Below are 144,179 nucleotides of genomic sequence, written 5' to 3' on the forward strand. Positions count from 1 at the left end.
GCAGACTTCAGAGGGCTGACGAGGTGGCTCAGAGGGTAAAGGCCTGTCACCACGTCAGATGACCTGGAGTCTCTTCTTGGGACCCACACAGTTGAGGGAGAGAACTGACTCCACCAGGTTGTCCCCTGATGTTCACATGTGCTGGGCATGCATCCGAAACCCTACACATGAGCACACTGCATGATAATAATTGAAAAGGACTCTCAGGGGGTGGGGGTGGGGGAGCACTGAAGACTGAGAGGTGGAGGAGGAGAGAAGAGAATTAAGACAAATCTGTAGCAGGGCCCCAGACCTTCACACAACTGACTGCAGGATGAAAGCGTCATTGAGGCTGTAAAACTCGGTATACAGACAGCTCCACCTGCCAAAACTAAACCAAAGGCTTAATCCGTCAAAGCCCGGTAATTCAGGGAAAGTCTCTAACTATACTAACTTTGCCTTTTGGCCTCTGTAGTTCTGCTTCTAGCCAACTGTTCTTGTTAACTGTATTACGTCAATCCAGAACATGGTTTTTGTGCTTAAAAGCTCACCCTGAGAAAGGCTTGGGGCTACACTGTGATCGCGAACACCTAGTGTAGTCGTTGGCGGCTAATAAAGATCTTCTATTGGCTTAAACCCACACCTGAGCAGTCTTCTCTGGTGAATACCCCACAACAAAATCAATGCCACCTGGAGCTCTGGGGGGCAGCAAAGCCAGGCCTCTGTCAGATGTTCAGCAAGGCTGACTGGTTAGTTGCAGAGGGCTGGACTGTAACAGGCTGGGAGGCATTCTCCTGTGCCAGCGTTAGGCTCCAGCAGCCGTGTACTGTCCACCTCTGTGTCTGACCTAACATCCCTGTGACTCTTAGGTAAATCCTTTGGAATGCACAAACAGATCCCTCGCTTTCACCCACCCAAAGGCTAAGAATGTCACCAGATAGCATCTAAGGCTGAGAGCAGAGACCTAGTGCTTTGCTGTAACTTGTCTATCTGGTAGAGACAGGAATTTCAAAAATGCCTTGGTTTTTAACTTTCTCTGCTCTGTTACTATAAAAGTCCCCGCAACTGTTACCATGTTGGGACATGGTGTTTGGGCTACCATGAATCTGTGTGTGCCAGCCATGGCCTCTCATCTTCCACTACAAGTTCTCATTTTCTTTTAAGGGTTGACAAAAAATGACAACTCTTACCTCAAAGGGACCGTTATATTTGAGAGCCGATACAAGTCACCATGCCCAGGAGCACAGATTAAGACTAACTCAAATTCCATGTTCCAATGTGGAATCAGTTTCATGAAGTTTTTATAGCAATAGAACAAAAAAGTCATAAATCATAACGCTTTTCAAATACGCTGGTGGAAGGGTTGGTGATTTAGCTCAGTGGTAGAGTGCTTGCCCAGTGAGCACAAGGCCCTGGGTTCAGTCCCCAGCTCTGGGGGAAAAAAAAGTCAAATACACTTGTGGAAACACTAAGTGGTGACGAGGACAACGCTCAAGCTGCAGGCCTCGGCTGGGGTCTCATGACCCTTACTTAGCCTTGTGGTTAATGAAAACTATGGTTTTGTTAAAACACCTCAGAAGTTTTGGGTTTTTTCCCCCCTTTCCATTCTACCACTGGACCAAATCCTCCTCACATCTTTTTACTGAGACAGGGACTCAGTGAAGCCCTAGCCAGCCTGGAGCTCACAATGTAGACTAGGCTGACAGAGATCACTTGTCCCTGCCTCCACAGAGCTGGGATTAAAGGTGTGTTATCCATACAGGATGTTAGGCCCCAAAATGAAGTGGGCAGGAACGGCTATTTAAGTGTGGAGTGGGCCGGGCGTGGTGGCGCACACCTTTAATCCCAGCACTCGGGAGGCTGAGGCAGGTGGATCACTGTGAGTTCGAGGCCAGCCTGGTCTACAAAGTGAGTCCAGGATGGCCAAGGCTACACAGAGAAACCCTGTCTCGAAAAAACCAAAAAAAAAAAAAAAAAAAAAAAAAAAAAAAAAAAAAAGTGTGGAGTGGATGTAAACATGTTTTTGTTTTGATCCCAAGCGTGGGATGTGAGACAGACTTGTGTGAGGGTACGTGATGTTTTCCACTAGAAAGGGAGCGGCCTCAGCCAGGGGCAGGGTCTTTGCCAACTGATAAACGTCCTGGTATAGACTCTGAAAGGAGATAAATAGGAGCCCAAAAAACAGAGGCGTGGCTTATGCATAATTTGCATCGCTTCATATTGCTTGGTTGCTCATCCCTCCTGCATCGAGATGCTCCTAGAGACACACTCCAGAGAATGCTTTGAGGTTTCTGCTGCTGTGGTTGTGGTCGCTGTTGCTGAATTTCTGGCTTGCCATTAAGCGGGTTTTCTGGAATTCTGATGATGAAGAATGGAATCAGCCCAAGGAGCTGAATGGTCTACCTCCACTGTTCCTATTAACCTCCTCTCTCTCCTGTCTAGGGTAGGTGGGTTGGAAGAGAGGTAGAGGCATTATGGAACCCCAAATAAAGTAGGTTTTTTAAAAGATCAAAGCCTATGTGGGTGACTAAAAATATAGGCTGAGTTAAACTGTAGCTGGGCCCTGGGCGAGCAGCACTGCAAACCTCCCACCACCACAGAAGCCAGTCAGGCCTGCCGAAGGCCACTGGAAGGGAAGGCTCCTGGGGGAACTTTGGTTCATAGACGCGACAGCTGTTTTTGTGTCATCGTGGAATTTGCGTAAGACACACCAATGGCAAATGAATCATCTTGGTGTTGCACTAAGGAACACATGGACCAAGTGAAAACAAGTTGTCAAGGTGATTTTTGACAAAAGGGGATATGCCAGCACCCAACACACTCACTAAAATGGTCTCCGTCTTCTATCCCTGACGGTAGTGGTGACTGAGTCTCACCTCATCTCACTGATTGGAATCTGATGTCCCAATCTAATGCACCTGGTAATCAGCACCGGGGTGGGGAATGTGAGGGGAGGGTTTGGGGAGGTTCAGGAAACCTCTGGCTGACTGCCTTTAACAGAAAACTGCTCTTCTTGACACTGGGTTATTTGTGTCAAACCCAAACAGGCCCTAGAGGAAGGCCAGGTGGAGACACAGACTGGCGACCAGATGGAGAGGAGGCTTTGGAGCCATGGGAGCTGCCCACCAGGCTTCAGCATCACTGGCATAGTAAGAACAGGGCTTAGGTCCTTGCCTTAGAGGAGAGAGTTAACAAAGGAAGCCAAAGACAGGCAGGAGAACAAGGGCGGAGTAGTGTGAGGCCAGAGAGGAGCAGGGCAACGTCAGCGGACGCTCTGGCTTCGCCCCACCTTTCTGAATACAGGTACACTTTTGTGATTTGTTCTGCCTGAAACAGAGATGGGTGTCACTTTCAGGCAGAAACAGGACACGCCCAAGCATTGCTCCTCAGAAGGGAGGCAGAGAACAGGAAATGCTCCCATGAGGCTTGGCAACACTAGCCAGGGCTTCTGGCATCAGGACACAAGAAGAGTTGTGTCCTATGGTAGAGAGGTAGAAGCCATGACAGGAAGAGCTCAGCTTGCACATATGAAATCGGAAGCACACCCAAGGGTTTCAGGGCCAAAGTGAAACAGTACTGAGAGAGGGACAGGGAAGGCAGGACTGCAGGATGGGCCGTCAGCAGTGCACTTCTGTTTCAACAGGAAGGCCTAGCAGGAAGGACTGCTGCAAATGCTCCTGGCTGAGGTGTGAGGTCATGTAGTCCGAGTAAGGAAACCCTGAGGGGGCAGTCAGGAATGTGCAGATGAGCAGACTCAGGCAGTTCTCTGCAGGTGAGATCAGGCCTTCATGGTCCAATAATATGGAAATCACAGGAGAGATGAGTGGAGGGATGAAGGCAGGCTAGAGAGGAGCTCCCATCTCCTTTAACTTCTAGCATGAGGCATTCAGGGCCATGAGATGGCTCTGTAAGTAAAGGCATGAGCCATCATGCTCAACCTGAGTTTGAACTTTGGGACATACATGGTAGATGGAGAGAGCTGACATATGAGTGTCATAGCACATGCCTCCACCTCCTGTAAAGAAATGTAATTAATCAGGCGTGGTGGCACATGCCTTTAATCCCAGCACTTGGGAGGCAGAGGCAGGCAGATCGCTGTGAGTTCGAGGCTAGCCTGGTCTACAGAGTGAGTCCAGGATAGCCAAGGCTAACAGAAAGAGACCCTGTCTCAAACCCCCCAAAACCCCAATATTTACTGTGAAATATTTACTGTGTAGCGGTAGTGTGTGTGTTAGTTACTTTTCTGTTGCTGTGATAAAACATGACCAAGGCAACGTATAAAAGGAAGAGTTTGAAAGGAACAGTATCGGCCCAGAACCCCCAAGACCAAGTTCTCAGCACAAAGGACATTTATTTGCCCCAGGACAGAGGACAGGGAATGTGAGACAAAGACAGGAGATAGAGGACAAGGAAGAAGGGAGAAGGGGGATGGGATGGGGATGGGACTGCCTCTGGATAGAGAACAGACAGATGTGGCCCATAGGAAAATGGTGGCTTATAAAGGCAAAAGAGCAAACTCTGTGTTAGGATGAGGTGTTTAATTTTAATTGGGCATGGTAACTGGGTGAGCCAAAGAGGCTTTTGACTGCTGGACTTCAATATGTTGATAGCTGGACCTTGGGAGTCAGCCTCAGGAGGAAGGAAGTGGCCAAATAAGGGAATAGAGCTTGGTGGCTAGCTTTAGGAGTAATCTAATGTTTTTTAGCAGGAGGGAATGGGAGAAAGGCAAAGCCTGCCATCACCACGTTTGCCAAATCCAGGCCTGCTAGAGCTCTTCAGATTTTATTTGAGCTTATGGTTCCAGAAAGATAAGGGCATCCTGACAGCAGGTGGCAGTCATGGCAGCAGGAACAGCTGAGAGTTCATATCTTCAAACCAAAAGCCAGACACAGATGACAGCATCCCCAAGACCCACAGACACAGATGACGGCATCCATGAGATTCACAGACAGATGACAGCATCCATGAGATGCACAGACATACACAGCATCCACGAGACTCACAGACATAGACAGCATCCATGAGACCCAGAGACACAGATGACAAGACACAGATGACAGCATCTCTGAGATGCAGACAGACAGCATCCATGAGACACACAGACACAGACAGTATCCATGAGACACACAGACACAGATGACAAGACACAGATGACAGCATCCCTGAGATGCACACACACAGACAGCATCCATGAGACACATAGACACAGACAGCATCCATGAGATCCACAGGCACACACAGCATCTATGAGACCCACAGACACAGACAGCATCCATGAGACACACAGACACAGATGACAAGACACAGATGACAGCATCCCTGAGATGCACAGACACAGACAGCATCCATGAGACACATAGACACAGACAGCATCCATGAGATCCACAGGCACACACAGCATCTATGAGACCCACAGACACAGACAGCATCCATGAGACACACAGACACAGATGACAAGACACAGATGACAGCATCCCTGAGATGCACACACACACACACAGCATCCATGAAGTGCACTAGACTTTAAGCTCTCAAAGTCCATGCTCGGTTACATACCTCCTCCTGCTAGGCCACACCTCCTAAACCTCCAGGATATTTAAGCCAAATAAACTCCTCCACAAGCTGTTTTTGGTCATGATCTTGTATCACAGCAATAGAAACCCGAGCCTGGTTTGTTAAAATTGTTTCCCTTGGGAGCTACTTGAGCTGGGCCTCCAAAGTTCCTGTCACTGTCAGCACTGTCTTCCATACTCCGATTAGGGTGGCCCTTTAAGCACTCTTGCAAAGTTCTGCCACTTTCCAGTTGCAAGGTCCAAAGCCTCCCACATTTCTCTAAAAACCAAACCTAAACGAGACAAGACAGCCCAGCATAGTTAGGTCTGTCACAGCAACAGCCCACTCTCTGGTACCAACTTCTGCTGCTGTGATGAAAAGTACCACAAACCAAGGCAAGTTCTAGAAGACTTTGTTTGGGTCTACAGCTCCAGAGGGCAGAGAATGATGGCATGGACAGCCGAGGGCTGCGGGAAGCAGAGAGAGCAAACTCAAAAATGGCCAAGTCCTTAGACCCTCAAAACCCGTCCCTAGTGACATAGCTCCTCCAGCAAGGCTGCACCCCCTAAGTCTCCCTAAACAGTACTTAAGTGCTTGAGACCACAGGGACATCTCATTCAAGCCACTTCAGTGTGGTTTTATATGTATGCGCTTCGCTGTGTGTGGAGGCTAGAAGTCAACTTCTTCCATATTTGTTGAGGCAGGGTTTGTCACTGAACCCAGAGCTTGTCACTTCAGCTAGACTGGCTGGGCAGCAAGCCCAGGGGTCTTGTTTACACCTCCCCAGTGTTGGAGTTACAGGCATTCGCTCATCTAAGTGGATGCTGGTGACTCCAGCTCAGGTCCCCAGGCTTGGGCAGCAAGCACTTCCCCCACGAAGCCACCTCCCCACTTTGTGTGTAGCCCTTTCTGCCAGCACACACTCAATCTTTACACCAGTACAACGGCAGGGGTCTTTATAAACACTCCCATTTTATAAGGACCAGACAGAAGGGAATGGTGAAAAAGGTCCCAACAGGGTCTATTTGTGTTTACTGAGTTACAGTAATACTAAAAATAGGTGACTTCCAAGTGCCATGTGACTTCATATCCTTGGCCATGAAGTTTTCATACTCTGAAAACTGTGTGGAGACCAGTCTGACCTGACTGCCAACCATGCTGAACTGTCATGCTGGCTTCTGAGTAACCCTGTGGTCCCCCGCCTGCAGTCTCCCAGCATACTATAGAGCAGTGGTTCCCAGCCTTCCTAATGCTGGTCCCTTAAGCCTCTTACATTGTGGTGACCCCCAACCATAAAAAGTAACTTTGCTGCTGTTATGAATCTTTCTTTTAAAGATTTATTTATTTATCATATATACACAGTATTTTGCCTGCATGTACACCAGAAGAGGACACCAGATCTCATTATAGATGGTCGTGAGCCACCATGTGGTTGCTGGGAATTGAACTCAGGACCTTTGGAAGAGCAGGCCATGCTCTTAGCCATCTCTCCAGCCCAGCTGTTATGAATCTTAAGTATCTGATAAGGAAGGGTTCACAACCAACGGGTTGAGACCACTGCTATAGATAAACAAAATCCCTAAAGTGGTATGCGGAACTCTGTAACCAGACTCTAGTCCTGTCGGCATCGGTATGTGCCTGGCACCCTTGATGTCAGCTGGAGATAAACTAGGTACATTCCAGCTCCGTCCTCTAACCTGAATTTTAGGGATCCACTGGCCCAGTTGCCACTCTGGGCCAGGCTTCTGTGAACCCAAATAAAATTGCACCTCGTAACCCTGGATCCGCCTGCTTTTCTTCAACCTCTCAGCGCTTTCTGCCAATGAGGGCCAGGTTTTAAATTTATGCTGGATTTCCCTTAAGAGACTCTTCTGCCCACCAGACAGTTCTACCCAATGAACAAAGCTGCCAACCTGAGGTCCCCTAAGGGATGAGCAAGTGTGTAAAAATTATGTGCAAACCTCCCACGTGTCCAGATTTGCAGGTCTAGGTCTGTAACTGGAAATAAGACTTCCAGTCAGGAGCAGGCTGGGGGTGAAGTTTGCCTAGCACGCACACAAACCTGGGTTAGATCCCAGGTGCCACATAAACTGGGCAAAACAGTGCATGCCTATAATCCCAGCATTTGAGAGATGGAGACAGGACAATCGGGTTCAAGAACATCCCAGTGAGCCACAGCGAGTTCCTGGCTGGCCTTGAACATGCAGCCCTGTGTTCAAACCAAACAGAACAGCCAGCTTCGAATTCAAGTCAAGAGAGTTCTAAGGAGAGGGTGGGCCTTTCCAATAAGCTGGATCTCTGGGTCCCCATCCCCTTCTCTGATGCAGTGTCTCTATGTAGTCTTGGCTGTTCTGGAACTTTCTATGTAGACCAGGCATGCCTCCAACTCATAGATCTAACTTGCTTCTGCTTCCTGAGTGCCGGAATTAAAGCACCAGGCTACTGAGGCTTGGCTACTCAGAACTCTTGAAGAAACAGCACATTTGGAGATTTGGGAGCATATGCAAGATTGGGGGGGATGCTGCCTGAACTCTGGGGGACAGAGAAGAGGAATCCAAAAGGAAGGCAGAGGTGCATCCCCCAGATCTGGGTGTGGATGTTTTCTTAGCTCTGGAAAGGGGTTGCTTTGACAATGATAAGCCTCTCCTGTGGAGCAGCAACTGAGGTAGGGCTTTGCTGTAGCTCTGTTTCACAGCAATGAGCGGTCAATGGAAGCAGACAAGGACCAGACAGCAGGGACTCAATGCCCCAGGGTCTTAAGATCTGAGCTGTACGCCTGGGGCAAGTCCCTGTCCCTCTTTGCAGCTGTTTCCTAGCTATCATTGAGAGTTCAAAACAGGTCATCTTTCTAGTTTTGGTGTGTGTGTGTGTGTGTGTGTGTGTGTGTGTGTGTGTGTGTGTGTTTCTCATGTAGCCCAGGCTGGCCCTAAAGTCACTATATAGTCAAGGATGGCTTAAGCTCCTGCCCCTTCTGCCCCCTTCCTTCCATGTGCTGGGATTAAGTGTGCTCATCATCATGTCTGGATTTATGTGGCCCTGGGGATGGAACTCGAGATTTTGTGTAGGTAAACCCTTCAACTACCTCAGCTCCTCTCAGCTTGTCTCAGTCCCGAGGAGCCAGGACATGCATTCTCACAGCCTCTTTCTCCCTACCATCTTGCTAGCCAGCACGGGAGCATGAGCTGGACAGCTATCAACCTGGCTTGGAACGTTTGTGCTCGCTGCTGTTCCTGTCTCAGTTCAACCTCTCAGAATGGAGTTATGGGACCTCAGCATGGGAGATGGATGCTCACTGAACAGACCACTCTGGCTACCCCAGAGCCCCTGACTCTAACTCATGCCTCCAGCAGCAGCTGCAAGTCCCACCTCCCACAGCAGCAGCAGGCTCCTCTCTGTAAGCCGTAGAAGCCCATTTGGTACTCGGGTATTTTAGAGTGAAGCATCCATTCCCTTTTCTTTCAGGGAAGCACAGCCTGGGCAGGGCCCCACCCACAGTTGACTCATAGCAGGTGGGTGGAAACCTGCCACACCAACACCCACTTTGGTCCTGTCCATGACACCTTTCTATTGCTATCGGGGTGTCCTGTAAGGAAGAGTAGCTTTTGTTATTTACTGTCAGGCATCTTCTTTTAGAGTTTCCATCCAGCACAGGTACCCTCCAGGCATAACTTAAGGGCCTAATATCAGTCTGCCTTTCTTCAGGAAAAGGAGGGATGGGAAGGTGGTGTGACTTTCCCCCAAGCCCTGCTACCTTGTGCACTGTTGTGCCGTGGCCCAGCAGAAGTCAGCCAAATGACCTGGAAAGCCAAGCTGTTGACAGAAAACTGCATCAAAGAAGGGACTGGGGAACAAAGTGATGAGGTCCAACTACCATCAGCAAGAGGCTGTGAGTCAACGGCACGTGTCCTTTCAGATGACAGCACTGAGGTGATGGTCTGAGTTGATTTACTTCTCTGTGGGTAGTAAGCAGTGCAGATTCAAGTCCCAAGACATGTATCTATTATCCTGTGTCCCCTGGTATGACACTGTGGCCTTCCAGGATAGGCTACGTATGGTTAATGAGAGTTTTCCCCCCAGTGTTACTATGTACGCTAAGCTGACACTCCGGCGTCCAGCATTAGCCCCCAAGTGCTGGGATTATATGTATGCTAACTGACCAGTAATTTTGTTTTTGACTGTGTTGTGTTTATGTCCATGTGTGTAAGTGCAAGAACATGCGTGTGGAGGGCAGAGGGCAGCCTCACATGTAGACCCTGTGAGCTCAGGTGATCCTCCTGTCTTAGGCTCCTGCAGGAGCGCTGGCATTATAGCTGTGTCAGCACATTTGGTTTTCTGAACTCAGGTCCTCACACTTGTGTGGGAAGTGCTTTACCTACTGAACCGTACCCCAGTCACCAATGAGGGCTCTGGCCTTTGGACACCTGTCCACTCCCCACCTGCACATCCACACGGATACCAATCCTGAGCACAGTGTCAGGTTGCTGTTGATGATGACTGTACTTAACAGCTGCGGGCCATTCCTGCTTAAGAAAGAGTTCATAAACACCAATGACTTATGGATGTTTTATTTGAATGGGTCATGTCTAGAGTTCTTGTTCAGTGTATAAGCAGCTCACAGTTCAGTGTAGAGCTTCTAGTACAAGCCATATACAGTGGGAACGCACTGAATAGAATACATTGGATACACAAATAAATTACAGTTTCAAAGCCACTGCAGAGCTTAACATGTAGAAAAAGTAAACACAAAATAGTAGGTGAGTCCTCATAACAATCTACTGTGTCCAGGTGTGAAAACAAAAGGAGTAAAAGGTTCCACGAAAAGACACACACAGACACACACACACACACACCTCTGATAAAAAGAAATCCTGAGAATTAGTGGATATCACCCCTAACGATGCAATGAAAATGAAAGAGGAAGAAGAACTGCCCCGCCAGCAAGTCCGCGTAGCAGAACACAGCCCAGGAAAAGCTTTCACAGTGTGAACCAAGTTTCCCATCCTGCCAACACAGAAACGTGTTGGTCCATTCTGACCATTCACAAACCCAGGTTTCTATTGCACGGCTATATGCAAGCCTTCAGTCAGCTGGATGGCCAAGAGACGGATTAAATGATAGGCTCTCACCAAGACTCTGCAGCTGAGACCCGCAGTCTCAAATTGTAGCTTCATGGACGACACTGTCCTGAAGTGCTGATTGCCGAGTGGCTGCTGGTGCTGCACAACATGAACTCCAGGTAGCACTCCACTGCGTTCAGAGCTTCGTTGTAATTAAGCGATAGAGGACACAGCTATGTGAGTGCCACCCTCTGATGACGCTGTGCAGCACCAGCAGAAGTGGGCGCTCACATATTTGCTATTTCTGGCTCTCCCAGAACACAGCTGGTGGCAGAGTGAGACCAGGGCCTTGGCTGGCCTGCAACTCACAGAGCTACACCTGCCTCTGCCTGCTGAATGCTGGTATTAAAAGCATGTGCCATCATTTCCAGCCCAAGGTCCTGGTTCTGGTCTCTAGAAACTCAAAACCAAAAGCCAACCAAACAAAAAACTTGTCAGAACAAGTGTATGTTAAGCTTGGTGGTTCATGACTGAAAACCCAGCACCTGGAAAGCTGAGGCAGGAGGACTACTAGAAGTTCAAGACCATGCTGGGTTACACAGTGAGACCCTGTCTCAAAATAACAAAACAAAGTAAGACAACAGCTTGCTAAAGGAGAAGGCAAGACCATTACTTAGAAAATACCCAAGTTACAAGGTGTAGTGGTGCAGGCCTTTAATCTCAGTACTTGGGAGGCAGAGGCAGGCAGATATCTGAGTTCGAAACCAGCCTGGTGTATATAATGAGTTCCAGGACAGCCAAGGCTATACAGAGAAACCCTGCCTTGAAGAAAAGAAAAGAAGGAGAGAAAGAAAAAATACCCAATTTTTTTGCTAGTTGAGTGACTAGCAAAAAATCTAGCAGGGGACAGCAGGACGTTCTGGGGTTCAGTTAAGAGAAGAGAGGCCCAAGCTTTAGCCAGAACTGAGAGGAACAAGCAGTAGATCCTAGTAACAGCTCAGACCTCGTGCCCAGACGTGCCTGGGATACCTGGGTCTGTGCAAAGCAAGTGCCTTAGGGACTGTCAGCGGGACTGTCTAGCAAAGCAAGGTAAAATGCTGAGCACCTGTGTGCTTGCTGCTCTGTTCAGCTGCTGAGAAACAGCAGTGAAATGCCTAGAAGTCCCGCTCGCCCTTGTGGAAGCTGCCTGTATCCAGATCCCTCCCTTTCCAAGCGCTGAGGTGGAGCTAGGATTCCTAACTGAAACCTACACATCTTACTGGAGACTGCCATGACCAGCCCCTACCCAGGCAGGAATACAACGTGAAGCTTGTCCAGAGGAGGGCAGCTTCTTGCCACTACCTCCAATATGACTTAGGCCCACACTGCCAGCAGCTGCCTGTTTCCCTGACTCAGCCCCACGTCGCCAGTTGCCTTCTGTCCCAGCTGTCATCTCCAGCCTCACTCTGTCAGCATCCTCAGCTGCTTCATGTACTTCTCCTGCGTCTAGCGCTTTCACAGACGTCCTCAGGCCTGTCTCACTAGACCACCACCATTCTCAGAGGAGCAAGGTGCTATAACTGCACAGGGAACACCCGACAAGTGTTTAATCTGTTAGGGGAAATTCACCACTTAAGTATTAACTCCTAGGCTTACTATCTGATACCAAGACAGGATTTGTTTTTTCCTGCAGATTCAAGCGAATCCTAACTAAGTCCCTAGGCATATATTTTGACTGGCAAGAATTCAGGTCCTTGGAGACACGAATGTTATGGGGTGCTTTCAGCACTCAGTCTGGAAGGGGCAGTGCTCGCTCCTAAACAGGAGGGATGTTTAGGGCTGTAAGCCACCATGCCTTAGCTGTGTGTGAGCAGCACAGCCAACCTTGTAGGCCATCCAGGACTTCCAGACACTAGGGATCTGACATCCAATTTAGTGTGTCCAGGTGAGGCCCCTGGTTCCGGGCATCATGCTGTGAGAAAAGTCTTATCATTGAGGACTGGCAAAAACACTGCCAATGATCATACAGGCTGTGCTACTGGCTGAGGGGGCACAGCCAGCAAGAAGGGCAACTGTCTCCTTTAGCGAAGGTGGTTTCTAAACAGTCCAGCTCCCTGGGAACTGTAAAACTGAAGCCCCAAGCTTCCCAGTCAGACACTAGTGCTTGCCTGAGCACATGGTATGGCACAGGGAAGCCAGGGGAGTCCGAATCACAGCCTTGTAAAGACCTCAGAGCAGATGTGCTCTTAGCTGCAAAGTAAGGATGAATGCTCAACCACAGACACATTACACGATGGGCAGAACTGAACAAAGCAGGGAGATACAGCTTAACATCTGTGCGTGGGAACAAGGACACTAACGGCTGCATTTCACCCTCATCCCCCATGGCAATGGAGGCGCTGACCTTTCAGCCCAGGCCATCAAGGCTACTTCACACTCATGTCTGTGTGCTGGGCTTACAGGTGCGTATCCACTCACTGTTCTATGATGAACATGACCTACTTCATCGGAAGAGCTCCTTTTGGTACAGGCCAGAATGGGGAGTTCTGGAGCACTTTAAAAATGAATATAAAACCCCTGATGTAAGCTGACTTCACTCATTACATGGGGCATAGCTTCGGCGACACTCATTCAAGAACCCAATCCCTCTGCCATGACCCTCCGTCTGCCAGGTGTTTTTTTCTCTTTTTCAGATTGAAAGCCATAAACTCACTCAGTGCACACTGAAAGGAACTGGAGGGTAGGCCTGAGCAGATCCTGACTGGAGAAGCACTGCTGCTCTGACCTTCACGACTCGTAAGCCTATTGTGGCTGTATTCCCCACTGGCTCAGAAAGGAGAACACAGGCCTTGCTTGGGATGAGGGCTCGGGTCCTCTCCCTCCCAGGCTGCTGAGATACAGACAGCTGAGTGACGTAGATGCTTCCTACAGGAAAGGGGTCCAAGGAGTACAGTCTTAGGGACTGCTCTCTCTGAGAGTTCCTAAAATCTCTCTTTGATGCCAATTCACAGCAGTAACGTCATTACCACACAGAATTCAAAGAGTGGGTAACATCTTCAGCCTTTTATGTCTCAGTTTCTCTAAGGATCCTAGGAACTATGCAAGAGCTGGCCTGGGATCTACCTACATGTTTACATCTGTTTCCTAAATTCTGATTTCCAGGTAATGCACAGGAAAGTGCCACTCATTTCTCCACCCTGACATTCCAGGGAAACAGCAATGAAAAAAGCTCTTCACAGCAAGCCTTGCCCTAAGTTATAAACAGTTACAACCGCTAGGTGGAGCCAAGAGTTTGAAGGAATTGGCAATGTAAATAAAATTACAGGAAGAGGAGGAGGTGTCTTCAGCTAAGCAGTTATGTGGGGTAGTCTTCCAGTCGGACGGAAAATGTAGCTATCTCCTTTATGGAGTTAAAGTCAAATCCAGGTAGAAGGTTTTACCCAAGAAAAGGGCACAGTCAGCTGGATCCAGGGCTGACTGGGGAGAGCATGGCGCTTTCCAGTTACAGGCCAGGAGCAGTGGTCCTCAGAGCTCAGTAGTCAGCAAGCACTTCTGCTTCAAGGCTGTGTCTTCAGCCAAAGGAGGGACAGAGCTGCTCGGAAAAGAGAGGCTTAGTCAGCGATGGGCCCATGTCTCTACGTGGAGATGGTGACGAGAGAGATGCCTTCACAAGTTCACGAGCAATGAGCTATTCCACAGGACACGGTTTCTACATAGTTGATGTTCCTGGTTCCCTGACTACAGTCTAACATACATTTAGGAGGCAAGCTTACTATGAATAATAAGTACTGTACGGGGCACAAGAGCACCATGTTCTGCCATGCTCACCATCTTATCTAGTGAAAGCTACTCAGGGCCCTCACCTTGGGAACACCCCCACCCCCACTACTGCACCTTGTCATGTGTAGTAATGAGCATTGCCACTCATCACTATGGGACCAGGCACAATCATCGGAGTAAAGCAGGAAAGGAGGAATAACAACTTAATTTAAAACAAACAGATTTAAAGATAAGTCTACTAATGTTTTTATCTAGCAAAAACTTCACAAAGGAATCCTAATAATTGTATGGAAAATTACCAACAGCAAGAAAGCACACTATATTAAACAGTATTCACAGAAAAGACTTATATACTTTCAGTCAGGTTCAATTAAGACCTTATAAGAACACTATTACTTAATTAAAAAAATTTTTTTAGGCTTTTTCAAGATAGGGTTTCTATGTGTGTAGTCTTGGCTGTCCTAGACGCACTTTGTAGATCAGGCAGGCCTCGAACTCATAGAGATCCGACTGCCTTGGTCTCCGGAGTGCTGAGATTACAGGCATGGGCCATCATGCCCAGCTAAGAACATTATTATTTTAAATATAACCAACTTAATTTTTCTCCTATCAGATGCTCTGAAAGCTGTAACTGAGAAGTAATTTCCTCACCTGGTCACAGCATCTACCAAGAACGGTGCTGGGGCGGAAATCAGGGAGAATCCATCTTTATTACCACATCCATCTGTCCCTGCCAAAGGTGTTCCACATCCTGCGAGCCCGTTGGAGATGGCAGCAGTGTGCTGTGGAAAAGGCACAACATGTCTTCCTTCACACAGAGGTGATAACCCTGTCCCATCATCAGCTTCAGTGACTGGGGCAGCTCAGCTAGTTCTTTGTGGTGTTTCACCAGCACGGATGCTTGTGTGCCACATTTGTGCTTGGTGCCTGCCAGTAAATGGAGTCAGATGCCCTGGAACTGGAGTTACACATGGTTCTGAGCTGCCATATGAGCTGGCAATCAAATCTGGGCCCTCTGCAATAAAAGTAAGCGCTCTTAACCATGGAGTCACCCTTCCAGCCCCCTTCACCTCAGATTTTCCTTTTTATTCTGTCTGAGTCATTCAGCATTTAGCGAAAAGTTGAGCTACAAATCTGAAGCCACTAAGTTAATAGAGCTTTGATAATGGCCCCAATATTTGTAGGGAAAACAAGAACTGGAGAATCTGAAATTGAGATTTCTGATATTGTACAAAAGAATTATAAAAGTATGAACTTACTGGAATAATCCACCGGGGCGTGATCATGGATGATGAAGACACCTAAAACAAAGTTTATAGCCACTTACTTTTAGGGAAGACTAACTTAGGGTTCTGATTACATGCATAGTATTTCTCTATTGTGAAGGGCACTGCAGGGAATGCAATTCCCAATGAGCTGCTTGAGGGAACACTTTGAGAATCTCCCTGAGAGGAAAGACTGTAACTCAAGAATGCTGCCGCTGTTGCTAACTCATTTAGCAGTGCCACGCTTGCTGACTCCCAGGCACTGGAGTGCGGTTGTCACGGGAGCACCTGAACGTGGCTCCACTGTAAATGAGTAGAGCACTAAGATGGCTGGATACACAAGGTCCAGAGATTAGCAGCACCACTGTTAGAACCGTAACAGACTCAACTCTGGTTTACCCTGAGGTCCAGAGATCCAGGTGATAGCTGGTGTGGTCCTAGTCTGATTTTATAGGCTCTAGAAAGCAAAGAAGACACTGGCAGAAGGAGGGATACACACAGAGCAACAGGAAGAGGATGAGAGTTTGGTTACATCTGGGGTGGCTGTGATTTGTCCACCTAGCATGTCAGCCATTAATCTACTGACCTGTAAAGCACGGCTTGCTGTTTGTTTTATATTATCAATTATTTTAATTTTGGTTATACTTTCACACAGGGTGCTTGAGACCATGCAGGTGGTCAAAATTAACCACTTTAAAACAAACAAACAAACAAACAAACAAACAAACAACCTGTTAAGGCCAGCTGAGGGTCTGGTAAGAGACTGCTCCCATGGCTACTTGTTGTGCCATCTTTATAAGTTACAGGCCTTAGAGCTTAGAGCATGGAGGATACTTCTCCTCTGTGTCAGCCTTCCTCTTTGTAGAATGGCTAGTGGCTGGAGCCATGCAAAGTTGTTATCTAATCTTATATCTCTGGAAGTTAGTATGACAAAAGAGGACCAACAAAACCAGGCAAACACTACCACTGGTGCCTTACATAAGAGGAAACCTAAATTAGTATCAATTTTGGGGGTGATATCCAATTTAACTTATATAATTGAAACACTGAGACAAACTCATTAAACTGGACAAAATTAGAAAGTCAGACAAAAATGAAAAAAAAAAAAAAAAAAAAAAAGTCAGACAAGGATACGTGAGATGGCTCATGAGGTACAGAAAGGCCCTTTCAGGTAAGCCTGACCGCCTGAGGTGGATATCTGGGGCACACGTGATCCAAGGAAAAAACAGCTCCTGCAAGCTGTTCTGATCCCACATACACAGTGGCATGCACACACACTGTGCACATGCACATACACAAACACACATACTACACATAAAGAAAAGCCACCCAAGTGTTAAAAGCTGTGGTAGAGATGCACATCTGTCATCTCAGCACCTGGAAAGTGAAGGTAGTAATCCCAAAGTAGCTACTTCCAGGCCAGCTTCCGCTGCAGGGATGGAACCCAGGGCCAACACCGCACTGACTATACCCTCAAAGCGGAACTGCAGTCTAGACAAAACCTAACACTCTCAAGACAAGCACGCTACTGCTGACCCAAGCCTCAGCCCTCTATTTTGGTGTGTTTAATTAATTAATTTTTTTTCATGTGCAGTGACTTTCTGTATACCACATGCTGGTATGTACAGAAGCCCATGGAGTCTAAGTGAGAGTGACTCAGCCACCAGCTTCTGCTTCCCGAGTGCTGGACTAACGGGGCGGGTAGGTTTTGTAAGGCTTCCCTACCCACTAAGACAAGGAGCAAGCTCGGTGTAAGTGCTGAGTTACGCTCTCAGCGACGGTCTCTCTGGGTTTCAGGTTATTTTGACATTAATTTTAGAGATTATCTCTTGCCTATTTTAAGATTTATTCTGGCTCAAGATCAGATCTGGACTCACTTCCCCTTTTGGTAATGTCTAAGCTTGTAGGCTGTATCACTGAGTATCACCTGGGAACATATTTGGAAATGCAAACTTGGGGGTTTTTCCAAAATATACAGAGTTTGAAACTCTGAAGTGAGGCTCACCAGTCTGCTTAGTCCACCTTCTGGGGACTCTGACACACACTCACTTTTGCTCATTAATGATTTACACAAGCACCCTTCGCCACACAAAGTGCCATCCACACCTCCTGACTCCCAAGAGGAATCGGATTCCTTCAGCAGCTCCTGTCCTACAGCCACTGAGGCTGTTCTGTGTCTCTCTAACCTGACTGAAAGTCCACTGAAGAAATGAGCTGTGCCGTATTTGCACTATGGCGATGGTGCTGAGTACTGCTGCCTTCCGGGTTAAACAAGGCCTGAGATTTTCAATACCAATCGTTACTTATGCTCCCACTTTTCTGTAAAGAAACAACATGTCCTTACGTGGCTTTTGCTATAGCCCTGGCTGGCCTAGAACTTACTTTGTGGACCCGGTTGGCCTGGGCCTTGCAGCAGTCTTCCTGAATATTGGGATTACAGACATAAACCACTAAGACCAGATTACTGTCTTAACACTTTCTAAAGAATATTGTTATTTGTTTTCTGTGTATGAATGTTTTACCTGTGTGTATGTAAGTACATTACAAGAGTTCAGTCAATGCAGAGACCAGAAGAAGGCAATGGATCCGCTGGAACTGGAGATAACTGGTGTGCTGAGCCATGACACGGGTGCCCGGAACAGAATCTAGGTCCTCTGCAAGGGCAGCAAGGGCTCTTAATCACAGAGCTCCTTGTCTTAACTCTTCATACTGGTCCAGGCCCCAGGTTTTCTCTCTTGTTATTCAACAATGGTGACTTATGAATGGCTTTATAGTGACATGTGATTTCCATAGAGAGAAATGCAAATTCAAAGCAGCAGAATTTGAGTTCAGAAAGACAATGCCAAAGAAGCAAATATAGGCTCTTTGAGTTTGTGTGGGTGCATACACGCCACAGTGCACATATGGAGGTCTTAGGTTAGTCTATTTGTTGGAGGCAGGTTCTTGTGCTTCCAGTGTCTACACCTGGCTTGAGAGTTCCTGGAAATTCTATTTCTGCCTTGTTTTATGTGCTCTACTGTGTCCAGCTTTATGTGACTTTGGGGGACCCTGAATAGCAAATGCTTTACCCACTGAGCTATCTTCACTGTCCTGAAAATTCTTATTAATGAAAAGTTTTACTAAATCATTACATAAGGAAAAATTGGAACCTAGCAGGAACACTTTCAAAACAAATCTCTTTTGACACATTTACCTGGGGTGTGGCTGTGTGGTCCATCAGATTCTCAGTTAGAGAAAGAAGTAAGGCATCCAGTTCATCTGTAGCATCCTGCAGAAGACAAGGACCAAGAAGCCCTGAGCGAGTGCCAGCAGACTAAACTCTTTCACAGCCTCTGAATTCCTTCCTTTCATTTCTTTTTCTTCTTTTTAGTTTTTCGTGACAGGGTTTCTCTATGTAATAGCCCTGGCTGTCCTGGACTCTCTTTGTAGACCGGGCTGACGTCGAACTCAGAGAGATCTGCCTGCCTCTGCCTCCTGAGTGCTGACATTAAAAAGGCGTGCACCACTGTGCCTGGCCAGCCTACGAATTTCTAACAGTGACCTTCCTAGCTAGCATTGATCCTTTAAGCAAAGAGATGTTCAGAAATGGGCTTTCAAGGATTCTACTTCGAGGAGGAGAATCTAAACTATAATGAGAACTGGAAAAAGAAGTGCTCTGTAAATATCCATGTAAATTCCATTTACACACCAACCCTGGTAGAGTTAAGAAAGTGGCCTGTTTGTGGCCAGGCTGGCAGGTTTGGGGGGAAGGACACCAGCAGGTGGTGAGATGCAGGCTGTTTAGTATGGAAGAGCAGAAAGCTAATGTCCCCTCAGCAGCAGAATGCGATCATGCAAGAAAAGAAGTCAGTGTTTGCACTGCAGGACTGGCTGACAAGAACGCAAGGAAAACACACACTTTTGATACCGTTTTGAGGCACCTACTAGACAAGCTGATGTTTACCAAGGTGCTGTTTATTTAATTCTACATGAAACAACTAGAGGCTATAATTGCACCATCTTTGCATAAAAAAAGAACTATTTTTCAAGGTGATGAAGTTTAAATATGTGTTTGGTTTTGATTTAACACTTAAATTTTTTTTTCAAAAACAGATATGGCCAAATTGGAGGGTCCATCTCACTGTGGGTGGTGCCACCCCTGGGCTGGCTGGTGGTCCTGGGTTCTATAAGAAAGAAGACCTAGCAGGCCATAAGGAGCAAGCCATGGCCTCTGCTTCAGTTCCAGTGGACTATGATGTAGAAATGTAAGCTTTTGGTTATGTCTTATCACAGCAATATAAACTCAAAGTTAGATAAACCCTAACTGAAATATAATATACATAAGTATCAACTACATACTATTTGTGCATAGTAGGATTGAGGGTGATTTATAGTTTTCCCTTATGGGAGATATCTGGTAAATTTCTGCAACAAATGTATGATATACAATAAGATAACTGCATTGTTAAAATGGAAAGAGCTTGGGTTTCTGTGATCTCTGAACTGGGCAGGGTTCAGGAAGTAGGCACATAGGGCAGAAATGGAATGAGCTGGTTACACTATAGCATAATCAGTGAGAGGTGCCCGTTGCTGCACATTTACTTAGTGCCTATGACTTGCCACGTACCATTTGGGACAGTAGGGATATAGGACTGAACAAACAGATTATCCAAGAAAGTTGGCATACTATCGTAATCCTAGCCTAGGAAGAGTGAGGCAGAGGGACTAAGCCTCAAAGGCCAGCCTGGGCTACACAGCAAGGTTGTGACTCAACAAAATCAGTCCACTCACACAGCTTATGTTTGTCTAGGAAAATCAGACTATAAATTTCAGCAAAATCACAGACATGCTGGGCATACCCAGCCTTAACTCTTTCGAATAATAAACACTTTAACACATCTGTCAGCATAAACAATGTGTCTTAGAGGAAAGCAAGTGAAAGCACAGATAGCACCCAGACCATCCCAAATTGAAGTAGGCAGAAGCAGCGCAGAAGCTGGGGAGCAGACTCTAGCTCCTCTTGGGAAGGAGGGTCTTTCCTAGGACGGAGGCTCAGCTGTTCCTCCCACCTCAAATCCCAATGACAACCAGCAATCAGCCAATGTCCCCGGTCACATCACAGGTGAAACTCAATATTGTCTTCTTACCTTTAGTACAGATCCACTGTCTGCAGCTGTGGCATGCACCGGGGTGAGGGAATCTTTGCAGAGGGGCGTGTTATTTTCATTTAATACAGTACTAGAAGAGAAAAAAAGGAGACCATGCAGGGCTTATATAGAAGTGGCCTGCTGGAGAAACCTCCAGGAAGAAAGGGCAGCTGGAGAAGAACGCACGGCCCTGACATCCGAGCGGCCCCTCGGCTGCTGGCTCCGACAGCACACTGCCTTGCTTCCTTCCTACAGTCACACTAAGATGATAGAGAAGATTTCTCTTTAAGGAAAAAAACCCCACAGGACCTGAAAACGAAGAATTGGCAGTATAGTCTAACCCTTCAGCAACTTCAGAACGAATCTTTAGAAAAGAACAGTTTCAGCCTCAAACCCAGAGGAATATGTAGAAGACGGGAAGTGAGGAAGATCTTTCTTCCTTCTCTTTTTGAGACAGGGTCTCACTATTTGCTCTGGCTGTCTGGAGTTCACTATGCAGTCCATCTGGCCTTGAACTCACAGAGATCCACCTGCCTCTGTCTCCCACGTGCTAGGACTAAAGATGTGAGGCCACTATGTCCGGCTCCACTGGCTTTTCCCCCCTCCCAATCTGTACATGAGAAAGCTCCGTGGATCACAAATTTGATACAAAGCCAAGACAAAAGAGAAAAGTGAGGAAACAGGAGGAGCCATGGTGAGGGCACAGGCTGGAGAGCGGTTGTAGAAGGTACAAGTGACATCTAGGATGCCCCGGATACTGCAGTAGACAAGAGGATGCTGAAGCACCTGTGACCTGCAGGCCTGACAGATGATGGGGTCTTTATCTCCTGATGAGAACAAGAATTTTCTATATGAGGCTTCAGTGGCAGGAAAGAAAAGGGAGGCCCATGGCAGATTCTTTATCAAGTCGTGTGCACAGGGTGGAAATCTGATCTTCCACTGTTACTGGAAACATCAGCATCTGCCCCCATGTATCCCCTAAGATCAAGAAAAATATGAAGGATAGGCCTGGATTGCAAAACTCAGACAGGACAATGAGTGGAACTTTGGGTCTCCTGCTAAGAGCAGACTAGAGCTCAGGGTCCTGTGGACACAAGGCAGCATGTCACCACTAAGCTGCAGCCCCAGCAATCTTCTAGTGCTGCAAAACATATCCCAACCTAGAGCCAACTATAGACTTTGAGAACATTTCTCTATTAGAAAACCACATCATTAGCTGGGTGGTGGTGGTGCACGCCTTTAATCCCAGCATTTGGGAGGCAGAGGCAGGTGGATCAATGTGAGTTCAAGGACAGCCTGGTCTACATAGCAAGTCCAGGATAGTCAAGGCTACACAGAGAAACCCTGTCTCGAAAAACCAAACAACCCCGCCCCCACTTTATTGCAATGGTTTATACACATATTTTTACATGTGTGTACTTGTCTGTGTGGGTGCAGACATTATGCAAGGCACAAGAGCACGTGTGGAGCCTAGAGGACAAACTGTGGGAGTTGGTTCTCTCCTCCTACAATGTGGGTCCAGGGGTTAAAATTAGGTTGTTAGGCTTGGCAACAAGCCCCTCTACTCCCTCACTCATCTCTCTGGCCCCTAAAGACCTAGGTATTTTTATTTTATGTGTATTAGTATTTTGCCTGCATATATGTATGACATCATATGCGTGCCTGATGCCACACAGGTCAGAAGAGGGTGCTGGATCTCTTAAAACTACAGTTATAGATGCTTATGAGCTGCCTTGATGGTGCTGGGAATAAACCCAGACCCTCTGAAAAGAACAGTACTCTTAACTGATGAGCCAGCTCTCCAGCCCCATTTTCCTTTGTTTTTTCATTTTCTTTTTCTTTTATATCTTGGCTTCAGTCAGTCATATGAAGTCTCTGTCAAATCATTAGCTGAGTTCTAAACTAGGACAGCAGGCATCAGAGACCACAGATAACAAAGACATGTCAGAATATTACTTTGAACAGTTACCAACTATTATATAACCACACAGCGGGCAGACCCAAGAAAGCCCGAGAGAAAAGATTCTGCTTTGAGAATTACATCATTAAGATCAAAATGTCCACTTTTAAATTAAATGTGACGAACTGTAGCTCACTCACAAGAAGAAACACTGTAGCAGAAGCTCAGAAAGCACAGAGCAGGACAGCAGGCAAAGGGCTCAGGTGAGGCAAATCCTCTCAGAAAACAACAACTACAGGAGACCAGGACCATGTGCCAACAGATGGAAAATTAACCAAATGGAAACTTTAGAGCCAGAGAGAATGACTTTTTAATTAAAAGTTTGTATAGGATTTCAATAGCAGATTTAGTAAGGCAGAAGCATTAGTGAGCTTAAACAGATCAGCAGTTCATGCAAAACAGCAAGCACAGCAGAAGGGACTCCAGGACATCTGTCCCATGTGTGCTGCTCTAGGAGAGGACGTGCAAAAGGGACGCCTGCAGAGACAGTAGCTCAACACCATCAGATCAGAGAAATCTAATAGATAGAGAATAGGCTCCATGAACTCTGCAAGATAAGCTCAAAGAGACCTATGCCATCATATTAACTTACAGTGTTGAAGGACAGAGACAAGGAGAGGCTTGAGGAATGATGATTCCTCCATCCAACGGATCCCCATAAGGATAAAGCCAAGTTTTCTTTCTTTTTTCCCCCCTTTTATTTTTAATTTTTAAAAATTTAAATAATTTATTCAGATTACATTTAAATTGTTATCCCCTCACTTGTATCTTCCCTCCTCCCTCCCTCTTTCACCCTATTCCCCTCCCTTAGGCCTGTGACAGAAGGGGACCTTTTCCCCCACCATATGATCACAGCCTATCAGGCCTCATCCTGGTAGCCTGCTTACTCTTCTTCTGAGTGCCACCCAAGGGGAAGTGGTCAAATAAGGGCGCATCAGAGTTCGTGTCAGAGTCAGTCCCCTCTCTCTACACAACTGTGGAGAATGTGCTGCCATTGGCTAGATCTGAATAGGGGGTCTAGGTTTACTGCTTGCATCATCCTTGGTTTTCTTTTCTTTTTCTTTTTTTTTTCTTTTTTTAAAAGTTATTTATTCACCGGGTGGTGGTGGCACACACCTTTAATTCCAGCACTTGGGAGGCAGAGGCAGATGGATCGCTGTGAGTTCAAGGCCAGCCTGGTCTACAAAGCGAGTCCACAACATCCAGGGCTAGCTATTACACAGGGAAACTCTGTCTTGAAAACCAAAACCCCCAAACCAAAAAGTTATTAATTAATTAATTCATCCATTCATTTTGGTTTTTGAGACAGGGTTTCTCTGTGAGGCCTTGGCTGTCCTGGACTTGCTTTGTAGACCGGGCTAGCCCTGAACTCAGAGATTTGCCTGCTTCTGTCTCCAGAGTGCTGGGATTACAGGCATGGCCACCATACCCGGCTGGTTTATTTATTTTTTTATTTTATGTACATTGGTAGTTTGTCTGCATTGGTGGCATGTGTCTGTGTGAGGGTTTCACATCTCCTAGAGCTGGAGTCACAGACCCGTTGTGTGCTGTCATGTGGGTGCTGGGAATTGAGCCTGGGTCCTCTAGAAGGGCAGCCAGTGTTCATCAGAACTTTTCATCAGAAATCCTTTACCCCAGCAACTGAGAGAATGAGGTAGGGGCAGTTCATGGAGAGCCTGGTTACAAGGCAATAACAAAACAAAACAAAACAAAACAAAACACTCCCTGGGGATTCTGCCTGTGGATCCTCAGCTTAGCTCCTTCCCGAGGACCCTTTTGAAGCCTCTGCTCCTTTGTATCAGCAACCAATATCCAGAAAGACTTTCTACCAGGGACCCACAGCGGCAATTTTCACTATCCATCCTTCCTCCCGTATGCTCTCTCCAGTCCCACCCTCAGCTCTGTAGCAGCCTGCTTACAGGTGCCCCTCTATCCACTCCAACTCCATTCACTGAAGACTCTTTGTACAGATCCAGGGTCTCCATAACCCTTTCTTCTCTGTCTCTCCAGAAACTGTCTTATGGAAGTCTACTTTAATGAGCCCTTCCTCCCATCACACCTCCACTTCCTGGGTAATCTGCCTTTTGGTGTGGACTGGATTCCCCTACCTCTTTTCCATAGCTCCTCTCAGCTATTTCTCCTAGCTAATCTCTATTCCTCTGCCAACCACTGACTAGCAGAACTTTCTAGCTGGGACCCCATAGGGCCACACTTGTCTACGGTCATGAGAAAGCAACAGCAGTCAAAGAATGAATGGAGCACCAGATGTCAATACTTGGAAACACCTGAATCACTATAACTTTAGATGCCTAGACTGCAGTGTAAGACAAACATGACCATCCAGGACAGTCTGCCTCCGCCAGGACCCACAGTATCCCTGAGAAACTCAATACAGCTGAAGCACAAGACAAGGACGGCAAACAGCAAGTATGGCTGTGCTCAAGGGCCTTGAAAAGGATATGAACACATCCACTAATCAAATCTGTGAAAGCACAGAAACAGGAAGGAAATAAACAGTTCAAGACATCAAAGTAGAAACAGAAACACTAAGGAAAATCCAAACTGGGAAAAGAACAACAACAAATCAAAAAACTAGAAATAAAAAATTTAGGGCATCAAACAAAAACTTCAGAGGTAAGCCTCACCAACAAAGACATGAAAAGAGAACCTCAGGTGCTGACAGCAAGGTACAAGAAATGGATAACTCAGTTAATGAAAATGGTAAAACAAACAAAACACAAAGCCCAAGCACAAAACATCCAGGAAATCTGGGACACTATGAAGAGACCAAATATACAAATAGAGAGTGGAAGAAGAAACCCAAGTCAAAGGCACAGTAAATATTTCAACAAAATCAGAAGAAAATGTCCACAGTCTAAATAAGGAGGCGCCTATTAAGGTATAAAAAGCTGTTTTAGTTAGGGCTTCTATTGCTGTGGAGAGACATCATGACCACAGCAACTCTTGGAAAGGAAAACATTTAACTGGGGCTGGCTTACAGTTCATAGGTTTAGTACATTACTGTTAAGGTGGGAAGCATGGCAGCACGCAGGCAGACACAGTGGTGAAGGAGCTAAAGAGTTTACATCTGGATTGGTAGGGAGCAGGAAGTGACTGTGAGCCACTAAGCCTGGGCTTCAGCTTTTTTTGGACCTCAAAGCCCAACCCCTACACCTACTCCAACAAGCCACACCTCCTAATAATGCCACTCCTTATTGGCCAAGCATTCAAATATGAGCCTATGGGGGCCATTCTTATTCAAACCACCACAGAAGCATAAAGAATACCAGATACATGAGACCAGGAAAGAATTTTTCTTTTCTTTTCTTTTTATACATTTATTTTATTAAACATGTATAAAACAAACTACACACAGCAGGGAGAACCATGTGACAATCATGAGAATAATGAGTTCTATACATGTTACATTCATAGTGACGTGGCCATCTGTAAGTGCCTTTCCTATCTTGCTGGGTCTAAATTTCCGAATGAGATTCAATATCTATCCTATCTCAACTCTAATAGCTTAACTTCTTTATCTTGATCTAAAACGATCTTGTCCCCTAACCGACTAAACTTGGCTGTAAAACTATACTATCTTGTCTTCAGTGCCCCTCAGAGACTTGAGAAGGAATAAAACTTAAATTCCTGAGTGAACCAGCAGTGCGGGTTAGCAGCTTCCAAAATGTACAAACTGACTTAAGACAGTTTACTGCCTGACCAGTCCCCCAATACACTTTATAAGATTGGAGCCCCATCTTCAGCTTTCTGGCCTAATATCTCTGCCAGACTTGTTCGCAGGGCAGGAACTATTGAGGACTTGCTTACTCTGACTTGGCAGAGTGCAACTGTTGACTCTGCCTGCATTGAGTTGCCCATTTTTAGGCAGATTCTGTTTGTGGCAGGAACGAGGATATTTTGCCCAGTGGCTGGTTTGCCACCTTTGAAGTCATCTCCATAAGGAGGTTCTTTGATGCTCATCATCTTCATTGAGTTTGGCTGGGTATTATCAGGAGTTAACTTGTCTTGTCCAAGAAATTTGGAAAGAATTTTTCAATGGCACATAATAACTAAAATATTACATGCATAGAACAAAAAAAGGATATTAAAAGCTGCAGGGAAAAAGGCCAAGTAACATATAAAAGCAGGCCCAAAACATCTGACTTCTGAATACAGACCCTGAAAACCAGAGGGCCTGGATGAGTGCTCTACAATCTCTAAAGGACTACAGATGACTACTATACCCAACAGAACTATCAATCACAATAGACTGAGAAAGAAAAACATTCCACAATAAAACCAAGTAATCAGTATCTAGCAATCAAGCTCTACAGAATGCAGTAGAAGGAAAATTCAGTCTAAAGAGGTTAACCACATCCAACAAGACACAATGAACAATATATTCCCAGAATAATATATCAAAAGGAGAAAAACCTACACCACAGGAACAAAATAAAAGGAATCAATAAACATTACTCACTGATAATCCAATATTTTTGGTTGTTCTTTTCTTTCTTTAAAAAATTTATTTGGGGCGGGGGTTTCAAGACAGGGTTTTTTTCTGTGTAACAGCCTTGGCTGTCCTAGACTCACTTTGTAGACCAGGCTGGCCTTGAACTTACAGAGATCCACCCACCTTTGCCTCCCAAGTACTGGGAATAAAGGCGTGCACCACCATGCCTGGCATGTTTGTTTGTTTGTTTTTCCTTGGCTGTCTGGGGCTGATTTTATAGACCAGGCTGGCCTTGAACTCAGAGATGCACCTGCCTCTGCCTCCTGAGTGCTGGGATTACAGGCATGTGCCACCTGCTGTGGTAACTCAGTATTAATAGTTTCATTTCTCAAGGAAAATGACATTAACAGATTGGATTAACTAACAGCGTCCAAGAAACATACCTCAGGATTAAGTATAGGCATCATTTCGGGGTAAAATAATGAAAAAAAAAATATTCCAAGTAAATGGACCTAAGAAGCAAGCAGGTGTAGTTATTTTAGTATCTGACAAAATAGACTTTGTATCAAAACTAATCAGAAGAGATGGGGAAGGACACTACATATTCATCAAAGGAAAAATCTACCAAAAGGATATATTGCAACTCTAAACAATGGTGTACCAAACACAAGGGCACCCATGTTCATAAAAGAAACACTACTACAGCTAAAATCACACACTGACCCTCACAAAGTTAACAGTGGGTGACTTCAATACCCCGCTCTTACCAACAGGCCATCCAGAAAAACTAAATAGGGAAACATGGGAGTTAAACAACATTAGAATTCAAATGGACCTAGCAGATATTTACAGAATCTTTCACCCAAACACAAAAGAATATTCTTTCTTCTCAGCAGCTCATAGAACTTTCTCCAAAATTGACTACATACTTGGACAAAAAATAAGTCTCAACAAATTCCAGAAAATAGAGATACCCTACATCCTATCTGACAACCATGGATTCCAGCTGTCTATCAATAACAGAAAACATACAAACACATGGGAACTGAATTCATGACTGATTGAAAAACAGGTCAAGACAAAAACCAAGAAGGAAATTTAAAAGCCAGGAGGCAGTGGTGCACACCTTTAATCCCAGCACTCCAGAGGCAGAGGCAGGAGGATCACTGTGAGTTTGAGGCCAGCCTGGTCTACATAGTGAGTTCCAGGACAGTCAAGTCTACACGGAGAAACTCTGTCTCAAAAACAAAACAAAACAAAGCAAAACAAAACAACAACCCCCCCCAAAACAAAAAACAAAAAAAGAAAGAAAAGTTTCTAGAATTGAATGAAAATGAAAACATAACACTTCCAAATATGTGGGACAGAATAAAGGCAGTTCTAAGAAACAAGGGCCTACATACAAAAAGTGGTGAGAGCATGTATTACTAACTTAGGAACACACCTGAAAGAGCAAAAAGAACAAATAACACCCAAAAAGAGTACGTGTAGTGGGCGAGAAATAATCAAACCCAGGCTGAAATAAATGAAATATACAAAGAATAATAAAACAAAGAGTTGGTTCTTTGACAAAATGAATAATACTTAACAAACCCTTAGCTGAAGTAACTTTCTGACATAGAAAGAAGATCCAAGTGAATAAAGTTAGAAAGGGTACATCACAACAGACACCAAGGAAATCCAGAGAACTGTAAAACATACTTTAAAAATCTGTACTCCAACAAACTGGAAAACCCAAAGGAAACGGATAAATTCCTTGACATATATGACCTACCAAAGTTAAATGAAAATCAGATAAGCAACTTAAACCTATAACCACTAGTGAAATAGAATAGTAATTAAAAGTCTCCCAACTGAGGGGGGAAAAAAAAGCCCAGGGCCAGTTGGACTCAGTGCAGAAGTCTACTTGAAAGAAAAATTAATACCAATGTTCCTTAAATTATTTTGTAAAATAAAAACTGAAGAAACAGCTCCAAATTCATTTACAAGGCTACAGTTACCTTGATATTTAAACCACACAAAGGTCCAATAATAAAAAAAAAAGAAAGAAAGAAAAAAGAAAATTACAGACCAATATCCCCTATGAACATAGATGCACAGATTCTCAGTAAAATACTGTGAGCTCAATATAAGAACACATCAATAACCAGATCTCCAAATACAAATATTGTATGTTTTCTCTTATATATGAATGTTGATTTGTTGCTGTTGTTGTTGTTTTGTTTTTGAGATAGAGTTTCTCTGTGTAGTCCTGGCTGTCCTGGAACTCAGAGGCTTGCCTCTGCCTCTCAAGTGGTGGGATTAAAGGCATGCACCACAGCTGCCTAGCTACTTTTTGTTTGTTTTTGTTTTTCGAGACACGGTTTCTCTGTGTAGCCCTGACTGTCCTGGACTTGCTCTGTAGACCAGGCTGGCCATGAACTCACAGAGATCTGCCTGCCTCTGCCTCCCGGTGCTGGAATTACACTTATGCACCACCATACCTGTTTTGTTTTTTTAGTTTTATGTGCATTGGTATTTTGCTTGCACATATGTCTGTGTGAGGGTGTCAGATCCCCTTGAACTGGAATTACAGTACAGTTGTGAACTGCCACGTGGATAGTGAGAATTGAACACAGGTCCTCTGGAAGAGCGGTCAGTGAGTCCCTTCAACCCCATGGATGTTGGTTTTTAAGCCTTTGGTATATATGTTATTATCTGTATAAACACAGAGGTTAAACACTGTAGTGGCTTTTTTTTTTTTTTTTTTTTGGATCCCAAGTGTGGGATGGGGACACACTTGTGAGAGAACAGGTGATGTTTATCCACTAGAAGATGAACCACCTCATAGGGGGCTTGGTCCTTGCCAGCTGCAACTCATCCTAGTACAGACTCTGAGAGGATACATGTATCTAAAATAGAAGGCGGGGGCTTTTTGGGTCTTGGTATTATTTGGCTGTTAAGTGCTGCACTTCAAGATGCAACTAGAGAGAACCACTGCAGCGAAGGCTTTCGGGCTCTGGGTTCCGGCAGCAAGTCTGGTGGAATTGCTGAAACCCTGCCAACTACGCCAGGGGAATCGCTCCCAAGAACTGAATTCAATAAGGTCTACTTCTCCTGTTTCCATTAACCTCTTTCTTTCCCATCTAGGGTAGCTGGGTTGGAAAGGAAGTATACACATTAAAGAACCCCAAGTAAAGTAGGTTTGGAAAAGGTGAAGCCTACAAGGCGCCTAGTAAGGGACTGAGGAGGGAATTGGGAATTTCCAAGGAAAGGTAAATAGAATACATTGTTATGAAGATATAGTGGGGGGGGGATTAAATGGGGATGAAAAAAGGGGAATAAAAGAAGGGAAACAAGGAAGGACAACTGACACTAAGGACCATTCACAAACCCAGGCTGAAGAAGCTTCCCAAAATATACACATATATGAAAGGAATCCAAGTGGAGTCAGCAAACAAGGGAAGCCAAGGCCCCACCTAGACCTCTCTCACCAAGGGATGCTCCAGCGTCAGAGTGGGTTACATCTAGTCAAGGAATTCCCCAAGCCTCTCAGGCCAAGGTCACTGGTTGGCATCCACAACGAGGGGAAGGCCCTACTGCTGAAGACAGCACTGACGTATGTCATCAAACATGGAGAAGTCAAGCTGGTGTGTAAATAGAGGCTTTATCCCTACCAACTAGTGTTCATGTGGTACTGGAAGGTACTCTAGACACTAGCAGAGAAGAAAGGTAACCATTTGCCCCGCTACAAACCCTGTGGTCTACAGCAGTGATCTTGCCTATAAGGTATGCTGGTGCAGTAGTGGCCCAGATGTTGTGGGAGTAACCAACTGCGATCTGCCTGGATTTCAAGCCCACTCCAGGTGACAGAACCCATGTCTGACACTGCTACTCAAGCTACTCAGGAATCTGAGACTGGATGGGACATGTACCTAGGGGAAAACCAAATACCATTGTTCAGCTAGGGAAAGATTGCAATAAAAGGACTCCTCATGACATTCTGCTGTACCTGTAGGTCAGGGCCTTGCTCAGCCATCACCAGAGAAGCTTCTTATAGCAAATGGGAGCAAGTACAGAGACCAACAACCGGGCAGTGCGTGGAGTCGAGAGGTTGTGCAGCACTCAGTGCTAAAGGGGATGTCTTCACCAAGCCCTCCCCCAGGCTTGGAGAGCTACACTGAAGAGAAGGCACAAAGATTCTAAGAGCCGGAGGGGATGAATGACTCCCAGGAAATAGTGGGATGACCCCAAACATAGTAAGACTGATGTACATACGGACTCGCAGACACTGTGGTAGCATACCAAGGACCTGCACGGGGCAACCCAGACAGGGTCTCATTAATGCACAGGCTTCCTTCCACTTCTAACCATGAAGCTATCTGCAAATAAAAATTAGTCTTCTCCAATGGTCTCACTGGGATATAAACACCCCGAAGGGCAGGCCTCAGCAGTAGATGGCCAATATAAAATGAGCCCAATGGTACTTTGTAGACTTTCTCTCTCTAACTGTTCCCATTAAGCTTCTTTATTTTATTAGTCTTTTTCTTACATATTTTGTTTTCTGTCTTTCTGTGTCTGTGGTGTGTGTGTGTGTGTGTGTATGTATGTGTGTGTGTGTGTGTGTGTGTGTGTGTGTGTGTGTGAGAGAGAGAGAGACAGAGAGAGAGAGAGGTGTATGTGTGGAAATGTGTTTCTTTTTTAAAAACTTGGTTTGGAGTTTTTTGTTTTTTAAGAAGAAAAGAAAGGGCGTGGAGTTGGATGGGTGGCAAAGTGGGGAGAATCTGGGAGGAGGGAAAAGGCATGATCAGAAGATAGTGTATAAAATTCTTCTTTCCAGTTTAAAAAGTGAAATTGCCAAATATCCAATAGCAACAAAAACCCAGAACAAAATAACACAAATGGAAAATCCAAGATCGGACAGCATTGCTACTAAAAAAAGAAAGAAATGCCAACTCAGAATCCTACATCTAAGGGAGCTATCCTTCAAGAAAAGAGGGAGAAATGAACAACCCTCAGACACATGAGAGCTAAGTGGGCGTGTGGCAGGTAACTATGGCCAACAAAAAGGCTAAGGAACCTGTCCCCTACCTATTAACTTGAAACTGATGAAGAAAAGGGAGACAGCTGGGAAAGGACCAGTTCATTGGATTCAGTGATGAACACAAAACAGAGTGAGAACAAGGAAAAGTGCCCAACAACACAAATAAATGGCAACATACTCACTAAGAACAGAAGTGGCTGAAGAGGAGGGGACAGCAGGGACATTTGCTTGGTTCATGCCAGAGTCTTTGGCGTTCAGCTTGCTGTGATAACAAGATGGAACTGCAAGCAACTACGAAACTCAAGAGTAATGCTAATTAAACATCATTTTTTGTTCTATAGTTTTAATCAATTAAAGAAAAGTGAGAATGTGGAATGACTAAGAATATATTTAAACAATCTAAAACTAGATACCAACTGGCAGCAGAGAGTGGATTCAAGCTGTCTTTCAAATAGATATAATGTACCCATTGATAATATACAAAGAAGAGGTAGCAAGAAAACAAAATAAGAAAATCAACTTAATTCAGTTTACCCAGGACTGTACCTGTTTGTGGTAGCATCCTGAACACTGGTGTTTTTATGAGTTAATAAACTCTCTTCTCTTGTAACCTAGAAAGTAAAAATAATAAAATAATAAAAACACTGAATCTTTGAAAAGATAAAGTAACAAGTTTATCTCTTTCTCCTATAAAAATAGAAATAGCCACTTGCTTCAGTTCAAATAAGAGATAATCATACCTTACCAATGCCGTGTCTGTTACCCAACAACCAGATCAATAAGACTCAAGTTCAAAGTGTTGAACATACATCTTCTTACCACCCAGCTACAGAGTGCTAGCCAATACAAACAAAAATCACTAAAATCCAATGCCAGCACTTTTCAGATTTACATGATAAAAAGAACATCGTTGGCTGTGTATCTGGATCCTTAAATGAAATGAGTATTTTAAGGAGGAAATGCAAAAAGTTTTCAGGGTTGGGTTTTTGTTTGTTTGTTTGTTTGCTTTTTAGTTTTTCTCCAGACAAGATTTCTCTGTGGCGTAGCTTTGGCTGTCTTAGACTCGCTTTGTATGCCAGGCTGCCCGCGAACCCCACCTCTGCTGGGATTAAAGGCGTGCACCACCACGCCCGGCTCCAAAAGGTTTTCTAAAGAGTTCGGTTTCCTAGCATTACTGAGGAAACGTTTAGCACAGTAGATGTAATCACTTCAGATGTCTGATGGCTTCTGAAAAACATCATAGGTGCGTAACAGACATGCAACATTTTCACTGCTCCCTTCCTGAACACATTCATACAATTTCATATAAGCTGAAATCATACACGTAGCCTTTATTTCTTTAGAGCACCATGGTTTTCAAAACATTGCTCTGTTTGTAAACGTGTATGAGTTTGCGAGTGCCACAGCACAAGCACGAGGTTGGAGGGAAACACGTGGGCATTGTTCTCTCCCTTGGCTGTGAGGGTCTTGGGGACTGAACTGAAGCTGTCAGTATTGGCAGTAAGCTCCTTTATTTGTCAAATCATTTTGCTGGCCCTGGGTGTTGGTTGGTTAGTTTTTTTGGTCAGTGTCAAGCTAGAGTCACCTGAGAAGAGGGAACCTAGGGAACTTCAGCTGAGAAAATGTTCCTGTCAGAATGGCCTTTAGGTAAGTTTGTGGGGCCGTTTTCTGGAACAATGATTAATGTGGGTTGTGTGCCATTCCTGAGTAGGTGGCTCTGGGCACAGAGAAGGAAGCAGCACTCCTTCATGGCTTCTGCTTCAGCTCCTACTGTTTGGACCTTTTTCAATGGACTGCAGCTTATAAATGTAAGATAAAATGGACTTTGTCTCCCCAAATTGCTTCTGGTCACGGTGCTCTATCACAACAATAGAAACCCGAGACAGGCTGTATCAGGTCAATGTGGAACTACTGAAACAGGCCTGGCCATACTCTAGGCAGACTATGGAAGCACTCTGGAACTCTGAGCTAGAAAAGCTGCTGCCTGGTTCTAGCTTAATGAGCGGCCATGGGAACTTAGGAGACACAGCTGGGAACAGTGCAGGTGATGGAGGTCTAGTTTAGAAAACTTAGAGGGAAGGAAAGACTCCACTGGGGCGGCTGGTGTTCTGTGGTTCTGGCCAGCTGGAGCTGAAGACTCAGCTGTGACTAAGAGGACAGCAGCATCGTGGAGGTGAGATCTTCTGCGCAGTCTCCTCAGGGTTACACACAGAAGCTGTGCTCCACAGGGGTGAAGGCTGTATCCTATGCTGGCAGCCACCGTTGTCAATGTGTAGGAGTCAATCAGTTTGTACTAGTTTTGAAGGTCAAGAACAGCAGCTGAGGCTTGGGATTGTGTGGCAGGGCTGGAGTTTCTGAAGAGAGGTCTTAGTTACAGTGCAAATGCCAGCATTTTGGACATACCAGGACCATGGATTAGCAGCCATCAAGGACAGCGGTAGGGACTGTGTGGAGCTCCTGGCCTAGGAGGCAAGCTCTGTGTTCTGTAGAGGACAGAGCCTGAGAAATGAAGCTGCCTAGGAACTCTGGAGCCCCAAGAACTGGGAGAAGGGCCCAGATGTCAATCACTGAAATGTTTACACTGTGGAATCTTGGTTGTTTTGATTTGATTGTAAGCGCGCCCTGATTCTTTCATTTTGAAGTTACAAAAGTATGCAACATTCCAGGCTAAATGACACCCATTTTGTTCCTATTTACTGAAAACAGTTATTGAGACAGAGTTTCTCTGTGTAACAGCTCTGGCTGTCCTGGAACTCTCTCTGTAGAGCAGGCTGGCCTTGAACTCAGAGATCTGCCTGCATCTGCCTCCCAAGTTCTGGGATTAAAGGCATGCACCACCACAGCCAGGCATGTACTGGAAACTTTTATTATGACTAAGTATTGGATCTCTTGAAATACCTTTTCTACATGTAATGAGATGATGTGACCTCTGTGGGGGTGAGGGAGAGGCAGGGCCTCACTTTGTAGCCCTCTCTAAAATCACAGAGATTCACCTGCCTTTGAGATTAAGGGCTTGTGCCATGATTGCAGGCCAAGATACGCATACTTTTAAATATGTACAATATATAGGGTTTGAATGATGCACACCCTTGTATTATCATGAAGTATGACTGTGTATATACACTGTTCATCACAACTTTATTACACTGTCAGAGAACTTTCCTATCCCTGTCTGAAAGGAGAACTGGTCTGGAATCTTTTGCTTGCATTACTTTTCCCTGGTTTTGGTCCAGGGATAAAATGAACCAAATAAATTAGGAAATTCTCCTTCCTGTCCTATTTTCTGAAAGAGTTTGTATAGAATTGCTATTGCTTCTTTTTGGGAGGCAGGCAGAACTCTTATGAGTTAAAGGCCAGCCTGGTCTACATAGTGTGTTCCAGGACAGACAGCCAGAGCTAGACAATAAGAGACCATGCCTCATAATACATAAGTAAAATAAAAATTTGAGTAGATTTTTATAATTGAGGCATTCGCTCCTAGAATTTTGTTTATGAGGAGGCCTGCCATTATAAAATAAAATCCTCATAATTTAAAGGTATTGAAATTATTTCTCATTTTACTGCATCAAAAGAAATCTGAAAGAACAACTGAAATGTAGGGTCATGCTATTTTGGTCCATTCAGACTGTGGTAAGATGCCATGAGCCAAGGAGCATGAAAATAACAAACACTCAGGTTACACTGTGCTGGAGGCTGGGAAGTCCGAGGTGAAGGCCCTGGCCCTCAGCTTCTTCTACACACACACACACACACACACACACACACACACATGCACGCATGCACGCACACATGAATATATATATATTCAAGACAGGGTTTCTCTGTGTAGCTTTGACTGTCCTGGACTCGCTTTTGTAGACCAGGCTGGCCTTGACCTCACAGTGATCCACCTACCTCTGCCTCCTAAGTGCTGGGATTAAAGGTGTGCGCCACCACTGCCCAGCTTTTTTTTTTTTTTTTAAAGACATGGTCTCACTATATAACCTTGGCTGGCTGGGACTCAAGGGGGCCACCTGGCTCTGCCCTCTGAGTCCTGGGATTAAAGCCATGTACCACCATGCCTAACTGGGCCATACTTTTTAATGCTCACTATGTTCCAAGCAGCATTTGGTGTCCTTTGCGTTTATTAGTTTATTTAAGTCCTACAATGTATCTTAAGGTAGGTTTTACTATTATCTTGAGAAACGAACCAATTTGCCCCAAAACACAAATTTTGAAGGGGACAGAATAGAAATGAGATTCTGAAGCCTGTATTTTTGTATCTTACATTTATCATCTATGATAATAGTATGTTTTGTTTTGTTTAGTATGAGCAAAATGGATGGCTATCTCTGGGTTTCTGTTGCTGTGATAAAACGCCGCATCTTGGGGAGGAACAGCTTATTTCAATGTATAGCGTTGTAGTTTATCACCCAGGGAAGTTATTAGGAAGCACAACGCTAAAGACCGCTCAGTTCTCTTCAAAGCCTGGGACAGAAATGGAAAAGCTTCTCATCCACAGGAAACGAGGAAATCAGTGGCGATAACCTGACTTGGTGAGGCAGGTTCTGTGCTAGTTTTAGTATGGAAGTTATGTCTGAAAGCAAAGGAAAGCCAACTGTGAGAGCAGGGCAGCCGTAGTCTACAGCGGTAGGTACAAGCTACACCCTTCACCAAGCCAGAGTCACCTCTTCCTGTCTGTTAGCCCTGTTGTTACCTGCATCAAAATCTTGCTAACCTGAGAGTAGTAGATGGATAAAGAAGATCTTGGATTAGAAACTTAATGCTAAAAAAAAAAAAACCCAAACTTTTAAAAAGTCAATAGGCTTAGTAGTTGTATGAAAGCGCAACTAACCTAGCAACTCATTTAAAGGCACATGCTGTGCTTGTTTTAAGGGGACTTCAGCACCAGTGCATCTTCAGCACCGCAGGCTGACTGCAGCCCGAGTCTGAATTCAGACTTGGCAAAGGTTTTCATCATCTTGAAATTCCTCACGGTCATTTGCACTCCTTCCATGTCATCATGCTGCAGTTAGGGTTGCTACTGCTGTGATGAAACACCATGACCAAAGCAACTTGGAAGGAAAGGCTTTATTTATTGGGCTTTTCATCATTGGGGGAAGTCAGGATAGGGTCTCAGGCTGGGCAGAACTTGGAGGCAGGAGCTGATGCAGAGGCCATGGAGGGTGCTGCTTCCTGGCTTGCTCAGCCTGCTTTCTTACAGAACGGAGGAACACGAGTCTGGGATGATCCCACCCATGATGGGCTGGGCCCTCCCCCATCAGTCACTAATTAAGAAAGTGGTCTAAAGGCTTCCCTATAGCCCCATCTTTTGGAGCCCACCCCCCCCCCCTTTTTCGAGACAGGGTTTCTCTGACTACAGCTTGTGTCAAGCTGACATAAAACTAACCAGCATGTCATGACCATATCTATTACAGAAAACTTACCTTATGCACGGCTTCTACCTGAGCCTTCAAAATATTACTCTTGAAGTCAGGAGGAACCCTCACTGCATTCAATCCTGGGCTCTCAATGGCATTATTAAGACACTTCTCAGTCAACTTTACCACTTCCTCCTGAATGTTAAAGACATAATCACTCAACAGACCAGCTATTTGTACAAGAACGTTGAAAGTTTATACTCAGACAACCAAGAATTAATATGCCTCAAGCTCCTGCCTCCTGTCCCAGGCACACTTAACTCCTATAATATCTACTGCGGATATAGAGTTTCAGGGTGGAAGGGTCCAGCCCTAGGGGCGGCCACCACCGGGGACAAGTGTCAACAAGCGGCACAGACTCTCCAGGAAAGGGTTAACGCAAGCCCTTCAGTAACTGACCTGCTTAAAGACAGGAGTCAGGGTCTGAGGGGAAAGGTCCTGACCACCCACACCTCACGCTCATGACTCTGGAGTTGTCACCAGAAGGGACTTCTTGTAACAAATTGTATGTAAGAATTAATGTAACACATACGTAAATATTCTCAGACACTAATGAAAATAATTCACAAATATACTCAATAAACACTGTAATTAAAAAGTAGCTATTAGAAATGAAATAAATGAGGTAGACTAATACATTTAAAAGAAATACAAAGCCGGGCATGGTGGTGCACGCCTTTAATCCCAGCACTCGGGAGGCAGAGGCAGGCGGATCGCTGTGTGTTCGAGGCCAGCCTGGTCTACAAAGTGAGTCCAGGGCAGCCAAGGCTACACAGAGAAACCCTATCTAAAAAAAAAAAAAAAAAAAAAAAAAAAAAAAAGAAATACAAGATATCTGAATCACATTTACTATTTTGTTGCACTTAAAATTATTAATGACAGGATAGCAGCTGGACTCAAGTCTGAACACCATACCACTTTTCAGGTTAGAACAAATTTGATGTACTTATTCCAATTTAGATGTTTCTCAATGTGGTCTCTATTTCAGTCTCTAGGTAGCACCCCAAAATCTGAACTTACAAATTTTGTTTTTTGAGACATTCTCCCTATGTAGCTCAGACTGGCCTTGAGTTGGTAATGCTCTTGCCTCAGTGCCCCAATGGCTGAGGTTATAGGCTACCCAGCAGATCTGGCTCTAAGGCTACATTTTAAACAAGCTTTCCTATGTAACTCTGATATAAAAAAAGTCTCAGAATCACTTTTTAAGATTTGACCTTGCCTGTAACCTGCTAGCTCCTATTAGTGTCCATGTTCCTGTGTGTCCGTCTGTTCCATGTCTGTGTGTTACTGGGGACTGACCCTAAAATGCAGGACTTGAAGTTATGATTCTTCTGCTTTAGCCTCCCAGGTATCTGGGGCCCTGAACCACCACGCTCCGCTCACACCAATTCTGTGTCCTCTTACAATGATGGTTATTCAGACTCACTGATATTTCCCACTGTCCTGAAGACTCCTATGTTGCAGACTTGAGTACTTCTGCACAAGATACTAAATGAAAAAAAAATCACTTAATCTATGACTTTCAGCCAGCGCAGTACTGCTTTTTCACTGCCTTTTTTCTTTTTTTAATTAAGTGTATATACTTATATGCATGTGCATGTGAGCACAACGATCAGGATGTCCTGGGACTGCAGTGACAGGGGCTGCGAGCTGTCTCTTGGGTATCAAACTCAGGTCTATGTTAGAGTTGCCAGTGCTCTTAACTACTGACCATCTCTATAGCCCCTCAGTGTGTCTTAAAAACAAAAAACAAAAACAAAAACAAAAAGACATGAGCCGGGCGTGGTGGCGCACGCCTTTAATCCCAGCACTCGGGAGGCAGAGGCAGGTGGATCCCTGTGAATTCGAGGCCAGCCTGGTCTACAAAGTGAGTCCAGGATAGCCAGGGCTACACAGAGAAACCCTGTCTCAAAAAACCAACCAACCAACCAAACAAACAAACAAAAAAACCCAACAAACAAAAAAAACCAAGCAAATAGACAAAAGCACACCCATCATAAGAGATCTTAAATCTTATTTATTTTTTAGATGTCTCACTAGGTAGACCTGGCTGGCCGGAAACTCACTATATAGACCAGGCTAGCTTTGAAGTTAAGGCAATATGCCTGCTCCTGCCTTAATTTTTTTCATGTGTATGAGTGTTTTACCTGCATGTATGTGTGTGTGTGTGTGTGTGTGTGTGTGTGTGTGTGTGTGTGTGTGTGTATGGCACCTGTAGAGTTCAAAAGAGGGAAACTGGAGTTATAGATCGTTGTTAGCTGTCATGTGGGTGCATGGAATTAAACGTGGGTCCTCTGCAAGATGAACAAATGCTGGCTTAGCCACTAGGCCATCTCTTCAGCACCACCACGGAGTCCAGCGCTCTTTAGCTCCACTAATTCTCAACGCTGCCATGAAAATCTCCCCTTTCTCCCCTACATGCCCTGCACACTTCACCTTTTACAATGGGAAACAGCTCTGTTAGAGCTCAACAGACAGATTTCCCACCGAAAATGAGATGACGGCTCCTTTTCCTCTCAACCTGACACAAGTTATTGGAAAAGTGGGGCTCTCCTTTGAGAAAAGACCCCCATCAGACTGGCCTATCAGCAGCCTGTGGGCAGTTTCTTGATTAATGCTTGACGGATGCAGTAGAGCCCAGCCCACTCTACTGTGGGGGGTGCTGCCCCCAGGCAGGTGGTTCTGGGGTGTAGAAGAAAGCCGACTGAGCCAGCCATGGTGAGCAAGGCAGTAGGCAACCCCTCTGTGGCTCTTGCTTCACTTCTTGCCTTGAGTTCCTGCTGTAAGATGAAATAAATCCATCCTTCTCCAAGTTGCTTTTGGTCCTAGTCTTATCCCAACAATAGAAAGCAAATGAAGACAACCGTCTGGGACAGTACGTCCGAGACCAGTGATGCCGCATAACAAGTAAACACAGAAGAGATCCCCATACCCGGCTGTTGACATTAATGTCAATGGTAGGGCGAGGAGATGGCGAGATATTCTGCTCCATTTCAAGCTGTTTGAGCTTCTCTGTGTCATCTTTAAATGCTGGGGGGAAAAAAGAAAAACGTCTCATTAGCCTGCCTGGCTCTGACAGTTACATGAGGGTATACATTGATGTCCTGTTTTTCCATCATTAAAAATGGAATAATGCAGATGAACAAAAATTTTTCCAATAACTCTCTAATAACTCAATTAAGAGTTAATCTTAGAGCTGGGCGTGGTGGTGCACGCCTTTAATCCCAGCACCTGGGAGGCAGAGGCAGGTGGATCGCTGTGAGTTCCAGGTCAGCTTGGACTACAAAGGGAGTCCAGGACAGTTAAGGCTACACAGAGAAACCCTGTCTTGAAAAACCAAAAAGAGAGAGAGAGAGAGAGAGAGAGAGAGAGAGAGAGAGAGAGAAACACACACACACACACACACACACACAGAGGAGATAGGAGAGAGAGACGGAGAGGAGGAGGGAGAGAGGAGGAAACACACACACACAACACACACACCACAGGAGGAGAAAGAGGACAGAGAGAGAAAACATAGAGAGAGAGGAGAAAGAAGAGAGAAGAACACAGAGAAGAGAAGAGAGAGGAAACAGAAGAGAGAGAGAAAGAGAGAGAGAGAAACACAGAGAGAGAGAGAGAGAGGAGAGAGGAAGGGAGGGAGGAAGAGGGGGAGGAAGGGGGGTCTACAAGGCCCCCAGGCAGTTGCTTTTCTAAGTAAAAGCAGCACACAAGGCTGCTAAGCTTTTACATGAGGATGAACTATCTTTAAGAAGTTGGTTCTGAGGGTCTTAAACTATAAAAACAGGGATCAGAATCACAGCTGTCTGATCCCAGCCGCCATGTGCTCAGGTGCTCACTTTCTCCCTGTGCTCTCCAAGCAGCACCACACACGGACACTGAGTGCAGCCCCCTTCCTTCTGCTTCTGTTCCAGCTCCTTTGCCAGCAACAGCTTGCACCTTGGAGATGTGCAGATGTCACAGTGAGACCCAGGTGACATTGTTCATGTTCACAGTTACAGCCGTGGTGAGACACGCGGACTCCCAGCCCTTCCTCGGGCTAAGGACGGGGAATGCCTTCCTGTGTCTTTGCTCGTCTAGGCCTGCACTTCGGCCACATGCACTGACCCTCACTCTGTCCATGCTAACCTAACACAGGTTGGCTTTTTTTGTTTTTTAAAGCAAAGGAGGGGAGAGTTTCCATTTAGTCTGTGAAATGTGTGGATCCCACATGGACTATGGGCTCATTTTATCACAGCCTGAACTCCCCAAAGAAGAAAGTAACCTTGTGGCTTGGTCACCATTAGGATGGGTTGAACGATGTGACTTGGTTACCATTTTGGCCAGTGACATCCTCAAAATAGTAGAGGCCATGTGACTTTACCACCATCTGGGTTAATGCAACCACAGGGAATAAACCAAAATGGAAGCTCCTGTAAAACTCCCCAGTTCAATGGAATCCTAAAGGTCTCACTGCATCTTTAAAGTTCCTGTACCACAGGCATTCTGTCACCCATCTCAATCTTCTCTTAACCTCTTCCCTTTTGGTTTTCATCTTCCTGGGTGCCCAAGGGACTGTGGAAATGGGAGACCAAGAGGAGATGACAACACTGGCTCTAAGGCCAAATGATAAAGTCAATGCATTTTTTTCTATCAGACTAAGGAGATAATACTGGAGCCCCATGGTGGGCTGTCTTGTTTTTTTTAATCTGACATATTGTTTTATAAAGTATACTGATTAATTTCTAGAGGAGGCAGAGTTTCCCTGCCATAGCTAGCTTATAAAGAGAGCTGATTTTCTGAGATGGCCAGACTTAGGAAGGTCATGTGAATGTGTAGCAGCCCAGGGAATACTCCAGACAGCAAAGATCCCATCCAGGACCCAAAGGACAGACTCCAGGGACTAGAAAGGCTGCTGAGATGAGTTTGCTTGGCTAGGAGGCTGGAGCCTACACTGTAGACACTGGGCCTTGACTGCCAGCATCTCCAAGCCTGTTTCTCTGATATACAATATTCTTTCCTGCCTTGAAAGTGTTTTGCTCCATGCTTGTTGTCTGCTCTTCAGAACAAGGACTGGCTTAAAAACAAAATGTGTATCTAATCCAAGTTTACTTTTAAAGTGTTTGGATTCTGTTAAAACTTTCACATTAGTTCAAAGTGCAAAAATGGCGTAAGTGACCTTGTAAGTGTTCAACAGCCACACTTGGAGGCCTATAGTGATGTGGACAGACTTTTCCTAGCCTCATAAAGTCACCAGCTCCCATGGACTATGGGGCATTTTGTCCTGTAACTGTATGAGGTCACCTGCTCTCTTCTTCATGGAAGCCATGGGGACGGACTCCACTCAGTCAAGCTAACCAGTATCCTCTACAAAGGAGATGGTTAATAATTTCTTCAATGCTTCCAAATGAAGCCACAGTCAAGCAAGGCCTTTCATTCAGCCTCACAGAGATGGAACAGCTGGTTAAAAAAAAAAAAAAAAAAAAAAAAGCTAATGGAGCCAGAGCCCAAGCCTAAGGTGATCTCTGAGGACCAAATTCTCAACTGGCTTGATAGTAAAAAGGGGGGAAAAAAAACAACAACAAAAAAACAGTGGCTAATTTTGGCAACCTGCATAGTATTAAACATCCAACAGTAAAGTCTAACCGAACATTAAAATAAATAGCTCTTTGTTTGTTTTTGTTGTTGTTTTTCAAGACAGGGTTTCTCTGTGTAGCGCTGGCTGTCCTGGAATCACTCTGTAGACCAGGTTGGCCTCGAACTCATAGCTATCCGCCTCTCTGCCTCCTGAGTGCTGGGCTCAAAGGCGTACACCACCACACCCGGCTAATAAATAGTTCTTTTTAAAGAGCTACTTTTCACTATTGATTTTCCTGATAAGAGGAATGTCAGACTGTTCAACTCGGCATACAGACCCTAAGCACAGCCAAGAGGGAGGGGCCCACTGTTTTAGCCTAAGAAGCAGATGATGGCTAAAATGTTCTCTTCCTCAGCCATCTTGGAGGGACTGTGATACCAGCTATTCAACAGCTATTAAAGTGCCTGAAAACAGAGCCTCTCAAGGCCAGCATTAGGGGCCAAGGGAAAAAAAAAAAAGAGGGAACCAAATGGATGGATGAATGTTCCTATGAATGCATCAAGAAATTCTAGTGGATTCTGATCTAAACAGCTAAAACATATCCTATATTCTGGTTTCTCCTGATCCCAGGCATAAGACTTGCAGTTCTCACATTTATTTCTGGGCAACAGCCAAGGATTTCCTTCTCCCTATACCCGACATTTAAACCAAACTACTGGTGCACGCTCATCATCCTTCAGACAGGCCCACTGCGTGGTCCCTTCACTGCCTCAATCATCCAGAAGCTGCCAGATTGGACACTGTCCCAATTTTATAATGGCAGTTAAGTTGAGCATATGAAAGAGAGACCGATGAGAACAAAAGGTACAAACTCTCTAGGCAGGTTAGGGTAAGAATATGCCCCTTTCCTTCAAGGTAACCAGTTTCTTGGCTGAAAGCCAGAAATGTTCTTGGGCCTCATGGTAGCTTCATCCTTGCCAGGACTAGAGACCACAGAAGTATTTAGGTATCTGGTCTACCACATCTGGTTTTTAAATAATTGAGGGTTACCTCTTCAGAGAGGATAATGTTAGAAATGGTAAAGGCTCATTAAATGAAACCTTCTACTCAAGAGAATGTAACCTCTGATCTGGCCTAACATCCAAGTTGGTCCAAGTCAATTTCCTGGCCAAGGACCACCACTAGGAAGGTGGTTCACCTTGAGCCAGGCTAACAAATTCCTAGTGTGTATTAGGGGCCTTGTCCAGAGATTCATCAGACCGCTAGCAACCAACATTTCCCAGTCCCCTTTAACAATAACTTGTAGGTACTAGAGACTTCAGAAGGTCAGCATATGTTGGCTGAGTTTGAAAAAAAAAAAAAAAGTATAATTTACAAGGTGAGTTGTCAGAAAGTCTTCTTTCAAACATGGAGGAACCACCCAGGGCTAGTATTTTACAACCCTCCCCCAGCTTGTGAAACTCTTGCACACATGCCTGTTTGCCCAACCTCTAGATGCCAAACATTCCTTAGACTTGACTCTACCACACCCGTCCTTTAGCACCATTTAGGAATTAGTCAGTTATGTTGGACAGAAAAGTCTGAGCTGCCAGCAAAAATGGAGTGACATAGTCACCACCCTGTGATAGCATAAAAACCCAGGGACCTTCCTACCCTGGTGGCATCCTCGCTTGGTCTGGGTAGTGGAGTGGCCTTTGCGAAAGCTGTGTTGCTAAACTACTTCTGCCTTGTTCCTGTGTCTCTGTGTGATGCCAGGAGTGATCTTTCCCAACTTATGTACACTAATCTTCATTTTCATGCTATAACCATTATAAAATAGACAGTACACTGCATGGGAAGACTGAGAATATAAACTAGGCATAGGAATACATGCTTGCATTCCCAACACCTTGGAGGCTGGGGCAAGTGGATCACTGCAAGAACAAAGCCAGCCTAAACTACATAGAATGTTCTAGACAAGCCTGGCCTATATACTGAGACCTTATGTCAAAACAGAGCAAATAGATTTTCGTTCTCTAAAAAAAATTCTGTGTGTTTGTTTGTGTATGGTATGTGTGTGTTTGTATGTGTAGGTATGCACATGTGTGTAGTAGAGGCTAGAAGTCAATGTTAGGTGTCTTTTTTCTTTTTCTTTTTTTATTTTTGGAGGCAGGGCCTCTCTGAGCTTGGAGCCCATCAATTTAGCTAGATGGTCTTGCCAACAACCTCTGGGGATCCTCCTGTCTCTGCCCTGCCCCCTGCGATGCTAGGGTCATAGACATCTCAGTTCTTGACTTTAAGTAAGTGGTATAAATGAGCTAAGTTACATTAATGAGGTCTCTATACTTTGGAATAATTATGTCAGCACTTCCACAGCATTTAAGCCCTTCTTGAATACTTCTTATAATGAGAAACACATTAACTCTTAGGCACCTATAGCTAGGTGCCTATAAGCTACCCTTATATTGATACAAAATTTTGCTTTTTCTACACTTTGTAAATTTCTTCCTTAAGAGTTACCAGTAAAGCACTGTAAATAAATTACTTCACATATGACTTCAAAGTACATAAAGAATTATCATATCTTAATGTTTAAAATGTTTATTTATTACTATTTTATATGCATCGTGTGTGCGGTGTGGAGTGTGCACATGCCATCTTGTATGTGTGGAGGTAAGATGACAACTGTTGAGTCTGTTCTCTTCATCTACTTTTATGTGGGTTTCTGGGATCAAACTCATATCATCAGACTTGTGCAATAAGCACTTCCTTGACTGAGGCCCCTGTAGCTGATCACTATAGGGATCCTTACTTCATTATACCATGTTATCCTAACCTAATAAAATCAGATAACAACTACATACTCAATAGTTGGTTGGTAATACATTATTGTGGCACTGAAGGAAACTTTTAAACTTTAAAAGTTGAAAAAGTAAACTTTTAAAATTTAAATGACATAAAAGAGAATGTAAATAAAATCAGTATTTCCATCTCCATAAAGAAGGTGTAGAATGCAGTCTTTTGTACCAAGCAGCCTCCGTATTTATGAGATCGACTGTGCCTGCGTGAGCTCATCATGGCGGGCCCTGTGGACTCCTGACATTCCCTAACAGAAGGGGGCTGTCCTGCTAGCCATTTGGACACAATTTTATCCTAAGTGTGCATGGGCTGGGGAGAAGGCATCTGGGAGAGGGCTAGAGCATACAGGCTGGGAAAGATGCCCTAATAGGCCCATTACATGGCTATTAGGGAGCATCAGCCATGCTGGGTGCAGAGCCTCTAGAGTAGCTGTCTTAGGGTTACCAACACTGACCTGTAACTTCTCGCCCACACGCTCTAAGTAAGCCTGATAAACTCACTGTTGCCCAGGGTGAACTCTGGTGGAATCATATTCTGGTTTGTCCTGGGACCTTACGCAGAGGGATTAGATTTTACTTAGGTGACAGGGTACTCACACTTTGCTGTGAGTTCCTTATAGATGGGATCGAAGCTTACCTCTCACAGAACCAAAACTGGCAAAAACCATATAAACATAAGCTACCTGAAAATGAACCCTATTATATTGAGCTGAAACAGGAAACTCCTGTTTAAAACAATTTAAGCTTTACAATCAAACCAAGCTTGCAAATACACAAGTATTTTCAATGATCAATTTACTTTCTACTTTTTATCCCCTGAAGAAGATAGAGGAAAGCAGCATTCATTCTTCACTCTCTTTTTAGCAACTAAGCACTCATAGCAAAATCTTCTAGGAGCTACAAAATGCTGAAGACAAAACATCCCCTCCATCTGTGCCCCAGGAGCTCTTTAAGGAAGCGTTCAGATGCAGGGTTTCCTAGTCACAGCTAGGCTGGCCCGAGACGCATGATCCTTGCACTCCTGCTTCCACTATCTTTTTAATTTATGAATGAGCAATCATAAAGGCATAATTATTGATATTATAAGCTTTATGATGTTATATTATTGTAGCTCAGAGCACACTGCAGTGATAATATGAGGGTGTGTCATCTTAAACTTTTCCTCAGCTTGATTTAAGAAGTTAAAGCAAAAGGCAAGAGCATTTAAGAATTCTCAATTAAGCTATTAGACACACCATTTTTGGAGGAAGTAGTTTAACTATCTTACGTAATCAAAGGGTGCTGGGGTTGCTGACAGTTCATCGGGTAAAGATGCTTTATTCAAAGCTTGCGGATGTGGATCTAAAGTTGATTCCTGGAACTCACATGGCTGAAGGATAGAAATAACTCCACATGCACAACATGGCACGGGGTCATCAGGTAAGCACACGCAATAAAAATGTCTTAAATGTCATTGCTAAACTACAGAACAAGTACTTACTCTCACATTCGACTTTGGGCTCCTCTAATTCACTTGACCTGGTGGCTACGTTAATGTCACCTGGTGCTGGGGATGTTTCTGAAGTATCTGATGTTCTTGTTACGTCACCAATGGTTGTTTGCAGTAGGTCTGGGCTATTTAGTAAATCAACATTCAGAGGCAAGCTGTAAAAGCAACAGAAAGTTTACTTAAACCAACAGATTTATCTTTAAAATAAATTAAAATACAACAAAACAAAACAAAACCCAATGTTAGAAAAAACTGCAAAGTTTTATTGACCTGCCTTTATTCGCCTTTCAAAACTCTTTGGAATACTTGTTTCAGTCAAGGTAGAGTAAAACTGAATGGGTTTGTTTCCTACCTGAAATGACTTAAGGGAGAAAATATTCTATTTTCAAAAGACACTAGACAATGACAAAGGGTAACAAAAGAGAGCGATTCTGAGACTCAGGAAACAAGAGGTGAGCCTATGAGCACCTTGAGAACAGGTTCAGGCCACTGTGCAGAAGTGGGGACAGGTGGCACAATAGGAGACCGACTATCTTAGGTAACAGGATGAGATGAGTCATCTCTTCCAGTCTGGAGAGATCAAGGAAGGCAGAAATCTGTGAGCAAACAAACGCCAGGGTTACTAATGAGGCATACCCTTGGCTGTGTCCTTCAGAGTGTTGCAGCACAGTTTAACAGAAGAGGGACACCTGGAGTATGCCCAGCTGTGGTCACAAGAACGAATGAGGAGGGGAAAGGGCACTGGAGAGATTGTTTAGCAGGGAAAGCATGTGCCTTGCAGGCGTAAGGGCCTGTGTCTGTGTTAGCAGTCAGCAGTGTGTAAGCCCAATGCTCCTCCCAGAAGATGCAAAACAGAGCCTGGAGCACCTCAATGGCTAGCTAGCCTAGAGTGTGTGCAATGATGGTAAGAGATGCTATCAACCAGGATGCAAGGCGAAGACCAACACCTCAAGTTGTCCTTTGACCATACTCACGCACAAATGTGCACACTGATTAAAAAATAATAAATAAAAAAGGACAATGGAAAAAGCAGCTGAGCACTGGCATTCACCTTTACGATTCTTGGTCAGCACCATGGACCAAGCTGCCCCTACCATCAAATTTTCACTAGAGATGGACTGCATTCCTTTGAACTGGGAGTTCAAATAAATCCTGTTCTCCTTCTGTCACATAAGAGGAAAGTAGCTGCTACAAGATCAAAGGCTGAGTGCGAGAGGAGCAAAGATATAGAGTCCTGGACATGACCAGAGGTCTGCGAGAGGCATAATGATGGCATTTGTTAGAAGAGCAACCTGAAGGCCTAGGCCTGGGAGGTCATGGCACTCCACGGTGTCTGTTTCTATCCACAGAGTAAAAGCATGACTCAGAGCACTGCGTGTTCAGGAGCACGCTGTCTTTGTGATGGAGAGCACTAACCCACAGGAGCACTATGTATGGCAGACCCACCCAAGAGGCCACAGAAATGAGATCTGAAAGGCCCAAACTGTTACCAGGTAAAGCATATTTGAAAATAAGCCTCAGAAGACTTAAGGACAGCCAAAGTATGTGGTAAGCAACAAAGCATGGGTAGCAGCTATGCAGAGAAACAGCAGAGATGAAACTATCGGAGGAGCATAAGCAACTTATCCCAATTGAAAACTTAATCACGCAGTGAAGTATTAGTGCAAAGACAGTGTGAACATTTCTTTTTTGTTTTTTCTTTCTTTCTTCCTTCCTTCCTTCCTTCCTTCCTTCCTTTCTTTCTTTCTTTTCTGAGACAGGGTTTCTCTTGCAGTCCTGGCTGTCCTGGACTTGCTTTGTAGACCAGGCTGGCCTTGAACTCACAACAATCCACCTGCCTCTGCCTCCGGAGTGCTGGGATTAAAGGCGTGCGCCATTACACCCAGCTTGTGAAGATTAATCTTGGTTGAACCAAAACACGTAGGAGATGAGATGCAAATGTGAACAGACAACTGAAAGACGGAGCCTGGCTGAGTGGTAGTTGGGGTTGGTCCTGAAGGGCAGACCCTGGCCCCTTGCTGCTCTCGGGGGCAATGGTATGAACTGCTCTGCTCTACCATGCCCTCCCAGGACAATGAACCAAAGCTCTGAAACCATGAGTAAAACACATCTTTCCTTTTAAGTTATTTCAAGAATTCTGTCACAGCTACAAGAAAGCTAGACTTGAGCCTCTAGAATTCCTATATATAGCTCATTTTGTCATGACAAATCAATGGGAGAAAAGATAGTTAAAAAAAAAAACTAGACAAGTGTACTTACTATCTGGTGGTTTAAAAAAGCTGGTGTGTGCACGTGCATGTTTGAGTCTGTGCAGACAGATACGTTCCAAACTGTGAGTAGCAGGCATAGGTGTGTAAGATTCTCATGTGGTGGACAGGTGACCTTGGGTGTCAGTCTTCACTTTCTACCTTGTTTGTCACACAGGGCCTCTGGTTGTAAACGCCAGGCTAGCTGGCTCAGGGATGTCCACCGGGGATACTCCTGTCCGTGTCTCCCATCTCACCACAGAGTGCTGGGGTTGCAGAATACATGCGGCTGGATAGTCTTTCCACCTAGTTTTTTTTGAGGCAGGGTCTCTCACTAAACTTTACCAATTTGGTTCTACTGGCTCGCCAGTGAGCCCTAAGAATCCACTTCTCCTAGCCCAGCCCCCCAGAGCCATTCCCAGCCAGCCCAGTGCGGGGGTGACAGACGCAGATCAACATACTCAGCTTTCCAGTGAGTTCTGAGCACTGAGCCCACACTTTCCTGACTGAGCTATGTCCCAGCTCCAATTCTAGTCTGTGAGGAGATGAATATATTTGTAAATTATATCATATAAAAAAAAGGACTATCAGATTTTTTTTAAAGGGTTAAGACTATAAATAGGAACAGACAATTTAGAGGAAAACAGAGGGGAATGCTAATGGTTTTTATATGAGCACTAATGGTTCACAAAGGAAAGTTAAAGGCTTAACTACATTGAAGAGATCTACCCTGAATCTTACCTGTGGTGTTACTTTCATGGCTCATTTAATGTCAAAGTTCCTCATGTCGTTGTTTGGGGCTGAACTCAGGCCTGGGCTACACCTCAAGGTGAAATATGTGTACTTGACTCTACACTAAGTGTAAATCAATAAAACTGTAAGGAAAATGAAAACACCCCTCCTCCATGCTCACATCGGCAAACCCTCAACATTTGATAATGCTCAGTTAGGCCTGGAGGAGGCCAGACTTGATGCTCAGATGTAGAGTCCACTGAAGGTGATGCTGAGTCCGCTGGGAGCTAGATCCTCAGCAAGAACAAAGGGAACTAGGACCAAGAAGTCCAGGGAAGCCAAGAACCACAAGTTTTGGCTTTAGATTTGTCAGCGTGAGTTTGTGACTCAAACACAGAAACATGCTGAGTCCAGAAGCAGTGGAAGAAACAGCAGGAATAAACAGACATACTGGTCAGCCTGTGGCTCTAAAAAAGACCACACCAAAATCACTGTCTAAAAGAATGGCTGATGTCACAGCCAAGTGCAGGAAATCTGGTACCACATTAAGAAAGCACTACAAGATCTGAGGGACACTTACGCGGTGCTGGTGCAATCTGATAGGTTCCCACAAACTAAACCTGAACTGTTTGCCATAGTGGTTAAGCCGTGGACAACAAATAGGTTCAATAAAAGATTCATGAAGCCATGCTTATGTAAACAGAACTTTAAAGTTCTTACTGTACAATACCAGCTTCCCAGTTTAGAGTGACACGTGGCCTGCCCTGATTCTGCCACTATCACAACTGATACCTAACTTTTACCATTAGGTTACAGTTTAAAATGGATCATTTTAAGTTACAGTTTTAATTTATTTACTATGTATGCCATGGAGCAGGTGTGGAGGGAGGCCAGAGATGTGTGGGAGTCAGTTTCCTCCTCCCACCATTTGGATCCTGGGGACTGAACTCAGCTTGTTGGGTTTGGCAGTATGTGCCTTTACCTGCGGGATCTTGCTGCCCTTAGGTTATATATTTGAGGGAGAGAGAATATTTTTAAAATGCACGTGGTAAGTTTATTATAAACATAGGTAACTTGGAAACATAAAACTTGACTGACCTATGGACTAGAGAGACAGCTCAGTGACTAAGATCACTTGTTACTTTTGCAGAGGACCTGGGTTCAATTCCTAGCACCCACATGGTGGCTCGTTGACCACCTATCAGTAACTACAGTTCTAGGGGATTTGACACTCTCTTCTGGCTCATCAGGCACCAGACATGCACATGGTGCATACACATATGCAAACAGAACCTTAAAAACAAACAACCCACACCTGTAGGACAGCCAAGGCTACACAGAGAACAAACTACAAACTACGAAAAAACAAAGAACAAATCCAACCAACCCTCCCAAAAAACCCCCAATATATATTATTTTGACCATTATAACGAAGTAATCTAATGCCAGTGATGGAACAAACTAACAAGAAAGTGTTCTCCAGTCTGATGAATGCAGACATATCACAGTTCTTGTCAATAATGTATAGCCTGAATTGAACCATGAGGAAACAGTCAGGTTAATGCAAATTGTCTGTAAGACAAACGTACTATGGGGCAGTAGTGATGCACGCTTTTTAATCCCAGCATTTAGGGAAGCAGAGGCAGGTGGATCTCTTTGGCCAGTCTGGTCTACAGACTGAGTTCCAGGGCAGCCAAAGCTACACAGAGAAACTCCGTCTCAAATAACTAAAAAGAACACAAGGGTTAAAGACAGGCATGGCTAAGGGATTGATTAATAGACCTAAGGAACACAATAAACTACTAAATATAATCCATATGGGTCAAAAGTGTTAATACAAATGAAAGCACTGGGAAAAAAGGAATCAGAATGTGGAAGTGACTATTATAAACAGTAGCACATATTTTTCCTCTTTTACTATCTTCTGATTACTTTAGACTATGTGCATGCATGTCTGTGTCTGTGTGTGGATATGTGCATGTGAGCACAGGTGCCCTCCAAGCCTAGAAGCCTCAGACCTCTGGAACTGGAGATAAGGCAACTGTGTCCTCACCATATCTGAGTGCTGAGAACCAAGCTCATGTTCTCTGCTAGACGGGTCTGCACTCTTTTAACTGCTGAGCCATTTCTCCAGCCCCTTGATTTTCTAAGTCTACGCAGGAACTGCTCCATGGATATAAAAGACTACTGTGTTTTTCTCCTAAAATACAGCCACTGGAGAAGCTGCATGTGAAAGCTCATGATCTCTATGAATCACTGTCAACGAATTCAGGGAGGGAAATCCACTTTTACCCCTATTTTCCCTAAATAGAAGGTTTTTAGCCTTTTTAAAAGTTCAGGCCATCTCTCGGATATCTGACTACTTCTTCCACCCGTGTGTGTGTGTGTGTGTGTGTGTGTGTGTTAGAGAGAGGTGGGGGAGAGCCGGTTCTTTCTGAGGGAGGGCACTCGTGTTTCTGCTGCTGCTGCACTGTGCACTCTGTCTTAAGAGTTTTCATGTGATTGATTCACCGTTCTCCGCCTTCTGTCGCATGGAAGAAGTGCTGAGATTAAAAATGGTTGCGCACTTCTGGCTTTTTATGTGGGTTCCAGAAACAAAACTCAGGCTGCTAGTGTGCTGGCACTTTTATGATGGATGGAGCCATCTCCTTCATTTTGTACATGCTAACTTGTCATATGTAACATGGATGCAGCATATGTCATCACCCATTTTTCTAAAGCAGAACTTGGACTGCATTGCACTGCATCCTCATGCTCAGCCCCACCAAGGCTGGCGTGAAGCGGGACACAAGCTGCCCAGGCTCTCAACTATCTGAATAACAAGTCTCTGAGTTGTCTTTTGAACGAATAACTATGTGTTTAATTTCTTTACCAACCTAAATACAGCACCCTGTAAGTCAAATGTTTTGGTGAAGTAAATATTTATGCTGTACCTGCCAGGTACAGAAGCATCAATCACCATTTAAAACAAATTTACTCAACTATAACTCATCATTCCTCAACTATACTCACCTTGTATTTCACCACTTTAAAATTTCTTTTGCTAGAGAAACAAAGTTGTAAGAAATTCTTTTTTCTTACTATAGGCCTCAGTCTGTGATGACTTCAGAGCCTTCTTCAAGCTCTTTAAATTTTCTAAAAGGCTTTGATTTCCTAATGGCATGTATTTTTATCAGGCATTTGTAAAGCTGCCGGTTCCCAGCTTGTAAATTTCTAGAAGGACAACAGTTTGATTATATTTTGCATGACATTAATTCATTCATTCAAAGAGTATGTACAAAGTTCATGTTCTCATGACAAATATTCTCCATTAATATAGATAGCAAATCCATAAACATACGGTGTAAGATGAAGTGAGGAGAGAAAGGCCTGAGAGGGACTAGAGAATGCCACGGTAAGGCTGACACAGTTACTTCAGAGTGGTCAGGAGAGGGCACTGATGAACTTGAAGATGACATGGGTTGTTAAACAGAAGTCTTGGTGCTCCATGTGAGATGCCTCCCTATTGAGTTGTTGGTCAGAGAGATCCCAGAGAGTCCCAGACAACACAGGCTTTTGCCATTGCTCTTGGCTATTCAACAACTAGACCCCTTTGACACTATACATTCAGGTTGCAAGGCTTCGAAAATAAAGCTGGCACTGATCTGGGACCTTCCTCTCTGCTGGCTAGCTTGCATAGTGCCAGGAGTGCTATGTAACCACCACCACTAGGGGAGAAAAGTCATTTACAGTTTTACCCAGTGGTAGACCCTGCAAGCTATAATACTGACCCACTATACAAGGTATGTCCGCTAGTACAACAGTGGCATAAATGATGGTTTAAAATAGATTCGTAATTGACCAAAGTGCTAAGAGGAGCTGGGTGTGGTGGCACATGCCTTTAATTCCAGCACTCGGGAGGCAGAGGCAGGCGGATCGCTTTAAGTTTGAGGCCAGCTTGGTCTACAAAGCAAGTCTAGGACAGCCAAGTCTACACAGAGAAACCCTGTCTCGAAAAACCAAAACCAACCAACCAATCAACCAACCAAAAAAATCCCAAAGTGCTAAGAGTAAGTGATCGCTGAGTGTGTGGCCTTAAACAGACCAACTCCCCCATCCCACACAGGGTTCAGGCAACACTGGGGAAAAGGGGCAGAGAGGGAGTAAGAACCAGAGGACGGAGAGGAGTGCAGTAAAATGCTGCCTCTCAACACAACACAGCTGTTAAACTCATGCACTCACAGAAGCTGACATTACCTGCAGTCAACATTCCACTACGAATGAGAGGGGGCCACAACACTATCTCCAGCTGTGAGTGGCTGAGGGGGCGGGGAGGGACAGCCACTCCTTCAGGGGTGCAGCCTCTGCTTAATTCATTATCCAGTAAATAACCCCACAAACTCATGTAAACAAACCTAATTAAACACAGTAGGATATAATTTTAAGAGAGGGACATGGGAAGAGGGATTCCAGGAGGAGGATCATAGAAAATTTGAAAGATTAAAAGTTATACTTAAAAAAAAAAAAAAACGTAAGGAATGAAGTATATGACCTTTGAGATTAGAGTGGCATTTGGCAATGATGTACAAACAAGAAGTGATAAGAGACGAGGGGGCAGGTGAACGAGATCAAGACCGGCAGAGAATGAGAAGTGGGAGAGATCGTGTTTGCTAACGTAAGGGTGTGCTATGGCTGGTGGTGCTAACACCAGGCTTGAGCAGAGGGTAGTGGTAGTATGTATGGCCTAAGTTATGGCTGCCGTGGCTACTGAGGGGGAAATAAAATAATAAAAGAAGAACAATGGCTGGAAGACCAGGTAAGAAAATACTGCGGATAAAAAACTGAAACAGGGTGGTGGCAGCAGTACAATGGTAGCAAGATGGACACATTTTGGAAAACTCAATACAATTTCCCAGTACGAGACAAAGGAGCAAAGTTGACTATGAGCATGCACGCAATCTGCAGGATCCTCTGCCCTCCACTGCTTCTGATTCAAAAGCTCTAGCCAGGATACTAAGGCACACTGGCAATAGGAGAGTAAGAACTGTGATTTTGTAAGTCAGCAAAATCTGTAGAGATGGGAAAACTAATGAGGCCAAGAGACCAAGTGCTTAATTTGGAACCTATTAAATCTGGTACACCACAGTATCAGGCCAGCACTTCCCCCTCCAATCCATGCCTTCAATCTAGTTATATGAAAATACCGCAAAAGCACAAGCCAAGGGACCTTCTGTAATTTATCTGGCAAGTGCTCTTTCAGGTATCATTGAAAACACAAGGCATCACTGATTCAAGGGAAGCGATGGCAGGAACATTTGTGCGGACTGGTAGACCCTGAATACTGTCCATCTTTGACAGCGGCAGTGGTAATTTGGGGGTTTCTGTATATGTGTGCACACACGCTTGTGTAGAGGTCAGTGGACAACCTCAGCAAGCTGGCGATGAGCACCAGGAATCTTCTCGCCTCTCCTTTTCTAGCACCAGGCTTACAACTGCAACCACCGCGCCTGGATGTTTAAAAACTCGGTTCTTGAGATTGATCTCGTGCCTGATGCTCGCAGGCCCTCACCACCAACCCATTTCTCCAAGCCTAACTGTAGATTTTAGAATTTTTAGTGTTAGGTGAGACACAGCATTAAGAAAAATAAAACTGAGGGCAGTGGGAGCTCTCGGCGTTATCCTTGAAACTGCTCTATAAGCCTAACTTTACTTCCAAATGATTTTAGAAAGGGACATGCCATAAGAGACACTTGAGGAAAAATGTCAAACAGGCAGCAGGGTATGTACACCAGAAAACAGAGAAGCCCAAGATCACCAAGTAAACAAGAAACTGCAAGCACATACATGACCTTCTCATTTTTGTGTGGCATGTGGACATGTGTGAGAGCATGAGTGCACATGCGGAGGCCAGAGGTCAGTATCAGATATCTTAGTCACTGGTCACCTTACAGCTTCCCGAGACAGGCTCTCTCACTGACCTACGGCTCAGCTCTTTGGCTAGGCTATCTGGCCACCAGGAAGCCTCCTGTCTCTGCCTCCACTTCTCCAGCAGTGGGGTTGCAGACACATACCACACGTGCCCTGACTTTATGTGGGTCCTGGGGATCCACACTCAGGTTCTCCTTTGTGTTTGGACAGCAAGCACTTTACCCAATGAACTATCTCCTTAGCCATATAGGTGGCCTTTAATAGCATAACACTGGACGAAATTACCCAGAGTGAGCTGAGACAAAAACTGTACTCGATAAGTTTATAGGGTTAGGCAGAGAAGGGGAAAAGCAAAGGGAACTAACACTGTTAGGGAGGCTAGGAGACAAAAGAGTGGGGTCCCTAAGTGAAGAGACAATTTCGTGGGGAAGAAAGCAATTGCTGTGAATGCTAATAAACTCACTGAACTGACTGTAGACAGAGAAACACAGAGGTCACATGGAACCATCCAAACCGAATGGCAGAGGTGGTATTAATACTATTAGACAGTGCAGCAGCACTAGATGGCCTTAACAGACTTCCTAAAAACAAGGTCCTATCTTTTGCAAAATAAATATATAACATGGTGATCAAGACAGCACAATTTACTGAAAAACCACTGTCAAAAATATGTGAATTTCATCTTCAACGTATTCATTCATTCATTCATTCATTCTATAGTACTCTGCCCAAATGTGTGCCTACCCGCCAGAAGAGGGCACCAGATTTTATTACAGATGGTTGTGAGCCACTATGTGGTTACTGGAAATTGAACTCAGGACTTTTGGAAGTACAGCCAGTGCTCTTAACCTCTGAGCCACCTCTCCAGGCCTCAGTGTTGTACTCTTATGCTATGTGCAACCTGCACAAATTGTATTCAGTCCTTTGGGTCACAGGCAAAGTCTGACTGGGCTTAAAAGACTAAGAGAATATACTGAGCATGGACAATTCTCAGAAGGCAAAGAATGAGGCAATAGAGCAGTGGTGCTCACCCTTCCTCATGCCGCGACCCTGCTGGAGGTTGATCGGATCTGTTTTGATGCTAATTACTGCTTGCAATCTCTGCCCACTTGTACTCTGCCTAAGAGCCTAACATGTTTGACCAATAAAAGGCCATCACACCTGGGCAGGGCAAATGGGACAGGCATGGTGAAGGTTCCAGGTTTTGGGAGGAGAGGAGAGGAAGAAGGAGGCTGCACCATCATGGGTTAGGTGGAGGAAAAGCACATGGCCAGTGTGGATGGAGAGTTGGCCCAGATGAACATTAGCAAGTATATGGGATTATGGATGGGAGCTAGCTTGATAGAAATTACTAGAACCAGCTGGCATGGGATTCCCTATCTGCCCCACTATGGGAAGTAGTTTAGGGGATTAATATCTGCCTTGCTCCACATTAACCAAGGCTATTTTAAAGTATAACAGGTGTCTGTGTCTTGACTGATTGTTGGTGGGTTAAAAAATACTGCCATAATAATAATTATAGGCCTAATAATAAGCATTATTAGGCCATACTAGTAAATTAACCGAACACGACCCCTTGTACAGGTCCTCATGTTTGCTGTAGTCCCAAATGTGAAATTGTTGTTGCTGCTTCCTATCTGTAACTTTGCAGCTGTTATGAACTGCAGCGTCAGTATCTGATAGAGATGGTCTTCGGCAACCCCAGTGAAAGGGTTGTTCAACTCCAACGGGGCTGGGACCCACAGGGTGAGACCACTGCAACAGACAAGAGTTAAGTTCAATGACCTACCACGGAGTACTTTATGCCAGCTGAGAATAATTTGAGAATATAGAAGAGAAAGTGGAGCGCTGCTCCTAAATGCAGTACAGATGGCTCATCAGGTGCTGACAGAAGGGCAAAGCTGAGATGCTCAAACAGTGCACATGCACAGAAGAGCTGACTGCTTATTTCTCAAACAGTAAGAGCGAGCATCAGTTTGGAGGTAAGAATGAAGTTGTTGAGGGTTGGAGGAGGAGAACCACCACCCTGCACAACGAAGAACCGAGTTAGCAAATGTGAAGGCAACCACACAGCAGCGAAGCCTGTGGTTACACTCAAAACAACTCAACAGGGTGGCAGGGTTCCAACATTTACCATCGGGAGCAGTGGTTCTCAACCTTCCTAATACAGCTCTTCACGTTGTGGTGATCCTCAGCCATAATTATTTTTGTTGATACTTCATCACTATAATTTTGTTACTGTTATGAATCACAAATATCTGATATGCAGGGTATTTGGGTATTTGATATGTGACCCCTGAGAACCACTGAGGGGGTTTAACCAAAAGTGGATTTAACCAAAGTGAACAGAAAGGCCAAGACAAAAAAGTGAGTATTAAAAAAAAAAAAAAAAAAAAAAAAAGCATATAAAAAAGTGAGTATGCATAAAGAAGGGAGAATCAAAGAGGTATTCTGGTTGATGCTTAAAATAAGCATCAAAAGGTAAATAAGCTCAAAAGGTAAAGCAGCTGTCTTGCAAGCCTGATGACCCTAGACGTTATGCAAAAGTATATAGAGAATCAACTCCCAAGAGTTGTCCTGACCTCTGTGTGTCATAGAATGTATTTCTTGTGTCTACAGTTGCACACAAGAATATATATAAACACATATACATACATACATATATATTAAAGGTACCAAGGACTGGTGGTGAGTACCTTGAATCCCAACACTTGGTAGGCAGAGGCAGGCAGATCTCTGAGACCTCAATGCCAGCTTGCTCTACATCAGTGCTTCTCAACCCTCCTAATCCTGTGATCCTTTAATACAGTTCCTCATGCTACAGTGACCCCCAACCATAAAATTATTGTTGCTTTGTAACTGTAATTTTGCTACTGTTATGAACTGTAAATATCTGATATGTGACCCCAAAGGTTGAGAACTACTGCTCAACAGTGTGTTCCAGGACAGCCAGGACTATATAGAGACCCCAACTACATAAAATAAAATATCTCCAAAAACTTCTCACTTAAAAAACTTGCTCTCTCCTCCAGCCCAGCAAGATGCCCAAGGGAAAGAAAGCCAAGGGGAAGAAGGTGGCCCCGGCCCCTGCCATGGTGAAGAAACAGGAGGCCAAGAAGGTGGTCAACCCTCTGTTTGAGAAGAGGCCCAAGAACTTCGGCACCGGGCAGGACATCCAGCCCAAAAGAGATCTCATTCGCTTCGTCAAATGGCCCCGCTACATCAGACTGCCGCGGCAGAGGGCCATCCTCTACAAGCGGCTCAAGGTATCTCTCGCCATTAACCAGTTCACCCAGGCCCTGGACCGGCAGACAGCTACCCAGTTGCTTAAGCTCGTGCACAAGTACAGGCCAGAGACAAAGCAGGAGAAGAAGCTAAGGCTGCTGGCCCGAGCGGAGAAGAAAGCCGCTGGGAAAGGGGACGTCCCGACTAAGAGACCACCTGCCCTTCGAGCGGGGGTCAATAGTCACCACCTTGGTGGAGAACAAGAAGGCTCAGCTGGTGGTGACTGCCCATGACGTAGACCCCATTGAGCTGGTGGTCTTCCTGCCTGCCCTGTGTCAAGATGGGAGTCCCCTACTGCATCATCAAGGGAAAGGCCAGGCTGGGGTGGCTGGTCCACAGGAAGACTTGCACCACTGTTGCCTTCACACAGGTTAACTCGGAAGACAAGCGTGCTATGGCTAAGCTGGTGGAAGCTATCAGGACCAATTACGACGACAGATATGATGAGATCCGTCGCCACTGGGGAGGCAACATCCTCGGTCCTAAATCTGTGGCTCGCATTGCCAAGCTGGAAAAGGCAAAGGCTAAAGAACTCGCCACTAAGCTGGGCTAAATGCACACTGCTAAGTTTTCTGTACATAAATATAATTACAAAATTATAAAAAATAAAAAATAAAAAACTTAAAAATGGGAGGCTGGAGAGATGGCTCAGAGTTAAGACCACTGTCTGCTCTTCCAAAGGTCTTGAGTTCAATTCATAGCAACCACACGGTGGCTCATATCCATCTATCATGGTGCCCTCTTCTGGCTGCAGGCACACATTTGGGCAGAATAGTATACAAATAATGAGTAAATAAATCTTTAAAAACAAACAAAAACTAAAAAAAAAAACCTCAGCTGAGTGGTGATGACACACAGCTTTAATACCAACACTTTGGAGGCGGAGGCGGAGGCGGAGGCGGAGGCAGGCAGATTTCTTTGAGTTCCAGGCCAGCTTGGTCCACAGAGAGTTTTCAGGGGAGCCAAGGTTACACAGTGAAACCCTGCTTCAGAAAAACAAAACAAAGAAACAAAAAAATCAGTTAAGACAAAGCAAACTTAAAATGAATTCTCTAGACCTCCTCAATCAATTCATTCTCTCTGGGTCAAGAGTCACCACCTTCACTCAAATGCATGATTTTAGTCTTGTTTTTGAGGCTGGGTGCCACCTGGCACACACTAGCCTTCACCTCCCTCACTAGGCAGCAGAGGATGACCTGGAACTCTACATCTTCCTGCTTCTATCTCCCAGGTACTAGGATCACCACGGCCATGCATGCATCGCCATACTTTCTGTTACTGCTTCAACAGGCCTGAAATTTGTGAAATTTGATTTATAACCTGGATACTGATGATTATCCAAATCTTCTCAGCTCTTCCCAAAGACTCCCAGAGTTTTGCTAATGGTGTCCCCAGAGAAATAAGGCAATGACTTAAACCCCTGGGAGCGAAGGCTGGACCACAAGCAGCCTTTTGCTATGTAAAAATGGGTGTGCTGCATAATCTTTCTCAATGCAAGCACAGGATGAAGCAGGCTGGCAATCCCCTCCCTACTATCAGCTCTTATTTTATGGACAATGATTAGGCATCTGTAGTTAGATATTATTAAAGAACATGCAATTAGTTGCAAATCCTAGTCACAAATTGATACATCTACATTTTTGTTTATTAAAATGAGTTAAAACCAAAACTTTTTTTTTCAACAACAGCAACAAAGAACTATATCTGTTGAGCCTATTTTTAAAGGAGAGGTAGAAGTTCACTGCCATTCAAAGGAGTCTTCAGTCCCAGTCCTTGGAGAACATTGCTCTCCAGGTCAGGCCATGTCTTTATCATGCCAATATAAACCCAATGCTGGCTAGCTGTCAGGGACACACTGTAAAATGCTCACTCAAGCTCTGCCACCTCCAACTGAGGCCACAGCTGGCTGCTTCTTGGAAACACAACCATAGGGAATTAATCAGCAAACAAACAATTCCTTCAGAAGAACATGTGTTGTAAGCTCTCAGTAATAAAGCCACAGGATGCTTTTCATCAACCTTTTTTAAAAAAGATTCTTCCCTATTTACTAGCTCTCCTTCGTTATTCCAAGCTGCTCAAAGTACAAGTACTAATTAGCAATGGGCAAGAATTAATGAAAGAAATGAAGTTTAACTTTTACATGGAAAGTTGTTGTGCTTTGTGTGCTCATATATTGTTTTGAAATTAATGTGTGTGTGTGTGTATGTTCCATGCCACCATGTGGAAATCCCAGGGCAGCTTGTAAGAGTTGGTCCTGTGGATCAAACTCAGGTCACTAGGTTGGTGGCAAGAACGTTAACTTGCCCATCTTTTGGGCCATGATAACATAATTTCTATTCCACAGAGATTAATGTTTCGAGTCTTTATGTCAGAGCATTTTACATGCCAATGTGCATAATGATTCTGGAAGGAAGACATAATTAATGCTGTTGTATTTTTTTTTTTTTCCCCCGAGACAGGGTCTCTCTGTGTGGCCTTGGGCTGTCCTGGACTCACTTTGTAGATCAGGCTGGCCTCGAACTCACAGTGATCCACCAGCCTCTGCCTCCCGAGTGCTGGATTAAAGGCATGCGCCACCAAGCCCAGCTGTTGTATAATTTATATTAAAATATAAGAAGGACCAGCAAGACGGCTCAGGAGGTAAAGGAACTTGTCTTGCAAGCCTGGTAAGCTGAGTTCAATTCTAGAAACCACATAAAGGTAGAAGGAGAGAAATGACTCTACAAAGTATTCTCTGACCTCGTGAAATGCACACACAATAATAAATTAAGACAAATAAAATTATAATGTAAGAGAATACTAAGAGTTACTGGCCCCAACATTTTTGCAAATCCATATAATCTCTAATACAAACATACATTTATTTAATGTGGTATTATTTTCAAACCTAATGTCCTACAGATTGAAAATCACTGGGAGTCAAGGTTAGAAAAGAAGAGCTCAAGCCAGGTGTGATGGCCAGCACCCAGAGAGGCAGAGGGGGGCAGATCGCTGTGAGTTTGAGGTCAGCCTGGTCTACAAAGTGAGTCCAAGACAGCCAAGGCTATACAGAGAAACCCTGTCTTGAAAAACAAACAAACAAACAAACAAGGAAAAAAAAAAAAGAGCTTGTCTTAAAGATCAGGGTGCCACTGTTGGCACTTTTCCATAGCTTCTGCCATCAGTGTTGGATAACACGGGAGCCGCCATTTCCCCACCTCTTCTGTTCACACCTGTGAATGAAAAGGGGGCAGAGGGGCGGAGTCATGTGCCGGGGCCAGCCTCCTCAAGACCAGGGGCAGAGGGGCGGAGTCATGTGCCGGGGCCAGCCTCCTCAAGACCAGGACTCCCCCTCAGCCTGCCCCAACGCAGCTGAGTTGGTAAAATGGGAAGATGAAATTATTTATCTAGGTACATACAAAAGTAATGTAACAACATTAACAAATCAATATCACTGCCACATCAATCAAATGTCTAGTAAATATCTATGCAGTAGGACACAGAAATACTAAGACTCCCCACTCACAAATTTAACTTTTTGTGTGGCTAGTCTAACACTTTACTGTATGTGTGCATGTTGGGATGCATGTCTGTAGGTCACTTCCCTGAAAAAAGAGGTTTTTCCTTTTATTTTGTCTGGCCTGGAACTTGTTATATAACTAAGCCGGCCCTATGCTCTCGCTCTTGCCCCCAAAGTGCTGGGACTAGAGGCACGTGCCAACACTCTCAAAATTCACTATGTGAACCAACTTGATACAATATTAAACTGTGTATTAGTTGCTATAAAAACAAGCATATTAGTTGATCCTCACTGTCCAGCAGTCCCGGTGCCTGACTATGCTCTGACCTCTGTGCTGACTACAGGAGACCTGAGAACCTGTCCTCTCTTCCATGCTCTTTGCTGTGGCCTTCTTCATGACATAAAGCGTTTTATGCTTCCTGGTTGGGATGGGTAGCAAAAGAAGAATTTAATTGGTTACTTCTGTATTTCTTCTACAATAAACCAATATTTTATAATCTACAAGTTAAAAAAATCAGGCATAGACAGATGAGATAAAATCATTTTCTTCTATAACTTAAAGTATGTATGTGACTACCATTTCAAGATCAGAAAAATTAGATCGTACTTAAAGAGAGGTTGAATTTTGTTTCTCATACAGAAATTTTCCTGCCTCATCCTCTTCTGTGCATGAACTACCATGTCCAACAGAATTTTGTTTTGTTTTTTTTCAAGGCAAGGTTTCTCTGTGTAGCCTCAGCTGTCCTCGATTCACTTTGTAGCCCAGGCTTGGCCTCAAGCTCATAGATATTTGCCTGCCTCTGCCTCCCAAGTGCTGGGATTAAAAGTGTGCGTCACCAGTGCCTGGGCATCAGAAATGTTCTGAACCATAAAAAGAATGGTCACCAGAGCTCTAGCTTTTCTCTGTCTATAAAACACAACACAACCAATCTAACTAAAATGTTACAATTAGATTCAACAAAACCAGCAAGAACCCTGTACGTGACAGAATCAGTTCTGTGCTGATGAGTCCCTTTGATCCAAAGGACAGTGCCATAGTATGTTGTTCATGGAAGAAATATTTCTCCAGTCTAGATTACTTATTTTCCACCAAGACAGGGGTCTCAGTATGATGCTCAGGTTGGCTTCAAACTCCTGAGTTTGAGTGAACCTTCTAGGTGCGGGTTAACTTCATAGTCTGTAATTTTTTTGCTCTTTTTGTTGCTCTTCTAGTCTTTTTGGCCTCAGGGGCAGCAGAAGCAAAACTGAAAACAAAAGGAACATCATCTTCTGGAAAGTGTTGCAACGGGACACACAGGCTGAGCCGCTGCTGTGGCTCTAAAGCCTACTACCTTCAGAAGTCAACCTGAGGCAATGTGGCTGCCCCACCAAGCACAAGAGAAAGCATAACTGGCGCGCCAAGGCTAAGAGATGACACACAGCCTGGGACTGGGCGGACGAGGTGCCTCAAGATTGTCTACCGCAGATTCAGACTCCGTGAAGGAACAACACCCAAGCCCAAGAAGGCAGCTGCTGCAACACCCAGTTCATCTTGAGGATTTCAGCCAGTCATAAGAGAAATACTCTGGTTTCAAAAATAAAAAAAAAAAGTGGCTTTCATTTGTATGAATGCACACATAGATGTCAAAGGGCAACTTGGGGTAGTTGCTTCTCTCTAACGTGTACTCTGAGGATCAAACTCAGGTCATCAGACTTAGTGACAATTGCTTTTACCTACTGAGCCATCTCTCTCCACCTTCAAGCCTAGGACTTTGATCATTGGACATAGGGAGATGAGAGCAGAAATATATCAGTGACAATTTATTTAGGCTGAACTACTTGTAAACCCCTCACTGGTCCAGATCATGTACTGCTGTCTTGAGACTACCAGCCCCAAGAGCAAATATTTACAATACAGACTACATATCCCTTATCTAAAATACTTGGAACCAGAAACATTTTCCATTTCAGTTTAGATGTTCAAATATTTACGTGCTCATGGACACACACACAATGATGAAGTTTTTATGGCCTGGAACCTGAGTCATGTATGGCCCGATGGTTAAACAATGTAACGAGATCCTAAAGCACACAGGAAATTTATGAGACATGATTCTACTGCCCTCTGTCCTTCACTGTCTCTAACTTTCAAGCCAGTTTTTCCCTTTAGAAAAACTCATGATGTGATGCTGAACCATTCAAACTGAACACTTTTAGTTACCTCAAATTCTAAGAATAAAAATGACCACTTCCAATAGAAACTGAAGACCACTGTTTGGTTATAAGCCTTCCATACTTATAAAATTACCATTCGCTAAGATATACAGGAGGGGTTCATTCTACCAGTGGCAGACTTCAAAACTAAGCTAATGTGGTAAATCCAGGGCTCAAGACTTTCTACAGGGACAGGGAAGCCTTCTCCTCACGGTGAGGTATCACAGAATGCTAGTGCCTTTAATCATATTCATACCCACCAAATCTTTTTATGGCACAAAGCAGGGCTTCTGTGCTTAAAACGTTATGATATAAATTATTTTAAGGAGAAGGAGGAGGAGGAGAAGAAGAAGAAGAAGAAGAAAAAGAAGACTGGAGTGATGGTTCAGCATTATGAACACTGGTTGCTCTTACAGAGGACCCAGGTTGAATTTCCCGCACCCACATGTCAGCCAACAACCATCCACAACTCTGGTTTCAGGGGACCCAATATCCTCTTCTGGTCTCTACAGGCAACACTAGTGGGGTACACAGATGCAGAGACATACATATAGGTAAAAATCCATTCACATAAACAAGTCTTGAAAATAAATGGGTGGGGGAGCACCATAGAGAATACTCAGTAATCACAATCTGAGCTATAAAAAACCCAAACCCCAATACCTCAGAGGGTCAAACCTTAGTGCTGCTTTAGAGCACACTGGATGGTTACTGGTTTCAGCGACAGGCTATTTAAGATATGCATCTGCTCTTATTCAAGATTTGTTAGTGATTTGAATATCCATCCCATATCCATCAATAGAAAATTTAGGCAATGATCCCAAAATAATAATAATAATAATAATAATAATAATAATAATAATAATAATAATAGCAGCAGCAGCAATAATAATAATAATAATAATAATAATAATAATAATAATAATAATAATAATAATAATAAAAATCATCAGATCTAGACTCGCCTGCGGATTTCATGCTCTAAATGTGGTGGTTAGCCGGCTCTCGTCTATTGACAAGCCCTATTATATCTGCAACAGCAGCCTACTGTCAAAGCCCTCTGAAGTCTTATTCAGTGTCCAGCAGAAAGAACGTGTAGAAGCCAACATCTGAGGTAAGCAGGATGGGTTAAATGACACATAGTTTATAACAAAACTTCATTATTTCAAGGCATCAACAGGTCTAAATATAAACCATCACATCTCTCCTTACATAGCTTAAGTTCAGAGATTCTTCTAAAATTTAAAATAGGTATAAGAGAGGGAATACTGCTGCTCCTCAAAGTGTTTCAGCCATCAGGTACTGCCCCAGCTAATCTGCAGCCAATGAATTAAACCAAGGAGCTCGAATTAACTACATTGCAAAGTTCAAAAGGGACCAAAAGTGTAAAATATAGGCACTCCATCTCAAAATGTTAACACGTTGACTTCATAATTTTATTTTAAAGGTTGTATATGTGAAGATGAGGGTGTGGTCACAAACCTGGGTGATTTGAAAAGGGTTTTCAATGAGAAAGTAATGAGCGAAGGAAGCTTTCCACCTTGCATTTGGTATAACCACCTGCTAGTAATACAACCATTCAGCTAGCTGTCAGTTAGCCATCCAAAGAAACCATTCAGACTTAGCTCTCTACATGAATCGTACTGTTATTGCAATTTCTAGACCTGTGGTAACCAAAGTATGTTTATTAAAAGAAAATAAAGTGTGTAATTTTTATTAAACGCAGGCACTCAGCTGAAATCAAGGCACAGACTGGTCACTTTAGAGAGCAGTATATGAAGAACAGCATCCCATAGCACCACACAAGGCCGCTACCCAGGGACTGAGCGCGGTTCCTTTTGGGTGTGAGTTTCTCGTCTTACTCTTTAAAAACTCAGTCTACTTAGAGAGCAAGTGAATGACAACTGACAGATTGTCATAAACATGAACCTCCTGAGAGATGTTCTGAGTGATGTGTTAAATGCTAAAATTATGAAGACCCTTCCCAAGGCCATAGTGGTATGCACAGCCTTTCCACCCAGCAACGTCTGCCACCGTCAGTGACAGCTTACAGCTTCTTCAGATCCTCTTCCTTCCACAGTAGACGGTAGTCACCGCACTGGGTGACCGGGGACTCAGTGTGAAGTAAATTCTCTCCAATACCCCTAATGGGATCAGTCCTCTAAGAAATGCCACAAAATACATTATCAGCCTGGATGGCAGAGGTCCATGGCCTAAAAGGTGTAACAACTCATATCTCGGTCATGGCTGCACGGCCAGAAACACGAGCATCATGATGGGCTCCTGCACTCTTCACATTGTGCTCATGGACAAAGTCAGTGTAGTTTCTATGTGCAGCCTGGGGTGGGGGCAAGGCCCTGCTGTCCCACTGGTGTCCAGCACGTTGGCAGCGGTCACTGGTAGCAGAGAGCCTAGATGGTTGAGGAGTGGGGAGCACAGTTAGTCACAGGAACAGAGAGGACAGTGTGTAAAGGAGAAAGGCAATGTGACAGCATGCACCACCATGGCTCGCAGTTACCATGCAGTAGGAAAGCCATAAAGTTACATGCCACATGTTCTGGAGCCAGAATGAGTTAAGTGAATTAATTAATGAAGGAAAGTCACAGAGGGTAAAACACTGTTATCTGTTCTGATGTGTCTGGGGAACTGGAAGGTAGAATCATCGTTTGGAATTCTAGTGGAAAAGAAACAAAAGATCTAAGTAGAGCTTTATTCAAATATTAGAAAGAATTCTACTGAAGGACAAAAACATATGTGGAAAAAGAATTTAAAAAATGATCTCCAACATTGTACAATTTAATAAAAGTGTAACCTAGAAAATAAAATTCAGGAGCATTAAAAAAGACCTGCCCTTAGACATCAAGCAAGTTTATACCAATGCTACAAATTAAACAATAATCAGAAGAGATCAAGAGCTTTCAGGGTGGTATGGCCATAGACTAAATTAAGAATAATCATCGTGCTGGGCAGTGGTAGTGCACACTTTTAATCCCAGCACTCGGGCAGGCAGAGGTGGGTGGATCTCTGTGAGTTTGAGGCCAGCCTGGTCTACATAGTGAGTCTAGGATAGCCAAGGCTACACAGAGAAACCCTGCCTCAAAAACCAAACCAAAACAAAAAAGCAAAACAAACAGAAAAGAATAATCATTATGCCCTTTGCAATCAAAGTTCATAGAGCACAAACTGAAATACAGCAGGCAGAGACAGTGCTAGAAGTGTCACAAGCACCACAGGAGAACTAGAGAGCAGACATGCACAGACATGCACACATGCAGTTCTTGGTGGAGTGACAAGAATCGTCCAGTAGAAAGAAAACACCTGCTGTGGCTCAAAAACCAAACTTTTGTGATGTGACAACAAGGGCAGCACATATGTCACATAATCAGAAAAGGAAAAAGATCATTCCAAATGTAAAAGACATCTAAAAATCTATTTTTTTTTCTAAAAGAATAGTATTATCAAATTCAATAAAATATGAACTTAATTTTTTAATCTTTTTCCTCAGGAAAACTAAAAAGAACTTTTCAAAATAAACATGGATTGTCTGCCTTAAGCACTATTGTTGTTTCGTTTCCAATGAAATTCTACTTATTTATCTAGTGACCTAACAAGCAAAAATCATGACCCTTGATTTAGAGTCTCTAAAAGTTTAGAAATTAAATTAGGCTTATATGCTCTGGTGTATAGGTTCTCTTTCTTTTTGTCTTTTGATAGGGTTGGGTCTAGTTCTGTGGGCCAGACTGGTTTGGAATCCCCGTGCACCCTCTTCTCAAGCACTGGATTCCAGGTATGCTTTATTCTGCTTTGAGAGAAGGTCTTCCACTGTTGCTCAGGCTGGACCCAAGTTCCAGAACCAGGAGATTCTCTGGCGTCAGCCTCTCCAGCACACACCACTGTCACCTGGCTTCTTGCTGTTAATAAGCAACTTATGGATTCCAAGTGATGTGAAGCACAAGCTATAAGTTACTGACATATCACATCATTCACCTACTTAATGGCTTCATTTAAGATGCCAAGGGGAAAAAAGCTGGCTATCTGAACAGGAAATAAGTTTAAATCAATTTGGCTCCAAATTATCTGGCAGAAATAAGATGTTCCATGCTCTGTGCTGCTCAATCCAGTAATCAGTTCCCAAATCTTATTAATACTTTCTACAGGAGGACTGCTTTATTTTCTCTGAAATCTAAGCATGCAGAAACAGAGAATGAGTGGCCGAATGCACATTAAAGGGCAGAGAATCACTAGCTCTAAGGCATGTCAGCTGTCGGTTCAGTTCCATGCTGACGTACTCTGAGGAGCATCAGGTTTTTAGGGTCATCTCTACTCCATTTCAGCAAACAAGGTCTCCGCGCAATCGTATATAGGGAGGACACACAGCTCCAAGATACTTCATTTTTCTTGAAACTCAAATTCAATATTCTCTCTAAAGGCTACATCAAAGACACTGGTAGTGCCTAGCAAATCAAATTAAACAGGTTTAGCTATGTACTCAATGAAATGAAATTAAATAAAGACAGTGGCTTGACACAGGATGTTAACTAATCAGAGTCTCACTTGGAATTAAACAAGTCATGCATACATTAAGACAGTTCTTGTACAGCTCAAGTCTTGTCACTATTTTTGTGTGACAATGGGTGTCAGGTGCACATCATGAAGATGGAGCATAAGTGCTGGCTGGAGCTGTTATCTTCAGCAAGAAACTGAAACTTTTTAAAATGTCTTAAATAAAGACTAAAACTTCCCACCTACAGGCCTCATTTGCTATTCTTTTGGTATGTGCACATGAACACACATCTAAAGTGCCCATACCATATTCCCAAAAGGACAAAAAGGCAAAGAAATTTTAAAAAGAACAGAAGGAAGGAACTCCCCTTTGATCTTAACTGCTAGTTACCTGGAAGTGAAATACCCAATCGTCGCAGGCAAAGCATCCTGTAGTTAGTTAAGCCAACAACACCGTGGAAAGAATACACAGCACAGACCAGAGCTGACCACCAGCCACTGCTGACCCACCACCATGAAGGAAGAACTGGCTGCACAGAAAGCCAACCCAAACTTTGAGACCACCACAGAAAATTCATTAGATTTCAGATTTAGATTTCAACTAAGAGCCAGAGAAAAAGAGAAAAATCCCATGAATCATCATCCCAGTGCATTCAATAAACAGATACAAAGCTTGAACAGATGATTTATCTGATAGAACCACTCAGCCCAAAACATTCCAAGGAACCTCTCCCCAAGCCACAAGCTTTCTAAAGAAGCACCAACTGATTAAAGCCAACCAGCCACAAAGTATCCATATTTGTGTGTTTACTGTTTTATAAATATTTTCACTCTCACTGGTTTTTTTCCTCCAGCTCCTCAAACTGGAGTCTTTTAAAGACTATAGTCAGCCACTCCCAGACTATCAAGGGAAGGCGGGCAGCTCTCTCATGTCTGCTTTAGACAGCTGTCCTCCCTTTTTCATGCACACACTTTGTGCTCACCATCCCTGACTGCTCCTTTCAGTTCACAAATATGAATACTTTGTTTCCAATCATATTTAAGGTACCTTAAAATTAGAGCTTAATTTTTAGAATACAATTATGTAAGCAGTATTTTGGTTTAGGAAGTCAACAAACCATTTCCTGTCGTGTTGGTCTGCTGCAGAGTTCTGTGGAAGATTCTCTATCTCCACCAGCACGGGACCAGAGCCTGAGGAAGGAGCCACGGGCACAGGAGACCTCACTCCCCAAGCCTTTGGGCAGAATTATAAGTAAAGTCAAATGCTAACAAACAGAAATACCAACATCAAGAAACACAGTACTAAAATTGAGTGCTATCTATACAGTACATAAATGTAATCAAATGTTTGAAGTTTAGATAAGTGAACACTCACAACTTACTGTTGTCCCTGATTTATAGGGACAGAAAATGTTTTATGAATCATTTGTTCTTCTTACAGTATCTTAGTAAAACAGAAGTGATGGAGATAAGAAAATGTAAAAAAATTATAAAAGATCATGAACTACAAAATCCAATTAATTCAGACAGTGACTATACCTAACTAGCACTTTTTTTAGCTTGCTGTCTTACCTGTTGGGAGTCATTGTTCTGGGCTGAAGCATTATGAACTCTGTAAAGAGAAATAAGTCTATCAAAAACTATACATAAAGGATTGGAGGGAAGGGAGAAATGTAGTTAAAATACAACTTTTTAAAAAGCTGAACAAACATGAATATAGACTCAAATTGGAAAAAACTGATTACAAAACCCTCAAAATGAATGTCAAATAAGTTCAAAATTTAACAATACACATCTAACTCCCTATTAAAGTGGTATTTTAAAGCATAGCTTAAAAAATGTTTCCATGGATGGGAGGGAGGGAGGAATGGGAGGGTAGAAGGGATGGGATAACAACTGAGATGTAATATGAATAAATTAATAAAATATATTAAAAGTGTTTTCATGGAACTAATGTTAGTAACATCTTGTTTGCGAGTTCACCACCTGTATAAATATGTATCTTAGCTCTCTCTAAGGTATTAATTTGTATTGATCTGAAGACTGTGTCACTGAGAAAATAAAACCCAACAGCATGATTGTGTAGCCTTTTGATAAGACTGACATATATATACACATACATATAAAATCTACCTGTAAGTTTATATTAAATTTTACTTTTAATGTTATATAATTATAATTTTTCCTTTACTACTAATAAAATAAACCATATAAAATTCCAGTTTTTTTATTTTTATTTTTTGAGGCAGGGTCTCATTACATAGTACTGGCTAACGTGGAACTTGCTATGTAGACTAGGCTGGCCTCAACTCAGATGTGCCGGCCACTGCCTCTGGAGTGCTGACACTGAAGGTGAGATTAAAGGTGGCACCATGCCTAGGGGCTCTACTTCCTATGATTATACATAGGCTATTCAAAGCAGCACGAACAATCCTAACACTTTGTAGCAGTGGAATTGTTTGGGTGGTTCCTCAAGCTACAATGTCACATCTACTATCAAATCACACACTTGCTTTTCTATGGCTATTTGTATTTTCCATATACACCCATTTTACATTACATTACCAGTTATCTCTGGCCACATGCTATCAGGAGCCTTGAGCCAAACAGGGTACTGAGCACCCCCATCCCAGTAGCATTTGTATTGGGAAACTTCAAACTTCTTTCTCCCAAATGTCTATAAGAGTTAAAAAGTCTATATAACCTAAGCCAGTGGCTCTTAACCTTCCTAATGTTGTGACGCTTTAATACAGTTCCTCATGTTGTGCTGATCCAACTATAAAATTACATGGTTGCTACTTCACGAGCTGTAATGTAAACATCTGATAGGGGACCCCTGTGAAGGAGTTGTCTGACCCCAAAGGGGCCACAACCCACCAGAGGCTGAAAGCCACTGCCCTAACTGGTTTTCTCTCTGGCTTTTTCTAGATCTCTGATTTGTTATAGGTTAATTTTTAAATTAATAATTCTATTTTTACTTACAACTTGTATTCAAAGCAGTCAGTTCTATATAACTTACAGAGAATTATTGTAGTTAGTACAAGCAATGTGTCAATGGGACTTAAGCTTCATTGCAAACATCACACCATGAATTTTAAAAGTGTTTGCTTTTTTAAAAAACGTTTACTTTGTGTGTGCATGTTTGGAGGTCAAGACAACTGGCAAGAGGTTCTCTCCACCACATAGGTCCTGAGGATCCAACTGACAACATCAGGCTCTGGGCACGCTCTGTCTTTATCCAGTGACGCATCTCATTGTCCCCCATTTTTAAAAGAGTTTCAATCCATTTGTGTGTGTGTGTGTGTGTGTATGCATGTGCTGTGTAAGGGTGTCTAAAGAGGCCAGAAGAAGGCTTGGATTCCTTAGAACTGGAGTTACAGGTAGTTGTGAGCTGCCCAATGTGAGAGCAAGGAGTCTAACTTGGGTCCTCTGGAAGAGCAGGTAGCATTCTTAACCACTGATTTCAATTACTGTCTCACTCCTGACTCTTAAGGGCATGGATGACTTCCAGGAGATCTGTTACTTTGAAACATTCCTTTTCTTTTCTTCTTCTTCTTCTTCTTCCTCTTCCTCCTCCTCCTCTTCTTCTTCTTTTTCTTCTTCTTTTGTTTTTTGAGACAGGGTTTTTCTGTGTGGCCTTTGCTGTCCTGTACTCACAATGTAGACCAGGCTGGCCTGGAACTCACAGCGATCCACATGCCTCTGCCTTCTGAGGGCTACGATTAACAGTGTGCCACCACCACCCAGCTAACACTACTTTTGTCATAATTTCTTAATAGTTAAAAAGTAGGGCTTGGGATGTAGCTCCCTGGTAGAAGAAGGCTTGTCAAGCACGCAGGTGGCCCTGGGTTTGATGCTTAGTTTCACAAAGACGAAAGCAAAGCACTATTAACCAAGGGACAACTGAGGTTAACTCAAGACACTCTGATAGTAAACTTGGTTTCTGATCAGAAGTGTATATTCAGAGCATCTGAGAGAACGGCCTCTGTACAGTACCACATGCAGCAACAGACCCTCTGCCATCTACAGTCCCTACTTGATCTCGCTCCCCTTTCCTGGCTCAAGGCTGCCTCTAACCCAGCTACAAAGGCATATGTCTACAGCCTTACCCAGTGAAAAGGAAGCTCAAACAGGAGAAATCTGGGTTAGTAATTAAAACCACCAACCATCCTTTAAAACACTGTTTTCTTAATGCACTTTTAGTCCAAACTCACAAGAGAAAACATTAAAAAACAAAAACAAAAACCCCAGCACCAGCAATTTACAGACCTGCCTGTTACTCAAACTTGTACATCTTATGAAACAGCAGAGTACAAAAAGGCTCTGTTTTCCATGGTCCACTGGAACAAAACCATTCATGCACAGAGAGTGGTAAGGGCAAGAGTGAAGGGCATGAATACTCAGCTTTTCCAGAGAACTGTATGAAATTACTTCAGGAGAAACTAAGCTCTCTCACCATTTAACTTCTGAAAGCCTGTATGTGTTTATTACTGATTTTTGTCATTGTTGTTATTATTATCATTATCATATCCTTTCTGAGACAAGGTCTTGCTATATGGACCAGGCTGTCACCAGACTCAGAGATCCAGACCCATCTGCCTCTGCTTCCTAAGTGCTGGGTTTGACTTGTTGCCACCATACCCAGCTTTGAAGGTGACTGTTCAATAATCATCTGGGAGACACCAATACATTGTTATTTTTGAAACACTTTGTAATATATACAACTGAATTAATGGAGCTACTAGAATCCAGTCAACACATCTAAGGGGACAGAAATAATATACAACATATTGTTTAGTCATGAAGGTAAGTAGGAAATTTAAAATATTAACATATATGGGGAAATTAAGCAATATATTCCTAAATAACAAATGATTCTGAAGAGAAATCATGGATTAGAAAATAATGTAGGATGAACCAAAAAATACAAACAAAACACACCACGATATATATCATGCAGTTAAATAGTGCTCAGTGGACTTTAATAGCTGGAGCGTCATTTAAAAAAAAAAAAAAAAAAAAAAGACCTCTTGTCAGGTGTGGTTAGTTCAGGGCGGAATCCCAGCAGTAGGAAGGCTGATGCACCAGAGTCAAGTTTAAATTTTGTCTACAGTACACAGCAAGTTTGAGATCAGTCTGGGCCTTATGAGACCCTTTCTGAAAAACATAAAGCATCAACAAAAATCTCAAATGACCTAACTCCCACTTTAAGGTCACATAAAAACAAGTAAGCTGGGTGTAGCAGCGCACTCCTCCAATGCCCAGCATTTAGCTAAGACAGAAAGACCACAGACTTAAGGCTAGTGTGGGCTGCCTTAAAACTTTGTTTCAAACAACATAGGCTGAGCCTGGTGTGTAAGTTTTAAGTTCCAGGCCAGCCAGGGCTGCAAAGTGAGACTGTCTCTAAGACACTCAGCAAACAACAGAACAATGCAGCCTTCTCAAGAGGCAGCAGTGGTAGAGCACTCGCCTAGCTAGCTTGCAGGAGGCCCCCGGAACAAACAGACAAGAACCCAGGAAGAAGAGGAGGAAGTAGCCACAGCAAACTAAACCTCAAGTAACAAGAAGGAACAAATACTGAACAAAAATTAATGAAAGGGTTAACAAAGTAATGAATCATCAGCTGGACTAAGAGAAAAGGGAGAAAACAGTTGAAGACAAAAGACTCAGGCACAGAACTACTGTCTTACAGAAACAACCTGGAAAAATATGATCGACACTCCCAGGAATTAAGATAGCTTAAAAAAAAAGGCTAATTTTCCACACTCCCAACCTGATGATGATGAGGACAATCTAAATATGCGTACAGCAGCTGACTGAATTAAGAATTTTAAAAGCTAACTAGAGACAAGCCAGATTGGATGGCTTTAATAAATACTATCACAGTGTTAAGGAAGAATTCATATCAAGTCCTTACAAACTCTTCTTAAAAAACAGAAGAGGGGGGCTGGAGAGATGGCCCAGTGGTTAGAGCACTGTCTGCTCTTCCAAAGAACCCGGGTTCAATTCCCAGCACCCATATGGCAGCTCACAACTGTCTATAACTCCAGTTCCAGGCATTCTGATACCTTCTGACCAAGTGCATAGAATAAAGTTAAATAAAACATATTACAGAATAAAAAATAAAATAAAAACATTCTTTGAAGAGGAGGGATTATTTGCCAAGTTATTCTGTGAGGTTAGGAATCGCTGTCATACCAACACTCTGATGAGTACAGACATACATACAGATCAACAAATACTAGCAAGGCAAATCCAGCAACACAGAGGGGCAAAGTATGTATGACTAAGTGCAGCTTAGCCTACAATGAAAGTGCTCATCTCCAAACCTGCCCTTCTTCTCGGACATTCTCAATATGAGTGACATGGCTGCTCTTCCACTCTACTCCTGGCAGCAGATTAATTGTTCTGAATGTCAATTCTACCTGGTGTTTATATGTTCCCGACAATCCTCCCAAAGCCTGTGAAAAACGTGGCATTTGGCAAGGTCTTCAACAAGTGTTTGTTTAATTAATGACTTCAACTATATAAGTCGTCTCAGTTCCTATATTGCAAGGCATTACTTACCCAAGATCTTCAGGTTTTGTTGTGCTTGCTGACAGAGGAGAAAAGATAACATCGTATTAGTCGACCCTGCATGACAAATTGCTCCACTATTCAAAGTAAAACCTGGACCAGCTGCTCTGTAAAAACATACTTCCCAACCACACACTGTGCTGCAGGTCAGACCAGTAAGGTGACGGCAGCAGTCGGTGTTGTCGAACAACATTTGCTCTTTTCTTTTCTATGATTGTCTTTTTGTTTATGTTAGACCTGAGTGTATGTGTGGGTATATGCACATGGGTGGCCCTGGAGCTCAGAAGAGAGCAGCAGATCCCTTGGAGCTGGAGCCATAGGCACTTGTGAGCTGCTTGATGTAGGTGCTGAACCAAATTCAGGTCCTCTATTCTTTTAACTGCTGAGACATCTCTCCAGCCCCCTACTCTATTTTTAAGGATTTATTTTATATTTATTTTTTGGTTTTTTGAGGCAGGGTTTCTCTGTGTAGCCTTGGCTGTCCTGAACTCCCTTTGTAGACCAGGCTGGCTTTGAACTCACAGCAATCTGCCTGCCTCTGCCTCCTGAGTGCTGGGATTAAAGACATGCACCACCATGCCTGGCTAAGGATTTATTTTAAAAGTAAGTGTGTGTGTGTGTGTGTGTGTGTGTGTGTGTGTGTGTGTGTGTGAGAGAGAGAGAGAGAGAGAGAGAGAGAGAGAGAGAGAGAGAGAGAGAGAGAGAGAGAGAGAGATAGACAGAGAGAGAGAGAGAGACAGACAGACAGACAGACAGAGAAGGGGGCGGGAGGTATAACTTTTGAAGTTTGCTTTCTTTCCCTTTATGAGTCCAGGGTTTGTCTCACCAGCCTAATATGGAAGAATTTTTACTGAAATAATCTTTGGGGCTACAGAGATGGTTCAGCGGTGAAGAGTACTTGGTGCTCTTCCAGAGGACCTGGTTCAAGTCTCAGCACTCAAAAGAGGCAGCGACTCACAACTGCCTCTAACTCCAGGCCAGGGAACTGGCCTTCACAGGGCGCATAAAACGTCACACGTGCACATGTATGCATGGACACACATAAAAAATTAAAAATATATTCATTACATGCTACTAAAACTATTCAAGAGGATGAAGAGGCATTTCATCATGAGATTTGAAAGACAAGAGAGAAAATATTGCTCCAGTGCAAACATACAAAACTGAAAACACCACCCAGAACATCATCTGGAGGGAGATTATTACTAGGTTTAATCTCAGCTAATTACAGGAGCCATTATAATGTAGTTTATAAAACTCATACAAGAGATGGACATGGCACAGTCATAGTGGAGGGGAGTAAGGGGAAAATGGGAGGGAGGATACAAGGGATGGGATAACAATTTAGATGTAATATGAATAAATTAATAAAATATATTTTTAAAAAAAAGAGAGAGATGGACATGGTGGCAAATGCCTTTAATCCCAGCACTGGGGAGGCAGAGGAATGCAGATCATTGTGAGTTCGAGGCCAGCCTGGTCTACAAAGTGAGTCCAGGACAGCAAAGGCTACACAAAGAAACCCTGTCTCGAAAAGAAAGAAAGAAAGAAAGAAAGAAAGAAGGAAACAAAGGAAGAAAAAAAGCAAACAAACAAAAAACCCCACTCATGCAAGGATAGGTTTAGTTAACTAAAATGTACTTGGCTAGACTCAGCTTCCTTTCCACCATGATGACTGGCAAGCAAGGACAAGCCTGTGGAGCAGAGCTGCACTTCACCTCTCACTTGTAGGGTCCGCCGGGAGTACCGCTTGCTGGGCCTTCTTTCAAAGGAGGTCGATCTTCTTGCTTTATTAGTTTTTGTGGTCTGATACTCTGTTTTTCCACTAAAATAAATCAGGCAAGTGAAGAAAGTAAGACCATGTGAGGCAGCCAGACACACAGGAGTTAGATGTTTACATTCAGATTACCCTGCAAAGAAGCATGCTCAGGGAACCATGTTTTTTTTCTCTTTATCCAACTATTTTTTTGCTCTCCAGGCTTTGGTAAAATATGTAACATTAATAATATAGGATTTCTCCTTCAGAAAAGCACCATTTCCTTGCCTATCTACATGAATCAATGCATAATGTGTAATCCAGAATAAGATTTCCTGCTCGTTCCTTTGTGGCTCTGTGGATTACACTTCAGGCCTTACACATGCTAGGCAAGCACTCTACACCAAGGAACTATGTCTTCAACCCCAAATCCAGTTACTTTCTCTGTGATTATTATACAAAAGTTTCTACAGATACTTCAAAAACTACTATTGCACTTCTCTGGTTTCCAGCTAAGAAAAGCCTTAGCGTTTTGACATGGGAATGACACACATTATCTTAAGAACTCTCTGGGAGCCGGGTATGGTGGCACACACACTTTTAATCCCAGCACTCAGGAGGCAAAAGCAGGTGGACTGCTTTAAGTTTGAGGTCAGCCTGGTCTACAAAGCAACTCCAGGACAGCCAAGGCTACACAGAGAAACCCTGTCTCGAAAAACTAAAACCCAAACCCAAACAAAACAAAACAAAACGAAACAAAACAAAACAAAAAAAGAACTCTCTGGGGCAGACTTGCTGCGTTACAGCTCTGTCATGCATCTCTTACCTAATTCCGACAATGGTATGCTGAAGACTCAAACTGACCAGCTACTCAAGTGTAACAGCAACTGAGACAATTCAAATTCATGACAGAGGAGCCGGTAAAAGCAACTGTTCATCAGGGTTATAGAGAGCCACAGTACCGTTTGTATTAATGCCTCATACATTTTCTGTATGACAGCAACCTGTTAGATACGCTGTCTTGTTGTACACATTTAAATTGTGACTTGATTAATATATATAAATAATGTAACTGATTTCTCATGTGGTCAAGAAATTATTAACAGTAACATTACTTCTTTAAAAATTTTGGCCAATGGTTATCTTTGGCAATATACTTTATTTCTGTCTTGGTTTCTACCTCAATAAAATCAGAGTTGGACTAATTTTTCTGGCCCGTGTGCAAGACTGAATGATGTAAAACCTTACGAGAAACTAACCTGTATCTAAACCGTGATCCTAGCCGAATGAACCCTGATCGGTGAGAGCTCTTTTGGACAGGCCCTCGGAGGCGGAAGAAGGCATGGTGCTCCACAGCACATTTCCACAAGTGTTTGCAGGCTTTAGGATGATCGAGCCTAAAGACAAAGGTATGCTCTTGCTCTTTGCCCTGAAAAAGACAAAGCAGTGTTTATGAAGTCAAACAGCCATGTCTTCTGGTGTGACAATGCAAACACATCCATACGAGCACCAAGAGTTAGCCAAGCATATGCTGCATGCCTATAATGCCAGCACCAGAAGGCATGCTACCAGGTCAAGGCCAGCATGGCATACACAGTACATGCCAGGCCAGCTAGCCAGAAAAGTAAATGAAGATGCCGGAGAGATGGCTCCATGGTTAAATATAGGCACAGCTCCTTCAGTACACATGTTTGGTTGCCAGCACCCACATCAGACAGCTCACAACAGGCTGTAACTACACCTCTACACCTAATGGCCTCCACTCATACCCGATACACATAACTAAAAATAAAATAAGCCTTAAAAAAGCAGTTTGTTCTCTGAAGCTTTTGGGGGGATTGGTGCGTATGGGGCTGGCCACCTTGTCAAGTATGTGAGCTCTAGGCTCAGTAGAGACCCTGTCAAAGGGTTAGGGTGGTCAGGAATCAACACCCAGTATCTGGCCCCCATCAACACACATACACATGTGCACCTTCATACACACTTTTAAATGGACAAGTACACATAACACACACATGAAAAGCCCAGAAGCCAAAACAAAAAACAAACCAAACAAAAACATGTGCTAAGTCAGGTGTGCAAGCTTTGAGTTCCAGAACTTGGAAGGCAGAAGCAGGTGGAACTCTAAGTTAGAGGCCAGCTTGGTCTACAGAGTGAGTTCTAAGACAACCAGAGCTACACAGGGAAACCCTGTCACAAACAACAATAAAACAAAACCCCGAAAAGAAAAATATATGATTTAGTAAATCTTTTTTTTGTTTTGTTTTGTTTTTTTGTTTTTTGTTTTTGAGACAGGGTTTCTCTGGGTAGCCTTGGCTGTTCTGTACTTGCTCTGTAGACCAAGCTGGCTTTGAACTCAAAGATATGCCTGCCTCTGCCTCCCCAAATGCTGGCATTACAGGCATGCACCACTGTACGTGGCTCTTTTTAGTAAATCTTAAGACATGCAAAGATCAGATGTGGAGTTCCATGCCTGGAATCTCAGCACTCAAAAGACAGGGAGAGAGATCATGGCAAGTTTGAGGCCAGCCTGAGATACTTATCCAGATCCAAGGCCATATTCCTAAATACACAATTACATTTTCTTTTCTGTAAAGGACTGTTGACATCTGTGGTGATCTGAACAGGAATGGGTCCCATTCACTGTGCTGAGATTTTTGGTTGTGAGCCTAGCCTTTAATGACTGAACCATCTCTCCAGCCCATAGGGAGTGGTACTTATTAGGTGTGGCCTTGCTGGAGAAAGTGTGCCACTGTGGGGTGGGCTTTAGGGTTTTATAAGTTCAAGCCTGGCCAGTATGATACAGTCTCCTTCTGCTACCTATGGGTCATGGCTGCCTGTGTACTTCCTGTCTTGACGATAGTGGACTAAACCTCTGAAACCGGCTCCAATTACATGTTTTCCTTTATAAGAGTTGCCTTGGTTATGGTGTCTCTTCACAACATGAAAACACTAAGACAACATCTGTACTTATACGAATAAGGCAAATGTTAGCAACAAACTATTCTCCCAGTCAGAACCTGCCTTTTCAAGGGCCATTAAGAGTGCTGGCAGCTCTTCCACATGACCTGGGTTTACTTCCCAGCACCGATATGGTAGCTCAGTAACAGTGTAGCTTCAGTTCCAGGAGACCTGACCTCATCCCCACTCCCAGCCCCCTTCTGGTTTCCACAGGCACCAGGCATGCATGTGGTGTATAGACATACATTCCGACAAAATACCCATACACATTAAATAAAGTAATTTTAAAAAGCTCTTTTAGCTGTAGCTGAGTATGGTGGTATATGCCTGTAATACCAGGGTTCAGAAGACTGAGGCGAGAAGATGGGGAGTTGAAGAATACCAGAAGAAAGCACAGACAGTGACCTATAAGATACAGTGTAGCAAAGTATTTTCTGGACCAGACACCATTTGCTGAGTAGCTGAAGTCAACAGCTGACAAGTAAGACCTCAGAAAACTAAAAGGCTTCTCTGTAGCCATGGAAACAATCAAGTGTGTGAAGATGAAGCTCACAGAGCAGGAGGTATCTTTCCCAGCTATACTCATGACAGAGGATTAGTACCCAGACTACACAAAGAACTGAAAAACAGTCAGGAAAACAAGCAACCCAATTAAAAAGTAGCCTAAAAATCTTAACAGATTTTGAGAAGTATCTCAAAAAGTGTTCAACACCCTTAGCAACCAGGGAAATGCAAAGAATGGTAAAGGTAAAAAACAAAAAACAAAGACAAAAAAACAACAACCAACATAACAAACGGTGAGCAAGTAAGGAAAGGAAAATGCAGTTCACTGTTGGTGGAACCCAAAATGATGTACACATTCTGGCAGTCAGAGTTTCTAACAACAACAACAACAACAACAACAACACGGCTGAAAATAAACCTGTTGCTGGGCATGGTGGCGCACACCTTTAATCCCGGCACTCAGGAGGCAGAGGCAGGCGGATCTCTCTGAGTTTGAGACCAGCCTGGTTTAGGGTTCCAGGACAGCTAGGGCTATACAGAGAAAGCCTGTCTCAAAACAAAATAAACCCCAAAAACAAACAAACAAAGACCGAAAATCTGTTATCTATGATCCAGCTATAACGTTCTTTGGCCCATGTCCCAAAGACTTGACATCCTACTCCATAGATTTGTTCACCTATGTTCACTGTTGCTGTATTTACAACAGCTAGGAAATACAAACAACCCAAATGCCCAACACATAAATGAATAATGAAAATGTGGTCATATATACTGTGGAATACTATTCAGCTGTAAAAAAAAGATAAAATGAAATTTGCGGGTAAATAACTGAACAGGAAAATAGTATACACTGAGAGGGTAAGCCAGCCCCACAGAGACAAAGGCTGCATGCTCTCCTCTGCGGAGATTCTAGCACCAGATGTTTATACCTGAGCGTATACAACCTGAACTAACGTGAGGAAAAGGGAGCATTAAGAGAAGGGAATGGTCGGACACTGTTGCTATGAAAGGAGAGGGAAGGAGGAGGGACGAATAACATGAAGGATGCCAGAAAAGGCTGTCAGGAAGTGTATTATTTTATGTTTACTATTACACATACACTATAAACTAACTAGAAAAACCCAGTGTCGGCCATGGAAAACCTCCTTTCAAGTTTTGGTTAGGGGAAACCAAAACAAAACAGACTTGCTGCTTTACCCTTAGTGCCTTCCAGACAAAGAAGGTAAGTGTGTATTGCTAAAGACACAGCATATTCTGGACACAGGGCTTGGAGGAATCAATCTGGACCTGACCTAGAAGCCGCCTCCTTGAGGACTAGCTTTCACAGTGTTAGAAGGAGTCATAAAAGATGCCAAAGGAGAAACGCAGGTAGGTAGTCTGGTTATAATGCCTATACAACAGTGAGCAGCACAGCAGCATAATCCTACAGGTGTGACAGTAGCACTTACATCTGGCATGAACCAACAGTCACTTAACTGCACTTAGGGCCTGCTTACTGGGGAGGATTTATACTTGGCATTGTAAATTCAGCCAAGTACTCGTGGCTGGTGAGGCCAGCGAACCTAAGAACCTACTATGGCCCCTTTCCTAACCCAGTACTTTAGAACTTACCATAAATACTTCTCTACATCCACAAGAAAGTGCGGGGTCACCCCTCATCAAAGAAGCTGCTTTCTGAGGCACACAGATGTCATTACAGAAAGACACACCTGGTCAAAATGCAGAGGTCAATTGACCATAGGGTGCTGGACCCCAATAAATATAATACAACCCCTATAGTTTAAAACTCAGGGAACATTTCTGGAGGGGGAGGTATTGTAAGAGCCAGAGGGCTGGCTTATTCTTTTAACTCTATTATTAGGAGATAAGGCACAAAGTCACCTAAATGTAACCGTTGTCCACTACAGTTACATTATCAACAAAGAAACAATAAATGATAAACATTTATATTATCTTTCACAGCAGAAAAGTACACTTTTAGGATGGCATGGCCTGAAAGAAGAATTTACAAGTCTAAGTAACGCTACTTCTGGCCTATGGCTCTCCACAGCAATGAGGTCCATCCCCCTTGTTCCAAGTAATACAGTACAATTCCTACCTGATCATCATCTTCCACAACCACTAGAGTTAATTTGTTCTTCTTAAAATCCAATCTGGTTATCTTGGGCCTGTAATAATATGAGATCAACAGCCGGATTAGGGGAAAGTCCTTTGCTGTATCAAGCGTGTTTGCTCATCTTAACTCTCAACACTGGTAAGAAGGTAAAGGCAGTCAGCACTGCCTGTCAAAGTCTCTAAAGGGAAACCAGACACATACTTCAAAAGCAACCAGCTGACAAACTGATGCTGCCTATATGTCAGACATTAAAAGTATGAAGAGAATATGAAATCTTATGTATTTTGCACACCCCTACTGTGGCACAATAAAGTCTGTAACTGTGTAAAAATGTTTCAGGATTAAACAGCACAAGAATTAACTATAACAAAAAAGTGTTTTATTAAAGGGCATAAAAGAAAGTATCACTGATTATGACTTTCAACTGTATTTTCACTAATAACACCTGGACATGAATTTGAGGCCTGAAGCCAACAGTCTTGGCATGTTACAAAAAAAGTAACATAAAAAAAAAAAAAAAAAAAAAAAAAAAAAAAAAAAAGTAACATGGGCCATCTTTAGCTCTTGCCTGCAATATATGCCTAGACTCTACATTAGTTCTGATAAAAATGTCATAATGTCAACAGTTTCCCAATTCTATGCTTTAGGGCCATAAAATCTGTGCACCAGCAAGACAGGAATCGGGAGACAGGAGGAGCCACGCTTGAAAGCAGGACCAGAAGCACTGCCATCCGGCCCTTTGGAGACCCTATGGAGAACACTAGGAAGACGGAGGCACACAGAAGGTCATCATGTAAAACACATGTCATAGCTACACAGAGATGAGAATACTAAGCTGTGCACTGACACACTGACGCTAATGGGATGTAGACAGAGAGTGCTCAAAGTCTACGCCAGGGAGAGATTACAGACCAACTAGAGGAGGAAACAGTAACTTCTCACTTGTGAACTTCTCATGATTCTATTTCCAAACCTCTTTATTCATTGATGATATAAATGATCTGACTCATTAGAAACAAGACAAGAGCACCTTTGACATTAACACTGCTTACCAGAAAAACAAGCCGATTTTGGTCTCTCCTTCAAAAACAAGGACCCCTGTTGGAGTTAGCCCCAAACTATAGTCATTGCCATCTCTAGCCTAATTTAAAGAGAGAAAATAAAATACACTATGAAAACATGAAACCTGTTTCTTGTGTACAAACACAATGCATTTTAAAGATTTATTTATTTATTATGTCTACAGTGTTCTTCCTACATGCTAGAAGAGGGTACCAGATCTCACTATAGATGGTTATAGTGGTTTCTGGGAATTGAACTCAGGACCTTTGGGAGAGCAGCCAGTACTCTTAACCTCTGAGCCATCTCTCCAGCCCAACAACACATTTTAAATAGGTTTTATGTTTTCTCCCACTAGCTCATTTTTTCATATTAAATATTAACTTTGCACAGGCTAATATTTATATTCTAGATGTTTTCAATAAATAATACTCTTCAAGTTATAAAGCATCAACCTTTCTTCCCGAACTACTTTTTAGCAAAGTCTCCTCACCAGACAGCTTTGGTGATATAAAAGCGCATCAACTAAAAAGTTACCTAAAAGCTAGTAAAAAGCAAGTAAAAAACATGGTTTTTCTTGGCTCAAAAATCAACATCTTACACAAGGATCACACACAATTCTGGGAACTTTAGTTTTCTCTACTTTAATAATCAATTTTTCTATAGATTAGAGTCTTTTGTTCTAATTTTTGTTTTTGGTTTTTTTTTTTTTTTTTTTTTTTGAGACAAAGTCTCTCTACAAATCCCTGGCTGTTCTATGTAGACCAAGTTGGCCTTGAGCCCAAAGAAATCTGTCTGTCTCTGCCTCCTGAATGTTCAGATTAAAGGCATGGGCTACCACACCCAGTTGATTCTAGTCTTTCTTTTTTTTGATTCTAGTCTTTCAATATCTAATTTCAACTATATTTTTCCCTACTACACATTAAAAATACTCAGAGGTATTCTATAGAAACTCTATGCCTTCCTTCATACTATAAAATTCACAGTTTCCTTAAAAATCACAAAGGAATGAATTTTTTAAAGGGGATTTATTTTTATTGTTTTTAAATTACATGTATGTATATACTGAGTACAAGTGCCCAGAGTCCAGAAGAGGGGTGTCAGATCCCCTGGAGCTGGAGTTCCAGGACTCCAGTACACCTCAGCACCGCTGCTGGTAACTGAACTCAGGACTTCTACAAGAACAGCACATGCTCACAGAAGCTGAGGCATCCCGCTAGTCACAGGAATACATGTTTTAAAAAGGTACCACAACACAGAGCTTACCTTGACCACATGCATATCAACACCATACATTTCTAGCCATTTGGCTTTATTCAGATAATTGGTTTCAGCTTGTGCTGGTGTCTGACCTCTGAAAATTTAAGTATAATAATTATAAGATAATAAGCATAAAGAGAGTTTTTAAAAACGAAAGATAGAAACAAAAGAAAATAAATGTAAAACGATGGCAGTAGTGTTTAAAAGTGTGATTAAATGATGAGCTACCTGTATTCCTTCCATTTCTCAAAAATAGCCAGTTCCATCTCTTCAGTCTGAATGGGCACAAACCTGAACTCAGACACAAGCTCAGGACTATGTTCAGCAAGATCATAGTCGCCAAGTTCAGCTACAAAACAAGTTAACACAGTTATGCCGTGCTAATGATGCTAAGAGAACACTTTTTTAAAAAATGCATTTCGTAAACAAAGATTGAGAGGTTAGTAGAATTCTTTCTTAAGCTACCAGCCATTCACAATGCTTGGACCATTTCCCGCTAATAAGTCTAGTTTAGACCTAGGGCTTGGTTTGTATATATCTGCAGTGGTTCCAATGAGACTAGCCCCCATAGGCTCCTACATCTTGAATGCTCGGTCCAAACTTGGCGGAACTGTTTGGGAAGGATTAGGAGGTAGCTTTGTTGGGAGGGGGTGTGTTAATGGGGGCAGGCTTTGAGGTCTAAAATTCCCATGCCATTCCCAGTCAGCCCTCTCTCTGCCTCCTACTTGTGGATTAGTGTGAGCTCTCAGCTATTGCTTGAGTGCCATGCTTGCCTGCCTGTTGCCAAGCTCCCTGCCATGACTGTCATACACTCTAACCTAACCTTCCGGAACTATGAGTGGCAGATTAAATGCTCTTTTTTATAAGTTGCCTTGGTCATGGTACTTTGTCATGGCAATAGAAGAGCAAGACAATATAGATCACATTTACTGTGGGTGGGGTATTTTTAATTACACCTTCCTCCTAATTTAATCATATACTAATGCTTAGCTTTTGCATAAATTTTTGTATTTCCATGGGGAAAAAGAATATTTGACCTTAATTCTTTTCTTTCCTTTTGGTTTTTCAAGACAGGGTCTTTCTGCATAGCCTTTGCTGTCCTGGACTCACTTTATAGACCAGGCTGGCCACTTGGCTCTTCCTCCCCCTAAGTGCTGGGATTACAGGAATGCGCCACAATGCTTGGCTTGACCTTAATTCTTCAAAGACAACTAGCTGCTATCTATTAAAAAAAAGAAACACCTAAAATGGACAATTATAGCATATTACAAGATTACAAGATTACTTACTATAATGTAAAATATTAATACTAAAAGAATTGAGGAAGAAAAACATGAAGAAATTATTTTGCCATAATAATAATATGGTAACCATTCATTTGGAGTTCCTATCCACTCTAGACTAGTGCTCTGAGCATTAGTGGGTCAAATGTATTAAAATACACAAAATATTTTTATAAACCCTATTTGTGTGTGTGTGTGTGTGTGTGTGTGTGTGGTGTGTAAGGTCTATTGAGAGCACATATCTATTGTTTTCTGACTTGTAACCTTAAGTCCAGGTGTCTCACCATTTTGGATGGCTATCAAGTTCGGGGTTCTGCCTTTCTCAGCTCCAAAATTCTAGGAGACATTGCCAGATTGTTATATGGGTGCCACGTACTGGTATTTTTATGTCTGCAGATCAAGAGTCCTCACTCACTAAGTTCCCTACCAGTCCCATGTAAACTCTATTTTTAAGGATATATTTTGGTTGTCAGGAACAAACAGAATGCAGATAGCATTTTCAAATTAATGTCTCCCACTCATTATGCTGATAGAAAACATGTTTTTAATTTGGAGACAGATTATAATAGTGAAAAAAATCAAGTGGATAAAAATTCTCATTACCGCCAGGTGTGGCAGTGCACGCCTTTAATCCCAGCAGAGGCAGGTGGTTCACTGTGAGTTCAAAGGCAGCCTGGTCCACAAAGCGAGCCCAGGACAGCCAAGGCTGCACAGGGAAACCCTGTCTTGAAAAACCAAAAACCAAAACAAACCAAAACAAAAAAAAAAAACTCATTACCAGGAAAATATGCTTTAATAATGGATACACAAAATAAGCAAAAATATTAAAGTTACTGTAAAGCATGCAAATATAGTTTTATTATTTACACAGTGACAAACACTACTGATTTTAGAATGATGGGGACAAATGTACAACCCTAAGAAGGCAAAAACCTGAAGTCTTGAGCATCGTTACATATAACTCTAGCTAACACACACACACACGTACACACACACACACACAGACACACACACACACAGACACACACACACACATTCCAGAAAAGTGTTTCCTTTCAATGAATGGACAAGGACTCAAATTACAGTTTTCCTTTAAAATATCAACTATTAGGAAAAAATTAAGCAATTTAAGCATTTGGTTACGTTTTCCATTTACAAAGAATATTTTAAAGTGACCAACAGGAGCTTTTAAATATATACTGGCCTGATTTGTCTAAGTATGTTTTGGTTCTTCATCAATTCATTTTTAAGAAGACCGAAGGAACAATTTACTCTTATGTTACTGTATTCTCTTTATGGAAAACAAGTAAGTTAAAGGCCCAGTCTGAGCATTCATTCAATTATCAGGTAGGCTGCAAACTGTTTTAAAATACTACAGATGAAAATGAACAGGGCCTTAGCAGCTAGGAGCACTGCAACCAGGGCTTGATTCTCAGCACCCACGCGCAGCTTCCAACTGCCTGCAACTCTAGTTCCAGGAAATAAAAGTCCTCTTCTGCCCTCCATGGGCAGCAGGCACAAACAGGGTGTATAGACTTAGCTGCAGACAACATGTCTATACACTTAAAAAATAAACAGAGCAGCTGGGCATGGCGGTGCATGTCTATACTGCCAGCACTCACGGAGGTAGAGGCAGGTGGATCGCTGAGTTTGAGGACAGCCTGTTCTACAAAGCAAGTCCAGGACAGGCAAGGCTACACAGAGAAACCTCTTCTTGAAAAAGTGGAGAAGAAAGAAAAAGAGGGAAAAGGAGGGAGGGGGAGAGAGAGAGAGAGAGGAGAGAGAAAGAAAGAAAGCGATTGAGCGAAAGCTTGAGAGGAAAAGGTATGAAGACAGTAATTTTTAAAGAGGTATTTTAAAACCACGTTGAAGTCAAGAGCTGGATACTGGTACAGTTTTACACAGAAACAGTGCTATATCTTTTCTGGCCTGTCATCTGATTTTTAAAAATTCCTTAAACAGATATCACACAAAAGAATTATGCTTCAGCCTTAATAATCAAACACAAGAACCACTTACCTTGTAGATTATAAGCTGCCAACTGAACTGCTGTATCAAAGGGACACTCCAATCTGAGGTCAAAATATAAATTTACTAAGTCAATTCATAATCTTAGTTGTAAGATGAATAACAACAATATGTATATTGCATCCTCAGCATTTTACACAACTCTGAACTTATCTGTGTTCACTTGTGTGCAAGTGCACTGCTTGCCCATGTGTCTATGTGGAGGTCCTCGGGTCGTATCAACAATCTTCCTTTGTTCCTTTCCATTTTACTGTTTTGGAGACAGTGTTTCTTCCTGACCCTGGAGCTCACTGTTTTGGCTGCAGCACGGGGGCCGCAGAAGCTCACACTGCCCCTGGGTCGCATGTGGCTGCTGTGGGTGCATGCAAGGTCAGGTCCATCATCATCTCGCTAGTCCTGCACTGAACTCATCTTCTAAATTATTTTTCTACTACTCAAGAATTTTGCAGTTACGTACTAAATAATTTAATACTCACTTTCCACTGAGAATATCTTGTTTTAACTGAAGAACAAATAAATACCTATGAAAAATAAAAGGCACAAATTAACTAAGTAAAACAATTCACTACAGAAAAAAAAAAATCTTATTTTAACTTAAGAACAGTCTTTTTTGAGACAGGATTTCACTATGTAGTTCCGGATGGCCAGCAATTCAGAGATCCTCCTGCCTCTGCCTCCAAAGTGCTTGGATGAAAGGTACACACAACTACACCCAGAGAGAACATTCTTTCTTTTTAATTGTTTTTTTCAAGACAGGGTCTCTCCGTGTAGGCCCAGCTGTCCAGGTACTTGCTCTACAGACCAAGCTGGCTTTGAACTCAGAGATCTACCTGCCTCTGCCTCTACCTCTGGAGGGCTAGGATTAAAGGTGTGCACCACCACTGCCTGCCTAAAGGAACATTCTTAATTATAGAATTACACTGCAAAAACCGTGTAAGGGAAAAACAATACAGATAAAAAGGGCACTGATAGGAGGAAGAAAGGAAGCATGTCTGAAGGTTAAGAGAAGAGAGGCCAGATAGCAGAGCAGAGCCGAGCAGCCTGCAGACAGTGTCGGAAGGGCAGTGTGTAATTAGCCCTAGGGTGCAGCTTAACCTGTACGAGGGCTGTAGGAGAGCAGCAGCAGCCTCACTGGCCGGGAACTCCTTCCAAAGATACTCTAGCAGCTCAGCTCCTTCACTTAATGGACACTGTGTTCTTTAACAACCTGGCTTCTTCACCAAGAAGCAATGCATATGCAATAAACAGGCAGGGTAACACAGAGAAACGGATGTATCCTAAAACTTTATTCAAATTACAAAAAATCAGTATCTAACATTGTCATTAATCAATGGCATTTCAATGACATCAGTAACAAAAGACAGATTACAGTGAGTGTCAAGAAGCATAAGCTTGTAATTTATTACAACATTATCAGTTCTGTTTAAAGCCCTATGAGCTGAATCACTAGTCATCCCTGCTGGATGCATGAAAATCTACAAATAAAAGAACCATACGCTCTATTTTAGTTATTTTTAAATTTGTTTGTTTGTTTTTTTTTTTTTTTTGAGATCGGGTTTCTCTGTGTAGCCTTGGCTGTCCTGGACTCACTTTGTAGACCAGGCTGGCCTCGAACTCACAGCAATCCACCTGCCTCTGCCTCCCAAGTGCTGGGATTAAAGGCGTACGCCACCACGCCTGGCCTATTTTTAATATTTTAAGACAAGGTCTCACATTGTAGCTTGGGCTTGCCTGAAATTCACTTTGGGGTCCAGACTAGCCTTGAACTCACAGTAATCCTCCTGCCTTAGTTTCCTGAATGCTAGGATGGGCTATCTTGCCTGGCTAGAATATGACATCTTAAACATCTTGTTCTAGAAAAAAGCTCATCAGAGAACTTACTGATAGGCTCAAGGAGTCCTGAAAGCGGTCTTCTAAAAGTCTTAGCACCCTGACACAATCCTTAATAGTGAGTGGTCTTACCGGGTTAGCTCCTCACGAAGATTGTTTGGTTCCGAGGAATAAAACTTAACCCGAAGATGAAGACAATAGGGTGAACCAACTGCCATTGAAAAAGAAAAGAGCTTTCATTTTTATTAATTTACTAATGATTTTCAGACAGATACTTTGCTGAAAATTACTAAAGTATAAAAGAAAAGAACAGACTATTGTAGCATTACTTCAAAGTAGAACATAGACTGAAATTTGACACAAAGAGTTTTAAAGTATACCAAGCACAACAAGGCATTACCACATTTGTCTGTCATGCATTAATTCTGACAGTTCAGGGTCAAATGCATAATCTTAGTGGTGCAATCAAACGGCCTAGAAAACCTGCCAAGCTGTAGATCTAGTGAACACTGAGGACCGTCAACATGAATAATTGCTCAAGACCAAGCATCCTACTTTTAAATTCAGCCCAGTGGCTCTTAGCTGCTATGTTCTCAGCAACCCTGTCCTAATATTTTATAAAGACAACAATTAAACTGTCCTGAAATCTGACCCTATAGTGACAAACTGGTCTGTGGGGGACTAGACACTGGTATTTCCCCAAGTTCTGCCAAGTTAATAATACTCCGTCTTATGTGAATTACATAATTTCATTATTCTTAAGGCTTGAATTTTTTAATTGTGGGGGGGTGGAAGAAGGGGGGTTAACTGCATGTGTGAATGAGGGTGCCCAGACTCCAGAAGAAAGCATCAGATCTCCTGGAGTTGGATTTACAAGCAGCTGTGAGCCATCAATGCAGGGCTGGGGTGAGGAACTCACTGTGGGTCTTCTACAAGACCAGCATGTGCTCTTAACTGCTGAGCCATCTCTCCAGCACTGTTTCATTCTTCCTATGAGCATATAAAGGGGGAGGAAGTCCCCCTCAGTCACAGTCATAGGGGAGGGGAGTAAGGGGAAAATAGGAGGGAGGAAGGGAGGAATGGGAGGATACAAGCGATGGGATAACCATTGAGATGTAACAAGATTAAAAAAAAAAAAAAAAAAAAGAGAAAACAATGCTCAAGCAAGGAATCAAAAAATAAAATAAAATAAAAAGAAGAAATTAAGGGAAGCGCTGGAGAGGGCTCAGTGGCTAAGAGCAGGCGCTGCTCTTGCACAGACCCTGGCTTTGAGTCCCAGCACCCATTTGCTTCACAATCATCCTTAACTCCAGCTCCCGGGGATCCAATGCCCTCTTCTGACCTACGAGGGCCCTAGGCACAACATGGGTCACACATATGCAAGCAGGCAGAGCACTCATATACCTAAAATAAATAAATTTAAGAAAAACGAGTGGCAAGTCTCTGGTGCTTAACACAGGCTATGTTAGTGACTATACAGACATAGGGGACACAGTAAATCTACCATTTATTTCTTACTCCAGTTGACTGTGCCTAGTCTGTATCATGAATCTCCAGAAAGAAAAGAGGAGAAGGTCTTAAAGTTTTAAGGTCTTAAAATGTTTCCTAGAGCCCATTAGAATCCCTCAAACTACCTATCCACCCATCCACCAAAAAAAAAAAAAAAAGCCCAACAAAACTTCAACACAGCTAGGCGGTGGTGGTGCACTCCTTTAATCCCAGCACTTACCCTCAAACCAAGCAACGAACAAGCAAACAAATAAAAAACTTTAATCTAAGTAATCACCTAAAGAGAAGTCAAATGTTTCATAAGAATTCAATCCAGCCTGCACCAGGATGGCCGAGTGGTTAGGGCATTGGACTTAAGAATTCAATAAAATCTGTAAGCTGCCAATATTTTTTCTATAAACTCAAATATAAGACTCTTGAGTCTAGATTAATGTTAAACCCATATAAACTGGGCACTGGGTTGGTGTGTTGCAATGAAATGAAGTTTAAAAGCAGGCATGCTAGCCAGGCACAGAAGAACACACTCAGGAGTCTGGGGAAGGCTTTTGAGCATAAGGCCAGCCTAGCTGCATCGTGAGTCTTGACTGACATAGCCCTGTAGCCCATCCTGCAAAAGCAGTCGGTAAGGAAACATAGCAGATGACCTTCCTATTAGGAAATTGCTGTTTTTGGTATGTTTTATTTGCAGTTTTCACAGATCATTTCCCAACACTTACTTTTTACTTGCTTTTTGATGCTTTTTGTACCATCCAACCAATGCTGTAAATAGAAAAATAAAGTTGAGTGTGCATGCAAATGGCATAACTTTAATGTTTAACAAGAGTCACTGCTTATTACAGCTTTGCTGACAACCACAATGGAGTATTTCATATAGGAAAAACCAAAAGGGACTGAATTTTAAAGAGGAGGCTCTTACAGCTTAAATTATACCCTTAAGTTTCCCCAGTTCCCAAATAAATGGCTCTCTTGAGAATGTGAGAGAAAAAAGGGCTGGAGATACAGCTCAGCTGTAAAGGGCTTGCCAATAACTCTAAAACTATGTACATAAACAGACAGCATTTAGACAAATAGCAAAGCTTCCCTATTCCCTTATATGATTCACCAGCAGAACCTAACACCAAGCAGAGAATGTTACCTGAACACTGCAAAACAGGGACTATTCAGCACTTGTTCAAAGAGCCTGAAAGGTTTTAAAAAATGAATATTTTTTCAAATTATGAAACTACTGTAGTTGGGGGGAAAAAAATAAAAAAATAACCCCCAAACCTGATGGCTGGCAACCTGGGTGCTGTCTCAGGGAACCCTATTGCAGTGGCACTGAGTACACAAGAGCACGCTGCTCCAGGCAGCATCCTTTACAAGCAGGGAAGATTAATGCCGCAAGAACTCATGTCTAACTCACAGATTTTCCTACAAGCAATTCCATAAGAAAAATACAAGACAACCATCCAATAATGGACTGGTTAAAATGTTTAAATACGGCGCACTCCTTTAATCCCAGCACTCCAGAGGCAGAGGCAGGCAGATCTCTGTGAGTTCGAGGCCAGCCTATTCTACAAAGAGAGTCCAGGACGGCCAGGACCATCACACAGAGAAACCCTGTCTCAACAAACAAAAATGAAACCCACATATTTAAATATGACAAAATCATAATATAGCCATTAAAAATGAAAGAAACAGATATTGCTATTTTGGGGGAGATGTGGGGGTGTGGGGATGGTTGAAACCCTAAGTCTATGTAGCCCTGCCTGTCCTTGAATTTCTGCCTCTTCCTTCTTAAAGATTAAAGGTGTGCCTGTCCATAATGCTGTATTTTAAAAGACACAGTGTAAAGTATTATAAATTGTTTCATCAAAGTGCACAAATGTGTATGTATAAGATGCATATGCTTTTAGACTGAGATGACTGGCGAGGGGCTGGAGAGTGACTCAGGGGTTAAGATCACTGGCTGCTGCTCTTCCAGAAGACCTGGATTGGAGTCCCAGCACCTACCAAGTGGCTCATACCCATATGCAAATCCAGTTCTATAGGATATGACTTCTTCCTCTGGCCTTTACAGGCACCATAAACATGTGGCCCACAGATAAAATGCAGGTAAAATGCTCATACACATAAAAGAAAAATAAAACTGCAAAAAAATTTAAGACAAGATTACTAATGACTTTCTTCTGCTTTCTTATTATTTCCAACTTACTCTTCAATGAATACAATTTGTTGCAAAGAGTAAGAATCCTTTATTATAATATTTGATATAGATAATATCTCCATGTTTTTAGAGGGAGTAATATTAAAACGCAAGGGCTAGGGTGATGATGTCTCAGCAGTTACGAGCAGTTGCTTCTCTTTCAGAGAAGCTGAGTTCAGCTCCCAGCACCCATGTCCGGCAGCTCACCGGTTGCCTGCAGCTCCAGGGATCCAATGCCCTCTTCTGGCCTTCATGAGCATCTGCACACATGCATCACACACACACACATACTTAAAGAGCACACAGCCAACAAACAGTCCTGGATTATTATGTAGACCAGGCTGGCCTAGATCTTAGAGACCCACCTGCCATTGCCTCCCAAGTGCTAGGATGACAGGAGCACACTACCATACTTGGCCAATTACTTACAAATTTTGAGGAGATATGAGAAGGAAACAGCACACTTACTAAAATCACACCCAGCTCTAAGGAATCTCTTCCTGGTTGGATCTATTCAAGACTAGTTTCAGGACCATTAAGATTGCCCAGCAGAGCCAGGCATGGTGGCACCTTTAATTCCAACACTAAAGAGGCAGAGGCAAAGGCAGGAGGAGCTCAGCCAGCCTGGTCTATAAAGAGAGTTCAGGACAGCCGGGGCTCTGTCTAACAGAGCAACTCTGCCTTGAAAAACAAAACAACAACAAAAGATGGCTCAGCCAGGGAGGGCACTTAGGGCCCAGTTTGATGACTCAGATCTCTGGGGCCACAGAGGAAGACAGAACAGACTCCCCCAAGCTGTACTTGAGTTCCACATGCCTATCACGTGTAGGCAAACACACACACACAAACACCGACAGACTATCTCACGCTTACACTTCTTTACTCTTGCCCACGTCCTGCCACTAAACACAAAGTGATCCCGTAGCGATGGGGTAGTCCAGCAGTGAATTCAGTCTTCTCTCTGGACTCTTGTTTCTTCACTGCAGTAGGACAACCCAAACAAACACACTTTAAAGTGCAATTTAGGAGCTGGGGGAGTCCTGGGTCACCATTCTTATGAGTTAGGTCTGAGCTCATGTTTGCCTATTCTCAAGTCTGTTTTCTTTCATCTCCTCCACATTCCATGACCAGGGACTGGGAAGCTCAGAGACAGGCAGACGCTGGTGTTCTTCCCGTGTTTAAACTGCTAAGAAGATAAAGCTGGAGAGCACGCAGATACCGATTCTTGGGTGCTTAATGTAAAACTGAACAGTTTATATCTTAAAAAGAAAACAAATTCCCTCTGCCTTCCTATTTTTAAAGTTTAGTTGGTAAACGTAAGATAGTCTTTAAAAATGCAGAAAGCTGTGTGTCCTTTCACCCCCAGCAGTTGGTTACGGAAGAACAACTGACTCACGTGCCTTAAAAAAAAAAGATACAATCACAAACATAACAGCCATAACTAACCTAAGAATCACCTAGGAGGCTTCTGAAACATCAACACACACCCCCTCACTCCAGGCCCGCCAGCCAAACAGTGTGCACACAGCTCTTCTGAGAAACTGAAGAAAGGCACCACTAAGACTCAGAGGGCAAAGAGCTTAAAGCAAAAAAATGCTAACTATCTTTCAAAACAGCCCCTCCAAGAAATAGCTCTGTGAGCAGAGGCATTTTTAACATTTTAAACTATTTTAGAAACCTTTAAAAGACATATGCTAAGAAAGCAGGATTTGTAATCGAATAAAAAGAGTGTTTTGTCTAGATGCTAACACTCTTCCTGAGCAACTGCTTTCCTTAGCGTTTACAGCCCTCATTTCAAAAGAAGACTTAGAGCAGCCATCACAAAATATTTAAGGTATCTTTGTTACAATTATTTAAAATGTCAAATTCATGGCTAATATGTAGTGATCTAAGTTCACTCTTTTTTTGTTTTTTTTTTTTTGTTTTTTGTTTTTTTTTTTTTTTTCGAGACAGGGTTTCTCTGTGTAGCCTTGGCCATTCTAGACTCACTTTGTAGACCAGGCTGGCCTCGAAATCACAGTGATCCGCCTGCCTCTGCCTCCCGAGTGCTGGGATTAAAGGCGTGCGCCACCATGCCCGGCTCTAAGTTCACGCTTAATTAAAAAAAACCAACAATATATTTATTTACTCTTTTTATTCTGGGCTTTTATCTTGCATATATGTATGTACTCCATGTGCAAGCCTGGTACCTGCTGCAGATGTCAGAAGAAGTACAGCTCTTCCATAAGGTGCTTTTCTAAGGTATTTTTGTCACAGCAACACGAAAAGTAATAAAGTACATATACTGGAGCTAGAGCTATGGCTCAAGTATTAACTCAGTTTCCTGCTCCCTCAGGACTACACTTCAGTTCCCAGCACCCATAGAAGGTAACTCCAGTTCCAGTGGATCTGTTGCCCATTTCTGGACTCCACGGGCCCCAGGCATATATGTGGTGCACATATATAAATGCAGGCACTCATATACATAAAATGAAATAAATAAATCTTTTAAAAAATGTTTAAGAGCCAGGAAGTGATGGCACACACCTTTAATCCCAGCTTTTGGGAGGCAGAGATAAGCAGATCTCTGTGAGCTCCATGACAGCCAATGCTGTAAGAAATCAGAGATCACTGACCTAATGGTACACCTTAAAGTCTAAAAAAAAAGCAAAAACAAGAAAGCCAAACCTAAACTCAGAAGGTGGAAATATATAATACAAACAAGAGCTGAGATTAATGAAATAGTAATCAAAATAATATACAATATTAACATAACAGAGATGGCTCTTTGAATAATAATAATAATAAAAACCAAAATAAAAATTAAAAAACCACAAGCAAAGAAATTACAAGAAATACTATGGAAGTCCAGATTATTATGATGAACCATTATGAAAACTTGTAAATTGGGGAAAAAAAAGAATAAACTCCTCGACAGGTGACTTACCAAAATTAAACTAAGAGACTTAACAAGAAAAATATTGACAGGCTGGAGAGACGGCTCAGCAGTTATAACTAGTTACAGGGGATCTCATAGGCAATGCACACATGCAATACACACGCCTATATTCAAGCAAACCACCTATACACATCAAGTAAAAATAAATCTTAAAAACAATAATGAAGATATAATAACGAAACTCCAAACTAAGTAAAGCCCAAGACCAGACACACTCACTGCTTATTGTTACCTTTAAAGATAACCAACATCAATGTTTTTAAAGTGTTACTCCAAATAGAAAGGGAAGGAATGCTTCTGAACTCTCTGCTATAAAGACAGTATTGCCACAATCCTTGATGAGCATGGATCTGCAGACCTCTCAGTACGTAACGACACACTGCAGAGACCACACACAGGCTGGGGAGACGGCTCAGTAGATAAAAGTGCTTGCTATACAAAACTGAGGATCTGAGTTTGAGGCCTGAAACAGAGATAAAAAATAAACAAAAAACCACCAACCAAACAACCAAACAAACAATGCAGGAGTGTGTATCTGTATTGCTAGCACTTCTTTGGGGGAAATGGGAGGTGGGGACAAGAAAATCTGCTGGAAACTTAAAAGCCAACTAGCCCTAGGTATGCCTGCCATGCAGTTACAGAAACAAGAGATGCTACCTCAACAAGGTGGAGGGTAAGAACCAATTCCCCACATTGTCCTCTGAATGCGATACATGTTCCAAGTCGTGCGCGCGTGCACACACACCATAAAACTTAAAATTCCTCAAAAGTGAAAGAAACTATCAGCAGAGTCAGGAGACAGTGCACAGGACAGGAGGGAATCTTGCCAGCTATCCGTCTTGAAGAGGATCAGTATCTAGAACAGAGAAGATTTAAACACCGGAGAGAATACAAACTGTACAATAAATGGGCAAATAGACTGAAAACCCACTTTTCAACTGAAGAAATACAGCTGGCCAATAAACAATTGAAAAGCCAACCTTTTTAGGCACATCAGGAAAAGACATATCAAAGCTACAAGTGAGATCTCTTCTCAGCCCAGTCAGGATTGCTATCATCAAGAAAACAAAAAGTAACAAGCGCTGAGGACAAGGGAGGTGGGGAAGAAAGAAACCCTTCTTCTACACTGCTGCGGGCAAGCCATGCAGTGTAGCCACTGTGAAACACTGCAACTCAGGCTTCCCTAGCAGGGATGCAGACTGGGGCATCTGCATAGAAAAGCTTAAGGACTCTATAAAATGTCATCAGTTGCCAGATCACCCTGTTCCTTTCTAGGTGCATAACCCCGAGGACTGAAACTTTCTGAAGTACAAAGATATCCAGAGCATCATCCATAAGTCAAATAAAACCAAACAAAATGTTCATCAATTGCCGAATAAGCAAAATGTGGTAGGTTCCTTCCTATTCAGCTACAGGAAGGCATCCAATACTGAAAATTTACATATAATAAATATTAAGTTTGAAAACATTTTTGACAAGAAAGGCTTCAAGAAGATGACCACGTATATAAAATATCGAAAATAAGCAAATCAACAGGATAGAAACATAGTACTTGTCAGAGTAGCGTCGGAGAGAATCAATGAGGACAGACTGGTAACATATCCAGGTTCCTTTAAGGAACGATGGCATGATGTCTTCTTGATGGAGAGGCCTGGTGGCACTCAGAGGAAGGGTAGCAGGCTACCAAGATAAGACTTGATACCCTATGAGCATATACAGGGGGAGGAGGTCCCCTTTAGTCACAGTCATAGGGGAGGGGAGTAGGGGGGAAATGGGGGGGAGGGAGGGAGGAATGGGAGGATACAAGGGATGGGATAACAATTGAGATGTAATATGAATAAATTAATAAAATATATTTTTTTAAAATGACAGCACGTTCTGAGATAAATGATGATACTTGTACAAATCCGAATGTATGGAAAAACAAATCACGTAATATAAACTGGCAAACTTTATAGTATGAAAAATGTATCTCGATGTCTCAAAGTGGTCTCATTTTGACATAAAAATGCTATGTCTGTCCTAGCTCAAATAAACTGTTTTCCTCAAGCATGCCTTCTCTCTGCTCTGCAATCATCCCTTGTCTCCAGAGTAGACCACTTCAAAGGAGTTGTACATAGCATTGTGCTACGGTGTATAAGATAAGCAAACACCACAGTTTCATGAGCTCTACCTCCAAATAAAACAGTCCAGGAATAGTGCAGTGCCTTAAATATAGTCAGCATTTGCCCAGGTGAAAGGGAGTGACTGACCAGGTATAGTGAGACCTCCACAATATTTTAGGTTTACAATACCATGAAAGGAACACGCATTTAACAGAAACCATTCTTTTATCTTTTTTCAAACTAATGATACAAGTAGCATTATCTTTTGTGATGAGACAGTGGCAGTGAGTCACAGCGTCCAGTAAGACCCAGGACTGTTTACCATGTGATCAACAACCAAGACCTCTACCAGTAACTGCAGTGCACAGCTATGATATTCACTAGATACATGCTTTTTGAACTCATAGCATTTTCTTTTCTTTTCTTTTCCTTTTTTCTGAGACAGGTTTCTCTGTGTAGCCCTGGCTGTCCTGGATTCTTTGTAGAACTCAAAGAGATCTGCCTGCTTCTGCCTCCTGAGTGCTGGGATTACAGGTGTGCGCCACCACACCTGGCTCTTACAGCATTTTCAATCGACAATAGACTGATTCAGATACACCCTCTCTTAAGTTAAGGAATATTGCTAGGCCTACCTGTAGGTGAGAACTCTGACTATAAATATGGGCAGATGGAAACAATATCCTTCATAGTATAAGACTCAAATTGGATTTAATAGCTGTTGCATGGCATCCACTAAATACTTCTATATAGAAAAACTGTGAACTTATGCTCTCAAGTCTCACAAAGCTCACTAAACAACTTGCTGAATCCAGGACTGAGATGGAAATACCAGATAAACCCAGAACATTTTCTTGAGCAGAAAGTAACTTAAAGCACAAAGAGTGACACATTCCTGTTACATGACCATGAAGGCATTTGAATCAGCTCCCATTTGGTCAAACTTGGGGAAATGTGAGCATCAAAACCGATGACAGTAACAGCACACTGGATACAACAGGAATCAATTTATTTATAAATAGTTTGATGGGGAACAGTCTCAGAGAAGCTGTTAACAATTAACTACATAGGGAGGGAAAATGGCAACCAGGGCAGGTAGCACACCCTTGTAATCTCAGCACTTCAGAGCAAGAGGCAGGAGCAGCAACTCAAGGCTAGCTCAGTTACATAATGAGTTTGGATATATAATTTTTTTTGAGATTTTATTTATTTTAATGATCTATTTTTGTTTTGTGTACACTGGTGGTCTGCCTGCTTGAATGCATGTGATAGTGTCAGGTCCTCTGGGAATTGGAGTTACAGACAGTTGTGAGATGCCATGTGGGTGCTGGGAATTGAACCTGGGTCCTTTGGATGAGTAGCCAGTGATCTTAACCACTGAGCCATCTCTCCAGCCCCGATTCTATTTATTTTTATGTATGAGTGTTTGCCTTAATGTATGTCTGTGAACCAAATGTGTGCAGCACTCACAGAGGCTAGAAGCGGGTGTCAGATTCCCTGGGATTGGAGTTACACATGTAGGGCTAGGAATTGAAGGTGGGTCCTCTGGAAGAGCAGCCAGCCAGTGCTCTCCTCTCACCTGTTGAGCCATCTCTCCAGCCTCCTACATGGTGACTCGCCACCATCTTTAACTCCAGTCCTAAGGGGTCATATGTCCTTTTCTGACTTAAGACACACATGTAGAAAATCCCCCTCAACACACACACAAAGAAGATAAATATTATTTTTAAAAAAACTTTCCAAAAACAAAAACAAAACAAACAAAAAACCAAAAACCAACCAATCTGCTTTCAAAAGATCCAATCCCAATTATTAAAAAATAAGTACTGCAACTAATACTTAACAAAGTTGATGCTTAGTTGAGGATAAGCACTTATCCCTCAACCCTACCATCTACTTTCTTTCAAACACACCTCAGTGAAATCCCAAACAACACTCAGTTCTTTAGTTTCCAACTCTCTGTTTTCTTATCTGAAAAGCAAAAGCAATAGTTTTTATAGACATAGAATCATAGATCTAGAGATCTTAGAGACATGCTTGTCTACTAACGTTACAAATTAGAATTTAACATCCATTTGTTTAAGGGCACACAGAACTCCAGTGTTTGCATTCTTTCTATTGCACAGTGGTTCATAACCATCTAGACCCCATCTTCAAAAATGTTGCTTTTATAATTCAGGTCAGGGCCAGATCTTTAAAAAAAAAAGTATTTCAGGTGACTGTAAAGCAAGGAGCAGCCAAGTATGGTGATACCAAGCTATGGTCCTCAGGCTCAGGCGCAGGCCGCGGAGCAAGACCCTATTAACCAGCGGCAAGTGAAGTAAGATAAGGAGGGCGTGTTCCAGGCCACAGGAATGACACAAAATAAAGAATGCATGAAGTGTATTTTAGCCTTCAAGCACTTAGCTTATCATCTGGAAATTGCCACTTCTATAGCTGTAAGAGAACCTCCAAGATACTCACTGCTACTTGGGCTGAATCCATGAATCTCAAACCGAAATAGTCACTTTCAATCAAGTCCAGGTGATACATAATTTGATCAAACAGCTCTTGTCCTTTGGCTTTTTTCTGAAACAGCAAAAAGAGGAATAGTAAGTGACTTAGCAGGGTCATTGTCCTATTTACAATCTTACGGAGAAAAGCACTTCTTTTAGTCTTCTGCTCATTTCTAAATTGTCTTTAATGTTTCTTTTCCTCCAATGGGAAGATTCTCAAATATGACCTTGCCAATTTCTTCTTGATGTCCAGTGACTCCAGTTTCATCAACTGTGTTTTTTATTTAATTGTACTTTCCCCACCTTATATTTCCACTGAGCCATTTTCAAGCAAGCTATCGTTCTTATTTCACAAGCTGGCCATTTGAGTCTATCTACAAACACACACAGGTGGGAAGGAAGGGAGGGGATAGTCCTTTCTGGGCATGACAAAAGTGGTCGGTTTCAAACCATACGGTTTAAAAAGAAAACAGAACGGCTAACAAACCTAAATTTTTTAAGATCTATTTTTAAGCTGTGTGTGTGGTGAGGTGGGTATGTCCATGCGAGTGCGAGTGCGTGTGGAGGCCAGAGCACTGGATCCCTCTGGTGCTGGAGTTACAGTGTGTTGTGAGTGCTGAGAATCGAACTTGGGTCCTTCCTAACAGTACATACTCTTAACCATCCAGCCATCTCTCTGGCACCACTGTCGACCAACTTAAAAAGTAACAATTCTGCTCATTTTGCTAAGCGCCATCATCAAAAAGGGAAGACAAAATAGTTAACTCTTCTTTTTTTTGTTGTTTTCGAGACAAAGTTTTTCTGTGTAGCCTTGGCTATCCTGGACTCACTTTGTAGACCAGGCTGGCCTAGAACTCACAGACTTCCGCTTCCATCTGCCTCCCAGAGTGTTAGGATTACACGTGTGCTCCACCACGCCCAGCTAATACTGAAGTCTTGATACCCTCCCTACCTCTCAATGCACCTAAGTGTCCAACTTCCATTACATTAATTCTAAGATACCTTTCTAGATTTAATTTCACATTCTATCAACATTCTGTATGTGTTTCCGAAATAAACAAACAAAACAACAAACATGGCATTTTAAAAATGGCATGGCATTCGACCTCCTCCTGTCTAAGCATCATTCCCAGCCTTCTGAAATATGGTAGCTGTGTTCCATGGGAAAGAGTGGGTTTCTGGAAGATGGACACAGAAGCGCCCTTTCAAGGTTATGTATTTTACCTTCTTTGATAAGAAAGCATATAGGGCTGGAGAGATAGCTCAGAGGTTAAGAGCACTGACTGCTCTTCTAGAGGTCCTGAGTTCAATTCCCAGCAACCACATGGTGGCTCACAGCCATCTATAATGTCATCTAATGTCCTCTTCTGGCCTGCAGGCATACATGCAGACAAAGCACAGTATCCATAATAGTAAATAAATAAAAATATATTAAAAAAAAAAAAAAAAAAGAAAGCATATAAACCAAATCTCTACATCTAAAAGAGAATTTCTTTTTATTTTTGGAGATAGGGTTTCTTCTGTAGCCCTGGCTGCCCTGGACTCACTTTGTAGACCAGGATGGACTCGAACTCACAGGGATCCACCTACCTCTGAAGTGCACCACCATGCCTGGTTTAAAAGAGAATTTCTTAGATCATTCTGGCTGGGAATGGCATAGATATTCTAAAACCTTTCATTCATAATAATATGTCAGAGTAACTACAAGCTCCTTAGCCAAGAACACTAGGTTAAACAGAACAAATGGGACACAAATGTTATTTTTACAATAAAAGAACTGACTGCAGCCTGTCAGCTCTGTCAACAGCTCCAGGAGTTTTGTTTCAATTTGAGCCTGAAAGAATAAACGCAGCTCTGCCAGCTTAGTGAAAACAAAATAAATACAGGAGGGAGGTCATGACAGTCTTTGGTGGCATGGAGGAAAGAAACAGACTGGAGACTACACAGAGAAACCTTGCCTTGAAAAACCAAGGGGTGGGTGGTGGGGAAGTGGAAGTGGGGGAAAGCTGCTGTGAACCTTTTACACAAGCAGTTTTATTCTCTTGAATACATGTTGAAAAGTGGAAACACTCACAAGTAACACTGCTCTATCTTTTGAGTAGCTATAGGACTGTTTCCAAAGCAGCCGTTTCCATTGCCTACTCTCAGGGTTAGAGAACCCTGGTTTCTCCACATTCACCAATGCTCACTATTACTACTTTTGAACCTTCTTACTTGAGTGTGAAGAAGTATTTTGTTGTGGTTTGCTTTCTGGTTTTCCATGTTAGGACTTAAAAGTCAGGGCCTCTACTTGGCCACTAAACTATGACCCGCCTGACTCTGAATTCTCATAGATTTGCTCTCATCTATTTTGTATGTCCTCTAACTAAACAATTTCTACTTAGATCTTTTGCTTATTTTTAAATTGAGTTGTCTTTTTAATTGGTTTGCAACAGTTCTTTACATATTCTAGATACAAATTTTTTATCAGATATATAATTTTGAAGTATTTTCTATTACTATGTTGTACAGTCTTTAACCTTTTTTGTTTGTTTTTTGATACAGGGTTTCTCTGTGTAGCCTTGGCTATCCTGGACTTGCACTGTAGACCAGTGTGACCTTGGACTCACTGAGATCTCTCTGCCTCTGCCTCCTTAAATGCTGGGATTAAAGGCATGGGCCACCATGTCTGGCTTCAGTCTTTTACCTTTCTAAGTAGTACCCTCTGAAGGGCACACAGTTTTAATTCTGATTAAGTCCAATCTGTCTGATTTTTCTTTTTTCATTACTCATTATATTAATGTCATTATGTAAGAAAATATTCCTACATATTCTCCTAAAGATTTTACAGTTTTAATTCTTATGTTTATGTCTTTGATTTATTTTAACTTTTATATGTAGTATGAGGAAAGGGCTCAACTTTATTCTTTTGTGTGTAGGTATCATCATTTATTAGGGGAAAGAAAAACCCCTATTCTTCTGAATAGTCTTGGTACCCCTGTGATGAGTCAACTAATCACAAATGGAGGCAAAACACTCAAACATGCAAAGATAAATAAATCTAAAGCTTTTTAAAAATGGTTTTTGTTCTAAGAGGTCAAATCTGAAACTGTGGCTGTGCCACTGCAGTTGTTTCCTAACATGTCTAGAACCTGACCAAGGCATCGCCATGTTACACAGTCTCTAAAGACTTCCTGCCTCCTGGTCCTAGAGCCGATCACCTTTCTCCTCCAACACAGACTGCCCTTTAAAAAGCCTTCTCCTTAAACCCTCTCAGTATCAGCCCACCATCAACAACCCTGAGACTTCAGACTTCAAATAGTAGCTAAGAGAAAAATTTCCAGGCTCTCACACAACAATCTCAGGCTTTTCACTACACAGCTAATACTATTTTAATGGGCTAATACACAAAACTCTTCAAGATTCTGATCAAATAAAGCTAAATATTTAGACTCCCCTTGCTAAGGATCTCATGTTGGAATAGCTCACGAGCCCTCAACAAGCCCTTAGAGGAAGAAAACCTAGATGCCTTGAAGTTTACAGAATCAGAAACTCTAAAAATGTGCAGTGCAATGTACGTGTGGACAGCACACACCCAACAAGGACTTGCAAACACTTCTAGAGAGCTGGGTGTGGTAGGCGGCTGAGGCAGGAGTTTCCTAAAAGCCTGGGATGCATACTGAGACCCTGCCTCTACACAAACAAACATACAAATAAAATTAATTAAAACCAACAACAAGAAGAAAACCTGAACCTGAGCAAACCATGCAATCAATTCTTCAGTTTAAACTACTGCATTTGAGGCCTTTTAGAATTTATTCAACTACATACCAGAGCCACACAGAGCTATCAATTTTCATTTCAAATAGACTTTTCAAACTGAAAAGACATTTCAGTAAAATGTCTATAGGGACTGCATACACAAAGAAATGGCCAATGACACATGTCAAAATCACATGATTTGTAGTTTTGTGCACTCTTTGAAACAGCAAAAGACACATGAGCTTTGGTATCTGTGAACAGTTCTGAAACTCAAACCTGGCATGGCAGCACACACACCTATACTCCCACACTCGGCAGCTGAGGCAGAATGACCACAAATACAAGGCCACCCTGAGCTGCAGTGTGACCCTGTCTATAAACACGGAAGTGTGTGCATGCAGACGTGAACAGAGTTAATTCATACCAATTGCTGCCCTATCATTCGCTGTGTCCTGCAACTGGCATTAATTCCAGGTCCTGTTGGCCTACACTTACTAGTCCATGTTCGTGAATGCTCCAGTGCCTGACTCATACTCACCCTGCCTCACCTAACCCCCGGGAAGCACAGACAGTAGTGATCTCACACACAACTGGCAGATGAGGAAGGCCTACTCACCGGAAGGTCCACACTAACATCTGTACCGTCCAGAAGGGACACCCTGCACGTGATAATGGACTTGGCATCTCCAGCTGCAGGAATGTGTGTGGCAGCGCGCTGTGCCTCTCGCAGTCGCTCCTTTTCAGCATGTTTGCGCATAGACCGGCGACCAAGTGTTCTTCGCAGGAAGCTCAGCATTTCTGCCATTACAAAACCAGTGGTGAGTGACAGCAAGGAAAAGGCCCAACAACTTGTAGTCAAATTAATGGTGGTATTTAGTAAAGGCCTATAGATGTTAATCGGAGAAACCTGAAAGATGTTACTTTGATACATTATTTCAAAATGTTGTATATGATATATTCAATTTTCATTTCTTAGTCTTTTTTTAAAGATTTATTTATTAATTAACTGCACAGTGTTTTGCCTTCATGTATACCATGTAGACCTCATTATAGATGGTTGTGAACCACTATGTGGTTGCTGGGAATTGAACTCAGAACCTTTGGAAGAGCAAGCAATTCTCATAACCTCTGAGCCATCTCTCCAGCCCTCCTTTCTTAGTCTTTAAAGCTAGATTTTAACATACATTTTAAAAACACATGTTAAGATAAAGCACTGCTTGTATGTAACGTTTTGAACTTACAGTCTTACTGTACAAAGAGCTGACAGCAATCATCCCTGACGTTCATCAGTGGTTTGGATCGGTAAGTGGTACCTGAGGAGGCTGAATATCCCTCCCCAGACATTACCCAACAGTGCCAGACACTGCTGAGGCCCACTCTGAGTTTTGTTTTTCTAAACTGAACATTCAAAATACAAATAACTACATACTTCAGCAAATATAAATTTAAACCAAGCTTTACTGCTTAATGTTCTACTAGGAACATTAAAGTTAATAGTCAAAATAGCTACTAGTATTTCAAATATTGTAATTATAAGTGAAAGCACTAAATACAAGAACGTAAACACACAGAATGCAAATGCCATATACACCCAGTTCCTTCATAAACTAGGGTCTTTAGTTTTAAAGCTAAGAGACTCTGAATAAAGTAAACATTAACTATGTACACATAAAGACAATTATTAATTCCAGGGGGAAAGTGTAGAAAAGGAAAACCAGCCACTCTATTCAAAGGGGCTCCCTCCACAGCAAACAGCTTAGGTTCTCAGGATTCTGCCACAGCTCTGCAGCACCCACCAGCAGACACCGGCCACGGTGAGGAGAGCGGTTCTGTCACCACAGGGCAGTTCATCAGACAGCTCGGAGCACGTTAAGGCAGCTGCCTGGGAGAGGAGGCGGCACAAGTCCAGGCAGTGCTGTTTTCTTTTTTAAACCTCCAAACTAAATGACCCCATTTCAACTAGATGTGGCTATCGGTCTGCCATGAATTGAGGACTACCAAGTACATTTTATAACAATACCTTACAATGTGCACTACATATTTTAACCCAAGGAAATAACTAAAACTTGGGATGGCTTTCTCCAGATGGGTGGTTTTTAAATAGGCCCTCAGTCTCCTCTCCCTGTGGACTCCGGTCTTCTAATGCTCTATTTTAATTAACTTCTATTTCTTCCTTTTAGCTCAGCTCCATCATAGGCACAGAGAAACATCCTGATATGTGTTAGTCATCATGATCACACTGCCACTGAATCCTTTATTATAATCAGATGATTACTCTTGTACTCTTTACTGTAAGCAACTCAAGAGCATAATCTTTATTTTCCTTGTTTTTTTATATGCCTAATTTCTTTTATCACAGAAGTCTTTTAAAAATGTTCAAAATTCACTATAATTTTATATTTCCTAAGATACTATCAAACTGCTTTTTCGACTTTCATGTTATCCTGTAAAAAATCCTCTAGTGTAAATTATCTAATTAAAGAAAAGTATCTTTTTGAACAGTAATAAAACCCAATATTGTAAAGAACAGCAAGTTCTTTTCATAGCAGCCTGACAGCATTAAATAAAATATAGGTTTCCAGCAAAACATCGAGAAAGTACTTGAATGACATAGAACAATAGGGTAAAGGACTTCTAAACAATTTCTAAAAAGACATCTTAAAGGATAAAATTGTAGTTTAACAAAGTTATTACAATCTCTACAGAGACACAGCTTGGTGACACAGTCCTGGCCGACTATACATATGGCCCTATGTTAGATGCCCAGAATGCAAAAACAAACAAATTAACTAGATAAACAACTCAACGGAAGAAAATGGGGCCCATGAAAAAGGACATCCCGAATGAAACTAATAAGGAAGCCTCATAAATAATTCTAGCATTTGGAAGGCCAAGTCAGGAGAGTTCTGAGTTCTAGACCAACCTTGTCTATCTGTGTACTTGCCAATTCCAGGCTAGCCTGAGCTACATGTAGAGAGCCTGTCTCAAAACAAAACAAAACAAAACAACAACACACAAAAAAGATAGCTAGTAAGATGGCTGAGTGGCCTAAACTTGATTCCCAAAACTCACATAAAAGTGGGAGGGAACCTACTCCGGAATTGGTGTGCATGTATATCCACCCCCACTCCGTGGTTAAAACAAAGAATTCAATAGCAGCTAAGAAAATCTAAACTAAAAAATAAGATAGAAACCAAGCATCACGGCAGCACACACTGAAATCCCAGCACTGGGGAGCTGGAAGCAGGAAGATCAAGATCACGCCTGGCCACATAGCAAGTTCTAGGCCAAGCCAGGCAACATGAGACACTATCACAAACAAACAAACAAACCAAAAAAGTAAAACAAGAAGATAGATGTGGGGTGCACCTAACAGGTTCAAAGGTTGAATTAGACCTCTAGCACTGCGCAAAGTCCAGAAAAGTGGCCTGTCCCTGCATGACTGTAGTCTCTAGTGTTTGAAAGGCTGATGGTGGCCAGAGAACCAGTTCTTGTGGGTTGTCACTGACATCCACACGCATGCTCACACATATGTACTCAGACACATAAATCAGTGTGTGTGTGTCTGTGTGTGTACATACAGTTCCAGGCCAGCCAAGGCTACATAGTGAACCTTGTCTTAAACAAACCAAACCTGTGAAAATTAATAGAAAAATAGGTAAAAAATCAAATTAATAGAAAATTGAGAATATTCCACTCTGAGATATAATCTATATCCATTCATAAACATGTACATAGAAACTACAAAATGCAAATGATTTAAGGAAGGCTCTCTCTGTAGAAAACTAATCCAGACATCATAAGAATATGTATTGCTTAAGTTTTTAAATATTTAAACAAAGATTGAGGGTTAGAAAAAAAATTATTTTAAAGTGTGCCCGTATCTCTGTTCCCTCATGCCATCTGCCCTCAATCCTGCTCAGTGCAGTAGCTGGGGGATCAGTGGTTATTGGCCTCCACAAACCTGATTGCCTTTTAAATCTTTAACAGCCCAGGCTCCTCCGCCTGGGCCTCCAGCAGCTTGCTCTCTCTGCTCTAGTGCTTTGCTGGGCTGAAATGTCCTTCTAGTTCCAGAACTTTCTTCATGAGTGGTTCCTGGGATAATCTCTGTCCACTCCATCTCCAATTCTGCCCCTCGTCAGACAGTCAGCTGTATATTTACACATGAAATGCTATTTCCTCAGAAAAGCGCTTTCAGATCCTGAGACTAGATGACCTTGTTAGTTTGCAGGCTTTTCTTTATAACATTGAAATAAACTGTAATTAAATGTTTAATTGGCTTTTTTTTTTTTTTTAACTGTCTAGCCTCCTCTGCCACCCCTAGCCCAACAAAGACAGGGACCTAGCCTGACTTGTTTACTGTGATGGACGATCAAACTACTTTCATGGCAAGGTTGCCATGATACAACATACTAGACAATCAATAAAAAACTAACCCGATAGAATAAAGAATACATTTGAAAATAGCACTATATAAAGGAGCAAATCCTAAAAGATTTGAAAAGAAATTCAGCCCGTGGAAGGCAGAAGCAGAATTGTAGGTTCCAAGCCAATCTGGGGCGATAGACTAGTAAATTCCAAGATAGCGGTGGGCTGCATAGAGACACTGTCTCTAAAAACAACTAAAAATAGAGGGTTGGGAGTTACGAGTTTTCTAATACATATATTTTCTGAGTTTTCAACAATGACTACGTTTCCTTTTCAACCAATGCTGCTTTGCCCCCGCCCCCCCCCCCCCCCCCCCCCCCCGCACCTCAAATCCACACATTACTGGGGATTGAACCCTGGGCATCCAACATGCTTTACCACTAAGGGGCATCTCGGGCCAAGCCATTGATTTTTTTTTTTTTTTTTTTTAAAGAAAACTATAGAAATTGTCCCAAAGTTATCAGTATCTTTCATCCCAGCCACTCCCGCAAAAGAAAATGTAACTGAGAAACTAACCGCAGAAAAATTATACACATCGCTTCCCAAACAAGTTGTCCTACCAAAACAAAAAGACATGTTTGATGATTTAGTTCAGCTCGGCACGCTCCAGAATTCGGGTCGTGTTCCCAGTATCGAGAGAAAAGAAGGAGGAGGGGGAAAAAAAAAAAAAGATGGAGTGGGTTTGGGGAGAAAGAGAACTATCCTGAAGTGTTCAGAGAGACACATACATGTAACGCACTGCCATACGTGCTGCTCAGCCTCAGCTTATGCTGCAACTGGGGTTAGCGCAGTTGTAAATTACATTAAGAACTTACTGGTGGGCTTGTCTCTGATTCTTAAGAAGAAAATACTACTAGTAATGTTAAACTATTGCCAAACAACTTCGGGGACGCGAGTCTTCTCGCTCTTGAAAGCCGAAGCCAGGAGACTACATTAACCACAAAGACGGACATAATATAATTATCTTCTACCCACCGGACGACCCAGCATTACCCGAGGCGCGCCACGCGTGGGGGCGGGGAGCGCCCTCGGCCTTGGCGGTTCCTTGCAACGCACCTGCCTCACAGGATTCCCAAGTTTCACCGGGTCGCGAGCTCGCTCGCCGGTCCTGCCCGGTGCCCGTCTGCCCACGGTCCTGACGGGCTGACACGGGAGGAGACCTCGCCCTAACCCCTCGGCTACACGGAGGTCAGGCGTGACCTGAGTTTCTCCCACGACGCGCGGGACCCCAGCAACGCGCTCGGCTCTCGGCGGCCACTGCGCGGTATCGCCCGAAACTCAGCGCCCAGCCCCATTGGCCGCCGCCGCCACTCCCCTCCCAGCCCGCGGCGGCGCCCGGGGAGCCCGGCCGCCCCGCCGGCGCGGTTGAGCGCTCCGATCCCTGAGCAGAGCGAACTGGACACCCAGGGCCACTCTCTTACCTGTACCGGGGAGGGGGAGCGGCGCGGCGAAGACCGTGTGCCGTCGGAGACCACGGCGACTGGCGCGCGCGGCCGTTGGGGCGAAACGCCTAACCGAAGAGCCCGAGAGCAGAACAGATCTCCTGAGACGCCAAGAAATGGCGGCGCCAGGCGCGAGCCCACCCTGCGTTAATCCCCGGAGGACCCCGGCCGCCCGCGGGCACGCCCCTTAAAGCCCCATCCAAGCTCCGCCCACGGAGGGCGGGATGTCCCGCTCTTAAAGGGGCAACGGTGCCGCCCCGGAAATCAGCTTCCTGGGATTGAATTTAAGCTGGCAATGCCAGGTGGGGCCTATGGGGAATAAGAAACTGGATATTCATATAAACTGGGTATTCTTATAAGACTAGTCGGTGGGGACGCACGCCTTTAAGCCCGGCCCTTGGGAGACAGAAGCAGGCAGATCTTTGTGAGTTCGAGGCCAGTGTGGTCTACAGAATGAGTTCCTGGGCAGCCAGAGCTAAAATAGAGAAACCTAGTCTGGGGGCTGGGAGATAGGGAGAGATGAAACCAAACAAAAAATCTGTAGTCTAAGAGGAGGTACCTGCTGTATTTGTCCAACACTTATTCCTATCCCGAAGGCATGTGTATGAAAACTGATTCATTTGTTCATTAATTAAAAATAAGACAACACAGGGGGCAGCTGGCATGGTGGTGCATGTTTAATCCCAGCACTTGGGAAGCGGAATCAAGAGAATCATCTGGTGAGTTCTAGGCCAGCCTGGTCTATTTGATGAGTGCCAGGCCAGCCCGGACTACATTGAAACTCTGTTTTAAAAAGAAAACGAAGCCGGGCGTGGTAGCCCACACCTTTAATCCTAGCACTCTGGAGGCAGAAGCAGGCAGGTGGATCATGGTGAGTTCTAGGCCATCCTAGTCTACAAGTGAGTCCAGGGCAGCCAGGGCTATACAGAGAAACCTTGTCTCCAAAAACAAACAAACACACACACACACACACACACACACACACACACAAATTACATTTAGTTTTTTGTATGTGTGGGTAAGGAAGGGTGCATATATGCCACAGTCAGCCAACTTGCAAAAATTGATTCTCTCCTACCACATGGGTTTGGGGGACTGAACTCAGCACTTAACCCACCAGGTATCTTGAAGCCCCTCAGTTTTATATGGTTTTAATTTTCACATTGATTATATAATTTAAAATCGATGCTGTTCTGTGGTAGGGTGTTAGACCAACACATAGAAAGCCCTGGATCCATCCCTGGCATAGGAAAAAAACTAACAACCCAGATATTTATATTTTTAATGTAGTCAGGTATATGTATTTTTCTCTTACACAATTGTTCATTAATTGATTCGGTATTTGTTTTCTTGCTCTGCTACTCCTAAATCCCAGAGATTAAAATGAATTTGAGCCTCTACAGTTAAAGTAACTTTCAGTCTAGAAAGGAGAAAGAGAGTAAACAAATATGTGTCAAGTAGTGCTAAGTGTCCTGGAGGAAAAACAAAGCTAGGAAAGGGAAGTAACAGGCTGATGTAGAAGGTACTGTGGTCAGGGAGGTCCTGAGTGGCAAGGCAACATTCCATTCCTTCATTCTTCAGAGAATTTATCAAGATGCCTACTGTGCTGGAGGCCCTGGAGATAGGACTGATAAAGAAGAAAGACAAAAGTCCCTCAAGGCAACCACTCTGTCAAAAGCCTCTTGGGTGGCTGAGTTCAGGGCCAGCTTAGACTACATTGTGAGGTCCTGTCATAACGGCAGGGAGCACAGAGAATGAAGGGTGGCAATTTAAGCAAGGAAGAAGGCCTCTTTAGAACATTGAGTTCAGACCTAAACTAGCTGAGGAAATAGCCTGGTAGGTATCACCGAAGAGCAGAAGAAACAGCGAAGGCAAAGGACTGTGTGGGCCTGCTTAAGGAGGGTGGTGAAACCAAAGCAGCAAGACAGCAGGAGGAGGTGACAGTAAAGACGTTAACAGTGTGGAATAAGGCTGAGATATTACCAGAAAATTAGTATGTATGTAGGGAGGACCTAACCCACTGAAACTAGGCATAGTTTCTAGGAATTCTGTGCTGTCCACACCTACACCACCCTAACACGGTTGTGGTTAGGCCTGGTGAACAGCCCTCTGCTCCAGTGGTATTAGAAGGATATTGTCAACTACCTGTGTGGCACCTCAGCTGGGGCCAATGGATTAACAGCTAAGTACTACACATAGCTCTACCCATAACAGAGCCTTTGGAGTGGACAGACTGAACTCTGAAGCTCCCTGACTGATTAGGTACAATACCAGGAAACCAGTGTCATTTCAGCTGCCTGGTACAGGTTTTTAAAGCAAAACTAGTTTCAAAAGAGTGGGGTAGGCCTGGAATCTAGCTCACTTGGTAGATGTACACACAAATATAAGAAAGTGAAATTATGCAACATCTTATGATGACATGATTAAAAAGAATGAGATAGGTAGGGTTGGTGAGATAGCTCTGCAGGTAGACACTTACCATCAAGTCTGATGACCTGAGCTTGATCCCAAGACTCACATGGGTGGAGAGAACTGAGGCAGGTAGATTGCTGTGATTTCGAGGCCAGTCTGGTCTAGAAAGCAAGTCCAGGACAGCCAAGGCCACACAGAGAAACACTGTCTTGAAAAACAAACCAAACCAAAAGAAAAGAAGTTGCAGGTTAAGTCATACAATCATGTATGTATGTATGTATGTATATGTAGGCACACATCATTGTGTCATTGTACCTTCCTTTGCCATGAATCCTTTATCATGTATGCAACAGTTATTGGTGCTGGGTGTGGTGGCACAGGCCTTTTATCCCAGCACTTGAGAGACACAAGCAGGCCGATTTGAGTTCAAGGCAAGCCAAAGGTACCTAAAAACAAAACAAACACCTCCCTCAACAAAACAAAAACCACCCAAGCCAAATCCAGGACTAGTAGTCTTTACATCTTCTCTTCCTCTAAGATGCAAAAGCAAGTGCACACCTGGCTGAACCTAGGAAGGTGAGATTCAGGCTAATTCAATAAAGAGTCCTCTTTTAAGTAATAAAATCTTGCTCTAGGATTACCGGAGGAGTGGCCACAATGAAGGATGCTGCAGACATTTTTATTCTCTAGGGGGTACGGGGTGGCTCAATGGGTGCGAATGGTTACTGCTCAAGAGTGTGGAACTGAGTTGAGATCCCCAGAACCCATGCTGTTCAGTGAGAGACCTTGTCTCAAGAGAATAAGGTGGAGATTGATAGAGGAAACACCCGATGCCCTCCCCTGCCTTCTACAAGCATGAGCATAAGTGGCTGTACCAGCGCGCACACACACACACACACACACACACACACACACACGCACGCACGCGCACACACACACACACGCACGCACGCACGCACGCACACACACACACACGCACACGCACACGTACACACACACACACACTTTAATTCTTTAATTGCTCTTTAGGTCTCTAGTTCCACCCCCCCACCCCCTTCCTTCAAGAAAAGCTACCATGTGCCCTCCTGATTTTAGAAATAAACATTATGTTTAGCATTCAGCCATCCCTTCTAACTGATCATTCATTAATGAGTAAATCACTGTCAGCAGAGTCTAACAAACAATAAGTCCCCATAAAATAATCTTGAAACAAAGTCATTAGATTGCTAAAGCACATCTTTATTTTTCAATTGAACATTAACAGCTGGAGGTGTTTTTCCCACATTTGTACCTGAACAACTTGTCAATCAAAATAAAATATAGCCAACAAAATATGTGTAACAGAGTTTCACATAACATAAATTGACGTTAAGACTAAAGCAGTTTCAATGCAAACCAGCATTTTTAATCCTGTTCACTGTTGTGTGTAGATTGTTTAAAAACATCAATGGCAGGAATTCTAATTTTCACTGAAATTAAGACAAGCACACAAGGCCTTTTAAATACACAGTAAGCTGCAGTGACAAATGCACAGTGATCATTTCAAATAGTCCAGTGTTGACCAAATTCAAGCTTATGCATTTTAAGTATCATTCTTAGCTTCTCTGCATCTTAATCTGAGACCAAACCACATGGAGATATTTTTGTGTAACTGGGAGAAAAGGTAGTCTATATCATTAAGGGATTATTTCCATTATGCTATTAGTTCAGTACAAAACATGAAATGGTAACAGAGATGAAAAAATATTCTAATAAAGAAATAAACTAGACCTTTAGCCAAACAAATTCTCACAGCGTATTTACATATAGCACCGACTACAAGAAAGCTCCCAAACTAAAACACCCTCTACCTAGAAATAAACTTTAAACTACTGTTTAAAAATAGCACTGATAAGTATTAGCTATCAGTCCTAAAGTTAAACCTTTCTATTTGGGAAACTCACAGCATAGTTTATAACTGGTATGTTCTGATGCAGGAGAGCACTGGGGTAGACAGCTTGCATTTTTTTTTTTTTTTTTTTTTTTTGACAGCAGACATACTTACTGTACTGGCAGAATATGAAAACAGCTTAATACAAACTGTTACAGCATCACAGATCTGCACTTTGTCTTCTATATAAACTGTGAACTTGTGGTGCAGTGCCTACCTAACCTCTAGGTACTACACTAAAATAAACAGGTCTCCAAGTACTGATGTGACATCCACAAAATGCAGAGCAGAAAAAACAATTTTAGTAAACCAAGCGTGGCTGCAGCTAGCTGAGAAACCTGAGTCTAGTAACACAGTTAGCGGGGCAGCCTCTATTGTATTCACAAATTACAGAAAAACAGCAGGGCTAGAATCACACAGGTCACCTCTTAAATATCAAAGAAGCTATCAAGAGATCATTATAAAGCATTGAAACTTGGGGCCAAACTAGTAAACTCTAATACTAATCAATTGTTTTTCTGTATTTACAAAACTCCTAGGATATTTTTAATGTATAAATTAAGTCAGTAGTAAGCATGAAATAAAGTGCTATTTGAAATCAATTCTAGCACTGAAATACGACCCACTCTACAGGATTCAGGAATGAGGACTGTTGCTAACTCAGTGAAGGACGGAGACAGATGAGTCCAGAGAACCACATAATCGGGTTGAAACGTCCTTGCCCAGGAAGGCAAGTAACTAGAATACTATATGAGCAGAAAACAGACAATAAAAAATAAGCCCAATTGTGACCACAGTGGATGACATATAGCTGATATATAACAGATCTAAGGAAACCACGACGCAGTAACTGTTTTGGGCCAAACATTGAAGAAAGCTATCTCCTTGATGATCCTTGGCAGTGACTTTATTCAACAACGTGACTTCTAAGTCATCAGTTATTAGCAGTGCTGGGGTAGAGGAAATCTGACACTAACCTTGGATCACTTTTTGGTTGTTCAGGGTGCATCATGATGAGTTAAAATTAGTATGGAAGGCTAGAAAAGTGTCAAAACAATGAATTCCCAATTTCATCTAGTTTAATAATTGGTAAATACGAGATTTAAAGGAGCTATTGAACAAATTAGTCATACCTACAGGCACTGGTTTAAAGTGAAGAATTCTCGCTCAGCTGAATAAACTTGTAAGCTGTATGCCACCATTGTTCTAAGTCGTGGAGTTGGGCTCAGTAGTCTTACTATCCAGTCACTGAAGATAAAATGGGAAGCTCACTAGCATGGCCAGAGGCCTCTGCACAGTGTTATGCAGTGGCTCCTAGGCATGGGTTTCTGGCTTCATATGCTCACAATGATGCCCCCACTGGTGGCCATGACACTGACAAAACTTGGGAACTTCCATCCATGGCAGACACATGCAGCAGCACACTTAGCCTAACACGCCAACATTCTTCCATACCCCATAAGTGTACAATTCAAATATTTTACACTCAAAATAGTATATACAATTTTAAAGAAAAACTTCTAGAGCCAAAACAAAGCAGTGTGAAAATGAATGTACACTGTATCTGAAATATGCTTTGATAATAACTGCTCATTTATAATGAAATTCCATTTCTTCCAACATTGTATTTTACAAAATGATTTGTAATACTCTTTTTAACCATTTGCAGATTTCTCTCTCTCTCTTTTTTACCAACACATATAAAATCAAGTAATAACTAACATTTGAAAGATACATTCATTTTCTTTACAGCATGAAAGACATACAAATATTGTTTTATCCCTTTTAAGCAATGAAATTAAAGTTTACAGTTTTAACCTTCTGTTCATAGAAAAATATTTTCTGTATAACATTTACATAATAATAGTAAAACTCTACATTGTTTAATTGAAATGTTTATGACCTTAACAAGGCTTTCTTTTTCATCCTTATACTGGAAATTTTTACAAGGCTCCAGGAAGTAAATTGTTTGAACTCTTCCTTAATAGTGTAGTTTTTAACTTACAATATTGCTAATAACTTTCAGCAAATTAAAAATACTACTGGTTTACTTGTTATGTACTGAACCACACTTAGCCAATACAGATGTATTATTTTCAATCAGCTATGACTAATGGCTGCCCATTTAGCTTTGAAGGACTAAAAAAAATAAACAATGACTTTAGAAATCAACACAATACCGTAGCAGGAAACCATAAAATAAGTGGCAGCATATTTATATGTGAAAATAGAAAGCAACTTTATAGTATCTATCAGAACAATTCAATGAATCATGAAAATAAAGTAACTATGGGCTGAAATATATGGGTTGTTTCTGTTGACAGAGAATTTTATTATAATAACTGCTAAGAGTAAATGAAATCCATACAAAATATGAATTGTGGTAAAAAGCAGAACCAAACATAATTTTGGGATTGATTTCTTGTAATCTTAAAATTGATAAAACTATCTATTAGCAATTAGCCCTCAAAACATTTTAGGATTGTATACATTTCTTTGCATGTATATAATTCTCTAAGAATTTCATAACAGTTGCTACAATTTGTGATCCCACTGAGACACAAATAACTATTAACAGAGCAGTAGTTCTAATATTTGATAAATTCAATCCACTGAATTATAATAACACAGCTGTTTTACTTGGAGGAAGCACCACAGATGGTTCCAGGAATGGCATTCAATGGTTGGTGCAAATGTGGGGTGTGAGTATTGTTAAAACAAAGTACTTGCTTTGTGGATGCAGCACCTTGTATGAAAGCAGACTGTGGTTCACTTAGGTATGTTTTGCTATATTACTAAGATGTTTATTTTAGCAAGTATTTATCATCATATATTTACTATAAATGACTTAAATACAACTTCACCAGAACTACAAAGTAAGCACGACAAAGAACCTGTAAACATATCCCACGTTGCTGTAGTACAAGCAACTTACACGAATTCAAAACTACTTTGGCAACTTTACCATCAGAATGTTTTAAATGTTCAAAGCACAGATTTAAATAGCATATTGCTATAGATCCATCCTTCTCTCTTCCTGATAAACAACCCATACTTGAGTTTTATCACACGTTCGCATTATGAGTATAAATTATCTTGTAAGTAGACATAAGTTCTAACTATCAGCTCTATGCTTGAAGTGCTTTAGAATGCTTTCCTGCTTGCAGTTCAGTCTTCCTACTGCGTGTGTATCAGCCTGAATGCTCAGAACAGCTGTGTGCGCATCTGTCAGAGAAGCACTAGCAAACTGAGTCCAAGCCCTAGCTGGCATTGCTTTTCAAGTCTGCTTTCAAACTTCCAAGGTGCCAACAGTTCAAAGTGATAACATTAAGCGTGCTTCCCAAGTAGAAATAGATAAAAAACTTACAAGCATTTATCATATTCACAATTTGCTGAAGTTACAGTTTAATACAGTGATACTAAAGTGAGAATTAGAAAACTTGAAGTTGACCAGATTCTGCTAAATTAAACGCTGGGCCTCTGGTCCCTCCTATCATAATAAGGACATAGAGATTGGACAAAATCTTTCAAATTCTTAGCTCTGAAGTTGTAGCAGTACTTCTAGTGAGACAAGAGACTTTTTCTCAAACAACCAGTTAAACTTCGTCAGACCGGCCAAGGGACATAAACACCCCCATAGTTAACAGCCCATTCAGCCTGTGGACATGTCTATGAAGCACACATGCAATTCAATGGCCCAGAGTCTTTCTATGAAGGCAAGTACAGTTGTACCCAAAACCTTCAAGTAACTGTCCTGATGGTTCAGCATAACTGTGCATTTGAAGTCAATTTTCACTATTTGTTATCTTTATTCTTAAGTCAAAATGATCAGTCATTGCTCTTTCCCAGTTACTTGTCCCAGGAAGCTACACAAAGCTTTTCTTGGGCTGTTTAATCTGCCTCACTCTTGAATGAATGGATTAATTTAACAAATACAACCTAGTCTTTGTATGAATGTAAAGTCTATTCCAAAATATTGCTAAAGAGTGTCTAGGCAGTGCTGATGGAAAACAGATGCTCACAAAAAAACATCTGAACATAGAGAGGGAAAAATGTTCACATTTACTTTTAGCATGTACAAAAGCCCCTGATTCACCAATACTGATTTTTCACTTGTCACAATAAATGTATTCTTCCTTGGATTTGTGGGGGTGTGGGTCTAAGGGTGGCTAGTGAAACGGAAAAGTAGTTTGATTCAAGAAATTTGTATTTTGTCACACTGTTACGTTGATATGTATGGAGTCTAGCACTACGTGGCATACGAAAACTTAGTATTTCTAGAAATCTGAGATTAATAAACTAATTAAATGTTTAGGTGTAAAAGGCAGTGTTACATGTTAGGTAACTACGGAAGTTTAATTAGCATTTCCATATTAACAATTTGTGAAGGATAATTTTAGCTTAAGATCCTAATAAATGTTCTAAAAGGACTGTTTTCATATGTGAAGTACTGATGGAGCATACTTCTCAAATAAATTGCTATGAGAAATTTGAATTTAATTCTACACTCGTCACTTAGAAATAAGGACTGATGATTTAAAGGCAGCAGTGCTCACTGCTAGCACAGTGGATAACTACAGAGGTGTAAACAGAGTGAATCATGACACTGCCCTTTACCATCTCCACAGCTTTTCTCTATTCATCTATAGTTGTCACCTTCTAGCCACATGGGGAGGACAGACTTAAGATTTAGGCTAAAATCCACCAATGAAATAAAGTAGCTCTATATGCATAGATCTCCAACTTGATTTCCCTTTTTAACTTGTAATGATATCCTACCAGCCTAAATTACATTTGCCTCTGAGTAGAGAATGGAATGTTTGAGTGAAACTTCACGGGCTAGCTTATTTTGTCTTGCATTTGAAATCAGAATAGGAGGACTTGTTTTGCCATAAAGGTTATATTTATTTCTCTCTTTAAAAAGTAAGACAAGAAATATTTATAAATGACAATTTATTTGGTACCCTAGCCATTAATGTGTAGGAGCCTAACTTCTGAATTGTATTATTATAGATTCTGAATATGTGAAATGATGATTTAGATTTTACTGAAGATTTATAAACATATGTCATCTCCCTAACTAAATATCATTTCAAAATATCCATCACTGGAACCTACGTTTTATCAAGACTACAGAAATAATATGAAACCACTAGCAAATGTGTCTATTTTAGACATACTGATATAAAATAACATTTGAATAGGTGAGCAAATGCTCATATTATATTCGGCAATTTTAAAGATCTGTCTCCATAGATTTACACACCTGTAATGCATATAATTTAATAGGCATCTATAAGCCAGATAATGTGATTGTATAAAAATGACAAGAAAATGACATTTTACTATTATGGGGGTCACATTTAGAAAAAGTCAATGGTAATTAATTCCTTGACTAAAGAATCCCAATGAAAAGAGTGTCAATATTCTTATTTCTAATGTACATGTTAAACATCACTTTTTAAGTTAGGGATAAAGGAAATATGAAATTGAAGAATAGGCCCTCTTTTTAAGGTAAGCTGCTGACCTATAACCCCTGTCCCTCTGTAAAGGAATGCACAGATTGTGAACAATTCCATAGCAGCAGATGCACTCTCATCAGAATAGACATCCTGGCTTTTATGGCAAAGTATAAGCAAGCACTAAGTAAGAAAGAGAATTTCCTTACCCTTCTGTCTGTATAACTCTCAACATAAGCTGTTGTTTTTTTCTTTACATTGTGAACTTATTAAAAATTCATAAAACTATAAGAATGTACAGTATACATACATACCTCCTATGGGGTCGAACGAGTGCCTTTTCATTATACAAAGATATCTCAAGGCACTTAAGGGGTTAAGACACAATGCATGCATTCCTTTACATAAAGAATGTGAAATCACATGATTTGGAATAAGCCAACCTTATGATAAATATAAGTTACATTATTAAATCCAAGAAAATCTGTAGATTCATAGTTATAATTTCTATAAGATGCTGGTAAATGGACACTGTGCAGCATTTCCTGGAAACAGCGAGTTCCATTTCTCTTCTCAACAGCAGGTCCCTACTAGGACGTCAGGAAGACGTGCTGCATCCACAGGCAGTGTACTGGCTAATGTTGAGAATGGTATTGCTAACATTTGAAAAATAAAATCTGGGAATCAGGACAGTAAGTACATGAAACACTGGAAAAGGCCAGAGCAGACTCCTCATGTTTACTCCTTTTTGTTTTCAAGGTACAGGTGTATAATAGAGATGAGAATTCTGAGCCTTGTCTGTGGCAATTCTACCAGAGGGGACTGCACGGCACTGCCTCAAAATTCCATAACCCTGAACATATTCAGTTTCCACCATTTGTTCAGAGCAAAGGACAAAATAGTCAAACATCTGAGTTATAGGTTTTGAGTGACTTTTTAAAACGTAAAGTGCAATAGTGCTGAAGTTTTTGAAGTTTTTCTGAGTTCTTCACTTTTTTGTGTGAGAGGCCATTTCCTGCAAGCAGTATTATGGCACAGTGAATGTAATAAAAATCAGTTTCCCAATACTCTGCCAACCTTTTTGTTTTCTCATTTGTTTGATGTTGTTAAGGGTTTAACAAAGCCTTCTTCATAAACTTTCAATATAGCTTCACATACAAATCTGTATTGACTCTGAAAAACACAAATAGGAAAAACAGAATCACTAGGAAATCCAGAGAACCAAAACCCAACATCTCACTTGTTTTCCTGATTAAGAAACTGAAAAGTAAGATAGCACAGAGATACAAATTTTTTACCAACGGGCAGAAAGTTAAAAATAGAACAAAACGCTTTTGGCCGCAGCAGCCATCTTGCAGTAACTCGCCAAAATGACAAACACAAAGGGAAAGAGGAGGGGCACGCGCTACATGTTCTCCAGGCCTTTTAGGAAGCATGGAGTTGTTCCTTTGGCCACGTACATGCGAATCTACAAGAAGGGTGATATTGTAGACATCAAGGGAATGGGCGCTGTTCAAAAAGGAATGCCCCATAAGTGTTACCACGGCAAAACCGGGAGAATCTACAACGTCACCCAGCACGCTGTGGGCATCATTGTGAACAAGCAGGTTAAGGGCAAGATTCTCGCCAAGAGGGTCAACGTGCGCATCGAGCACATCAAGCACTCGAAGAGCAGGGACAGCTTCCTGAAGCGCGTGAAGGAGAATGACCAGAAGAAGAAGGAGGCCAAGGAGAAGGGCACCTGGGTTCAGCTGAAGCATCAGCCTGCACCACCCAGAGAAGCGCACTTCGTGAGGACTAACGGGAAGGAGCCTGAGCTGCTGGAGCCCGTTCTCTATGAATTCATGGCCTAATGTGCAAAAGGAAATAAAGGGCCTGGACTGTAAACTGTTTTTCTTAAAAAAAAAAAAAAAAAAAAAAAAAAAAAAGAACAAAACACCTCACATAATATTTTGCTGAAAATACTCAAGACAATGCTGGTAGGAATGTTAAAATACTGACTGAAACTATACAGAGAAATTTAAAAGAACCTAATAAAATGGCATTATTTTACCTTTGGAGCAATCCATCTCACTTCCAAGAAATTTAATTCAAAAGATAAACTAAAAGAGAAACTGAAAATATATATTCACTTTTTTATAATAAAAAAGTGGAAGCCATTTACTTAAATTGACATCAATTTGCTATGCAGATAAGGTTGGCCTTAAACTCAGAGATCCTCCTGTCTCTGAGTGCTAAGATCAAAGACATGTGCATCATGATAAGTGTCAGAACATTCTGCTAAGTGAAAACAAGCAAGGTGTTTCAGGTAGAGTGGCTTACACATACACTAACACTTGGAAGACTGAAGCAACAGGTCTGTAAGTTCAAGACCAGCATAAGCAACATAATGGATACCAGACCAGCCTGTTTCAAGAAGACAAAATAAAACAACAACAACAATTATCCGCCTCCCCACCAAAAGGCAAGGAAGGTTTGGGGAGATGGCTCAGTATGTGAGAGTACTTGCTGAACAATCCTGAGAACTTGGATTCATAGCTTTATCATCCATGTCAAAACAACAAAACAGAAAAAGAAAAAAAAAAACCTAGGCATGTCTGGGTGTGCTGTAAACCCAACGGTATGTCAGGGCAGAGCGATCGATTTAGTGGCTGCCAGCTCAGTTCCAGGTATATTAAGAGACACTTTCTCAAGAGAATCAGGGCTGAAGAGATGGCTCAGAAGTTAAGAACACTGTCTGTTTTTCCAAAGGTCCTGAGTTCAATTCCCATCAACCACATGGTGGGTCACAATCATCTATAATGAGATCTGGTGACCTCTTCTGGTGTGCAGGTGTACATGCAGGCAAAACACTGTATACTGAATCAATCAATCAATCAATCAATCAATCTTAAAAAGAAAAAAAAAAAAAAAAGAGAGAGAGAGAGACAAGTCGAGTGCCATAGGACACCTATACCCTCCTCTGGCCTCCACACACATACTTGCACATTTAACCTCTGTCTTTGTCTCTCTGTGTCACATAAAAAATTTAAAAGGTGGGGGATAAAAAGTATTTATAACATTTATGAAAGGAGAAGTATGAATGAATATTTACAATTTACTGTTAAAACATCATCATCATCATCATCATTATTATTTAAGATTTAGCATGCACACCTGCATGCCAGATGGTTGTGAGCCACCACGTGGGTGCTGGGAATTGAACTCAGGACCTCTGGGAGAGCAGACAGTGCTCTTAACCACCGAGCTATTTCTCCATCCCTGTTAAACTTTTCTTGAAAAGAAGACTATGATGAATCTTTAAAGTATTTTCATGAAAGGATAGAGGGGAAAAGGAGCAGAGAAGAACAAAGATCAGACTCCGTCAAATAAACTCTTCTTCAAATAATAATGACCATTTACTTTTTCCTCCCTGTGCATTGTTGTTATGTCCATGTGAGGGTGTGGTACCCCCAGGAACTGGAGCTACAGACCGCTGCGAGTGCCTTGTGGGTGCTGGGAATTGAGTCTGGGTTCTCTAGAAGAGCAGCTAGTGCTCTTTAACCACCGAGCCATCTCCCCAGCACCCATCCTTCTTCTTTTATAGATTTAATATAAAACTGACAATATCCTAAAACAAATCAACACACATATATCAAGCTGATGATATAACCAAACTGATAGTTATTTGCCGAAATTTTAAGACAGTTATTGACTATGTTTTGTGTCACTTTCAAAGCTCAAAGAGAACTGTGGGAAAGAAAGAACTCCTCATAATTATATTGTGTATGCAATGTCAGCAGTGTCATTTTGAAACTATGATAGGCAATGTGAGATAACACAGAAGATGACTTTTAATATTCTTAGTTTTACTGCTGTCCTAGAGAACATGTGCTCCTGTTAAACAGGAAAAGAGAAAAAGGCAGATCAAGTAAAAAGCACCATGTCCCAGTTCACATTACCTCCTAAGTGTATGTCCTAGTCTCACAATTTAGAGATACTTCCTACCAATAACAATACTCCATCCCCAGAGGATTTAAAATAATAGGACCAAGAATTATTAAAGAAATTATTGTTTCTAAATCTGGGGCATAAAATACAAAGCTGGGCTTAGCAACATTTTTTGCTAGCAAGGAAGTTAAAGTTATTATGGTCCTAGGAAAAGGACTTACGAATTGAGGTTCCTGTTGGCCAAAATATAGGATAAATTAGTTACTAGAAGAGGTCGAAAACACATAAAATGTGTTTAGATTCACATTTTTCTTCCCTTTCAAGACAGGATCTGACTATGCAGCAGCTCCAGTTGTCCTTGAACTTACTATGTAGACCAAGCTGTACTCAAACTTACAGAGACCTGCCTGCCCCTGCCTCCCAGTGCTGGGACTAAAGGTGTGTACCACCACCGCCTGGCAAATAAGTAGATTGTTTGTTTTGTTTTTGAGACAGAGTTTCTCTGTGTTAACAGCTCTGTAAGACCAGGCTAGCCTTGAACTCACAAACATCAGCCAGCCTGTCTCCCTGAGTGCTAGAATTAAAGACATGAACCACCATGTCTGGCTGCTTCACAATTTTTTAAAAGATTTATTTACTTATTATTATGTATACGGTGCAGGCCAGAGGAGGGCATCAGATCACATTATAGATGGTTGTGAGCCACCATGTGGTTGCTGGGAATTGAACTCAGGACCTTTGGAAAAACAGACAGTGCTCTTAACCTCTGAGCCATCTCTCCAGCCCCCTGATTAACAATTTTTAAATTGTATCAAATCAAACAAAAGTCAGTGGTTGACACTGGAGAACGCTGCACTGTCACTGCAGTAGTTCAGTGACAAAGCACTTGTGTAGCATGTGTGAGGCCCAGCCACTGTAAAACACACTAAAAAATACAACAGCACTTGTAAATCAGGGGAAAGAATCAAACGTTTATCTTTAAAGAATCATTCTAGGAGTTGGAGAAATGGCGCACTAGTTAAGAGCACTAGCTATTTTCCCAGAAGATCTGGGTTTGAGTCCCAGCACCCACACAGTGGCTGATAGCCATCTCTAACCCCAGTTCCAGGAAATCTGAAACTGAAACCCTCTTCTGGTCTCCAAGGGTACCTGGCATATACAGGATGCACATATACATGCAGGTGAAATATTCATAAACAGAAAATGAAAATAAATAAATCTTTTAAAAACCATTCTAGTTAATAAATGAAGTGTCGTGGCCCACTGTGGATGATGCCATTTCTAGGCAATGTAACAATGGTGGTTGAATATGGATTTGGGAGCAATGAAGTAAACGGTGAAATCAAACAAACTAACAATGTTATCACTCTATGAAACTTGATGAATAACAGAGGTACTAATCACCCAAAGATGCTAACATCACAAAAAGAAACATAATCAAACATCATGTGCTTCTTGAGGAAAACATTTCTACCCGAACTGCTCCAGCCTACTAATCCATCTGTCACTTTGAGGAAATACAGAGAGCTCTATTGAGGATATAAAAGAAACCAACTGAGACTGGGAAATGATACAGTCCAAGTAACATCGTTTGCTCATTAAATGAACTGAAAAACCAAAACAAAAGACAAGAAGTGCAGAAAGAAGTTTGTTTGTTTGATTGGTTTTGTTGTTGTTGTTTTTTGCGGGGCAGTTGTTTCTGTTTTCTCAAGACAGAGTTTCTCTGTATAGCCTTGGCTGTCCTGGACTTATTTTGTAGACCAGGCTGGCCTCTAACTCACAGCTATCCACCTGCCTCTGCCTCTCTGAGTGTTGGGATTAAAGGCGTGCACCACCACCACCACCACCACGTTAGAGGTAGGCTTGATGGCAGACGCTTGTCAGGAGGATGAGACAGGAGGTTGTGGAGTTGAAGCTCAGGCTGTGCTACATAGTGAGTTCTAAGTCAGCCTGGACTACATAGTAGGACCCTGTCATATCTATGTTATGTTTGTCTGGTGCAAGAAAAAAAAAGATATAGAATACAGATTAATAACAAGTTCCACTATGTTTAGGAGACACGTGTACATATGACGTATAATGCTTACAGGTGTTTGGATCATCATGGCTCTTTGATCTCTCATTGTTCTTACAATGTCTAGTGGATAAACTGGCTGATTGCATTCAATGAGACACATGGCAGTTTCCATAGTAATAAGAACCCCAGTCCTTCCAATTCCAGCACTGAAAAAAGACAGACATGTGCAAAGTCTTAGAGGTACAATTGTTAAATTTGTGGCCTTTCTGTGGAAATATCAAAGTATTAAATCACGATAAAGAATAACAATTTAAGATTTTATTTTATAAAACTAGCAAGTCAACTGTTTAATATTTCAAATCCATTTTAAAATGCAAAGTAGCATATATCAAATAATAAATCATTAACAAATATACAAAAGATAATTGTGTTTTTATACTTTATGTAAGTTAGTATTTTAATCAAAATTAATTTATATCAAGCTTACATTGGGATACTTTAAAAAAAAAAAAAAAACCAAAAAGCCTCCTGGAACTATATATATAACCTAGAAACATGACTATAGTAGCTACTAAAGATTTCTATAATTTAAAGAAGCCACAGTCTTACCTTCTTGACATGTACATATTTTTAATAATATTTTTATTTGATGTGATGAGTATGTAAATGTACCATATTCATGTGCCTGTAGAGGCCAGAAGAACATGACATCCTCAGCAATGGGAGTTGCAGACCACCATGTGAGTACTGGGTACTGAACCCTGGTCCTCTGTATGAGAAACAAGTACTCCTAACCACTGGGCCAGCACTTCTCTAGCCAACACTGGCTTCTTAATTTTTTTTTTTTTTTTAGTTAGCATACAAAATGATTTCATGACATTTTCATGCATAACATGGTACCTTTGCTCATATCTATCCCCCTTCTACTTGTTTCTCCCCACCATTAGTCCCCCTTTTGCTTTCATGTCACATGTAGATATTTAAATATTTAAATCTAGATACTCTATGAGAGAAAACATGGAACATTTTTCTCTTTCCCATAATTCTCTCTCTTCCCTTCTCTGTGTAGCCTTGGCTGTCCTAGACTCATTCTGTAGACCAAGCTGGCCTCAAACTCACAAGACCCACCTGCCCCTGCCTCCCACAGTGCTGGGATTAAAGCTGTGTGCCACCATGCTGCTGTCCCCTTCTTATGTGCATTAACCTCTGCACCCCTCCCTCTGCCCCCAGTAAATATCAGGGGAAAAAAAAAAAAAGTCTTTCTGAACCTGGCTGACTTTAATTAATATGATGATCTACAATTCAACCAACCTTCTTACAAGGGATATATAAAAATTTCATTCTTCTTTACTAAATTCCTTGTACATATGTACTATTCATCCATTCACCTGTTGTTGGGCATCTAGGCTGGTTCCTTATCTGGGCTATTGTACACAATGTAGCAATAAATACAGACATGTAAGCATCTCTGTGATATATTAACCTGGCATCAGTGCTTCAAGTGTATACTGAACTGTGGTATAGCTGGGCCATAGGGTAGTTCAGTATTCAAGGAGCCTACATACTGATTTCCATGGAGACTGGAGCAATTCAGTCTCAACAACAGTGAATATGGGCTCCTCTTTCTCCACATCCCCACTATCATTTATTTTCTTGAGGATGGCCATTCTGAGTGGAATGAGATGGAATGTCAAACAAGTATTAATTTTTATTTCTCTGGTGGCTAAGAGATGTTAAACATTCTTTTCAGACATTCCTGGTTATTTCTATTTTCTTTTCTTTTTTCTTTTTTTCCTGAAACAGGGTTTCTCTGTGTAGCCTTGGCTGTCCTGAAACTCATTCTGTAGACCTAGCTGGCCTTGAACTCACAGCAATCCACCTGCCTCTGCCTCCTGAGTTCTGGAATTAAAGGAGTGCACCACCATGCCCAGCTTTATATTTCTTCTTTTGAGAACTGCTATTTCAACTTATTTGACCATTAACTGAGTGGATATTTTGTTTTTGTTCTTTCTAGATACTAATCCTGTCAGATTAGTTGGCAAACAGCCTCTCTTCACTCGCTGATTTCCTTGGTTCATCTCCCTGTCTGTTTTATACCAGTATCCTTGTATGTTTACACCAATATCTCACTATAGTAAAATTTGAGATGAAGTATTATGATATTCTCTGCCCATCAAGTTTTTTTCTTTGTTTGTTTTAGATATTTGGGATCATTTGTGCTTTCATGTGAATTTTAGGACTATTTGTTCAAGTTCTGTGGAAAATGTCACTAGGATTTAGACAAGTATTATGTTTAGCCTGTAGGTTACTTTTAGTAACCACAGTCATTTTTACAATTATTCTGGCAGCATATGAATATAGGAAGTCTGTTCAGCTTTCAGTGTCTTCAATTACTTTCATTATTATTTTAAAGTTTTTATTGTAGAGATCTTTAATGGCCTTAATTATGTTTACTCCTAGGTACTGTAGAGGAATTTTAATTCAGCAATATGGCTACTCTGGATGGAATACAGACATGCCTTTAATCCCAGAAAACAGAGGCAAGCAACTCTCTGAGTTCAAAGCTAGCCTGGTATAGCGTAAGTTTCAGGTAAAGAAAAGCTTGGGTCCAGGTGTGGTGGTACAAGCCTTTAATCCCAGCACTTAGGAGACAGAGGCACGCAGATCTCTGAGTTCTAGACAGTACTGTTCAGTCAGTTCAGTTGGGTCAGTGGGTTGAGAGGCACTGCGGTGCAGTTGAGTTCATTGCAGTTTAGTTGGTGGAACTCAGAAGCAGTTTTATCAGGACAGTTGTACAGAGACCGGTTGCAGAGAAAGAACAAGCTAGACACAGGTGAAGAAAGAACGAACCAGAGAATGAGAAGGAACCAGAAGATCAGAACAGGTTGCAAAAGTTAATTTGAAGCCAAGCAGAACAATTCAGTCAGAAGCTGAGAGAAGCCAGTTTGAATCAGTCAGCTAGGAGAATTGTTTGAGCCAGAACAGCTGAGTTGAATCAGCCAACAAGAGTTCAGAAAGAGCTAGAAAGGGTGAGCTAATTTCGTAGAGTAAGTCTCAAGAGGCTGAAAATATTCTAGGCCTAGATTAGATTGTACAGAAGCTAGAAGCTAACAGGACTAGGTCTAAGTTAGCAGATGGAAGCAGTAAGCTCATTTAATCCTCTCATGAAACTAACTCCTTCCTGTGCTCTCTTCACTGATCTATCTTTCCTACTCCCCTGTGTTTAGGATACCTTTAAGTATTATCTTTTGCAATGCTGACTTAGTGGCCATGAACTGTTTTAGTGCTGAAAAGTCCCTATTTCTGTTTATATTATAAGGTAGCTTTGTTAGATATAGCAGTTTTAACGGTTATTCACTTTCAGAACATGAAATATACTATTCCATGCCTTTCTGACTTTTAAATTTTCTGTTACAAGATTTGATGTGCTTCCCTCACCCCCAACAGTTTACTGTATCAATCTTGTCCTTTAGATTAAATTTATTTTGTGGTATGTGTTTAAGTGTTTTGTCTGCATTTAAGTGTGTGCATCACATGCATCCCTGGCCCAAGGAAATCAGAAAAGGGCATTGAAGCCCCTGGTACTACATTTATAGTTATGAGCTACAGTATGGGTGCTGGGAATCAAACCTGGGCTCTCTGTACCAGCAGTCAGTGTTTTTAACTGCAGAACCATCTCTCCAGTCTCTATGCTTGCTGTTATAAGCTGATGTTTTTCTCCTATGGTTTTTGTTCTGCTTGAAAAAGGGACTTACTATGTAGTACTGGCTGGCCTTAAAATACAAAGATTCTACTGCCTTTGTATTGAGGTTATGCTCTACTATGCCTACAGTTTTTAATATTCCTATTTGTTATATACTCCTGGCATGTTGAGTACATTATACCATGGAGAAGTTCTTTTCTGGTCATGTAGTTTGGGGTTCTAAATACATCTTGGATTTAGATGTTCACTTTTCCCCTAGATTTGGGAAACTGCTATAATTTCATTGAGTAGGTTTTCTAGATCAGTAGCTTTTATATGTTGACTCATTCTATACTGCACAGACCCCGAGGTTCTGACTCTGGTCACATCCTACAGTTTTTGAAAGCTGTGGCCGTGCCCTTTGTTTCTAACCCCGTTTGTATAGTGCTCTTTAACCTTGTCCACATCCTGACACACTTTTGTTGTTGCTGCTTGGTCTAGTCTACTAGTGATGCTTTCTATGTTCCATATTTTATTAAAAATTTGCTCTACCAAGGTTTTCATTTCCAACATTTCTACTTTCATGTGCAAACTAACTTTTCTATCCACTTTGCTTACTTTCGTCCTAATGTTGCCAGATTTCTTTCCAAGTCCCAATGAAGTCCTTAGTTCACTCATCTGCTTATTTGTATTTTCCTTGAAGTCACTAATTATTTTTACAGGAAAATGTTTGAATTCACTCAACATTTTATATGTCTTAGTATCGCTGAATTTACTAGTCGAAGAGTATTTCGGTGTCCTAATTTGTGCTTCTGTTGTGGACTTTTCTTCCAGTTTCATTTAGGAATCTTCCTAGTGAGTAGCCTACTGTTACAGACTAAATCCCCAATACCACTCAGGGAGACAAAAACAAATTGATAACATCACACCAAATGTAATGGAGAAATACAGTTAAAATTGATCAAAGTTCATAATATACTTTTAATGAGCAAAGAAGAGAAACAGGTAAAACTAATGCAAAGCGTGCTGTTGAATTAAAAATCATTTAGAGCAAAGGTGAAAATAGTAATTGATGAGATAAAGAAAGAATACAAGAAAGGAGAGAAAACAGACACAAGAAAAAATATTAAGTAAAAGGAAAAAGAAGAGTAGAGACAAGTTATAAAAGGGAGGAGGAACCCCTCATTTGGGAAAAATGTGAGAGCTGGCCCTAGTAGCATGGGCACAAGAGAGCCAGAGGGCTGACCAACTCAGCTAACCACTGAGGCCCAGATCCAGGGCTTTTGAGTTGGCCCACCCCAACATCTACCCCATCTATGAGCTGATGGGAGTTGTAGGAAGGGCCAGGCCCTACAGAATCAAGGCTACAGGATCTCCATGACACAGGCCAACAAAAGAATATCGGAGAGGAGTCCAGTATTGATGGTGTAGCAGAAGCCAGAGGCCCCAAACCAGACCAATGACTCATTGCAATAAACACTTGTAAATAAAGCTGTTTGGGGGAAAAGGGCGTATTGTGTGACACACTGTGAGACTTTGTAGCTTCCTTGGCAAGATGTTTTTTGGTTCTGTTTTTGGGGGTGGTTAAGCACAGAGGGTGGCTATAAGAGGGATGGGGGAACAGGATGAGTGGAATTGGGATGCATGACGTGAACATCTCTCTCTCTCCCTCTCTCTCTCCCTCTCTCCCTCCCTCCTTCTCTCTCTCTCTCTCTCTCTCTCTCTCTCTCTCTTTCTCTCTCTCTCTCTCTCTCTCTCACACACACACACACACACACACATCAATAAGAAGCATAAAAAAAGGGATAAGAAAAAAAGGAGAGTAAAAACAAGAAAAGGTCAGGCGTGGTAGCTGATGCCTGTAATCACAGCACTTGGGAGGCAGAGGCAGGTGAATCACTGTGTGTTCAAGGCCAGCCTGGTCTACAAAGGGTCCAAGACAGCCAAGGCTACACAGAGAAACTCTGTCTCAAAAAACAAAACAATAAAAAATAAAAGTAAAAACAAGAAAAGAAAAAGCCCCTGAAAGATAAACATATTTACAATAGGAGTATAGCCCCAGGTTGGAGCCAGGCATGTTGGCGCACGCCTTTAAACCCAGCACTAGGGACGCAGAGGCAGGAGGATCTCTGTGAATTCAAGGCCAGCTTGGTTTATAAAGTGAGTCCAGGATAGCCACGGCTACACAGAGGAACCCTGTTTTGAAAAAACAAAACGACAAAACAAAAAAACTCAAACCATTTTGCATTGCATAAGACCTTTTCTCAAACATGTTAAAATAAGAAAAGAAAACAGTAAGATAAAGTTAAAATGCCACTGAAAGTATAGTAGGGAAAAATCCAGAGGAAACCCAAGGGTAAAAAGAAGGATGACATTTTGGATCTAATGCTCTTCATACTGGCTAAGCTTCAGAGGCCTACAGGGCTGTCTTCACTTTATTAGCTCCCCTTGTCTGTGCACTAGGAACCTCTGCTGGCCACTTAGTCTTGCAATCCAAAACTGAAAAATACAGTCCTGCTTTTATAAATTATCCAGTTTTTAGTATCTTGTTATAGCAATACAAACATGGAGATAAGGCTAGAATTTCATCATATCTACTATGTAATCAATTATAAGACACATTCCAATTTAAGAGATATTAAAATCAGAAAAGAATCAGAAAAATAGATATTGTTTTTATCCCTTTCCATAGTTTCTGATATTGTTATATTAGAATTTTTCCTTTGTCCACCTTCTAACTACCACAGTATTAATCAGAACAAAAGGCCAAAATTCAGGATGAATTTCCCAAGCAGTCAATTATTCATTTTTTTAAGGATAGGAAATAAAATACCTGCAATGAACAACAATTGGCTCTTCCTTTCCAGCCCTCTTGTTTCGTACATGACAAACGAAATCCAGAAAGTCACTTGAATCATCAGGCACTCCATGGTCAGGCCAGGCTATGTACTGAATCTGGGTGAGCGGCCGACTCTCATGTTTCTGTATGAAAATGAAAAGTTACACACTTTGACTCAGAAATAACCTTTAAAATATAAACATTCATGTCATTTTCATTTTAGCGAGAAAATACATCGCAGAAAGAGTTGTACGTACTTTTAAGCACTAGTGTTCCACCCCACCCTGACAGAGTGCCTTTGTGTAGCCTTGGCTGTGCTCTGACGCCCTCTGTACACCAAGCTGGCCTAAACTCCTAGAGATCTGCTTGCTTCTGCCTCCTGAGTGCTGGGACTAATGAGGTGTGTGCCACCACCTCCCACCTACACTGTTATACTTTTATAACTCAATTTTTGTATCTGTAAAGTATTTTGAATATGGCAATCAAATAAATAGGCAGAAATAAATTAAGGACAGAGAACGGCTTAAAAGATTACCTAATATTCCAGGTGAAAAAAGATGGTAAAGTAAAAACTTTTGTGTGAGTATGAACAAAAATTGAGACAAATTTTACATGACACAAATGAAATTACGGGGATTAGAGGGGGGAAAGCCCCAGAAGAGTGAAACAGCTCAGCAATTGTGGCCAAGAATGATTATCTAATCACATCCACGTAGTGGGACAGACTAGATTCCTCCAAGTGTCTTCTGACCTCCACAGATGCACCATGGCAGAAGCAGAAGCACTTGCACACACATAAATAAGTGTTATGAAAATTTTAAATAAAAGACTCCCAACTAGACATAGGTTTAAAATTAGGCCAGGCATGGTAGCACATGCGTTTAATCCCAGTACTTGGAAGGCCCAGGCAAGCGGATCTCTGAGAGTTCTCGAGAGCTCTCGGCCAGCCTGGTCTACAGAGCAAGTTCTAGGACAGCCAGGGCTACACAGAGACACCTTGTCTTGGAAAACAAAACAAAACAACAACAAAGTAAAAAATAAAAATTAGAAGTCATAAGAATGCCAAGTCAAATAAGGATTAATTCTACTTGGTGAGGGAGGGAGCAATGGTGGATATAATGAAAGTAAAAACCTTGGCCCAAATCCTCAAATCTTGATTCTGTCAGTTATGGCATTTACTATTTTAGAGCTTCCTTCTTTCTGTGAAAAATGAAATAACACTGACAGCTCCACACATCTTTAGGTTTCAAGGCTTTATGAAATGACTAAATCATATGAAACCAATTCATAGACTTTAGAACAGACAACTATCAAGCCAGGCGTGGTGGCGCACCCCTTTAATCCCAACACTCGGGAGGCAGAGGCAGGTGGACCTTTGTGAATTCAAGGCCAGCCTGGTGTACAAAGTGAGTCCAAGGTAGGCAAGGCTACACAGAGAAACCCTGTCTCAAAAAACCCCCACAAAAATAAATAAATAAATAAAAGTAAAATAAATAAAAAACAGATAACTATCATTTAACATTATTCAATCTGGGGATGGCAATTTTATAATAGAGATCATGAGTGAAAGGATCAGTATCAGCTCAGGACTCCCAAGACCAAATTCTTAGCAAAAAGGAGATTTACTTGTCCCAGAGTGATGGAGGGCAAAGAATAAGAGACAAAGACAGGAGATAGAGGATGAGGAAGAAGAGGAAGGAGTAGCTGTCCTGTGGGAGGGGGAAGAGGAGTGCATTGCTACAAGACTGTCTGGAGACAGACCAGGCCATAAGAAAGTGGCAGTTTATAAAGGGAAAATGGAAAACTCTGTGTTAGGATAAGGTGTTTAATTTTAATTGGGCATGTTAATTATGAGAGTCAAAGGGGGCTTTTGATTGCTGGACTTCAATACTTTGATAGCTGGACCTTGGTAGTCAGCCTCAGGATGAGGAAGTAGCCAAATAGGAAGTAGCTAGGTTTAGGGATGCAATCTAACAAGGCAGAGAGAATGAGAGCAAAGCCTGCCACAGACAAGTCTGCCATGCTCAGGCTGGCTAGAGTCTCTTCAATAAAAGTAAAAATTAATCAAGACTTGGGAGTGGTAGTTGTCTGTCCATTATTTATCAATATATGTGCAATTCTGTTTGGAGAAAATTTGTTTTGTCGATTATATTTGGTTCAAACTTTAAAAATTAATTTATCTTTGCATAGTTCTGAGGTATTCAGGGTACACAGCCTGGCTACATAGCTATAGTTAGACTCTTTTGTTTTGTTTTGTTTTAATTTTAATTTTAATTTTATTAATTTATTCAGATCACAACTTAATTGTTATCTCATCACTTGTATCCTCCCATTCCTCCCTCCCTCCCACTTTCACCCTATTCTCCTCCCCTAGGTCTAAGACTGAGGGGGACCTCTTCCCCCACTATATGGCCATAGGGTATCAAGTACAGTTAGACTCTTAAAAAGAAAAAGAACCGTGTTGAAGACAGAAATCATTATATGCACATACACATGCATGCACACCTACCTGCCTAACTCTTGGTTATCTATTTGGGAAAAAGATTAAAATCTTAATGGTTCAACTTACAGATTGGTATATTATAGTGTAAGCTAGACAGTATGTGACCAAATCCTTAATTTATCCTTATTGGAATACATTTTAACTTTCCCCATAACTTTGGCTTCATTCCATGCCAGACTTCCTTTCTACATGTTAGCACATCATCCGGCTCCTTCCCTACTGGTTGGAAGAGAGGCTCTACCTACCTCAGCTGTCATTAGCCATGCCACACCACCCTCGGAGGAGAGGTAATTCTCCCTTTCAAAGGTGTAACCACTGATGGAAAAAACCTGGTCCTTCACAGCTTGTGCTGCAGTTACTCCATTCCTTTGGCCACCTTTAAAATGGCAGGTGGTGTTACTAAGTGTGCAAGTGGAGCAAGTATTTAATTCTAGCACTTAGGAAGGAGAGGCAGCATGAGTTTCTGAACACCCAAGACTATATAGAGTTCCAGGCCAGCCCTATGTAGTAATAACCCATCTCAAAAACAAAAGGAACAATAACAATATGATGGGGAGCTGTCAGGGAAAGATTGAATTTCAGGCAGTGAATATGAGGCACACTGTCTCTAGAGCCTGCTTGGACTAGCAGCACGATGTCCTCTAAATGTATGTTCCAACTATGGTACCAAACCATTACTCATTAATCGTACCCACTTTTGGCTTTGGAAGTCAAGAGGAATGACTGTGGTAGAACTAAGAAGAGCTAGCAGCCAGAAAGCTGCAATCTATTTGCTGTCAAAAAGTCCTATGTCTTTTTCTTTCCTTGTATTGCCAAGATTGTGATGTTGCTCTTCTCTATTATTTGAAAAGAGTAAAACAACTTGGTATCTTTCAATAGCTTTACCTATTGCCTCCAACACACCCAAATACTTTCTTTACTAATACTAACTGCAGTTGAATTTTTTTTATAAGCAAATGTTATAAATAGGCAAACTCTTTTTTTTACTGATCACATTTACCACTAGAACTGGAACATACATTTATTATAATATTATTATAATATGGCAGAGTAATACTCATGAAATGTCAAGTGCCCTGTTAAAGCAAACAGCGGACACTTGCTTGTATGTGTGCATGTGTCTTTATGATGTGTGTGTGCACACGATGCATATGTGTAGGACATAAGAGTCACCAGCCATCCTCCTTTATTAACCTCTACATATTCCTCTGAGCCTGGCCCTTGTTCTCAGCTATGGTGGAACCCAGAAAGCTCAGGGTTCCTTCTGTCTCTGGTTTCTCAGAGCTGAGGTCACAGGCACTTCTAGATGTGTCCAACTTGTGATACAGGTGCTAGGATCTGAACTCTGGTCCTTATGATTGTGCCAGTGTTCTTAACTGCTGAGCCATCTTTCCAGCCACCAGTTGAGTAATCTTTATTTCCCAGTAATACTGCTCAGACTGAAAACATTTTCAGCTTTCAAAGTCTTTACAGCAGTCTTATGAACACATACTCTTGACTTCTTACCTCTTGGTTAAACAGTGTCATCTTCCTGAAGATATAGGCAGGGTTTCCTTCTTCAGAGTGGCAGGTGACTTGATAGCATCCATAGGATGAGCTTCCTGTGGGTTCTGGCCAATACTGGTGACATTTAACCTGATTATCAACAGATTGAATATATAAAATTATATACTTAGATGTAGGAATTTAAAATCTCCAACTTTCAAAATATTTTAATTTTTAAGAACTTTTCAAATTTACTGAAAATAGTTCTGATACACCTTTCACTTAGATCTTCTACCTACTAATAATTTTGTGTGTACATGTGTACATTGTATGAATGTGTCTGTGTGTGCACATATGAGTGTACATGTGCACGCATGTAGCACACTGGTCAATGGTGGGTGTCTTCCTTCACTCTACCTTGTTTTCTTGAGAAAAGGTCTGTCATTGTACTTGGCACTCATCAACTTGGCTAGGCTAGCAGGTTGGACAACGAGCGCGGAGATCTGCTTGTCTCTGCCCTGCCCCTCCAGCTCTAGGGTTTCAGAGACATGCCACCAGATCTAAACGTTACATGGGTGCTGGGATCTCAACTCAGGTCCCCATGCTTGCATGGCAAGCACTTTACTGACTGAACCCTCTTGCCTGGTCATTTTTCACTTTCATTTTAAAAACTCTTCATAATAAAAATAAACAATCTGTTTGGCTATATTCTGATTAGAGTTTACCACAGATATGTGTGCACATGTGTATGTGTGTAAACTATATAACCCCAGCCCTACTTCTATACAGCTGATCCATTTAAATGCGACTGCTTTTAGTACACTTCATAGAACTGTGTAACCATTACCTTAACCACTTTTAGAACATTTTCATTGTTAACCCTCACCCCCGAAAAAAACAAACCCTATACTCATTAGTAGTTGCTACGTATTCTATTCCATTCCACTCTTTTTCCCAAACCTGGACTTAGGTATCTATTAATGTTCCTGTATGTTTCATAAACGTCCAATCATACAATAATTTTTGCTGTTATTTGAATTTTTCACTTCTTTTATGTTCTCCAGGCTCACCCAAATTCTAGTATCAGTACTTTAGTTACTATTACCACCAAATATTCTTTGCTAACTTGAATATATTACATTTTATTTGGAATATGTGAATATCCATTTCCTGAGTAATGTGAATGCTTGGACATGTGTAGTAGATGTAAACGTGTTTTTTGTTTTGCTCCCACGTGTGGGTTATGAAACAGACTTGTGTGAGGGTGTGCGATGTTTGTCCGCCAGAAACAGGCTTGTGAGAGGGCACGTGACATTTATCTACTAGAACAAGAACTGCCTAATGTGGGGGCATGGTCTTTGCCAGTTGATAAACATCCTGGTACAGACTCTGAGAAGAGATAAATATGAGCCCAAAACCAAAGGCTTGGCTTTTAGCATTTCTATGTCTTCACACAGCTTGGAGGTGCATCGTTCCCAGACGCTCCTCGAGAGAAAAGCACCAGAAAACACTCTGATGTTCTGGGTCCAGTCGCTGTGGTTGTGATAGCTCTTGTTGAATTTCTAGTTTGATGTTTAACAGGTCTTCTGAAATCCTGACGATGAAGAATGGAATCGCCCCAAGGAACTAAGTCTAAAAAGGGTCTACTTCTCTTGTCCCTATTAATCTTTCTCTCCTATCTAAGGTAGGTGGGTTGGAAGGGAAGTAGAATCATTAAAGAAGGCCAAATAAAGTAGGTTTTTAAAAGATCAAAGCCTATAGTTGGCGCCCAAAGTGTGACAGAAGAGGGCTGCACTTCTTGCCAAGTAGGGGAGGAGGTAGTAGGAGATTCAGGATGGGATTCAGCCACAGGCAGAGGTGCAGGAGAGATGAAGAAGATCCAGCTGGAGCAAAAGAACTAAAAAGCAGATAACTTGGGGATTTTGAGAAAGATGGCGTCAGAATAACATAAAGGGTTAAAAACACACTTAAACTGCTCAAGACTGTGTTGTAAAGCTTTATAAACAAATATAAAAGAGTCTCAATTATTTGTGTGACAGCCAGGTTAAGAAATAAAGTAAGAGAAACAAACTCTGCTTTATGAAAATAACTACAATAGATATGTCTTCAATTCCTTGGGTATATAGAGTATTGAAATTTACGACTTAGAGAAATACTACTATATTTAACTTTTCTGAGAACTGTCACACTTTTCCAAAGTGACTGTACAGTTTACCAATTTTTAAAAATTTTATTTATTTTACATCCTGATTGTAGCTTCCTCTCTCGTCTCCCAGTTTACCAATTTGTAAGCAGTGCAACAAGGGTTGCATTTTTTCTACCCTATCACCAACATTTGTCATTATCTGCCTCCCTTTTATTCTAGTCAGTCTACTGTTAAATACTGTGGTATTTAACTGCAATTTTGATTTACATTTCCTTTCTGATATCCAGTAACTTTTGTGCTTAATAAACACTAATATATCATCTTAGAGACTTGTCTATTTAGATCCTTTGCCAAATTTTAAATGATCTTGTAATTTAATTGTTAGCCTTACATGATCCTCTTAGATATGCATGATTCTAAATAAGTACAATGATTAGAATGGTAAAATTTATTTTGCAAGTATTAAGTTAGGCACAATCTTAAGTATCTAGCTGTAATGATTCAAATCATGGAACCACAAGAGAAGACTGAAAAGACTTCAAAGTGATATTTTGAGCATATAAACACAACATAATTTATAAAGAGCCCAAGTAATATATAAGATCAACTATAGCTTACTCTGCCACGTTCAACTTGTGTGGTCAACATCACAACCATAGAGGAGCCTTGTTCCCAAGTCATTTGCCAAAAATCTTTACAAGTATGTGGTAATGGCCCTTGACAAGCAATGTATTGATTTATAATACTTGAAGAAGGAATTTCCATCTAAAAAGAAAAAGACATCAAAATAAAACTTTTAAACTTTAGTTTTTACTATGGTTTAATGTTAAACTGAACCCAACTAATCCCAACAAATTGTGATCAGTGAAATAATTTCACCTGTAAAAGAAATTTCTTGGCGATGTCCAAAGTTATACATATTCATCATTTAATTGGTGAAAGAGGGATTTAAAAACATATATTTTCCAAATGCTACCTTTTCTTCTTCCTCTTCTTCTTCTTCCTTTTTTTAAAAGATAAGGTCTCACTATGTATCCTAGCTTCCCAGCTACTATACATTTATACGGAAAATTTAGAAACTACCTATAATAGTTTATTATTAAGTTTCCTAAGGAAGAAAAATTCTGCTATTTATTTTAGCTGAATTGTACACATAAAATAATGAAGAGCTATTAGTGTGCTTACAATTATTTTTAGAATGAAACAAGACAATAAATACTGGAGAATTACAACTGCACTGCATTTGAGGCTGACTTCAACAAGATGATATCCACACATAGCAATTTAGAGAATACCAAGGTCTCCCTCCCAAACCTGCTTCCAGTTATCACCAGAGGGGAATTTGTTTCTCAGGTTTTTAGTACCTCTTTCACATAGACAATCTGTATACAACTATTTTTCTATGAAACTGTTTTTTAAAAATGGTAGTGCAGTATATATGGTTTTCTAAATTCTATTGTTTGAAAGACAATACCAAATTACATAAATTTCGTTCCTTTAATAGCCCTTCTAAAATATATACCGTTACTTATTTAACAAACATTTAAGGCACTGTTAATATGTTTGTTACCAGTAGCAAGGTTAAACTGAATACTTCTCTAAACATGACAATTTTTAGTAAATGTAAAAATATATCTACCTATAAGGGCAACAGGAAGAAAGGAGAATGATGGGTCAAAATGTATGTTCACATCAACTTCTGACAACATTACACTGCTCCCCAAAGAAACCGTCTACTTTTCAACCAACAACACACAGGAATGCAGTTCCATTGATACTTGTTAATATAGCTATAGCCCTAAAATTCCTAATAGTCTGAAATGCAAAACTTGTTTTGGTGTTTTAAAACGTGTCCTGACTTTAAGACATTTTAAATTTGGCCTCACTTGAAAGCATTTAAAAGCAAAATCTGACTTTGATTGACCGAAAGGTTATTTATACTATATTAGTCCCACTCAGAATATTTATAATATCAATATAATAATTAAAGGGCCCTTATCCCATAACCTGGTCGGGACATTACTTCATATAGCATTGGTACCTGGACTATTCTTTCTTTTTAAAATTTTATTTATTTATTTATTTATTTATTTATTTATTATGCATACAATGCTTTGCCTGCACATATACCTGCATGCCAGAAAAGGACATCACATCACATTATAGATGGTTGTGAATCACCATGTGGGTTCTGGGAATTGAACTCAGGACCTCTGGAGGAGCAGTAATTCCCCTTAACCTCTGAGCCATCTCTCCAGCCCTAGACTGACTATTCTTTTTTTTTTTAAAGATTTGTTTATTATTATGTATGCAGTGCTCTGCCTGCACGTACACCTGCAGGCTAGAAGAGGGCATCAGATCACATTATAGATGGTTCTGAGCCACCATGTGGTTGCTGGGAATTGAACTCAGGACCTCTGGAAGAGCAGTCAGTTCTGAGCCATCTCTCCAGCCAGACTATTCTTTAAAAAAACAAAAAAATTAAAATAAAAAATTTGAATCACAAAGCATAGTTGAAGGCTTCAAATAACTAACTAGACTTGTATATGTTATCAAGTTTTTGGTCTTTCACTTTTATAGGGAAATAATAGCATTTCTGATAGTTTAGATTTGTACTTTTTTGGGGTAAATTGAGTATACTTTCATTTACCTGTGTTTGATAGTTTTGATAATTATTTTTCTATGTTTTAGATTACTCTTCAAGTTTTGCTTTAAAAACAAAACAAAACAAAAGCCTAGAAATCATCACGTAAGGCCAGAAGAAGGCATGCGTGTCCTCTTCTATCACTCTCTTCCTAGTCTTCTGAGGAAAGGTCTCTCACACACCTGGAGCTTGAGTCTGAATTGTTATGGAGGCCAGCAAGCCCAAAACATCCTCCTGTGTTTGACACTTCAGAAGCAGGGTTATAGGACACACATCTTGTTATGTAGGTGTTAGAATCTTAACTCTGGTCCTCATGATTGTGCAGCAAGCTTACCTGCTCTGCAATCTCTATAGCTCCATAATTGCTAAAGTTCCCATGTAATTTCAAAACAGGAAGAGGGCTCCGCTAGTCATTTGTAGGCATACTAGGGATGCAAACAATTTGAGTCACTGGATAAGTGTGTTCCCAGCTAACATCCAATAAGCCAACTGTTTTGTTCCCCTCTTTATGGCATAAGCAGCCTGCAGTGCTGTGCAGTACCATATTCTTCACACTTTCGTGTTTGTGGTAGGAACTTGCACCATCTACAGTCACAGTGGTGAAGTGCTGTCTAGTATTCTTAGGAGCAAGAAAGCTATGATATTATTCATCATGGAGAAAATGTACATTAGCTTTCTTCTGTCATGAATTATACTTCAATGCTGTTAGCTATGAAGTCAAAGTTAACAAATCAACAGTGTTATTATTAAATAAATAAGGTAATATATTGACTAGCTGATGAAAATATGACTATAGATTTACAAAAATCTAACCCTCGATTTGTCCTAGAAATGATAATTCACTATTTCCTAGTTCACCAATTGCACAAACTATTTAAAGTCATGCTTTCAATAAAAAAGGAATTACCTTAAAATTTACAATAGTTTCAATAATTTCAAATAACAAAGGCATTACAAAAAACTTACATTTATATAGTTTGCATTGATGTAGTCTTCATTACCTTTTAAAAGGACCCGTGTAGCATCGTCTAAAAACATGTAAGAAGAAACAATGGATTTGGGATTAAACCACTAAA

At 42.0% G+C, this 144,179-nt stretch overlaps 3 protein-coding genes and 1 pseudogene across 6 annotated transcripts in view; 2 read left to right on the forward strand and 2 right to left on the reverse strand.

Annotated features, from left to right (window-relative positions):
* Positions 1-13,870: 13,870 nt before the first annotated feature.
* Epb41l5 (erythrocyte membrane protein band 4.1 like 5) lies at positions 13,871-111,889 on the reverse strand. 3 transcript variants are annotated; one of them, XM_051147262.1, is made up of 25 exons: positions 111,671-111,888; positions 106,803-106,984; positions 102,414-102,518; positions 93,442-93,484; positions 91,349-91,427; positions 89,863-89,907; positions 89,378-89,430; positions 86,304-86,424; positions 86,082-86,169; positions 84,809-84,897; positions 83,739-83,808; positions 79,435-79,604; positions 78,138-78,244; positions 76,411-76,438; positions 71,416-71,455; positions 70,962-71,077; positions 47,470-47,633; positions 40,528-40,625; positions 37,602-37,730; positions 32,722-32,786; positions 20,740-20,830; positions 18,807-18,881; positions 15,608-15,649; positions 15,000-15,130; positions 13,871-14,160 (listed from the first exon to the last, which is right to left on the reverse strand). In XM_051147262.1, exons 2-25 carry the CDS (start codon positions 106,980-106,982, stop codon positions 14,094-14,096), a joined length of 2,196 nt encoding a protein of 731 aa, XP_051003219.1. In that variant the 5' UTR covers positions 106,983-106,984; positions 111,671-111,888; the 3' UTR covers positions 13,871-14,093. The 3 variants fall into 3 exon arrangements, with proteins under 3 accessions (XP_051003219.1, XP_051003217.1, XP_051003218.1); XM_051147260.1 differs by lacking the exons at positions 13,871-14,160; positions 15,000-15,130; positions 15,608-15,649; ... (4 more) ...; positions 40,528-40,625; positions 47,470-47,633 and adding an exon at positions 67,153-67,751 and having other exon boundaries at positions 111,671-111,889; XM_051147261.1 differs by lacking the exons at positions 13,871-14,160; positions 15,000-15,130; positions 15,608-15,649; ... (4 more) ...; positions 40,528-40,625; positions 47,470-47,633 and adding an exon at positions 67,153-67,751 and having other exon boundaries at positions 111,608-111,889.
* On the forward strand, positions 59,385-60,256 carry LOC127190327 (60S ribosomal protein L7a-like; annotated as a pseudogene).
* A 10,207-nt stretch (positions 111,890-122,096) lies between the features above and the next one.
* Ptpn4 (protein tyrosine phosphatase non-receptor type 4) overlaps positions 122,097-144,179 on the reverse strand; it is a 149,824-nt gene continuing 127,741 nt past the window's right edge. For both annotated transcript variants that reach the window (XM_051147265.1, XM_051147264.1), the window contains exons 22-27: positions 144,070-144,131; positions 141,078-141,224; positions 138,335-138,463; positions 134,320-134,468; positions 127,875-128,010; positions 122,097-123,030 (exon numbers count right to left, since the gene is read on the reverse strand). In XM_051147265.1, the coding sequence (XP_051003222.1) occupies positions 122,947-123,030; positions 127,875-128,010; positions 134,320-134,468; positions 138,335-138,463; positions 141,078-141,224; positions 144,070-144,131 (707 nt within the window). In that variant the 3' untranslated portion in view covers positions 122,097-122,946. The remainder of the gene's footprint in view (positions 123,031-127,874; positions 128,011-134,319; positions 134,469-138,334; positions 138,464-141,077; positions 141,225-144,069; positions 144,132-144,179) is intronic.
* On the forward strand, positions 123,195-123,751 carry LOC127190329 (60S ribosomal protein L21-like). The gene has a single exon (XM_051147266.1). It carries the CDS (start codon positions 123,228-123,230, stop codon positions 123,708-123,710), a length of 483 nt encoding a protein of 160 aa, XP_051003223.1. The 5' UTR covers positions 123,195-123,227; the 3' UTR covers positions 123,711-123,751.

Source organism: Acomys russatus, chromosome 6 (genome assembly GCF_903995435.1).
Source record: "Acomys russatus chromosome 6, mAcoRus1.1, whole genome shotgun sequence".
Lineage (NCBI taxonomy): Eukaryota > Metazoa > Chordata > Mammalia > Rodentia > Muridae > Acomys > Acomys russatus.

Coding starts and splice junctions, on each gene's coding strand:
- LOC127190329 (XM_051147266.1), top strand. CDS start 123,228: ATGACAAACACAAAGGGAAAGAGGAGGGGCACGCGCTACATGTTCTCC.
- Epb41l5 (XM_051147262.1), bottom strand. CDS start 106,982: ATGCTGAGCTTCCTGCGAAGAACACTTGGTCGCCGGTCTATGCGCAAA. Junction 86,170..86,303: donor GAGAAATGGAAGGAATACAG/GTAGCTCATCAT, acceptor TTAAATTTTCAG/AGGTCAGACACCAGCACAAG. Junction 84,898..86,081: donor TTGATATGCATGTGGTCAAG/GTAAGCTCTGTG, acceptor TCTTTAAATTAG/GCTAGAGATGGCAATGACTA.